At 42.4% G+C, this 143,069-nt stretch overlaps 6 protein-coding genes and 1 long non-coding RNA gene across 16 annotated transcripts; 5 read left to right on the top strand and 2 right to left on the bottom strand.

Annotated features, from left to right (window-relative positions):
- Positions 1–32,616: 32,616 nt before the first annotated feature.
- sult4a1 (sulfotransferase family 4A, member 1) lies at positions 32,617–47,323 on the bottom strand. Its single transcript, XM_003449756.4, has 7 exons — positions 46,969–47,323; positions 42,679–42,809; positions 41,985–42,065; positions 41,418–41,544; positions 41,209–41,303; positions 40,217–40,355; positions 32,617–35,572 (listed from the first exon to the last, which is right to left on the bottom strand). Exons 1-7 carry the CDS (start codon positions 47,135–47,137, stop codon positions 35,460–35,462), a joined length of 855 nt encoding a protein of 284 aa, XP_003449804.1. The 5' UTR covers positions 47,138–47,323; the 3' UTR covers positions 32,617–35,459.
- A 1,261-nt stretch (positions 47,324–48,584) lies between these two features.
- Positions 48,585–59,880, top strand: pnpla3 (patatin-like phospholipase domain containing 3). Of its 2 annotated transcripts, XM_005475579.4 has the most exons (10): positions 48,585–48,897; positions 49,842–50,074; positions 50,156–50,221; positions 52,932–53,141; positions 53,777–53,923; positions 56,795–56,855; positions 56,969–57,142; positions 57,235–57,367; positions 57,464–57,571; positions 57,776–59,880. In XM_005475579.4, exons 1-10 carry the CDS (start codon positions 48,711–48,713, stop codon positions 57,996–57,998), a joined length of 1,542 nt encoding a protein of 513 aa, XP_005475636.1. In that variant the 5' UTR covers positions 48,585–48,710; the 3' UTR covers positions 57,999–59,880. The 2 variants fall into 2 exon arrangements, with proteins under 2 accessions (XP_005475636.1, XP_003449836.1); XM_003449788.5 differs by lacking the exon at positions 53,777–53,923 and having other exon boundaries at positions 48,711–48,897.
- Positions 59,881–62,290: 2,410 nt separating this feature from the next.
- On the top strand, positions 62,291–72,359 carry LOC100711848 (sorting nexin-4). 3 transcript variants are annotated; one of them, XM_013274170.2, is made up of 14 exons: positions 62,291–62,450; positions 63,471–63,595; positions 63,771–63,909; positions 64,878–65,027; positions 65,138–65,185; positions 65,290–65,345; positions 65,972–66,044; positions 66,363–66,424; positions 68,102–68,167; positions 68,266–68,355; positions 69,233–69,332; positions 69,970–70,115; positions 70,219–70,333; positions 70,421–70,468. In XM_013274170.2, the coding sequence occupies exons 2-14, from the start codon at positions 63,471–63,473 to the stop codon at positions 70,466–70,468; spliced, it is 1,218 nt and encodes a 405-aa protein (XP_013129624.1). In that variant the 5' UTR covers positions 62,291–62,450. The 3 variants fall into 3 exon arrangements, with proteins under 3 accessions (XP_013129624.1, XP_013129623.1, XP_025755575.1); XM_013274169.3 differs by having other exon boundaries at positions 62,302–62,537; positions 70,421–72,359; XM_025899790.1 differs by lacking the exon at positions 62,291–62,450 and adding an exon at positions 62,544–63,364.
- Positions 72,360–77,328: 4,969 nt separating this feature from the next.
- Positions 77,329–92,442, top strand: ttll12 (tubulin tyrosine ligase-like family, member 12). Its single transcript, XM_003449758.5, has 14 exons — positions 77,329–77,537; positions 77,708–77,883; positions 79,285–79,483; positions 79,822–79,981; positions 80,144–80,277; positions 81,847–81,923; positions 83,830–83,946; positions 84,760–84,954; positions 86,443–86,554; positions 88,398–88,549; positions 89,039–89,120; positions 89,212–89,280; positions 89,551–89,689; positions 91,921–92,442. The coding sequence occupies exons 1-14, from the start codon at positions 77,397–77,399 to the stop codon at positions 92,070–92,072; spliced, it is 1,905 nt and encodes a 634-aa protein (XP_003449806.1). The 5' UTR covers positions 77,329–77,396; the 3' UTR covers positions 92,073–92,442.
- LOC112842665 (uncharacterized) lies at positions 91,953–101,162 on the bottom strand. Of its 2 annotated transcripts, none has more exons than XR_003214592.1 (2): positions 98,766–101,162; positions 91,953–97,292 (listed from the first exon to the last, which is right to left on the bottom strand). It is a non-coding gene; the product is annotated as an uncharacterized LOC112842665 (long non-coding RNA). The 2 variants fall into 2 exon arrangements; XR_003214593.1 differs by having other exon boundaries at positions 98,896–101,162.
- LOC100712386 (uncharacterized) lies at positions 98,308–112,338 on the top strand. Of its 5 annotated transcripts, none has more exons than XM_025899749.1 (5): positions 98,308–98,465; positions 105,982–107,066; positions 107,540–110,878; positions 111,000–111,060; positions 111,502–112,338. In XM_025899749.1, exons 2-5 carry the CDS (start codon positions 106,514–106,516, stop codon positions 111,707–111,709), a joined length of 4,161 nt encoding a protein of 1,386 aa, XP_025755534.1. In that variant the 5' UTR covers positions 98,308–98,465; positions 105,982–106,513; the 3' UTR covers positions 111,710–112,338. The 5 variants fall into 5 exon arrangements, with proteins under 5 accessions (XP_025755534.1, XP_025755535.1, XP_005475633.2 ...); XM_025899750.1 differs by having other exon boundaries at positions 98,308–98,576; XM_005475576.4 differs by having other exon boundaries at positions 98,310–98,465; positions 111,572–112,338.
- Positions 112,339–114,440: 2,102 nt separating this feature from the next.
- On the top strand, positions 114,441–138,150 carry LOC102081782 (uncharacterized). Of its 2 annotated transcripts, none has more exons than XM_005475575.3 (4): positions 114,441–114,755; positions 133,833–134,140; positions 134,499–137,678; positions 137,808–138,150. In XM_005475575.3, the coding sequence occupies exons 2-4, from the start codon at positions 133,927–133,929 to the stop codon at positions 137,870–137,872; spliced, it is 3,459 nt and encodes a 1,152-aa protein (XP_005475632.1). In that variant the 5' UTR covers positions 114,441–114,755; positions 133,833–133,926; the 3' UTR covers positions 137,873–138,150. The 2 variants fall into 2 exon arrangements, with proteins under 2 accessions (XP_005475632.1, XP_019202381.1); XM_019346836.2 differs by lacking the exon at positions 114,441–114,755 and adding an exon at positions 131,037–131,087.
- Positions 138,151–143,069: the final 4,919 nt, after the last annotated feature.

Below are 143,069 nucleotides of genomic sequence, written 5' to 3'. Positions count from 1 at the left end.
CTTCACACACATATTTCTACCAGAATAAAAAGAATGTAACATTTCTACCAAGATAGGCAGACCATATTCTGTCATCATTCACGCCTGCCTGCTGCCATTTTCTCGGTCTGTTTCTGTCTCCCTATGGTCTCTCTCTCTTTGGAGCAGGACAAAATTTGTATTATTCTTGCTGATGTGTGAAAGTTATTTAGTGCCTGAAAATATTGAAAAAAAAACAGAAAAAAAACAATAAAGCATCATGTCATGTACGCTGTATATTGTATGTCTTTTTTACATACGTTTGCTGCCATGATGCCAGGTTATTTACCTGGATAAATAAAGGACTAATAATAAATAAATAAATAAACACTCAGAATAAACTACAGTAACTCAGAAAACTGCAACTGCCGTTATGAGGAAAAAAGAAATGGAACAAGTAAAAATTGTGTCCTAACTTCTGCACGATTTGGTGTAAATGGAATTCAACTTCATCATCATTTGATGTTTTGAAAAGAAAAAATGTTTCAAGGCAACAGCGGCATTACTGAGATGCTGAAAAATTCCAGAATATTTCGCCTTCAGCCCTGATAGAGAAGCTTCTTACCGTCTGCTTCATACAAATTAATATCAACGAGCGCAGGCTTAGGCAGGATTTAGACTATGCTGAATTTATAAATAAAGAAATAACGTGAATGAAATGACATTGCTGGTTCTGCTTGGTTTAAATTACCTGACCTGCTTAAATACAGGAAAACATCTTCAGTGATTTCTTAAGCGTGAAAGGTTCTCAGCTGCTTAATTAGAGGGATGATTAATGACTAATATGATGTGCTTGTGCCTTCAGCCTCCCACCTCATCTGCTTGTTTGTATTACACAAATACTGTTTGGCTTGGCAGAGTGTGCGAAAGGTATGGAGGGCCATGTTTTTCATTTGGACAGTGCATTTCGACTTTTCGTTTATCTAATTAAACAGAAAGATGCAACCCAATTTCCCCCAAACGAGGGAAGCTGCATCATAGAACATGATAGGATGATATTTGTTATAATAAACAAAGTGCTAATCATCACATCACAGCTGTATATGACAACAGTGTCACACTAAATTTTCGTGTTTTAAATTAAACTGTGCTGACGTGTAAACAGTGTGTAACAGCAAAGCTTTGAAAGGCACTTGAGCTGCGTTGTGCTTGTGCTAACCTTTCCTGTCACGATAAATTATGGAAAGGAGATGAGCAGAGGGATAGGACAGCTCTCTGAAGAGGTGGGATGAAAGTGGGAGACAAGGAGAGAGATGGGAAGTTGGACGGGAATGAATGGAGACAAATCACAAATGGGAGCAGAGGTGGAGAAATCACAGCGTAACAAAGGTAGCTTGAAGAGAACAGAAAAAAGAGGATATCAGACGACGATCATCAGAGAGCAGAGGGATGAACTTTCTTTCTCCCATCAATTAGGAGGCTAATTTCTCTCTGGTTGGGCGCCAGAGTGCTAGAGACCGGCTGCATTAGAGTGGAGCTCAGAAAGGATAATAAGGGGCTGTGGGACGTGCTATTGCTGTCGCGTGCTATCCAAACATTAGCAGTACAAAGGCACTACATAACCTAAACAACATGGAGGGTCTACAAGGGGGCTTCCCAGAAATATTCAGCTGTGGCTCCTGATAGATGTAGATTAGACAACAGACCCCCATGTGATGAAGATTTACTCCAGGGAAAACCCAGATGGAGGATTCCTGCTGTTGGTCTATTCGGGAACTTCTCAGGAGAGAGTTTTTACATTCCAAGTTAAAACTAAGGATGAAAAATCACACGTACAATAACAAAAGAACACAGAATGAATATCTAAAGAACTTTAGTTGGCTCACTTGACTTAAATCCAACTGTGCTTGGATTTCAGAGCTTGGACAGGCCATTTGTGTTCAACAACCCTCCAGTGTGGTCAAATTAAAACTATTGTTATTACACAATGAGAATCACAGTTATTACAATAAGAAATCAGGAATGAGGTAAATACTTTATCATTGCACTGTATGTCACTCTTCCTGCAGTAAGTAGAACTCCCAGACGGACAGCAAAACTGGCAACATCAGTGTGCTTTAAATATCTATGCTTGAAGTACATTTATTGCTCCACAGTTAGATTTAAATATTTGGGAACACTTTGATGTAGTTTTTGGATGGTCAGTGGTAACACGGTTTTTTTACATTAAGTTGTTGCTTTTCTATCATCTCTTTTACTTTATGAATCCTTCAGAGTCAGTCCAGTTAAACCTGCTGCTGAGCATTTACTGAAAAATCTTTTGCTGCCACAGAATAAAATGAATTGAAAATGAGAAATGAAAATTCCATACCGTTCATAAAGCTTCCTGACATCCTACTGCGGAAGTGAAGCAGGGAACAAATCGGTCAAACAGTCATTAATTACAGCTGTCAGCGATGATGAACTTGGATAAATGCTGACTGTCAGAGAAAATGATTCTGAGCACTTCAAGAGCCTGTAAGAGCTGTCTCGTCATCATTCATCCTATACTTAGGCCAGTACAGAATGTGTCTGTCATTATTTTACAAAAATTGGACGCAAGAAGCAGACTCAGACAACTGACAAAAAGTTTGCATGATTTATTTACAACAGGATTTGGGTTAATAAAGTACAGGCTGTTACTCAGCTGATGGCTAACTGCAATGGCGGTGTTCAGGGACAATTCAAGGTAGGCATCTGGGAAGCAGACAAGACATAAGAGTTACTGTTCAGAAGTTACAAAGTAAAAGTCAAACAGCTACCCTGCTTGACTTTTACTTAGTAAAATCAATTTACCACCATAATCTGGAAACAAATCCCTGCCACAGCTGGTCCTTAAATATTCAGGACTGGTTAAGGCTGTGGCTTACAGGTATGTGAGAGCAAGCCCAGGAAAGGGCAGCTCTGTCCATGGAGGCACAGGTAATCTGCCCACCTCTTCACCTGAAAGAAGAGAAGAAAAAAAGCCAGAGAGAGAGTGAAAGAAACAAAAAGGAAGTATTATTATTTTAACAGTGGCTGGACATTGTTTGTTTGATTATGGAAAAACCTACTAGCTGATTGCTTTTGTAGTATTGATGCAGTCTCATGATCTTAAAATCCATTGAAAATACATTAAAGTGAGGGCTGTTTTGTGGAAGCTGCCATGTTGCCCTGCCATCTTGAATACAGTGGCAAAGATTAATATTTTCATTCTGCCTAATTCCAAGTTATGTATTAATGCTTCAATTTTAAATATGATCAACCTATCTCTAATAATCGGCTATGTACCACAGGCCTTCAAGCTGGCTGTAGTTAAACCTTTACTTAAAAAGCATCTCTAGACCCAGCAGTCTTAGCTAATTATAGGCCAATCTCCAACCTTCCTTTCATATCAAACATCCTTGAAAGAGTAGTTGTCAAACAGCTAACAGATCATCTGCAGAGGAATGGCTTATTTGAAGAGTTTCAGTCAGGTTTCAGAGCTCATCACAGCACAGAAACAGCTTTAGTGAAGGTTACAAATGATCTTCTTATGGCCTCTGACAGTGGACTCATCTCTGTGCTTGTCCTGCTAGACCTCAGTGCAGCGTTCGATACTGTTGACCATAATATCCTATTAGAGCGATTAGAGCACGCTTTAGGTATTAAAGGTACTGCGCTGCAGTGGTTTGTATCATATCTATCTAATAGACTCCAATTTGTGCATGTAAATGTCCTCTTCACACACTAAGGTCAATTATGGAGTTCCACAGGGTTCAGTGCTAGGACCAATTCTGTTTACATTATACATGCTTCCCTTAGGCAGTATCATTAGAAGACATAGCATAGCATAGCATAGACCTTGTAGTACCATATCACCCTATTAGAGCACTTCGCTCTCGCTCTGCAGGCCTACTTGTTGTTCCTAGAGTATTTAAAAGTAGAATGGGAGGCAGAGCCTTCAGTTTTCAGGCCCCTCTTCTGTGGAACCAGCTTCCAGTTTGGATTCAGGAGACAGACACTATCTCTACTTTCAAGATTAGGCTTCAAACTTTCCTTTTTGCTAAAGCATATAGTTCAGGGACCCTGAATCCTTCCTCATGCTGCAATAGGTCTAGGATGCATTGAGTTTTTCTTCTTCAGTCATCTTTTTCACTCACTATGGTTCACACTCAACATGGAGACTAGAGTCGGTAACTCTCTTAGTTGCCCACTCTAAATCCTGAGCCACAGCTACCACAAGAAATCAAAACAGCTTGAAATCTAGCTGCCATGTTTATATGGACTACTGGCCAAAGTAACAGAAAATGTAACATAGGACGAGATCATGACACAGATTCTGTTAGTAACATAATTCATTCAACCCTTGGAAGGCTTCTTCAGAATGTGTGTGTTGGGGTGATCTTAATTGAATATTGATAAGTGAGGCAAGCACACGGGGTAAACAGCTGTGACCAATATTTCATCATGTGTGCGCATCACTCATTATCAGGACCAGCTGCTCCTCCGAGAGGAGCCATCAGAGAATGGCCGTGCACAGACATTCACACAGCCACACACTCTTATTAAAGTACTTGACAAACAATTTTGACACAGATCAAAGTCACCAAAACTGTACGCTGCAGAGAGGGATTCCCTGGTGGCTTTGTTTGTTCATTAAACAGTCATCTCAATATCCAATTTTATTTATCGCAACTTTCTCGCAAACAGAGCCGCTTCCCATTCCTCCGAAGGGTCCTTACCTGCTTAGGTTGACGTCTTTGGCGTATTGCCATGACAACAAAACCCTCTTAGTAGAAGAAGTCAGATGCAGTGTTTTTTGTGGAGATGGATTTAGAAGCTATGAGCATTTGTTTGGATGGAAGGAGGACGTATGTGTAGAATCTGTGCAGCTGTGTCAAAATTATTCCAGGAACCAATGATGATGCCATATTTATGAACTGTGCGTAGCAGACTAGTGCAATAAATGGAAAAATATTAAGTAGCCATTGTTTTTCAAGCAACACAGTGACAAAACAGACAAATGAGCAACTAAAATAACTTCATCATGTCTTCATGACTTATGGTGTGTAACTGGCAGTATGTAATTTAAGTAGTGTGTATCCCAGGAAGACTGAGAGGGAGACTGCAACCTGGCAATAACTGACCTGTTACAGCGAAGACTGAGAAAACAAAAGATGTGAGGGACTGTGCTTTATCCTGACTGAACTTGGCTCAGTCACAAGTTTTACTGTTTTCAACTGGATGCTTTTTTTCCCAAGCTGAGTGTCAAAGCCCAGGGGGAGAAAAAGAGGGGGGGTATACTCTAGTTTTCTGACAGTTATGCTAACCAGGACATATTGTATTGCCTGATATTTGGCTATTTTAGCAAAGCTGCTGAACTCTTAGTCTTTTATCACCAAAGCCAGGTTAGCCTCTCTTGAGGTTTAGCTGCTACAGCTGAACATCTCAAAGGAATGAGATAGAACACTAACACTTGTTTCAACTACATATTGCAAACTGTGAGGTGGCTAGGTATCAGGATGACTGCTCTTTTCTTAAAAGTAGTCCGATTCTGGATAAGGAGCGATGGGCGATGCTAAAAATAGTAAATGGGACTTTGTTTAAATGAAATTCGTGTTGGGTTTATTAGCATTTGGGAAAATTCATTCATCCCACAAACTAAAGTGCAGTGACACATCCAACATAAGCAAGCAGGTCTGGCCCGGATCTGGTATCAAGCCAACACTGCTGGCTGACTTCTGGCATGATAAGATGTCTGTCTACCAGATATGGGCCAGGCCTGACGTAGATGGCGCTGTTTATGTGATGGCATGCCACATCTGGCCCGATTATGGTTTGGTTTATGTGGCCCAGGCTCATAGAAAACAGGTCTTCCCTGGATCCGGCATCAAGCTGGCACTTCTGACTGACTGGTGTCATGGCAGGGTGTATGTCAACCAGAGGTGGGCCAGGTCTGGCAATGATGGCACTATGTATGTTCCTATTTTCCTATTTTAGTTAGAAGACCCAAATGCCATGTTGCAATACTATACTGCTATGGTAGCCAACATTTCAAATGCAGGTTTGACAGGTTTGTGAGTGTACACTTTATCCAAAACTTAGTGAGGGTTTACTCAAGTTTGCCACTGGGTGACTGTAGCTCAGGAGGTAGAGCAGGTCACCAACTGGTCGGAAGGTTAGCAGTTCGATCCCTGGTTCCTCCAGTTTGCATGTCAAGAGTATGAATGTAGTTAGGAAGCGCTCGATTTAGCGAAAGTGTGTGAATGTGGTATATTGTATAGAACACTTTCAGTAATCCAGGAGAGTAGAAAAGTGTTATTATAAGAATCAGTCCATTCACTGACTGAGCAGATTTTCTTCATGTTACTTTTGCACTATTATGTTCCAGCACATGTTGTTATTACATGGCTTGATTAAGGTACACATTAGGCTGACATCTGGGGCCACAGCTGAAACTGTTCTGGGCCAGCAGTGTGTCTGCAACTGGCCTTGTGCTGGCCCATGTGTGGGCCACCTCTGGCAAACCAGGTCTGGGCCACCAAAGGGCCCCCATTCTTTGCGGTATGTGGGCCATGTGTAAGCACATTGTGTGGGCCAGATCCGGGCCATACCAGTTTTGCTATGTGGGATAATTACATAAAGCTGTTTGAAAGTTTGTGGACACAATTCTTAAAAGCAGATAAAGAGACCCAAAGTAAGCAAATTGGAAAAAGAAGGAAAACAATAAATATATCAGTGAATGGCAAAATTGTGTGGACCCTTTTTTTGATATTACGTGTGACTGGCGTACGCCAAAAAAGCTGTATAAGAAACTGTGACTACTGTACAAGAAGTCATTTCATTTCATTCATCGCTGTGAATCAAAAGTGCAACAAACTATACTACACAGTGCTTTTGCCCTTGAAGTAAACTATTGTATGATACAATGCAAAAATACCAATTTTCAGTCACTTTATATCATATCAACTGTCTGACATTTTCCCTGTCAAATTTGTAACCCGTCAGTTTGGTTACAAGCGTGCAGTCTCCTCCATGAGCAAATCTTTTCCTGCTGAAGTCCTTTTAACTGTTGCAGTTCTAGAGCTGATCTCTTGACCTTGTGACTGAAAAGGAGTAACATGACATAACAACGATTTTTACAATGTGAACAATCACCTTGAAAATTGAAAAAATGTCCAAAAATGCACAAATAATATTTAAATTATCTAAATCTGTGATTTAGCAATCAGGTTCGGCTGTCTCTGAAAAACATAGTTAAGAAAGATGACAATTCAGGTAACATATTGTAACAACCTGAGGACAGCAGTCTCTTGGGTAGTTCAAGTTAGCGGTGTTGTCATCATTATTACAGTCATGTTGTCTTACATTTAGCTGGCAGCAACCTTGACTACAGAAACTGTGGCAGCTAGAGACATGTTACCAGTCTACATGCTCTCTGTGTGCTAATATTCAATACGTTGTTCAATATGTTATATTTTGTAACTGTAGAATTAAGATGAACAATAGCATTTTTGAAGGAACCACATGGATAAAAGAAGTAATTATGTTTTTGTTTGCCTGTATTATTGTGTGTATTGTCTGAGTGGATGGGAATAGGTGTGTGTGTAAGATTTTTATAACTGTTTCCCCTTTGTTGGTGAAATAAACTGAAAAGTGTACTCTGATTGGGTTCTGTGTGTGTTACTGTGACATAGTTCAGCCTTGTTTTCAAAGTTCTGACAGGAGCTGACATTTTATTGTTGCTATATATCAAACTGTTTAGACACATCTGGTCACCTGGTAGCAGCAAAAAAAAAACAATATTATAAAACATTTTAAAATGGAATAATTTTCAAGAATGAAGAGACAACAACAACAACAAAAAACAAGTGTGAATTGGCTGCAGAGTGACGTAACAGTCGCTGTACACTGTGGGATTTCTGAATATACCATCTTTGTAAAATGTTAATTAAATATTATGTATCTATAAATTTTATCTGGATAGGTATTAATAATTTTGGAAATAATGTTTATAATACTAGAGGCTGGGTGTCATCAGGACGCTACAACACAGAGCGAACACCATCCCCACTGACACAGCGGTCAGGGAGGCAGAAGAACAGCACATCAAGAAGGCCCTGAGTAAATGTGGTTATTCCAGCTGGACATTTGTCAAAGCTGGGAAGGCGCCTAAAGAAAGCTCCAGCTTTCTTTAGGACAACCGCTGACTAAGCGAAAAACTGTAGTGATCCCGCATGTGTCAGGAGCAGCTGAGACACATTTTCTCTAAAATAGCGTCTCTGTGTCTTTGAACCCCAAAACACACTGTGCCAAAAGTTGATCCACCCCACAGATCAGAGTAATGTAGTGTACGCTGTTAAGTGCCAGGAGGATTGCCAGAATTTATACTTCAGGGAAACCAAACAACCTCTGGCTAAGCTGATGGCACAACACAGAAGAGCTTCCTCATCAGGCCAGGACTCTGCAGTGTGGGGAAACCTGCAGTCAGCTGAGGCTAAAGAAGTCACTTGGATGAGTGACGTAACGTTTCTCCCACTGAAAATGCCAGTTCCAATGAACAGACCAGCTTTCACACAGAGTCGATGACACAGAGCAAAGTGGGAATCCACCCCCAAAAGACTTCAATCGCCACAATTATTCTACTTTAAAAAGAAGACCAGGTAGAATCAGAGGCTTCAATGCTCACTGTTCAACAGTGTACCTGTTGAAGTTCAGGGCCTGACTGCTGGGCTGAGGTCAGTATTCATTTGGCTTTATAATCACTCTGGATTCTTGGCAGCTGTTGTAGTTGTGTTAGCAGTATATTGCAACTGTTTTTGTCCTGGATGCAGTTTACACTTTTGTCCTTTTCTGTAATAAAAATAAAGGTAATGTCCATATCTCCTCTTCTGAAAAGCTGTGTGGTTGTGCTGCTCCACTATTTTCCATCTCCTGCACACAAACTGCAATCAGCTGATTATAGCAGGAGTGCTGAGTGGAAAAACATTTGTTTTATTTTTTTTTTCTTTCAGCACACACAGGGACAACCTGTGAACTCCACACAGAAAGGCCCCTGCCGGGAAAGAGCAAGGTGGCAGACAGCGACGCACCCTGGCGCCAAAATGCTGATGGTAGAAGCAGAGGCTCTTCCCGCAGTGACGTCGCGTAACGTTCCCCGCCATCAGCGAAGGATCCGATGCACCGGGGGAGGCAGGTGGAGATGCCGCCGGCGGGTCCATAGCCAGGGCGTGCACGTCAAAAGCGCGGGTAGCGAGAGGAATCCGATCCGCTTCCTCTGCCAGGGAGCGGTAATCCCTCGCGGCCAGGAACGGAGAGTTGGCGAGGCCGGCTCTCACGGCAACCGGCAGCTGTCGAAGGAAGAGGTGGGCGAAGAGGAATCTTCCGTCATCCGGTCCGAGTAAGGACAACATGTTTTACATGAGCTCCAGAACCGTGCCACCACCCAGGCCTGAGAGGGAGAGAAGCTCTTCGGCTCGCTCCACGTCAGAGAGGGCATAGCGCCGAAGAAGCAGCCCCTTAAGGGCGGCGTATTTCCCTTGGGGGGGTGGGTCCCGGAGGAGGGTCATCGTGCGACGGGTGGCTAGCAGGTCAAGCGAGGCCACCATATGGTGATACTTCGTGTCGTCAGCAAAGATGCCGCGAAGGGCGAACTGAGCCTCCACGTGCATGAACCACGACGGGGGATTGTGGAGCCGCAGCTTCAGTGCCACAGCTGCAGCAGGAGGCGGAGGACCAACGGCCGCTGATGCATCCAGAGCGGAGCCGGCATCATCCTCGACCTGTAGCATGTTCAAGTCTGGGGTCACCAACGTGGAGGTAAACAGACGACACGGAGCTATTAGTTCTCACTCCTGCTTTACTCCTCTTCTCACATCAACTGAACACATCGCGCCACAAAACACAGCAACACACTTCCTCAACACTGGGTGTGAGTGGAGCCCTCTAGTAGTCCGCCACAATATCATATAATTACATTAAACTCAGTGAGTATTGTCTCTTCTGTTATTTAACATAACAGAAAATAGTGTTTATTGTTATTCTGTCTTCTTTTTGCTGTTGCAGTATTTGCATTTTGTTGTTTAATGGAGTTTAGAGGGTGAGCCTGAGCAGTACTGAAGAATAGTTACCAGAGCAGCTTTGAACCAGGATCCAGTCAGACGTTTAAGAGGGAGAGGATGCACACTTTCAGATACTTTTTTCATCTCAAGCATGGACACTAAAGTTGAAACAAAAACACAAGGAGCCAGAAACCAAAACACAGGGAACAAAGTCCAAAACAGAACAAAACAACAGCACTGAGGCCCAGGAACCGTCCAAAAGAAAACAAACAAAAAGGGCCCACGAAAGGCGCAGAGGCCCAGGCAACAGCCCCGACGGTATAACAGTCCAAATCCGGGCGGTTCAGGGGGCCGGCCCGGAGGACGACGGCCCAAGAGTCCAGAAAAAAGTTCAGGAGGGAGGGGAGGCACCAGCAGCGACGGAGCAGGTCAGGAGGCTGGCCACGACGGCAATGACGTCCAGTCATCAGCCTGGAAAGTGGCCAGAAAGGACATGCAGGACGAGCAGGCCGGACAGGACGAGCAGGCCGGACAGGACGAGGAATCAGAGGCCTGGAAGGAGGCCGGCGCTGTAGAGGCGCAGGATGTGGTCCGGACATCGGCGTGGCCGAGGCAGGACCAAGCGAAGCTGTAGCCGAGGCCAGACCGGGCGAAGGCGAAGACTCGGAGGCCGGACCGGGCGAAGGCGAAGACTCGGAGGCCGGACTGGGCGAAGGCGAAGCCGCAGGCAACGGCATGGGAGCCGGAGATGGTGGCGCTGCAGGCGATGGCGTGGATGCTGCTGCCGCTGCCGCAGGTGGCGTGGATGAAGCTGCCGCAGGCGGCGGGGATGCTGCAAGCGACGATGTGGGCGCTGCAGGCGGCGATGTAGGTGGTGGCTGAACGGTCTCCCCGGAACCGTCAGTAGAGATGAGGATGTGTTGGCTGGGTCCTCCAAGACCCCCAGCTGACGAGGCAGGAGGCTGGATGGGCTCCTTGGACCCTCCAGCAGCAACAGACGGCTGGACGGGCCCCTCGGACCCTCCAGCGGAGGCAGCTGGCTGTGGCTGGACGGGCCCCTCGGACCCTCCAGTGGAGGCAGCTGGCTGTGGCTGGACGGGCCCCTCGGACCCTCCAGCGGAGATGAACAAGGGCTGGCCCGGTTCTCCAGAACCCCCAGCGGGAACAGAAGGCTGGACGGGCCCCTCGGACCCTCCAGCGGAGACGAACAAAGGCTGGCGCGGTTCTCCAGAACCCCCAGCGGGAACAGAAGGCTGGACGGGCCCCTCGGACCCTCCAGCGGAGACGAACAAAGGCTGGTTCGGTTCTCCAGAACCCCCAGCGGGAACAGAAGGCTGGACGGGCCCCTCGGACCCTCCAGCGGAGGCAAACGAAGGCTGGACGGGCCCCTCGGACCCTCCAGCGGAGGCAGACGAAGGCTGGACGGGCCCCTCGGACCCTCCAGGCAAGGCAGGTGGTAACTGAGCAGGCGACTGAGCTGAGATGTGAGCTAATGTTCGAGCTATGGATAGAAGTTTAAGTTCTATTGACTGTTGTAACGATGGTAGTAATGGTGGGTTAGGTGGTGGATGAGCAGTAAGCTGAGCTAGTTCCCCTGAGCCTCCAGAACCTGAAGAAAACCACTGGACGGGCTCACCTGAGCCTCCAGCGAGGTCAGAAACAGGTGCAGGTACCTGCCGGATACCGGCCTCTCCCACCCGAGGAGAAGGTACGGGTGCCGCGACAGGCACCGGAGCAGGGACCAGCTGGACCTCAGCCTCCCTCACCTGAAGCACTGAAACAGGTGCAGGGGAATGCTGGGCCCGAGCCGCCCTGGGAGCAGGAACACAACTGGGTGAAGGAGCAGGGTCAGAAAACACAGAATCCTCCAAAATGTTTTTTAGCTTCCTACCACCACCATGTCTAATAGTCTTAACAGTCTCAGTTTTAGCAGTGTTCATATGATTGTCTTTTTCCAGCTCAGAGGAACGAAAGCAGTCTTTATAACTCACCACTGGGACTTGTTCCACAGAGAAAGAGTGGTGACGGTGTGAGCGCCGCCTCCTCCGGGAAGTGGGAGGTGGCAAACTGGGCTGCAAATCCTCCAACAGACCAGGCTGCAATGAGGAATCTGAGAGTTTATGAAGCTCAGAACGCTGCAGACCCAAAAACAGAGCGAAGGACTGCAGCGGAGTGAGTCTAGCGTCCGGCGTCACATAATCCTTCTTTCTTCGCTGCTTAACCCTCTTGTTGGACTGGAAATCCGGGGGTGGAGGCGGAGGTGTAGCGACGGGAGAGAATGAGCACGTGCTCAATCTGATCCTCCGAGGCATAGGTGCCGGCTCGGCCGTAGCCATGGCGGTTTGGAGGCTGCGGGGCCCTCCGAAAGCCAAACGAGACCCATAGAAGGGTGACTGGAGCTCCTGGGCATGCTTAGCCTCCTGCCTCACGCTCTCCTTGAGGAAGGTAGAAACTGCGGGTCGCCGATACCATACGGAGTCTGCTGGGTCCATGTTCTGGTCGCGATCTTCTGTTAGGTGTAGGCTGTGTGCAGGCAGGAATGGTGGACCCATAGTGCAGACGCTCGGAGGCAAAAAGGTGAACTCAAAACAGCTTTAATGCTGAACTCAAAAAAAGGTAACAAAACTAAGACTCCAAATAAACTCAGGCAAGCAGACAGAACACACAGCATAGTAAACGGTAGATCGCGACAATGACAAACTGAAACACAGGGCTTAAATACATAGAGGGAGCAATCAGGGAATGGGCAACAGGAGGGAAACACAGCTGGGGCAACTCAGGACTAACGAGACAAGGAAAGCAAAACCAGATACACTAACATGAAACACGGACTTTCAAAGTGAAACAGGAAACATAACACAGAGACGCGAACTTAACAAGGGAATACAGCCGACAGGGGAGACAGCAACTATAGAACACAGAGACATAAACCATAAGACGGAACTCTAAGAAAGAAACCAAAAACTAGAAATGATAAATAATATAATAAACTCAAAAGCCCTGGGTCAACCACCCAGGCATCCTAACAGAGAGTTGATCCAGAAGTGAAAGAACTTTTAGAGGTGTGTGCAGGAGGAGTCTGTGATGCTTTGAGGAGGGGATCGATGAAGGTCTGGACGGCGAGCTGAGTTTACCGATGAGGGCTGACCTGAGTTCCAAGGAATCCTGTGAGGAGCGGTGGCAAGAGGGCAGGCAGGCGTGATACTGAAACCCCTTACGACACAGCATGAAGCTGAGTGGCAAATCCTGAGAATATGATCCAGTGTCCGAGTGGTGAGCTTAGTTGAGGAATGGAGCAATGGCACGACCAGAGACCTGTAGCACAAAGAAAACAAGGTAAGTACGGAGACTTGATCCAAGAACAAGAAGAGTGAATGCCTGTTAGCAACATAGGTAAGTTGACAAACTGTGAAGAGATGGCAACACTGGTCTTAAATACCCTCAGTAGATTAGCCCCAGATTAGCTCCAGGTGAGCTGGACAGGTGAGGTGATGGCAGTCTCAGGTGCGGACACCAGAGAACATGGAACTCAGTGGAAATTTACCAGCAGCTCGCCCGCACCATTACAAAAGAGTTCTGTTGACTATGTCTGAATGAAACATACAAAGTTGAAGTGTATCCAGCAGCCACCTTACAGCACCTAAAAGCTCTAGCAGAGCACGACATTTCTTTGTTTAACAAGTGTGCTCTACAGACATGCTCTGCAAGACTCACTCTACTGCTGATGATGATACTGGACAGCAGGAGCGTGCCCGAAACACTTCAGAAACTGAATGCGTAGTTCATCCTCACACCATTCTTCACACACACCAACAAGATGCCACCAACAAGATTATCTCAAGATGGCGCGGCCACGTCCAGACGCCTTCCTGACCGCTCCGCTCCGACTATCCACTTTTCTTGTTTTTTACTTATTTTTTGCACTGGTTTACATTCCAAAATCCTCTAGTCTTATAGTATACGATGGCAGATCACTTGTAAACATCGGTGACAAGGTTGCACATCTAATCTTGGACACTTTTAAACCCGACCCATCCTGGCCACCAGAGATTCTACGTGGCGCGGAGAACAACAAAGGACGGGCCGCTCATCCGTGGCATAGAACAAAGAAGCGCCGGGGGAAACGCGCTGGCATTAGGAACAGACTGAGACAGCAGGCGCATCGCGCACCACTGCCCAGTATCCTACTGGCCAACGTACAATCCATGGAGAACAAGCTCGATGACCTAAGAGCAAGAGTCACCTTCCAACGTGACATGAGGGACTGCAACATTCTGTGCTTCACGGAGACATGGCTGACCCCCACCGTGATGGACCAGGCCGTAACTCCGTCGGATTCATTCTTTGTGCTCCGCGCGGACAGAACGGCAGAGTCGAACAAAACCAAAGGTGGAGGAGTGTGTTTCATGGTAAACAGAAAGTGGTGTGATGCCAGGAACATTTCTACTCTTTCCAGCAGCTGCTCGCCACATCTGGAATTCCTGAGCATTAAGTGCCGCCCTTTCTATCTGCCCCGTGAGTTCACCTCGGTCATCGCCACGGCGGTCTACATCCCACCCCAAGCGGACACAGGTATGGCTTTGTCCGAACTACATGATGTGCTGAGTTCGCTTCAAAACAAGGATCCGGGCGCAGCCCTCATTGTAACAGGAGACTTGTCATGATCCTGGGTCCGTTTGACCCAGCGTTTTGTGTTTTTCTATTTAGTGTGATTTTGGTTCTGTTCTTCCTCTGTTTAGTGTTTACACTGTTCGGCCCGTGTGTGTCCTTGTATGTGTAGTTCCTGTTTTATTGTGAAGGTCTGTGTCTTATGTCAGTGTGTTCTGTTTACGTTTTCCCCTGCCTCGTCAGTTGTGATGTCTTCCAGGTGTGTTCCCCTCCTGTTTCCCTTCCCCTGATTCCTGGCGTGTGTATTTATAGTGTGTGTTACCTCGTCCTCGTTGCTGGTTCGTCTATGTGCTTCCCCTCCATCGTTCTGTGTATTTCTCTCCGTGCTCCTGGTCTTTCTCCCTGCAAGGTACCCTCGTTCGTGTTCTGGTTTTGTGTTAGTTTTAGTTTTCCCAGTTTAGCGTATTATCTGTTATTTTCCTCGCCCCCCTTTCTGTTGTGTTGTATTCCACTATTGGTTAATAAAGCTCACCCTCCACTTAAGCAGTCTGCCTCTTGGGTCCATTACTAATCATCACACGGCCTGCCTCGGCACCCCGTGACAGTACGAACCAGCCACGACATGGATCCAGCAGACTTACCCGGGGAGAGCGATCTGATGCGAGTCCAACGCCTGGTCGAGTGGATAACCCACACCTCGAATATGAGAGCAAGGATCGTGGGGATAAATGCTATTGAGGTGATCCTCAAAGGAAATCCCTATCTCCGCCAGGTCAGAGGATGTTCGGACTTATTGGCCAACTTGTATGAAGCCCGGGAGGCGGCGCGAGCTCGGGAAATATTGGACTTTGTCCAGCAGCAACAGCCAACAGCCACCCCGGAGCAGCCGCGTCAGCCTCACCTGCCGGATGCGAGTTTACCCGGCCTGTCGGAGCCGGCTGCGGGGAAGAAACGTCGATCGCGCCGCCAGCGCGCCACCCCACAGTGAGGACTCTTTTTCCGTTGTGGATTGTGGAACTGTTTGTTCCAGGGCAGTGTTTTGTGCAGCAGATAACAATGTAAACAGCCACTCTCCACTCAGTCTCCAGTGTCAGTCGCTCACTCACCGTCAGCTCAGCCTCCAGCGCCCCTTTCAGCTCAGTCTCCGGTGCCACACTCTGCTCAGTCTCCGGTGCCACACTCTGCTCAGTCTCTGGTGCCACACTCTGCTCAGTCTCCGGTGCCTCCAGTGTCACCTGTAGTTCAGTCTCCAGTGCCTCCAGTGTCACCTGTAGTTCAGTCTCCAGTGCCTCCAGTGTCACCTGTAGTTCAGTCTCCAGTGCCCCCAGTGTCACCTGTAGTTCAGTCTCCAGTGCTCCCAGTGTCACCTGTAGTTCAGTCTCCAGTGCTCCCAGTGTCACCCTCAGTGCAGTCTCCAGTGCTCCCAGTGTCACCCTCAGTGCAGTCTCCAGTGCTCCCAGTGTCACCCTCAGTGCAGTCTCCAGTGCTCCCAGCTTCACCCTCAGTGCAGTCTCCAGTGCTCCCAGCTTCACCCTCAGTGCAGTCTCCAGTGCTCCCAGCTTCACCCTCAGTGCAGTCTCCAGTGCTCCCAGCTTCACCCTCAGTGCAGTCTCCAGTGCTCCCAGCTTCACCCTCAGTGCAGTCTCCAGTGCTGCCTGTTGTCCAGGCCCCAGTGCCTCCAGCGTCACTAGAAGGTCAGGCTCCAGTGTCACCAGTGTCTCCAGTGCCTCCAATGTCACCGTTACTTGCAGTTCAGGGTCCAGTATTACCAGATTCACCCGTTCACTCCATGCAGGGAGAAGGCTTTATGTCTACGCAGTGTACTTTTCAGGGTTTAACCGCCATTGGCACAGTTAGCCACTCCAGGGCTTCCCCAGAGGCTGGGTCTCGGTCCCCAGCCGATTCTGGACCCCTGCAGTTTAAGCAGCCCCCTGAGAACCACATCCTGTCAGCGTTGCCTGGGCAGAGCCAGTGCTCAGTGCAGTGCCAGTTGCTTTCGTGTTTGCTAGTGGCCTTCATGGCTACTGGCTTAGTGATGGCTTCTGCTGGAGGGTCCGTGGGACCGCTCTGGCCTTCATCTCGTGTCTCCGCTGGAGGGTTCGAGGGACCCCTCCGGCCTTCGTCTCGTGTCTCCGCTGGAGGGTCCGAGGAACCGCTCCGGCCTTCGTCACGTGTCTCCGCTGGAGGGTCCGAGGGACCCCTCCGGCCTTCGTCTCGTGTCTCCGCTGGAGGGTCCGAGGGACCGCTCCGGCCTTCGTCGTCAGTCTTCGCTGGAGGATCCAAGGGACCCGTCCAGCCTGCAGCGCCTCTGGCTCCCACGCCGCCGCCAGCTGCAGCGCCTCCGTCTCCGGCTTCCACGCCGCCGCCTGCAGCGCCTCCGTCTCCGGCTTCCATGCCGCCGCCTGCAGCGCCTCCGTCTCCGGCTTCCACGCCGCCGCCTGCAGCGCCTCCGTCTCTGGCTTCCACGCCAGCTGCAGCCTCTTCATTCACGCCAGCTGCAGCGCCTCCGTCTCCGGCTTCCACGCCGTCGCCTGCAGCCTCTTCGTCCACGCCAGCTGCAGCCTCTTCGTCCACGCCAGCTGCAGCCTCCGGGTCTTCACCCTCGCCTGCAGCAGCCTCCGAGTCTTCAGCGTCGTCTGGTCCAGCCTCCGAGTCTTCAGCGTCGTCTGGTCCAGCCTCCGAGTCTTCAGCCCCGTCTGGTCCAGCCTCCGAGTCTTCAGCCCCATCTGGTCCAGCCTCCGTGTCTTCGCCTTCAGCTAACCGGCCACTTTCCAGGCCACTGGCCAGGCGCCATCACCGTCGTGGGCGGCCCCCAGACTCCCTTCACCTGAGTTGCCACCGTTGCCTTCCGCACGGTCGGCCTCCGGACCAGCTCCATCACCTCGTTCGCCAACGACGACGCCATTGCCGTCCTCACGGTCGGCCCCCTGAACTGCTTCCACGTGGCCGCCGCTGCCTTCCGCACGGCCGGCCTCCTGAACTGTTTGGGCTCCGGTGCTGTCGGCCCCCTGGCCGACCCCCTGAACTGTTTCCACGTCGCCGCCGTTGCCTTCCGCACGGCCGGCCCCCTGAACTGTTTGGGCTCTGGTGCTGTCAGCCCCCTGGCCGGCCCCCTGAACTGTGTCCACGTTGCCGTCCTCACGGCCGGACCACTGAGGTGTTCTGTTTTGGACTTTGTTTTCTTGGGCTCTGGTGTGTTTCTTTTCTTTTGGTTTTGGGGCTCGTGTTTTGTTTGTTGCTTCCTTGTGCTCCTGTTTTGGGTTTGCCTCGAGCCCTCCGTCCTGGACCCCCGCCGCCCGCCCTGATCGGGTTGTTTGTTGTTTTTTCTGGCTGTTTTGTTTCCTTGTTGGGCTGTCTGGGGCCAGCCTTTGACGGGGGGGTACTGTCATGATCCTGGGTCCGTTTGACCCAGCGTTTTGTGTTTTTCTATTTAGTGTGATTTTGGTTCTGTTCTTCCTCTGTTTAGTGTTTACACTGTTCGGCCCGTGTGTGTCCTTGTATGTGTAGTTCCTGTTTTATTGTGAAGGTCTGTGTCTTATGTCAGTGTGTTCTGTTTACGTTTTCCCCTGCCTCGTCAGTTGTGATGTCTTCCAGGTGTGTTCCCCTCCTGTTTCCCTTCCCCTGATTCCTGGCGTGTGTATTTATAGTGTGTGTTACCTCGTCCTCGTTGCTGGTTCGTCTGTGTGCTTCCCCTCCATCGTTCTGTGTATTTCTCTCCGTGCTCCTGGTCTTTCTCCCTGCAAGGTACCCTCGTTCGTGTTCTGGTTTTGTGTTAGTTTTAGTTTTCCCAGTTTAGCGTATTATCTGTTATTTTCCTCGCCCCCCTTTCTGTTGTGTTGTATTCCACTATTGGTTAATAAAGCTCACCCTCCACTTAAGCAGTCTGCCTCTTGGGTCCATTACTAATCATCACACAGCCTGCCTCGGCACCCCGTGACAAGACTTTAATAAAGCAAACCTCAGACAAGTCATGCCAAACTTTTACCAGCATGTCTCGTGTCCAACGAGGGGGGATCGAATTTTGGATCACTGCTACACGCCATACAAGCAGGGCTACAAAGCTGTCTCACACCCGGCTTTTGGGAAGTCTGACCACAACGCCATCTTCCTCATTCCCCAGTATAAACAAAACATACGGAGGGAAGAAGTAACCACGAGGGAGGTGAAACGGTGGTCTGCCCAATCAGAAGCTACACTACAGGACGCACTCGACGACGTCGACTGGGACATGCTCAGAGCATGCGCAGTCGACATCAACGAGTTTACGGAAGTAGCAGTATGCTTCGTCAATATGCTAGCGGAGGAGATTATCCCCACTGTGAGAGTCACCACATTCCCAAACCAGAAACCGTGGGTGGACAGATCGATCCGCGCTGCAGTAAACGCCAGGACCGCCACCTACAACGCGGGTCTCGGCACTGGCGATATGAGCGCCTACAAAGCGGCCTCATACGGCGTGCGGCGCGCGGTGAGAGATGCCAAACGCCGGTACCGGGAGCGTGTGGAGTCCCGCTTCCACCAGGGCGACACACGGAGTATGTGGCACGGACTACGCACCATTACGGACTACAAACCCAGGGACACTGCGCCGATCAACACCGACTCTGCATTCGCCAATGAGCTGAACCAGTTCTATGCCCGTTTCGAGGTTAGCCAGGCGGCTAATACCATCTACCGCCTGACTGCCGAGGACAGTGACGTCATCAGCGAGAGACCGGTGACCAACTTCGCGGAGCATGACGTCCGAGCGGCATTGAGGAGAGTGAACACAAGGAAAGCGGCGGGGCCAGACGGCATCACCGGCCGTCTGCTGCGCTGCTGTGCTGACCAGCTAGCAGGTGTGTTCACTTACATCTTCAACGAGTCCCTGGCGAAGTCTGTGGTCCCCACCATCATCCCGGTGCCCAAGAACAGCAAACCCTAATCCCTGAACGATTACCGGCCAGTTGCGCTGACCTCGGTAGTAATGAAGGTGTTTGAGAGGCTGCTGAAGAACATCATCTCCTCCTCCATCCCAGACACCACAGATCCACTCCAGTTCACCTACCGACCCAACAGATCCACTGAGGATGCCATCGCCCACGTCCTGCACACCACCCTCAGCCACGTGGACAAGAAACAGGGTAACTATGTGAGAATGCTGTTTGTTGATTACAGTTCAGCGTTTAACACAATAGTGCCCAGCAGACTGTTCACAAAGCTGAGGGATCTGGGACTCAACAGCCGTCTGTGTGCGTGGGTGTTGGACTTCCTCACTGGCAGAACTCAGGTGGTGAGGGTGGGTAGGTGTGTCTCCGACAGCATCACCATCAACACAGGAGCACCACAGGGGTGTGTCCTCTCGCCACTGCTCTACTCCCTCTACACTTCAGACTGTGTGGCCACCCACGGCTCCAACACCACTGTGAAGTTTGCTGACGACACAGTGGTGTTGGGCGCCATCTCCAACAACGATGAGGCGGCCTACATGGACGAAGTGAAGAATCTGGCATCATGGTGCCAGGACAACCACCTCCAGCTGAACGTTGGCAAGACCAAGGAGCTGGTGGTGGACTTCAGAAGGAGTCAGCACAGAGACTACAAGCCCATTATCATCAATGGAGCTCCAGTGGAGAGGGTGCAGTCCTTTAAGTATCTTGGTGTCCACATCTCCTCAGACCTGACATGGGCTGCCCACATTCAGGTCCAGACCAAAAAGGCTAGGCAGCGCCTGTATCACCTACTACAACTGAGGAAGTTCAGGGTCTCTCCAAAGATCCTCAGGATCTTCTATACAGGCGCTGTGGAGAGCATCCTCACACAGAACATGACATCGTGGTTTGGGAACAGCTGTGTGAAGGACCAAAGGGCTCTCCAGAGAGTGATCCGTACAGCAGAACGCTGCTGCAGGATTGCTCTCCCCCCGCTTCAGGACACCTACACCAGGAGATGCCGGACTAGAGCAACGCAGATACTGAAGGACCTGTCCCATCCTGGCAACAAACTGTTCCAACTTCTACAATCTGGTAGAAGGTTCCACATCATCCGGGCAAGGACAGAGAGACTCAAGAGGAGCTTCTATCCTCAAGCCATCCGGGCCCTAAACCAACCAACCCCCCCCCCCCCACACACACACACACACACACACACCCGCCCTGTCACATCATCTATAATTGACTGAGATTCTCCTCCAGACACTCAATTCCTTTAACTTAAAATATGTTTATATTGTCCATTCTGTAAAATAGTCAGATGCCTATTCATATTAATGTACAGAATTCACCTGCTTGCTGCTACTACTGCACATTCACCCAATGTATATACTACATATATATATATTTATAATGTTATTCCTCTACCCACCCACCCCCTTTTTTTTGCACGTCGAGGAGCGTGTCAGGATACATTTCACTGTGTGTTATACTTGTATAACTATGCATGTGACAAATAAAGAACCTTGAACCTTGAACCTTGAACAACAACCACAAAGATGTGGAAACAATCCAAGCCATATACAGTCAACAACACAACTGAGTGACTGATGATGATTAAAAACCAAAAGAGGATAAAGGCAAAGCATCACTCCACATCCAAAATCATCCCACACTCAAACCCACTCCAAACTTTTCAAACATTCCAACAGTGGCATCTGTGATAATAGTGTAATGGCATCTCCCTGGAGACTGGAAGAGATGCATGATGATGTGGCGATGTGCATTAGACAGGGGCAGCAATACTTTTCAGGGCGAGCTGTTCTGGGATTTTACTGGGTGTTGTCCTCTCCAGCAGGACACACCTGAGGAATGCAGTACTGCTACTTCTGTTCTGACCTTGTGCTTTATTTTGCTCTCTCACACACACACTCACAGAGGTGTCACAGACAGACAAAAAAGAGAACAAGGAAAACACACATGCTCTACATTTAGTCGACCACACAAAAGCACACACACACATATATACCTATTTTGGTGGCTCATAATCAAAGTACAGTCCCTACTGCCCTGCCCTACATCCTTCCGTGGTGTAATCCAGTACAGCAGTCCCCAGAGGTGTTCCTGGCATTGAATCTTATTATAAGTACCACACTGTCCAATTATCACTGCTATCAGGAGCCATGTAACACACACACACACATACCATGTGTACTGGAGTTTGAAGAGACTGTCACGTGAAACCTACCACAGTTTTCATGTGATATCAGAGCCACAGGCATGTGGCAGGCCAAAACAGCACTGTTGTCCTTTGTCCTCCAGCCATCCCTTCAACATCTTCGTGTCTAACTCTGTGCTATAGGATGCACAAATCAACGTTTTTTTGACTGCGGTCAAGTGAGCCCTCACTTGCGAAGTCACAGTCAAGCTAGCCGCCCCGTCAGCCGCACCTAAAAGCAGCTGTCAGATGGGTGTAGAGCAGGGGTCGGCAACCTGCGGCTCCGGAGCCGCATGCGGCTCTTTAGTCCTTATAGTGCGGCTCCGCGTGGTTTGGGCAAATAAATTAGAAGAATTTAGCTGAAGTGTATTTTATTTGTGTTAGTTCTTTTTAACTCGTAGTTCTAAATTGGAAGATTATTATGATATTGAAATATAAAAATAAAATTATATTCTATTATTTTTTTCATCGCTCAAAATAAGAGTCACACTCGCGGAAGCCGGTGTACCCGCCGAAACGCCGTGCATTTATCGAGACTTTCAACCCCAGGTAGGCCAATTATGGATCTTCGGATCCACATTATGTCAGCAGCTGTTCTCCACCGTGAACTATGTTAAAGACAAACACCGTTCACGCCTGACAGATGACGGCTTACAGTCCTGCGTAAACTGACTTCTTATAGCCCCGATTTGCGGACTCTGTGCGCAGAGGTTCAGGAGCAGAAGTCCCATTGTAAACAAATCACGGCAGACCCGACGATGTTTCCATGAGCATGCTTTTCAGCATCTCTATATTGAGCCAAGGGCGTAGATTTGGCATGGACGGAAGGGACATGTCCCCACCAATATCCAGCGATTATTGAATTGTCCCCACCAATAATTTGATCTCTTTGAGTAAAGAAAAACAAACCCGATAGAAAGAAAAAAAACGATCTGTCAACGTCTCATTCGCCCAGCAGTGCAGAAAGAGTTAAATTACGTTCTCTACTGGAGTCCTACCTCATGTGACAAATATGGCCAATGTGATTGGCTGTGCCTTTCAGGGAGCTCTGTTTAGTTTTAGCAGCGGCAAGCCTGCGCTGTAAGGACCTGCAAGGAGGAGAGGAGGATGGCAGCAAAAAGGAAGAACCTGGATATAAGAAAGTATTTTTCAAAGAAACCTGTAAGTCATTTAAAGCCAAGTTAACTCATAAAATGTGTCCGTCATAATAACGTTACAGGCTATGCTAGGCTTTGGCCCACATCAGTCAAAAATTGTATGTAACCATGAATAACGTGTTTTGGAAACTAACTGCACAGCAGGCAGCACTATTAGTTACCTCAGTCTCCCAGAGTAGCATTTCTAATTTTGATTGAAACTGTTAGAGAAAACTGCAGCCTCGAGCAAGCCAGGATATTAGTTTACAGAGGCTGTTAAAATTATATGTCTAACGTTAAAATGTTGGTGACACAATAATTTCATCCTAATGGTACTGACATATTCACAGGGTTAATTTTTGAGACAAAATATCATGAGGTAGTCATGATTTTGCAAATATTCCACCTTGTAGTGCAGTTTGCACAAATTGTTTTAAAAATGCACTCACCCTACAAACATTACTGATGAGTCAAGATCTGCACAAATTGACAGAAACACTGAAGCAGCTCCACATTTTATTCTTATTGTCATGTATGTCCTATTTGTCAGGTGACAGAAGAACCAACACAAAGCTCAAAGGTGATACAAGATCACAGGTGAAATTGGATGATGACTTGTTGGTTCATTACTGTATTTGAAGCACATGTGTGACTGCATGTATTTGGAATGTCTCACTGTTATTTATCAGGTGACAGAGGCAGCTCTGCCATGTAGCTCGGACAGAGGTGAAGAGGCGAGGTCACAGGTGACTGACTGATATTTTGGTGCTATACATTAATGAGAGGAGAAGGCATGTGTTTCGCTCCTTCACATAGTGGACATTGAGTTGTTGTGTGGGGCACCAGTAGTCCATGTCTGTTGCTGTAACAGTAGTTCATGTTTAGAATAAAAAATCCCAGCTCACTGAGCTGATCGGGGCAATAGTGTGCCTAAAATGTTGCTAATTTTGCTGAGAGATCTTTTACTTTGTGGTAATCTTAGATGAGTAGTTTTATGGACAAAAACCAGCAGGTCATTCAGTGTTCCCTTAGTGCTGATGTATCAGAGATGTTGTTGTACTATAACTGAAGTAATGTTGTTAAGTCCTTAAAGTCATATTCTTTATTGTCATGACTGTATTTGAAGCTATTTTTATTTTTGTATGATACCTGATTTATATGGAATATGACTGAAGTAAACTAAAACCTAAAATACTTAGTCATTTGTTTAATAGTAATTTAACATTATATAATTCACATATAAAACTATGAATTGTAATTTTAAATGGTTTAAAAGCATGTAGAATAGCACATGTAGGCAAGTATTTCTCCTTTTTTATCAAGAAGCAAAGACAAAAAGGAAAAAAAAAAGAAACAGGGCAGGGTTCGGTGGTAGAATCATCCGTCCCCACCAATGCCAAAACCAAATCTACGCCCTTGTATTGACCACTTTTCACACACGGTTGCTGTACGCATACAGCCGGCTGTAGCTTTTCAGCTCACACCACCAACAACACAACAGCACAGATAGCGCAGACGTAAAGGCAGCGAGGCGTGATTGCGGGTGCCGCTCAGGTGCGTCCGCCTCCCTTGAAGCGGTGCTGCAAACCACGCCCCGCCGCACGCATTAACCAGGTAAAATACATATTTAGGCAGGATTTTGCAAATATCTATTTTTCATTTCATTTCATCTATTTTTATGCTTTCAAAAGCATAGTGCTTTTTTCCAATTATTTTTTAAGAGTCAGGTCAAGGCTCCAACAGCCCAAAGGCGATATAAGGGAGGCGGCTGACAACAGTTTTTGTTTGCTACATGGATCATTTTAGTTCAGGTTGGTGTCTTTCCTTTTGTTATATTTCTTTAAGAGTTCAAAATGTGTTGATTACATAAATATAATTTAATTTTCTCTGTAGCACTTCATGGATTTCATAAGCAGCACACCTTAATTGTTCACACAAAGCATAAAGATAAAAAACAATATATACAGTGTTATCTTCATTTTAGATGTCAAAAAGTATTTGCGGCTCCCAGTGTTTTCTTTTGCGTGGAAACCGGGTCCAAATGGCTCTTTGGGTGTTAAAGGTTGCAGACCCCTGGTGTAGAGTATGGCACCAACACGTGAACATACCTCTCCTATCGCTGCCTTGCAGGCTAAATTGCACCGATTGCTTCTCCACAGCAACCCCAGCTTTCGGGGGTGGCTCATTTAAATTGTAAATTGATTTACCTGACACTGGGAAGGTCAACTTTACTCTCATGACACAACATTATTCTGATAATTAACAGTACAGGAACTTTTCTGGCCGTACACCGCCCAAATAATAAAAAACATAGATAAGATAGCTATCTACTGTTTACCTTTGCTTTAACGATAAAAAACTTCTTGCTCTTCACCTCTCACACGGCAGCGTTATTTACCCATCCAGATCAAAAATACATGTAGCTGTCTGTACTTTGAAAGCTTTTATCCCAGCAGCAGTATAAGGTTAGTGATTCTCTACAAGATACACCTAGGAGTCACCAAAGTGGAGCTCTAGGAGAGACGTCGTCACTTTCAGGGATTTAAATGAAGCTGCTGGGGATGGATCACAAGTCCCCAAAATTCATATCTTCATTTTTCCTCTGAGAATAGATGATCCAAGTAGTGTCAGGCTCACGATAGATGAAAAAACAATTCTGTCATGTGACTGGTCATCTATCATCAGTCTGAAAATATTTCTTTCTACTCCTCCCTGAATCACCACCTTATCATTGTGGAGGGGTGGAGGCGTTAGTGTGTCTCAGAAATCCCAGGGGCCCTGTTGTTGGGTAGGATCTCCCAAGGCAAATTGTTCCTGGGTGAGGGACCAGAAGAAGAACAATTCAGGTGACCACAATTAAAAGCACAACAAAATTACTGGCACCTTGGAGCCAGGCCTAGGTAGATCTTGAGAGAGAGAACCAGTCTCCTGTAGAGGGGCTGGACTCTGTTCAAGTCTGGAGTTGCCCTCAACAAGAGCCAGTTAACAGGAGTAGGTAAAGTCTTGAAGCATGCTCTATCATCTAGGTAAGTAAATCCCAAAGAGTTGATTCTGTTCATCTGGACGTAGCACTTCAATGGGAGAAACATTTCGTCACTCCGCCAAGTGACTTCTTAAGTCTCAGACTGAAGAGTACCAGCCTTCTTGGAATATCTGGATGTGGTCCTAGAAGGTCCCACTCTGCTGTCCTACTGAGAAACTTCAGCACTCATAGAGGGGAGTGATTGAAAGAACACCCTACCCTAATCTGAACCTAAGTGGTGTTCTGTTTTACTTCAGTGCTACTTTATCTGTAACAAACAGAATGTTAGGTGGTTCATAAGTGCACATGGTACCAGGACCCTGTGGGACATAGTTGATCATCAGTTTTGTAATCAGATCTGCAGTCGTGCTAAACGCCCAAATAAAGAGTTGAGCTTTCAGCTGATTGCTTCTTGGTGATGAGTTGGATCAAGTAGTGAGGAAGGATACTGGACAGGCTTGGCAAATCCAGACATGTAGTAAGCGTGCAGACGGACCATCTGGTGGAAGCCCTGGCTGTGTGTGCAAGGTGGTTGGCACCTCTCATGGTGGCAATCTTGAACCAAATGGTGGAAACCGGAGGTGAGTCGAGGAATTAAGCTGAAGGGGGATTCTTATCAGGCTTGGTTTATCTTGGTGTGTCTGTGGCTCTGGCTGAAACCACAATGTGGGAGGAGTTAGGTGAGGCCATGGAATACGACTTTCAGTCAGCCTTGAATGGGTTTTAAGAAACTGTCACGTGACAGGAACATATATACAGTCTATAGTTCAGATGTGGTATTGCTGACTTCAAATGATGATACAGTCTGAAAACTTCCAGGATCCTCAATCCCTCTGATACAGTTAAACAGCTCCTTGATGGCATGGCCCCTGGGGTGGATGAGATTTGCCCAGAGTTCCTTAAACCACTGGATGTTGCAGGGTTGTGCTGGTGACACATATCTGCAAAATTACGTGGAGATGTCGGAAGCTGCTATTGTAGACTGGGGTGGTGGTTCCCATCGTTAAGAAGAGGGTTTGCTTCAAGTTTAGGGGAATCACACTACTTGCCACACTGGGAAAATCTAAGCCAAGGTGCTTGAGAGGAGAGTCCATCCGTTAGTCAAACCTCGGACTCAGGAGGAACAATATTTTTGGGGGGTCCTGGCTCTTTATCCTCTCGAGGTTATTTGAGGGTGCATGGGAGTTTGCCCACATATGTTTTGTAGATGTGAAGAAGCATTCAACCACATCCCTCAGGGGATCCTGTGAGAAATGCTTCAGCAGTATGAGGTGTCTGGCCCATTTGGTCCCTGTACAGTTCTCAGTTCTCAGTTCATACTGGAGGAGTTCACTGCCATCTGTGAAGTGGCAGGCAAGAGAACTGGAGGAGGTAGCTGGGGAGAGGAAGGTTTCTGCATCTCTGCTCAAACTGCTGCACACTCCTGGTCCTAGATAGGCAGGAGAAAATGGATGGATGGATTTTGTCATTCTCTATTGAAGGTCCATGTTGCCCTAGCTGTTTAAAAACAATCAGTCTTAAATAAAACCAGCGTGTTATTCTTGGTTTTGTGCATTGCTGATCATGCACATAAAATCCGGTCTTTAAGTGATGACATGATGAATCCTGCTTCCAGGCCCAAACTACTCTGTGTTAAATAAGGCTGTTGTGTTTTTAACATGTTCTAATGCTTTGTATCTTGTTTTATTTATTCTCAAAAAGCCCCTAAAAACAGTCAGTGATCACTGTCGGCCTCTCTCGGTTTTTATTACCACTATTTACCACTATAGCTCAGTTTTTAAACCCTTACGATGTAACTACAGCCCAGCCCATGCAGCAGTATATTAATGACTAACCTGGTATTGTGGATGGATTATCTCAGTTGTTCTCCTGACTGAAGTTTGGTCCGTTTACAGCATCCTGCCATGCGATTGCATTTGTCCCTAACCATCGGGAACCCTCACGTTAACTTTTATCGAGTGGAAAAAAGTTAGCGTTCATCCTCCAGCTTCACTGTTTATATTACGCTAACATAGCTGTGTCGCTAGCAATCGCGTAGCACATCATTATATACCAGCTAGCCCAACTTCAGTAACCCTACAAACGTCACTGCTGTTTAGTTTTCTGTCTTCATTTATGTTGGAAGTGATAGCAGAGCTGTACGTCTTAATTTGTTTCAGAAATCCCTCTGTCAGAACAGGCTATATTATATTTAGATAGCGATAGCGATAGCGACTAGCAAGCTAACTTCCTGCTAACTTCTAACTCCGTTAAGTTTAATAAATTCCGTTTTCATGGATGCCTGGATGTTAACCTAATTGTTACACCTGGTAAAGCAGCAACACTTCCAATGATCCTCTCTGCTGTCCTCACTATCCGCTGCAGAGACTTCTTTTCAGACCCTCGCTGAAAAGAAGTCTCTGCAGTGGATAGTGAGGACAGCAGAGAGGATCGTTGGAAGCCCTCTCACATTCATCTCCCAACTCTATGACAGACACATCATTCGACATGCGAACAGCATAGTGAAGGACACTTTCCACCCCTCACATGCACTGTTCTCCCTCCTTCCATCTGGCAGATGGTTTTGCAGCATTAAAACTGTAACGACCAGACACTGCAAGAGCTTCTTCCCCCAAGCAGTCAGAGCCCTCAACTCACTACCACAAAAGGACTGATATACACATGCACCTTTACAAACACCTTACAATAGTCATCAAAAGACTCAAAAACAACAAAAACTACCACCTAAATTATATTATATTTGCATATTTTGCAATAATATCCTGACAATAACTTGAAACTGGTATTCAATACCTACTGCACATTCCACTTTGTATTGTCTCTGTCCTGTCTTTGTTTATCTTTGTTTATCGTACAGGTAATATTGTATAGTTAACATTATAGTATTGTATAGAATTGTATAGTTAGTAATTAGTACCTTTTTATCCCGTAATTTTTTCCGAAACTTTGCATGTTATTTATTTGTAATTCCTAGTTTTATATCTCTTGGAGATATATCCTTTATATATTTATAAAGGCACCATGGGGGGCTTAGGGTGAAACAGCATTTCGGTACACTGTATACTGTGTATACTACTGTATTGACAATAAAGCTCTTGAATCTTGAACACTGATCATTTTATTACAGATGAAAGAATTTACACAGTCTTTAACTCTCAGTGATGTTGCAGTGATCGTTTGACTTATGGACCTGCAGCGGAGTTTGGGCCCAGACACGGCTAATGACGTCACACTTAAAGACCGGATATAGAATCCTTACTAATTAGCATGGAAAGAGATCTCAACCATTATTCATTTAAATAAAAGCAACAAAAAAACTCCTCACTAACACAAATAATCCTTCCAAATCAGGATTTACAGTATAATTCTGGAACTGATTCTGCAATGTCTTGAAAATCATGGCTGAAAATGTGGGATTACAATTGTTTTTAAACTGTAGCATCCTAACATCCTAGTCCTGTACAAAAGTCTTGAGCCACTCCTTATTTCTTTATATTATGACAAGAAAATAGGAAATAGGTGTAATAATTTCCTGACACATGTAAACATAGTTGCAGTGGATTCACCATGCAGTGCCATATGTTGATACTTCCATCCATTTTGGGAAAATCCCCAAGACCGCTGGCTGAAATGCAGCCTCAAACCATCCATCAGTCTCCACTATGGTTTACAGATGACTGTAGACACTCACTGTCGTACCCCTCCTCTCACCTCCTCCATAGGTATTGATGATGATTTGAACCAAAAGTGTAGAATTTGCATTCATCGCTCCATCAGACCCACTACTACGGATTTTCAGTGTTATTCGTGTGTATGTTGGCATCCCGCTGTCATTTGCCTTTTCTTCTTCCTCTCTTTTTTTGTTTCCCTTCCCTAAGAATTGCTTCTTGTCACTCACCCGTTGACACCATTTCTGAAGAGGCGACGGAAAACAGTAGATGCATCGTACTTTTGAACGGACGCATCTATTGGGTCCTGCTATTTATTTATTTATTGTAGACAGTTTTGGAAGAGAAAATAAATTGGTCAGATGCAAGGACTGGACTGAAAATGAATGAAAACGCAACCAATGTCCAAATAAAACCTTTAAATGGTCTAAGGAAGGCCTGTTGCCCAAGACCACTTTAATTTGAATGAAGTCTGTCTCCTTGGAAATAAAAAATAAAGAAATCAGAGCCATTGAGTCATAATTATAAAATATTTTATGGGGGGGGGTTTTTTCATTCTATTTTTTCTTCACTAACCCTTGCTCATTCTATGCGAGCTCTAATTATCCCAAAAGGATCTCTTCCACAGGCACAAATACCAGGACACATAAAAATTGATCAATATTTAACAGAAAAGCTCCCACCCTAGTTCTCAATGTTGATTTTTGAAGAAGCAGTCGTTCGGCTGGGTTGTGGAGCTGCTTGTGGTATGTCGCTCCCTCAAGCACAAAGCGACTTCCACATCAAAATGTCACCAGCAACAACAGCTGCTGCTCCGGTGATAGTCCTTTAAAGTAAACTTTCCCCAACTCTCCTGAAAGCACACACATGCATTCACCCACAAAGTGTTTTTAATGAATAAGACAGTGAGTTGGGAGATGGGTAGGAGATGGAGGAATGTGAGGTTGGGTTTGTGCTAGTGTGTGTGATTGTGTATGTGTTTGGGAGGTGGCGGGGGGGACACAAAGAGCTGATATTATAGGAAGAAATCTGTGTGGGAAAGACAGGCAGTCAAACTGTCAGGCGTGAGCGCTGAGACGGAACAAAGAAGAACAGTGGAGACGATTACAGTGGCGAAGCAGAGTGACAGAGGCATGGTGCACACTGATGAAGATGAAGGGAGAACGGGAATTACTCCAGCACGCACAGATGCCAAATACACCAACAGAGACGCACACGCTCGATTGATCAATGCCAGAGAGGAGAAACATCCTGATACAAGGCCTCGTATTCTCATTAGGATGTGGATGCAGAGTAATGACTTAAAACCGCATACACACCACCCAAAAATATTAGCAACCTCTTTTATTGTCCAAAGGATTTTTTTATACCCTTATTTTTCGTAAACATCTGCAGGCTGCTGAGGGAAACATGAAATAAAACATAACACAAGGTAAGCCAGTGGGCTGTAGCAGAGGAAGAACTAGTGCCAGCTAATGCAACAGAGGTGAAACAAATACCGGCTGTTAGACTCACTTGTTGTCTGACCGGGCCACACAGCCACTCAGCCTCATTTATCAATGTCAGCTCCCTTTCAGATGCTTTAAAAAGCTTCTACTGCCATCTTCTGGAGGATGTCACACAAGACATTCCAACTTTGAAGACCCATCTTTGTCAGCCGTATCTTGAGGTTATATTAATTATTTAATTTAACTAAATAATAATAAATGCACATAATTAATAATTATATTTCACATTTCGAGAAAATCAAATAATCCACAAAAAATCACAATTTGAAGACCCAGTTGATATTGTTTTAAAGAGGTTAAAATATTCTTGTAAGGCTGATTTTAACTTTCTGATTTGCAGTTTCAAATATTTTAAGGCTGGATTTTGGTTACCCTATGATTCTGGAGGCTTCCCACGATGCACTGTGTGTTTCTTCTTCACTGACCTTTGTTCACTAATAATCGTTGGTTATTATTAATGTCTGGCTCTCCTCCACAGCCAGTGTCTTTGTCCTGTCTTGCTTCCCACACACTCAGCTGGTTGCAGCAGATGTCTCCAAACCTGGTTCTGCAGGAGGTTTCTTCCTGTTAAAAGGGAGTTTTTCTTTCCCACTGTCACCAAGTGCTTCTCATCTGATTTGGTTTTCAGTAATATTGTAGTATCTTTAACTTACCATATAAAGTGCCATCAGGCGACTGTTGTTGTTATTTGGCGCTATATAAATAAAATTGAACTGTTTTGTCTTGTTTTATAATTTCATGTGTGTTTATTTTTTTGCTTGTAAATAAAAAATTGATTGTAAAAATAAATCACAGCACCGCGATACAGTCTATAGTAATGTGATATCTTGTTCGGGTGTGAGGCATGTGGCATCCAGCAGTGAGATCTGCAACATCAAAAATGGTGGTAGAAGCATAACTTTAATGGGGGCAGGAGGTTAAAATGATTTTGACAGTTTTTATGTCCTGTTTACCACAGAAATGAAAATTTCGATAATGTGTTGCTGAGTTATGGGACTTGCTTTTGGAAAGAGTCAGCTTAACCTGCTGATGGTCTTTAGTAATGCTTGACAAGTTCCACCTTTACACTAACTTTTCACTGGCTAAGACTTGAACAGCAGTCATGATGGCTGATGTAACATCTATATATGTAATATTTACTTGGCAGTGAACATCAGAGCAGCAGCACAGGTCCACTGACAGCTGACACATGTGTAAGTAACACTTTACCAGAATTTACCACTTTTACCTATTGCCAATTTCCAATCACCATTTAAACTAACAAGCATTTTTAAACATGAACTGACCTTAAAATATACAAAAATGTCTGTTTAGAACCTAAAAGGCTCCATGCAGTCATTAGGAATAATGTGTCTCACAGTGCTTTCCAGATGTCTGTTGTCAGCCTCTTTTTTCAGAGCAAGAATTTCTGAGCAAACAACTGAGTAACTGATTCTTAATCCCCATTTGTCCAGTAACAATATTTTAAAACTAAACTTTTTTTTAATAAATTGCATTAAAGTAATTAAAATAAAGAATCCCCATCCATCGGATATCACATGAAGACATTACTTTATTAATAAACCAGCAAGCAAAGCATGTCAAATACAATAAAAGGATGTCCTGAAACAGAGACGGGCATGTATAAAAACCCAAAATAAAAAGATAAGTGGAGTTGGGCTTGCTAAAGCCTTGCCAATGGTTGTAAACAGTGTTACAGTAGGAAACAAGAACAATGAAAAAAACAAATGTGCAGAGTTGTGCTGAGGTTGTAGTGTACATCCACACAATAAAGACATTCACATGTGTCAAGTAGAGCGCAGGGACTAGTCTGCATGAAGTACTGCAGCAACAGAGGATGAGTAGGAGTAGAAGGTGCTGTACTGTTTGTAGGTGGTGCTCAGGTTGATTCCAGTCTGACTCCAGTTAGACAGTGGTGCTGTTGTGGCCCTACACTGGGTAGCAGAACACAGTTAATGCTGGTTATGGGTTAATATTCTGCCCACCTCTCTTAAACCTGACATTTCTGAGAAAAAAAACATTTTTACTGTTCACTGTGGTACAGACTTGATTCCCTTTGTGTTCCCTTGTTTGTAGAGAAAAAACTGGTTATATTTTGTGCGTATGTCGCAACAACTGGCCCCACGCATAAGGTCAAATGCGTGGGATAAGCAGGGGCCAGTAGGAATTTACGATGAGTCCAACAGATCTGTATCCCCAACACAGATTTTTGTGAAAGCTTAAAAGTAATTTAAAAAGAAATAATGCACTCTAAATGATCCTTATGCTTCAGCTCAGCTCTGGTGTATCAGCTCTGTCATCAGGATTTACCCCCCAGGTGACCCAACATCAACTACGAATCCTTCAAAACACGACATATGTCGTATGTGACCACCAGAGGGCCACATTCCATTACTTTCAGCCAAATGCGTGTAAACTGCTGATAACATAACTTCTTCTTTAAATCCAGTATTGCAATTATTTTATGTGATAAAAGCTATTTTAGATGAATTTGATGGCATAAATATCTATTTATGTCAATGTTTCCAGTTCTGACCCAACCACCACTGTGTGGATCTAGACACTAGCGAGTCAGTGAATTTGACGGGGCCCTGATGTACTCAGGTGACATGTTTGAAGATTAATAAGGCAGGTGTCCCTCTCCACATCTCATACACACTCACATCAGACGTGTCCAAATATTTGTAGCTGATGCAGAGCAGAGCCCTCTACTCGCCAAGCAGTTTTAAACTTTTATTAATCTAAAAGTAATTGTTGAACCAAATGTATGCTGACATCAGGATGGTTAATAGTTACACTGTAGTGAGTTTTACTACTTTTACCAGGACACCTGCTGCAAACACCCAGATTTCTGCCTTAATGACAAGTTATGCTTTCAAATTATATTACTGGAATGAAACTGTCTTTCACAGAAAAGTTGACATTGTTCTATAAATTAAGGCTTGTATTCCCCAGTGATGCAGAAAACATATGGTTTATTTGTTTTGAATCATGTTGAAATCATTGATATGCTTCTCCTGACTCGGCCTCAGTCCACCCTCAGATTTAGAAACATTACAGTTCTTTATATAAGAAAGCAAGGTGGCAGCTGCTGGCAGTGAGACGAGAACAACACTGGACTTTATTTATTTACAGAGCTCTTACTGGCAAACTTCATGGGAATATTGGATGTGTCTTTTTCTTTATATTTCAACTTCACACTATACTTGGTACCAAGACTGTTTAGTGATAAATCGATTATGGACATTTCCATCATACTTGCTTCTTTCAGATGCATTTTGTTTTATTCAGTTTCTATCTGTTATCATTTTATAGATAATTCAAGAGGTTTCTTTATATTATTTTTATGTTATGAGTGAAAGTAAATGTTTTCATGTGTGTTATAATCAGGGGGTCCTTGTAAAAGAGAGCCTGCTCTCAAAGCCTTCCCTGTTTAAATAAAGGTATTTTATATAGACCACAAATAAAAGATCTGACAGACTGCGTGATAAATATGTTTGCAGTAAAAACTGGTCAAAACAGTTTGTGTAATCTCAAAGTCATCGCTCATAGTGACAAACCAATGAAGAAGTTTTTTAGTGTTTTAGCTCATTGTTTTGTTTTTTTCTAACCCATTTCCTTGAGCGCCTATCGACTGTCCTCACATAGTCTGCCCGGCTTACCTACAAGTTGACGGCGAGCACTATTCGTCTACCTGATATTTTTCATCGTTATTTTAGCGGAGACCAAAACAGAGCTTATGTTTGTCAAATGGCCACAGCGATAAATGACTGTGGCTCCTGAATATTCTGGACTTATAGTAAACATACAACTCTTTGCTCATGACATGAGAAAATATCTCAGGGTCGTGTCCATAATGCTGCCAAACAGTTGGTGGTTCAAAGTATCGTTTTTTTCCTTCAACTAGTGCTGACTCGACATTGTTAGTGTTGTCCTTATAACATGACCCCAGGTTGGTGCTTTCCCTGTTCATTTCCAATGTTTTTCATCACATATATCTGCACACAGGTTAAATTCCTGTTATGAATGCATTCACCAAGACTTCGGTTCAGTGGCTGACCCTAATCTAGTCGATATATACTATAAACATACACAGCAGTTGCAGCATGCTGTGGAGGTAGGGGCTGAGGGAGATTTGGTTTAACTATTGATTAAGAAAATTCGGTAATCTCCACGACAGTGTGACTTCTGATTTCTGCTGACATGGGATTGCATATGTGAAAAGTCTTTTAGTGTGAGCTCACTGTTAGGTTGAACTATTGAACTTCATATTGACTGAGGGGAGATGTAGGAGCTTGGGTTTTGACAGGAAATGAGCTAGCGTAGATAAGTGAGTCGGGGGGCGATACGGAGAGATGGTCAGGCGTTCCTCACAGGCAGAAGTCAAAGGTCAGGTCGGACTTCCCCATCTTCTGTCTGTATACCGCATCAAACTTTTCATTCATAGACACTGTGAAGATGTCTTTCCACAGACCAACGCGACCTACAGGGAAATGGAGCGTAGTTAGGATTTTAATAAGCACTGTCTTTATTTGTGCTCAAAACACCAAAACTTATTGAGCGTATTTCTGCTGCAGACTGAATGCAGCCCGGCACGGCAGTGACTCACCAGCTGCAGTGTGTATGTGACAGATCAGACTGACTGTCAGCTCTCTAACCTATAGCAGATCAAACACCAGACTTCCTTAGACTAAAAGGAAAAAAAACAGATGGAAAAACATAGAACAAAAACAGATGACAGAAACTGTAAGTGAACATAAAAAACTAAATATACACATAAACAAAAATGATAACAAATAAGGAAACAAATGTAAAACACATGTACACTCATGTGAAAAACCATGTGCAGGGTGCACATAGTTTTTCTGTTTCTGTAGGAATTAAGTAGCTTCAGAAAGCACAATTACAAAATGGCTTGTTTGAAAGAAGCCTATTCTCTCTAAAAAGAATCTGACCGCATTTGCAAAGCTCTCTCCAAACAAAGGACAAGAGATCTGGAACAACGTCCTTTGGACAGAAGAGACCAAGTGGAAATCCTCCAAGCATAGCAGTGGAGAGGTGATGATTGGGTTTGTTATGCAGCTACAGCACCTGGACTTGTTGCAGTCACCGTGTAGACTTATTGTAGAGTCAAATGTGAGGTTGACAGCTAGAGCGGGGCCAAAACTGGGTCATGCAACATGAAAATGACTGGAACAGAAAAGAGTCAAGGTCTTGCAATAGCCCAGTCAAAGTCCACATCTCAAATTGATTGTGGAAGTACCTTAAGATAGCTATGCATAAACACAGTTCCTCCAACCTCAATGAACTGAAACAATGACATGAGGGAGTAGGCCAAATTTCCTCAACTATTGAAGGGACTGGAGGTCACACAGAAAACAGGGGACACTTCAAGTTACTGCTGCTAAAAACAGTCATGATAGATATAAATCATTCTTTTCTTTTTCATATCACTGTACATGAAACTCATGAAAGGTTCAATCAAAACAAACACAGTCACATCCTACACAACACTCCAGTATTAAAATACAGTCTGCAGTGAAGGTTCAGACACACTGGTGCTATAATGTTTTCATCAAAATAATGCATTATATAATAATCCAAAAATGTTCAATCACATAGTCATCTGTTCTTCTGATCTTTTTTGCTAAAATGTTCAAAAAAGTCATCCAGGTAACTTTGGCACAACTCTCATTTTTAATTTAACCAAAACAAATGAACTTAAATTAACACCATAACTAATTTAACTATAACTTGGCTCTGTTTTCAAACCATCGTCATTCCTACAGTTGAATCACATCATCTTGTTTTCTTCTGTGATAATTTTGATAAAGTTAAGCTTTAAATTCTTGGGTCCCAGTCACACAGACCTGGAGATCATTTGGTGACCACATGGAACTGATTAAAAAATGAAATTCCCCTACCAGCTGCAATGTGTTGCTAGCAGTTGCTGTGATTGATTGTTGAGCTCCAGTCACAGAGCCTTGGTAGCTATCACCTATATCTGTCATAGAAGACACTGACTGACCCACAAGCACACACTAACTACCTGCTATGTGATTATGAAACTATGTAGTGTGTGAGGCAAACCGGAAACATCTATCGATGAGAGCTGTACTCATTTAAATGCCAGTATTAGCATTGTTAGCAGGCTCCTGTTCGTGTGTATCTCTCTTTGAAACCATATTTTTAATATTTGGTCATATTGAGAAAACACCAAACCTTTAAAATAACTATCTTAACATCAGCACTTGATGTGCATTAATAAACCAAGCTCCGCCCCTTTTATTTTCCATGAGAGGAATTAAGATTTTTCTCAAATGTATATGTTTTTCACAGAACTTGTCTTTTCATTAATCAAAGAATTTCCCATTCACTTGTTTAAAACCCAGTATATAAATAATTAAACATAGTATTTGCCTCTTAAATGCTAGCTTTCAATGTTAACATTTACTGATCAGAGCTGTAGACCTGATGGAGCGATCAGCCCATTTTAAATAATAAATTCACAGTTAGCTTAATCATTTACAGTTCAGTTGTCAGTTTAAGAGAATTTCATACAGTAAAGTTAATAAAGATGAAGCGAGTGATCAAAGCTCTCATTGTGATAACAAGGGTCACATTTAATAACACTCTTCTTATGGCATCAAAAACCTGCTTTCAGGGTTTGTGAACATCATGGGACATTTCCAAACCTGCACCCATAGAAGTGTAAAGTTCTTTGGGTGATTTACAAACATTGTGCTCATTTATGTAGACGCAGTCAGCTAATTTCACTAATTACCAAGAGCAGCACAGAATAGAGGCTCAAAGATGAACACAATGAATAAAGGGGTAATTAATGCCCTAACTTAAATCATACCATGTGCGATTTTTACACTGGTGTCTTTATGAAAACACATTTAAGATAAATGAGAATCATTATGGTTCTCTGTAAAGGTGAACTCCTCTGTTAGGGGGGCTGTGTGAGGTCCTGAGGACTGAGACTCAGGTGGAGTGCAGGGTTTATCCTAAACTCTGTGTAACACCTGCCCTTTGCTATGTGAAGACCTACTGTCAAGTCCCGAGTCGTATGTGTTATAAATCACTGACTACATGAGTTAAAGTAGTGTTGTGCACCAAGAGCTTTGACTGACTGAATTACTAAGAAACTAATGTTAAGTAGCCTTGTGCTAACCTGTAGTGTAAAGTATTGACTATGACACTGCGTGATGATCTAAACTCCTGAAACAGAAAGGTGTTTCTCTTCATAAAGTCCCAATCTCATTGTAATGTCATTATAGTTTACATAAGGAACAACTTAGGTGTGTATGTATTTAGCTTGTATCAGATTATTAGTCCAGCTGTAAGATATATTATTAGTATTAGGTAAATTTGCATGACCTACTTAAGCTTTTGCTCTGTTTACTACAGGTCAGTGACCTGAGACTGGACTGCATACACAAACTCTTGCAACATAACTATCATCTCTAGGGACATTAATAACTAACCAACACAAATCAATTTAGTTATCCCCCCTTAAAAAATGTTGTCTATAAGCTCAGTGTACATTAAATAATCTATGGTGTGTTTGACTTTAGGAAATGTGTAATTTGCAATGCTACACATTTCCTTTGCAGCGGTAGAGAGTTATAGTCAGAGATTTAAGTGTTGTCTCAGTTTGTCTGCACTAGTTTGTATTGAATTTGACCCCAAATATGATTAGCTTTGATTATTTGCATCTTGGCCTCTGTCAGCTACACATCTCTGAGTCGGAACAGAATGAAAAACAATGAAACTGCTACAAACAAAAAAGTTTGAACACACCTACATGGAGCATTCAGAAATCGAACTACACAATATTGTAGTATCACCACAAGATATTTGCTCAGTTAACAAGGAGGTAAGCACTGTAAGAAACTAACAACTCTCAGCAAACAGCTCAGAGCAAAGGGCCAAAAAGATCTGACCCGGCTGCTACTTTCTTTAGTAGCATTAAGTAGCATTAAAGGGCAGTGATTTTGAAAGAGAAGCTGCTATATAATTAACTTTTCACTGACGTGAGCAACACATAAAATTCCATTCTCCTCCACTGCTTTGGGCATTTGGCAATCCTACCACGATGAGCTTACCCAATCTTCTACCAGGAACTGCATTTGTTACACTTATTCATGGAAATGTAAAGTGGGCAATGTCCTGGAAGATTTGTGTTTTCCTGGGACTCTTTCTTGTTTGCAGCATTTGTTTGAATTTGTTCTTCTGTGTTCTTCACCGGTAGGAAGTCATTAAATTGTCTCTTATACTCTCCTTATGTTTTAGGCACTGAGACATATAATTATATCATGAACATTTCAGTAGGATATAATGTGATATTTCACACTTCTTACTACACACAAACATAATGTAAACAATGGGAGGGATTGCTTTAGGTTTAGTAACTGTCCCAAGTGTACTTCTCAGAGCAGCAGCGCCAATCTTCACAGTAGAGTCTGATTCTCCTGCACTCTGTTCCTCTGCATACTCACAGAGATATCAGTGGGGGTGGAATGGACCCTTTGGTGGGTCATTTCTGGCCTATAGTCTGTGAACCCCTGTTCTAAGATGTTACACAGCCACCATTAGCTGGGACATATTACAGTTTCTTCCTCTGTGCTTGGATTTTCTAAACCAGCAAGTATGTCCTGTTTTTATATTGGTATTTATGTGTTACCCTTAGCCCCACTTGAAAAACAGTTCATAATATTACAAATAATAGATACAAATATAACATCTATCAGACACATTTCATTTTCTCCTGATTAATCAACTAACTAATTGCATCAAATATGGTCCGTGGTATCCGTGGTACAGAGGACCCAAGAAGATTGTGTTGCAGTATTTGTGAGTGCATTGAATTGCTTTATTAGTCTGTAACTACTTGTGTTTGTTTGTTGCACCCATACAGTTTATGGAGACAACTTGTGAATATAGCTTCTCTAGTGTTAGCTCTTAAATTAGCACAGCTCCCTCTGCTCAGAGTGGAGAGTCCTAACCCTATGGGTGATGTCTCAGTCGGTATGTGCATGTTTTATGCTGTCTATGCCCAGAACAAAATAAGCCAACTTAGCAGATGAAAGGGACTGAGCTTTTCCTTTCCTCTCCCGCTCACCTCTGCACATGGACAGTGCCTCTGAGTTGCAGCACTGCTCAATGAGCTGGTTGCAGCTCTCCACCATGCCCTCCAGCTGAGCCTTGTCACAGGAAACACCCAGGAAACGTGCCAGTTGCTCCACTAATGTCCCCAGATCCTGAAGAGAAGAGGAAGAAAAAATCTATGAAAGCAAATGTAACAAACAAACACAGAGAAAATGTTTTGTTGTTAAAACAACGCTCATGTGTGATTCTGCTTTCTTAATCATGGCTAGAGAAAAAGTGTCCACACATTCATTCTGGAGATTCGTTGTTAAACTTTTGTTTTTTTGTTTTTGATTTTTTGTTTGGTTTTTTTTACATTTTGTTCTTAGTCAGTCTGTTGCATTGTGTTTGGTTAGGCTTAGCCTAAACAGGGCCATCTCAGAAACTCTCTGTTTCGATACAGGCTGAAAATTTTCACCCTATGTAAGAAAAAAAAAAAAGGCATAACAATAGAGCATAAAAAAGAGCATACATGTCAAATAGATAACAAAATAATGTGAAATATCAAAAAACTTATTATAGAAACACATTTCTATTAAAATGAGTGCTGTCAGCGTTAATCTCGTTAAAATGACGTTAACGCCATAACTACATTAACGCGGCGAATCTCCGTTAGCGTGGGGCTGCACAGCCTTAACGCATTAGCACGGTTAGCTCGTTAACGCGTTAGCGCCATCCATATTTTTGGTTTAGTTGGAAATATTCAGTGCTTCTTGATTTTTAATCGATTGAGTTCCTTAGTCAAACTACTAAGAGGGCAAAAACTATGTTCAAGGCCAGAATTCCTCCTCAGAAAATCCAGGCAGCATAGGAGCAATTTCCCCCTAATTTACTGCCAAAGATACACACAAAATTCAGTAAAGTCATCTGTCAGGGGCAGACAGCTGGGTGTAAGTTTCCATAATTTTAAAAACATGAACTAGCAAAAAGATGCTAAAAGTGCACAGGAAGCAGTTGTGATATTACCTTATACATGTCTTCATATTTCAAGAAAAGGACATTAGAATCCATACGGTGTTCCCAAAATTCCTGAACATGTTCAAACCAGGAACCATATCCCACTATAGAGGAAAAGTATCAATCAGCGAGATACAGGGACTCGACAAAACAGGACAGGGCTTCTATGGAGTGGATTACATGAAATGTCCAAATCTTCTATTAATCTATATACTCACGTTTATCATTCATGAAGCGCCGGCAGAATTCCTGGAAGGTTCCCCGGTAGCTCATAGTCCTGAGAGAGCGGTGAAACTGGTAGTAGGATACCACCAAATCCTTAGGGTTTCGAGCCATGTAGATCACCTGGAAGAGGCCAACAACAGTACTCGCTGTAAATGGGAAGTATCACGCCAAGGCATGTAACAGACACGCTGGTCCACCGTGTCCATCTCATGGACAGAAGCTGCATTACCAGCAGTGGGAGATAATATATTTAAAGTCTGTATTGAGCAAAAGACGTATGATGTACATTTCAGGGTCCTTAAACGTCAGAAACGATAAAGCTAGGCAGCTAAAACGTATCTACATGTAAAAGTGTTAATAATGTCTAAACACTTTCCTGTGATTATTTTCATGTTGGCTTGAAATGGAATTTCTCCATCTGATGTTTTACTGCAACTCCTGCATGTGTGCACATTTACTGGGTTGATATATTACCTCTGTGCTTTAGTGAAATAAAAACGACTGTTGAATCTCCCTGTTTACTTGTTGATTTGATGAACTCAGCCTCTTAGAGAACTAACCTTAGCCTCTCCATTGTGCATGGCTGTAGGGAGGAATCGATAGGGAAGATGGCTTTTGATCAAACGAGGTGACGTCAGCTCCTGTGGAAAGACAAACACCGTCAATCTGCGGTTAACTATTCCCATCATATCCTACAGAAAACTTGTGCAACTCTGTACATTTGTCCAAGAAATCTGTAGCTACGACACGACTAAGTGTTTGAGTTTTAGCCAGTAGAGTGTCTCATATAACATTTTTCTCCCTCGTAAATGACCCTGGAAGAGGTCCTACAGTAGTTCCTCCAATAAAAATCTTACTAACACCAGATGAGGTCATTGTTATTGGTGATGAAACAAAAACAAACCAAACAGCAGCCTAGTAGACAAGATTTTTAACTTTCAAGTGTCCATTTGGAGTCTCAGCTCAGTTAAAACAGTCTATCTGGGAGGTAAAAGTGGGGTTTCATTTGCAGTAATGCAATTTTCAAACTTTTGGTAGTTATTTGATGATTTTGCTTTGTATTATCTTTTCTAAATTATCTGCATTCATAAGCAGTGATGGGTGCACATAACAGTAAGTCCATTAACATGGCTACAGTGGAAGGCCAAGTTAGTAGACTAGATTTTGCATTGTTTTGCCAGATCAAATAACTCGTCTGCTGCCTTGGTTAAGGTGCTGAGTGTGTGCTACTGTGATGTCAGCGACTCACTCTACCTGTATGATGTCCAGCCCAGGTTGCGGGTATTCTAAAACAGGCAGCTGTTCATCAATGTTCATAAGGCCAATCTCATCAGGGTCCGCTCCCTGACTCACTAGATACACGACTTCCTGAAGTAGACTGGTGCCTGCAATGACAAAAAAGACAATTCGGGGAACAATGACAAAAGTCAAACTGCAGCATGAAACAGTGAAAGTTGCTGGATCCACAGTTGATGAGCTTGGATTAATTCAAACTAACTGTTGCCTAAAGACAGAGGTGGCAAATGTCTTCGTGCTGCAGCACAGAACACCCAAACACTGTCTGAGGTCTTAATTCAGCCATGGGAACTCAGTGAGTCAAATGTAAAAGTGTGTGCGTCGCTAAAAGACATCTTACTGTTTCCACTTTTTCAGTCACCCTAATCAATTACACTGTAACCATTTAATCACTAGTTACAAAACATGACCCTTCTCACATTATTAATGTCTTATTTGTTGCCAGTCCAAAGATTTATGGGCAGTCTGGCTCGTTTGGTTTGCAGATATGCTTTGATGTGTCAGTCCAATCTGACATCCTATGGTGCACTCTGATAGGCTGCTGCAGATCACACCATGTGAAACTTGAAGGACACCTCTCCATTAAACTATGGAAAAAGTCAGCATTTTAACACAGTGCGATCAATTTATCCCAGCTTGTTTCTTAATAACTTAAAGGCTTGCCAGTGTTCTACATTACAGGGTGATATGAATATATGAATATGACTCCTCACACTTAGAGAAAAATTAAGTGAATAACCTCAAGTTAGCCACATACTGGCTTTGAAACCTCATAAACTGCATAAGAAAGTTTTCCAGTAAAAGCTTTCTCGTTCTAAAAGAAAACTTTTATAACACATTAGTATCAGTTATGGAGTGTGTTTCACTCCTGAAAGGGTTCAGTTGTATTTGATAGATGAAAAAAATCATTTGCAGCTTACAACTAAAAGTTAAAAAAAAAAAAAAAAACTCTACCAGGGGCCTGGGATACAAAGATGAACAGAGAACACTGTTTATAATAACTCTGAGTCTCAAATGATGGATGATTTTTACTTGTATTCAATTGCACAACAGTTTGGGGTCATTTTGAAAATCTCTTTTTTCTTAAAGTACAAAAGAATCACTTTTTTCATCTAATTTAGCAACAAAGAATGAAAATAATTTGTCAGAAATTCTAGAGATTCTGCAAAAAAATCATAAAGAACTCATTTTTATGGAAAGCATTAATTTGCCTGCACAGAGTGGATAGATCAACCTCAGCTTGAATGCAGATCATGACACATTAAACAAGATAAACTAATATAAAATGATTTTGTTAACTGAAACAGTAAGTCTTGGTGAAAGATGAAAACTGGAGCCCATCATGTGACTGGATTGCACCAGCAGCAATGGCAATGAGTTCATTATCAAACTGGATCTCCATTCTATGATGTCATTCTATCATGCTGTGATAACTGGTAACCAGGACGGATTACCAGTTTTTAGTACAATGTGTTTAACGGTTGAGCATGTAAGCAGCATAAGTGCTTAATGTTTCAGTCACATATCTGCTGTGACTGAAACATTAGAAACTGCTTGGAGCAAATACTTCATGCACACAGGCGCCTATCAGGCACCTTATTGTCTGCACCTGGGGTACCAGAAGCTTAAAACAAGAGTCAAAAGCAGAATAAGCTGTTTGTCATTGCCAGAGAAGATCTGACAAGCTTTTCATAGGCACAACTCACGTACTCAACTTTGTATTTTTCTTGCAAATGTTGCACAATTTGGGGGGAAATAAACAGGCTCTCCAATGCCAAGAAGCATTGTGCTGAGTTTGTGTTATATTATGCTTGCATTTATATCTGTTTCTTTATTCTGGGTGTATTTTTGTTAAATTTTGATCCAGATCAGTAGCAGTTTTGAATTTAAATACATCACAATGCGTATTTCATACCTCCTTCCTAGTAAAAAAAAGTCCTTGTCTTTATTTCAAATTCTTCACTTGATTGTAAGTGAACATATGGAACGTATGGTTAGCATATGGATATTATGTTTGGAAGTTTCACTCATCATATGTTTAATATGAGACTTTGATACTGGATTCCCATAAAGCTGATGGAAATGCTAGAGACAGATTAAATAAAGAAAGACCAAATCAATGTAGCAGAAACTGAGATAGAGTTTCTAAATGGATGGAGCATACAGCTGCAGGATACTCGGGAGCACATTGCAGACTCTCCCAGCCCACTTCTTTCAAACTCTGTTGGTTTTCCAGTCTTTCTAACTCCTTTAACCATGTGTTAATTTTTACCTAAAGTTACCTAACGCATGTTTTAAGGAAAATGAACAGTTATGGCTGAAAGACAGTTGTGGTTTGAAAAGGGGAAACAAATCCCTGATAAAAGTTCAATATGTTTGTGGAGCCAGACCTCCTGGTTACACTAACTTCATGGATCTATAACAGTGCAAGGATACAGTATGACACATGAAACAGACCTAAGTAATATCATATCGCTCACCCCCTCCCTTTGGTTTATGGAATGCTGCTAATCCTATTGGCTAAAATGGTCACATGTAAGCCAATGGCATCATAGCTCTGCAGCACCCCAGCCATGTGGCCTGACATGTGCTTTCTTTCTCCTATGCACCAAAGGACTACAGATATATAAAGCTTGTTTAAGCTTAAAAAGATTGCTTGGATGCACAAAGTTGTAACTGGTTAAAATGAATATTTGCAGAATATTGCAGAGAACCTCGGGAGACCCTCTGCATGCCAAGGACACCAAGTTCAGCTCAAACATGCACTGTTTTGGTGTACAAATGTGAGGGGTCATTCCCGATCCTGCTGTGATAAACTTATGAAAGGGATCATTCTTGGCATCTGTGACTGCTGTTCCCAATAATTTTAGCTCTGGTGACCTTATCAAATGTCACTGGCTCTAATCCAGGGGGGAAAAAGCACTACTGTGAAATAACACCAGTGTTCTCCGGAGATTTCTGAGTCTGTGCTTTAATTCTTAACTAATATGTGAGTGTGTTGGGTTAACCAAAATAGAGCAGTAGCAAGATCTGAGAAGACATCTGTGTCAAGTGCCTCTGTGGCTTATAGCTATCTGTAACACTCTTCTATGCATGAATCTTTCCAGATGTACACTGTAGGTGTGTATAGGGTGGTTAAAGCAGCAAAACAAAATGAAAACCACCCCTTTTAACATGTCATTGGTCCAGAGTCCCGTTAATCGTACATTATTACATTTTATTATAATACATTATATTATTATAGCTGAAGCTAATTATCTTTATGTAAGTAAGTCTTATGTTGTTTATGATGTTTCACACACTTTAATGAAGGTGTAATAAAGCAACAGTTATGATCCCAAAGTATTATATATACAATTCTGCATAATAAGTACATTAATTTTAGGTAGTAAAACTATATTTTGCTTATAAAACCTTATATTAAATTAAACCAATACTAAGTAAAATTCGATTTTTACTTAAGTAAAGGTTCTGCTTCATTGGCAAATGCATTTATGATCAGATATTCTGATTCCTTTGGGCCCCATCAACCACCCTGTGCCAAAAACTTTCAAAATATCCCCAATGGTCACCACCCCGTCCATTGGGTTGCTTTCCTCTGCTGTGCTATATAGAAATGCAACTAAACTCTGAATATTCAAACTCCTTCTGGCCTTCTGCAAGCACTGCTCCAGCTGCCCACCACCTGTCACATGACCGGACCCACCCAGCGCACAGCAGGGCACGATGCATGCAGCAGCGCTGCGCAAAGACACTCTGAGGATAGATGTAAACACCAACTTCTAGAAGTGCTCATGCGAGTGAGGTGGATGATGAAGGCCACAGTAGTTGTGGAGGCTGCACTGATGTGCTTCAGCCAGCCATTAATCGATCTAATCAGTCTGACTCATTCATTTGCTGGTATTTGATTATGAAGTACGGGCTGCTGCTGCTACGTGTGCATGCTTGATAGAGGCCTATAAAAAGTAGTACTACTGCACAAGCATCATAAACAGATATCGTCATCCACCCACTGCTATTAAGTGAACGGATTTGCAATTCTCACGATATCGTGATACCTGCGTGCTACGCAAAATGAACCCTGTGACTGATATTAGATACGGGCTACCTGTGTATTCGTGTTTTATTCGTGTTGTTAAACTTTAATAATAACAAGAGAGGCCTGCAGAAACTGCTGCAGTAGCAAACAGCAAGAAATGCGAAGCCACGAAGACACTCGTGCACAGGGTGATGTGGTGGCTCGTTTACCTGACTTTGGGTACGTGACAATCCATATGTCGCTACTTCTAAGGGAGAAGTTGGCGATCTCCTCCATCTTTCCTCTGCAGAAGGGCGGCAGCCGCACTCCATCAAACTCGAAGTATTTGCTCTCAAACTCAATCGGCGTGCTCGGCGTATCTGCCTCGCTCTCGGCCATCGTCGAAACGAGCCGCCAGTGCAGGAAAAAGAAAACGCGCACACCCACGTGAACAGCTTTGTGTACGTGTGGTTTGATGAATTTAAAGGTAAGAAGATGATGACCGTGATGAGGTTGCTTGAAACAGCGCTGCTTTGCGTCGGGATGCTGTGGCTCGCGGCAGAGGGCGGAGGAGTTGACCCTCAGCCAATGGCGTAACAGAGAAGTGATGTAATACGCGTGCATGAGAACCAGCATCAGGACCACTCAGCAGGCACGAGGATGCGCGCGCCCTGCAGAAGCAGGAAGGATGTTTCCAAACTTGTTCACAGACAAAACAGAACTATTGGGCTATGAGGCCGGTGATAATGGCTGCATGTTGTGTTGAAACAGCGTGACTTCGGGTGCAGATTGCATGGAGCCAAACATAAAAAAGAAAACCTGCTCCAGACCGCAGTGACCTGAGACTGGTGCACTAACACCCCTCTCAGCAAGACAACGACCTAAAGCAAACAACCAGCACACCTTCTGGAGTTATTGCATGATAAAGTTATAAAATCTGCGTGGTTAAATAAGACCTGATGATAGCAGGTTATAGATAATTTCCATCTAATATGGCAGAGCTTGATTGGATTTATCAGGAAGAATAGGAAAGAATAGGATTAACTGCTTAGATGCAGGTGTGCAAAGCCCGTGGAGTCTTACATAAGAAGACTGAACGGTGTTACTGCTGTCAAAGTGATTTCTAGAAACTACTAAATTATATAAACGTGGCATTTCAGTTTGAAATGTTCTTAATACATTTCTAAAATAAATAAATAAATAACAAAATTAGAAAATAAAGTCAAAAAAGAAATGTCTAGTCCTTTGTGCAACATGCATTCACACTTCATCTGTCAGTCTTATTCCCGCAGAGAACAGATTAGACATTTCAATCTTTTAGAGTTCTATATATTTTCATGGTGCATTGTGGATTTATCTTCAAACAAAAACATTTTATCAATAAAGACGAAGCCTAAAACACAGTGAAATGATTTTAAAGACAGAACTTTCATATACTGTTAATGTTGGCCATTGTGTTTTTAACTAGTACTTTGTCACCTTTTTCAGGTGGTGTGACGTCGCGGAGTGCGAGTCAGAAACTTTTCTACTGATTGGATGGATTGGTTCATGTGACGATCCTATCCAAGCCTCAGTAACCTGTGCTGCCTTTTTCCAACTCGGTAATAGGAAGACTTTCAAATTACTTACGACATCATGTTTTATGTTGCTTTGACATGTCATTTAAGTGGAATAAGATGATCGAGTTGATGGCTCTTTGTTAAAATACGCCGTTTTAATAAACAGTGACAGTAGAAATGCACATGTGTATATATAATACAAATAAATCGATAAGTGGAACATAGTGGTGTTGATTCGGTGAATATTGCGTTTTCTGACAGTCATTGAACGCACCACAGTTTGTTTTTATAGCTGGTTGTTGTCTTGTTGCGTGCGTTCCTTCTGGCCGCGCGGCGGTGACAGGCTTGACAGCTTGGTGTCCTGCTCCGTCTTCGTTAGCTGTCAGAACACCCCAGCGAGGGAATGCCCCGCTATGTTCGACTTAAGCCGTGGCTGGAACCTGTCCTTCGCTGGTTGCGGCTTCCTGGGCATTTATCATATCGGAGTAGCCAGCTGTCTGCTGGAGAAAGCTCCGTACCTTATCAAAGAGGCCACTAAGCTGTATGGGGCTTCGGCCGGTGCGCTGACCGCCTCGATGCTCGCCAGCGAGGCACCCATAGGTAAGATACAATGCTGGGGCTCGGAAGCCTGAATAATAATAAACACGTAAAATGATATTCATTACCGAATATGATTTGATAGGCTGCTGGCGATATGTATAAATATGGGTTCAGCATGTCTGTACATAGCAGGCTTCTGTAGAGTTAGCAGGCGTAAAGAAAGTTGCACTTGACAAGAGTTTTGAGAGATTTAGGTCGATTTCATAAACAACAGGAACCTTAAAGTTAGTAGAAAGTTGTATACATTGTAAATATACTTTAAAATATTTGTATATATGAAACGTTGTTTAAAACATAGGCTACTTATAGTGAAAACCATTAACATGTTAGCATGCAAATATATAAAGTCGGTGTTTTTATTAATAAAGTAATAATAAACGTTTATATCTAAGGCACCTTTCAGATTTCTACAGCAGAAACCCCAAAAAAGGGAGAGAGAGAAGATCAAAACAATCACATGAAACCCCCATCATAAAAAAAAAAAATAACCTTATAGAGTATAAAGCTATTAGACTGGATCATTGGGGCAGTTCCACATGTTCCACATTAAGTGTACTGTAAATTCACTCTAAAGCACAATTAAAAGTGTAATAGTCTAGTAGCTAATTTCTGTTCAAGGTTAGATCTTACTTGTCAGTCACTTGAGACCAGTAGTACTGCAAACTTGACATATCAATTCATATATGTGCAATGCTTATACAGAGCAGGCAGAGAATGTCTTTCATTGATATACATGTATATATGTATAGGTTGTGTTCAAATAGGACTGTCTCATACCACAACATGACTGTGCTTGAGTTCGAGGCACCCTTTCACTTTCTTTCTCATGATGAAGCAATCATTACGGACTGATTTCATCTGTAAACCTAGACTGACGCCCAGGTTATCATCAATAGCGTCAGACAATACTGATACAGGCTTAATTGGCGTGTTTTCATTCCCAGCTAAATGCTGTGAAGATGTGATTGAGGTGGCTAAGGAGGCCAGAAAGAGAAACCTGGGCCCTCTTCATCCAACTTTCAACCTGATTAAGGTGTTAAGGTCTGGCCTGAATCGTAACCTGCCCTCTGACGCGCACACCCTGGCCTCAGAGCGACTGTGCGTCTCTCTGACCAGAGTGTCTGATGGGGAGAATGTGCTCGTGTCAGAGTTTGACTCCAAAGATGAGCTCATTCAGGTGAGGAGAAAGAGGTGGTGGATATATTCCACATAACAGGGGGTGGGTGTTCTCTACTTTAACCTCATGCTCTATCCACAGGCGCTCATCTGCAGCTGTTTTATCCCCATCTACTGTGGACTGATCCCTCCGTGCTTCAAAGGAGTGGTAGGTTTGCTTCTTTACATGTATGTATGCGTGTTTCTGCTTTGGGGAAGCAGAAGCACACATGTGACTAAAAAAACAGAAAAAGAAGAAGGAAGCTTGAGTGAAGAAAAAATGTAGCAATAAGCAAAGTTGAAAAGCATTGAGTGGATGCAAAAGAGTGAAATCCTCTGAGCATAAAAAACTGGGTCGTCTTGTATAATCACATTTGATTGTAGATTTTTTTAAGCATTAAAAATGAAGAAGGAAAATACGCATTTAATATACAGAGTACAGACTGTGGGATGGCTTTGTGTTCCTACACAAGTAGTCAATCTGAGCATTGATAAAGAAGCTGCAGGTCCCAGCATATAGCTGTTTGCTTTACTGTGACTTATCAGCAGCTCTTGGACTTTGGCAGCAATCTCATCCAATAATCAGATCAACTTTCTATCTGCTATTACCACAATTATAATTAAGACAATCAGAACTGGATTTAGATCCAGTTATATAATAATATAATAGCAAAATCATAAAAGTGGAGTTCATCATAGTCACAGCAGATAAAAATAATAAACCTGATAACATAAAGAATTGTAACATCTTCTAGAATTCAACCCAATTTCCTTGAAATTGCCTAACAAATACACAAACATTAAGTGTTGACTGGATTATCCTAAAAATAATGGAGATATCTGGCAAATTGCAACTATGGTAACACTAATTACATAATTAATATGACTATTTCCATATAGAGAAATGAATGTAGCAGCTGTTGGTTTGTTGACTTACATTCTGAAGCCTTGGGTTTAATAATTAGGTAATTAATATTTTCAAAAGAAAGAGTGATTTTCACTGACTTAGCCGAATGTGCTGACGTAACATGTATTGAGAACAGTCAGTGCTTTTTGAATGGCAGAGTTTAGAGTCAGACTCCTTTGGAGTCAGCATCTGAATGATATTACACTTTCAGCGACTTACTTTGACTTTTCCCTTTTGGCTCTTCACTTGTCTGAGGAAACACAGGCTTTGCTGGGACTTACAACATACAGTGTGTTAATTTAGAGTGAGATGACTGTAGGAGTTACGTTTACAGTAAAATGCCTGTTCTGAACTTTTTAAATTTGCACCTACACACGTCATCCAGAAGAGAAACTAAAACTACAAGTGAAACTAAAAAGAAACTTGACTGTTGTTAGTGCTGATGTCGCCTTTCAGAGTTATACTGAAGTTCAGTTGATATGGGTGTAGTAAAAATGACAGCGTGGCTACTGAAATGCCACTATCACTGAGCTCCACCACATTTTTATATTTTAGTGATAATCAGAACATTTCAGTTTCTGCTATCAGAGAATGTCAATTGTCAGTTACACTTACAGTTCATACAGGTTTCATTTATTAAAAATGAAAAGAGTCCAACAACAAACACTGTTTGATGTTATAGAAATGCCATTTTTAGCGGACAGGGTGGAGCTAATAATAAGAAGATGCTACTTTGAATTACAAAAGGGAATGAAAGACTCAAAGAAAACAGAAAAAAAACAGAAATAATATTGAAAAGCCCAAATAAATGAGTGCAATTTTGTGTCAGTTAAAGTTTATTTAAATTCTTATTGACAATTGAAGCAGCTGACATGTCAGTGTGATAACAAAATCTAAAAGCTTTGTAATCAAAGATAAACACAGTGACAAAAATCACCAAATACATAGAAAATGAATAGGGGCCCAACTTCAGTGGTGTAAATGAACACAGGATTTATAATGTATAAAATCAAATGCAGTTAATACCGTAAAAGATTTGTACTCCATCCAAACAACAAAACAGGACACCTGGTTTCTTTTCACCCTGAATAGACGTTGTTGTCTGAAACTTGGTGCTGAAGTTCAGTGTGAACACAGAGAAAGTACAGCTCAGTAAGCTAATGTGTGATTTCACTGAAATGTTTGTTGTGTGGCTGATTGCATATGCACATGCAGACAGAAGTCTAACATTAGGTGTAGGTTTCTAATAAAGTTCTTTTTTTCACTTTGCCTGATATGTTTGGCCATGAGGTTCTGCCACAGTCAGATGTCTCCAAATACTAAAGAAACAAATAAAGTGCTAAAACCTTTAAAACCTTTAGCTAGTACTATTAAGGAAATAAAATAGTAATTATACTATATTTAAGTTAATTAAATACACTCATGTAGCAAAGATTCATTTATATAGCTTTAAAAAGAACAACATGTTTTTACTCTGTGTGCACAGTCAACTGTTCCCTTACTGACCTACTTTCCATCACGCTTCACATTCCTAACACAGAGGCTGCATTCTCTGTTGCTAACGTCTAGCAGGCTGAATGACATTTTACTAATGGCACTTAAAAGGATTTTAATTCCTTTAAGTGCTTTAAATTAGAAAGCCCTGCTTTCGTATTCCATCGGTCGAGAGAATGAAATGGAATCAGAACATTTCATTACATAAAAACTGGGTAAAGCTAAAATTGTGTCAAATGTGAAGCCTGGGTTTTAAAATTGTAAGTGTCCTGTGTGATGGTAGGTGAGAGCAGTCACAGGAAAAATTAAACGGTGGATCAAAATGTGCATACCAAAAAAGTCTGTAATTTGGCCCAGTTATCAGGGTGTAGCAGAAAAGAATAGTTTCCTTGTGTTTCATCGTGGCCTGTTCTATAAATGACAACCAAGAGTGATGTGTTTAGTGCAGGTATATTGGTAACTGTCTATGTGTGTTCAGCGTTACGTAGACGGTGGGATCAGTGATAACCTGCCACAGTCAGAGCTGAAGAACACCATCACCATCTCTCCTTTCTCTGGCGAAAGTGACATCTGTCCACGGGATAAGTCCACCAGCTTTCATGAGCTGCGTTTCACCAACACCAGCATCCAGATGAACATGGGCAACATGTACCGCCTCAGCAGGGCTCTCTTTCCACCAGAACCCAAGGTAGGTACCTGTGCAGCACTAGTTACATCCACACTGGAGGCGATGTACTCGTTGTGCATTGCGTTGTAGCTGATGGCCAGTTTCTTGCAGACATTCCAGGCTTTGGTTGTGTAGGCCATGTAGTGTATTTACTACCAGGTCATATGTCAATCAGCAGTATCTTGCACTCTCACTGAGAGTCGCTTCAGTCACATGTTTTTAAGTAGAGAATAGTTTATCTCAGTTTCAGCCTGTTTTGTGTCTCTGCAAGTTATTTCTCCCATAGTCACTTGAAGACTTTCAATGGTCTCTGAATTCCACTGTGGTCACACTTCCTGTGCAGACACAGCTTTATAGTGACATTCTACTTTTGCTCATGGCGTGGATGTTCCTGGTGACCCATTTCTTAGTCAACTAAACGAGGAAAAAACATTAGACTGAGGCCAGTCGGCGACATGCATGTGCCAATCCCACCAGGAAAAGGAGGGAGACCCTATTTTAGATTTTCAACTTTTTAAAGTTGAAAATCTAAAATAACAAAGCAGTAAATCAACCAGCTGTTTGATGGAAAAGTTTATGTGGAATAGGCTAATGTGAATAGGTGAGTTTTGAGTCTGGACTTAAAAAGAGGGAGGAAGTGATGTTTCTTATCTCAGGAGGAAGGAGTTCCAAAGACGGGGGGCAGAGCAGCAGAAAGGCCTGCGCCCCACGGTGGCCAGCCGGGGGGAAGGGATGGAAAGAGAAAGAGAGGAGGAGGATCTGAGACACCGAGAAGGAATGGTGATCTGAACCAGGTCAGAGAGGTATGAAGGCGAGAGATGATGGATAGCCTTGAATGTGTACTAAAGTATCTTGAAATTGATGCGGTATTTAACCGGAAGCCAGTGCAGCTGCTGCAGAGCAGGGGTGATGTGGTGCATAGAAGGGGTCCTGGTGATAATACGAGCAGCAGAGTTCTGGACACGTTGAAGCTTATGGATAGATTTTTGAACAACACCAAATAGGAGAGAGTTGCAGTAATCGATCTGGGAAGTGACCAGGCTATGAACAAGAATGGCAGAGGCATGTGGGGAGAGAAAAGGACGGAGACGATTAATGTTACAGAGTTGGAAATATGCAGACCGAGTGATGTTATTGATGTGTGAGTTAAAAGATAGAGTACCATTAAGGATGACACCCAGACTTTTCACACATGGGGAAACGGAGACCAGCGAGTTATTGATTGTAATAGAAAAGCTATTAGTTCTGGATGGTGTTTGTTTAGTGCCGACCAGGAGCAGCTCAGATTTGTTACCACTGAGTTTGAGAAAATTAGAAGAGAACTATGAATTTAGTTCGGCTAAACAGAGGGTGAGGGAGGACGGGGGGGAGAGCAGTATCAGGTTTACTGGACAAATAAAGCTGGGTGTCATCAGCATAACAGTGAAACTGAATACTGTATTTACGAAAAATGTGTCCAAGCAGAAGAAGGTAGATAATGAAAAGAAGGGGCCCCAGGACAGATCCCTGGGGCACGCCTGCAACCAGAGGAAAGGACTGAGAAGTAAAGGATTTAAGTCGAATAAACTGAGTGCAATCAAACAAGTATGATTTAAACCAGGCTAGTGAGATATGGGAGAGACCGATGGAGGCTAGCCTACTGAGGAGAATTGAGTGAGAAATAGTATCAGAAGCAGCACTCAGATCGCAAAAATTACCCGATAGCAGAATCAGCTGTCTGTGAAGTTATGATTAAGGTAACAGCTAGCAGCTATGGTTGGTAATAAACTGACAAAATTACTGTGGGAGCTTGGCAGCTAATTAGCTCTGCTGACAGTTAATAGACAGCGTTAATATAACGGGATGACAAGTGTTAAGCTTCGGATAAACAATGAGAAAAATCGACAACAACTAGACAGAAATAATAAAAGTCCACCTTATAACTCTATATCTGCAAGAAAATGTGGTGCAAAGTCATTAGAAGCTCAGCGGTACCTCAGACAACCTATTGTCTGATTTTGTGCTTTTTTGCGTTACCTAAGAGAATCTCTAAAATGTAGTGACTCTCTGTGCTTGTATATTGTAACATTTACCTACTAACTGTTGTCACAGTGGCTGCTGTGCAGCAGAAGTCAAAGTGGTGTTGTACACTATCTTTCATTTTAATTACAGTAGTTCTAAGTGAATCAAGTGAACACTATCCAGACTCTATAGTTGATTTCCTGATGTTTGTGCCAGAGAGGTCCTATGGTGCTAAATGCAACATTAACCTGAATTTTAAAACATCTGTTAAATTAATATCCCCTGAACAGATTCCCCAAAATTAGCAGATTTGGTTTCTCGTGGATCACCAGGATGATTTAAAGTAATTCCATACATTGATGTTGCAGCAGATTACTGAATGGTTTAGCTTGCAGCCACTAAATGTAATTGTTATTATTCAAATCGAAGCCAAGTTTCCTCCTGTTATTTCCTGCCACTGTGATGACTGTCAGTTAACCTCTAAGATAAGGTGACCTTTGACCTTGTTGGAGTACATCTATTTGCTGTATCATTGCTATATAGCCTCACCCCCTTCTCGTGTGTGTATGCATACCTTATCTGGGTCCTATGATTTTGTCAATGAGCTCACTTATCTGTGTCTGGGGGATGTGTGTTTTTTCCTAGAATGATATCACTATATCACTTCACCTGAAAAACAAGTCCACACATTACATGCCTGAACACAGTGAGACCTTAATACAAACATGCGTGCTTGGCAAATATGTGTCTCCTGTGGCCTGACCATTCCAGCCAATGAAATGAGCATCTCCTAACAATGTCACAGTTTGCTTGTATTGAAGCTATTACGCAGTAAAACAAACTAACAGCAGACCTGATGACATGACTCTGTACCTTTCACTTGCCAAAACACTGTAAAGCTTAACAATAACAATTTTAACAGTGCTAAACTATATGTTAGGAAGTATTTGATTTTTTTAGGGAGATTGTTTCAATATTATAGTATTACGATTCCAACAATCTTAAAAGTTAATATCTTGGTGTGTCCACCTTCATGAGATTGTTCCATGGACCAGTTCTTTTTGCGTGTGCTCAGATTGGTATTGCCATAATTTGTAGAAACATTTTTTGCACATTAGTGAACCTCTGCCCATCTTTACTTTCTTAAACTCTGCCTCTCTAAGATCCTGTTTTTTATACTAATCACTTACAACCTGATTATTTCACTTTAGTACCACTTACTTTTCCACCCTTTGTTGTACCATCCTTGCTTTTTTATACCTTCAAATCCATCCATCCTCTTTTTCTTATCCTATTCATGGTCCCGGGGGGCTGGAGCATATCCTAAATGATATAAGAGAGAGGCAGACAACATTTCACACTCACATTCACACTTAGGGCCAATTTAGAACCACTGATTAACCTAACCCCACTAACCTCATGGAGATGGGGAAGCTAGAGAACTCGGAGAGAACCCATGCAGACATGGGGAGAACATGCAAATTGGTGAAGGGTGGATCTTGATATATCTGAGATGATATTTTTCATGAAGAAGTAAAATGTCTTATTGTAAATACTTAACTTTTTTCCATGAATGAATTGCGGCTTTATTAGGTCAGCAACATTTATATAGCTTTCCAATGTTTCTTGAATTGGGGCTGTAGAATATATATTTTCTGCCTCCCTGTCCACAGGTGCTGGCTGAGATGTGTCAGAGCGGTTATAAAGATGCTCTACGCTTTCTTGAAGAGAACAGTGAGTCCTCTATTGCTTGGTTGCTTTGGTGATTCTACAATTTACACACTTTCCTAACAGCCTCTAGTTTGACATTTGGACTGTGTTACCTATGTGGTGTTTTTTGGTACCAGACCTGCTTGCACTGGAGTGTCCCACTGCTGGCCCTTCCCTACCAGAGAGCTCGATCAGCTGCTGCAACAATACTGAAACAACCAAGGAGTGGGTGCTCCGAAGGCTCCGACTACTTCGTAAACAGCACTGTAGGCTGGATGAACACATTAGTCTGCCTACTTCAATCAAGAAAGGTATGGTATGATTCCAGAACAAGCACAGATTCAGAATTCTTCTTTAAAACGTTGTTTAAATAACTGCGTCCTATTCTGTATGTGGCTGTCAGTGTTCTGTGAGGCCTGCCAAGAGAGATCCGGACTGTATGGCAGGGTATCTGGGATGCTGCCAGTAAGGGTGGCCTCCTACATGCTCATGCCATACACACTTCCTGTACAGTCAGCATACTCAGTGGCCCAGAGGTAAGACAGAGGTCGCATCAATAACGGCATGTCACTTCTGACCAAATGAGTGTTGATCTTAAAATAAGCTGGTGTCAAATCTTTGCTTTGGACCAGGTTTGTAGAGTGGATCCCAGAGGTGCCCGCTGATGTCCGTTGGCTGTTTGAGGTGGCAGGTGATGTGTACCGACAGGCCTGGAAAGGGGAACAAGCCAGCGCTATGAGGTGACAGAAAATATGGCATACAGAGTCATTTTCAAACAAACAATAGAGGTTTAGCCTCAGACGCCTTCAGACATATCCTCTTTCCAATAATCCTGAAGCTGGAAAAATATCTTCATTTTTTTCGGTTTTCATTATTCTCATTGTGGAGTCCAGATCACGTCTTACTTCTATACATGAATCTTGTTTTTATTGCTTTTTGTACAGTGAGCCCTGCCTGAGGAAATGCCTGAGTGTTCCACCGCTATCTTCGGAGTGTGAGCCCAGTCAGAAAGATATCCCACCTGCTCTTTCCTCTGTCGAGCTCCACAGCAACTACTGGGAAATCCCCAAATCTACCTTCTCCTCGTCTCATCAGAGACATCCAGCCATCGATCCCTCCTCACCACAGGATGTCTGCTTCTTTGTTGGCATCCAAGATGAACCTTAGAGCGTTCACAACGGTCAGATGCTCCAGGACCTGAACTTTAACAGAAACACGGTCTAATGTCAGCTCTCTTGTTGAGACAAGGATGGATTGTTGGATGGTAGAAATTTTAGCCAATAATCACTGGTGTGTATCTGTTTTTTACACTGACTCTGAACACTCCATCCAGTGCAAAGAGTATTGTACTTCTGTGATGTGTTTTATGACCTAAATCAGTGCGCAGCACAGTATGATATCTATCTACTTCCCTAACTATTTTTAAGTTTAAAATATGCAAACATAGGAACCATCCTGGTGCATTTAATCACAGCTTCTTTCTTTCCCTTCAAATATTGACTCTTTGTCCATTTCACCACGCTGATGGACTTGTACCGTTGAGTGAGATCTCCAAGGTTTGTGGTCCCAATCACTAATTTAAAGGTTTTTTTCAGTATATAATGATTTTAATTTTCTAAATAATGCTCCACAGAGTAAAACGGGTACCAGAGAAGGCGGGGCTACCGTGTGAAGGTGTCCTTTGGTTGTCAGTGCGATTAAAATTCCAGAGTGACTGATTATATTCAATATAATGTGAAACTAGGGACTGAGACCGCAAAGTCATCAGGAGTCTTTTTTTAGGTCATAGCTGAAAGCTGTTTTACTAAAAAGAGACTTTTTGTAACAACAGGAGTCAGCCTGTGGTGGCCTTTAAGGAGAATGCAAGTTTAAGGCACTTCCTTATTGCCTTTAACACCTGAAATCTGTTTTATTTATCTGTAAGTCTATGGCTCTAATGTTACAAATCTTGGTACAACAGTCCTTAGCATTAATCCAGGTGATCTTTCCAGGATTTGTGAGTAAAACCAAGTTGTTCACTTAATTGGAACAATACCAAAATAGGTAACTCTTCATCAGTACTGCATAAGGAGAGGCTATTTCACATTAATGGGCAGAGTTATGTGTGATGATGGGTCTGGGGTAAAAAGCTGTTCCTGAGACTGGTTGTCTATTATTTGGTGGCCGCTTACCGTCAGGCGACTCTTCTAAGCTGATGATGACCTGGATGTGATGAGTGTCTGAGAATGTTAGTGGTTCTGTTTTGGCAGCGGTGTCTGTAGATATGTTCAAGGGAGGGAAGAAGGCAGCCGATGCCGTTTTGTGCAGTAGCAATGACCCATGCCCAAATTACTAGTCGGCCACTGAAAACTGATGAAAAATGTTTCTGCTAGAGAAAATGCACTGAAGCTGACATTTTCAGGTTAAAGGCTGGTTCTGGTCCTGGGCCAGCTAGGCAAAGGGGAATGCAATCAGTGGTACAAGTCACATCAGCCCATTACCTCTGGCCAATAATGCAGTGCATAGGCTGAATGCTGATTGGCTGAAAGGAAGGGGTCAACTGAAAAGGGAATGACCACAGCCCACTTAATCTGCAGTACAAAGAATTTCTTTGTGCACTATGAAGTCTGTAATTCCAGCAAAAGGACCAACACAACCACAAACAAGAGTGGCCTATGTTCCAGTTATTAAACAGTACGTGTATATTTTTAAACTATAACAGCAATGTCAAGTTGTTTGCATCTGCAAAGTCCTATGTAGCAGCACCAACCATGCTGGAGCCAATACGTGCCATTTTTATAGGACAAACCCACAGTTTCAGCATGGACGAAGACATGCTCCAGTATACCACAAAACTTTACAAACTTTTAAAACTACAAAATTAAGTCCAAAATTGAAAACAGGCTCGTTTTAATTCCCTTCTTTTAAGTTTAAAAAATCAACTCAATATGCCATTTCTCAGAGATTTGCTGGTAGTTACGTGGTCAGATCCTGAAATATTTTTTGTTTCCCGCAAATGTAAAGTTATGTTAAAGCACTGTGATATTTCAAGATTAAACAATTGATAATTGATTCCTGTGTTTTGTGTGTGTGTGTGTGTGTGTGTGTGTGTGTGTGTGTGAGACCACCAATCTTTACATTGAAAGAAAAAACAGCATCGAGTAGTTGCAAATGTAAACAGATGGTTCCTGGTGGCAGTGCACACGAGGTAATGAAACACCAGGCTTCATCATGGCACAAGAGAACTTCAGAAGTCATCCGCAACAAAGGGAGAAAGTCCCAGAAGGATTACAATCTCAGGAGCAGTCCATAATTCAAGTGTGTATGTAGAGCAGACAGCAGTGTGACTAAAATATGACCACAAAACAACAAAAATATGCAACTTCTATATATAAAGTCAAACACAGAGAGTTCCTGTAATGCTGTGATTTTGACTGGATGGCTGATATAGTTTTGAAACAAACCTCTTCATTCTTCATGCAGAACATGGAAAAACCTGCTCTCCTCTTTCTCCAGGTGAAGAACACCTTTCAGCTCCAGACCCCATTTGATTCAGAATATTTCTTGATGTTCCTGAGTTTGTTGACTATTTTTATTTTCTTCTCCTGTTTTCCACTATTATTAAGGCAAACTTTATCTTTGTAATTTTCACAGAAAAAACAACACTCACATAGTGACATGACACGCCCTAAAGCAAATCTGATTCATTTCTGACTCCAATGGAAACAATAAAAATAGTTCATGTTGTATTCACTATGACCTGAAACTATTAAGATTAAGATCCTATACTCATCAGGAAAGTGTTTGCTGAGGTCATAGATCATTTGAGGTGAAAGGTCATTTTTCTTATATACTTATATGTCCTATTTCACCAGTAGTTACTTCCTCTGAGGTCCAAATCTGGACGCAGACAGACGCTGCTTTTTACAGATCCAGACCTTTTCCGATTACTACTTTTATTTTGACAGACCGGTTTAACTTTACTCTGATTACCTTATTTTAATCCATGCAGCCTTTTCCTTTACCATAAATGTATGTACACAGGAAACACACAGACTTCTTGCCTTGCAACTCCTCCCACGTGGCCCTACTAAGCCAATCAAATCCTTTATTCAGAGCATGTGTGAAAATGGAAAACTCCTATTCAAATACTCTTGAACTGTAACTTGCTTTATTTGACAGCCAGTTGTTTACCATGTGCAGACACTGGTTCAATTCTTAGGCTACTGTAAAATATATTGCATTGAATTATAATGCATGTGCAACTTATTTTTTGGACCTCCATTGGAGGAAATTTGCTCTAACTTGACCTCCTTAAATCTGAGTTGAATACCCCTGTTCAAAAACAACCAGGCTTCTGTTTGCAGCCAGAGGACTTACCCTTTGGTGCCAATTAGACAGAATGCACGTTTAAGGTTTGCACACAGAGCAACATTCACGTTTCTGTCTTTATGTTGCTACAGAGTCACTATTGCTTAACGTGTTATAGTGCTTAATATTTAAAAATGATTTGGTTCTGTAACAGGTTTTATAGCATCACAGACTGCAAACTCTAACTGTGAATGATGTGGTTCCTCTCCATCAGCTTATCATTTATTCAGAGACACCCTCATAGCAAGATTTCCTGTCTGCATGTGAGTTAGTAGCCCCAATGCATTATTATAATTCAGTTTCATGCACTGCAGACAACCCCAGAGTGACGCATGAATTCATGCAAAATGACAGTATGTTCATTAACACGCAGACAACTAAAGATCTGACAGAAATGACACATCTCACATATCAGCTGTTACTCATACAGAAAGGAATAGTTTGTAATAAGGCAACTCCCTGGATATCTTGATGCATGCTCAATCATCCAGGTAAATCCCAAAAGGTTGATTCTGTTCATCTGGACGTTCTCAGCGGGAGAAACATTTGGTCAGTCATCCAAGTGTATACTTCAGTCAGTGTTTCTCCCACTGAAAATGTCCAGATGAACAGAATCAACCTTTTGGAACTCCCTGGATAAGTCCAGGAGTCCACCCAAGTCTCAGTTCTCAGGACCACGCAGTCTCCACTAATTCTTGTCAGAAGATTTCACCCTTATATTATTAAAATGGAACGTGGCATCAGAGAACTTCCACTATTCATTAAAATCAAACTTCAAACACCGAACCAGTTGATTCACTGAGTAATGATTCCACATTTTCCTCAACTTATATACCCCTTCCCATGTAAATTATTCATTTATTTCCAGATTCAGTATTGTAGTTTTGTTGATGTTACTAAACATCCAGAAGGTATCCAGGGCTGTTTACAGGACTTTTGAAATGAAGTGGCATATGGGGGCCAAGGGCAAAGTGTTTATTTAAGGTTTGGTGGTGATGGTGGGAGGGGTCAGTGGCACCCTAGTTCTCACTCCGGACACACCCCTGCTCCTCCCTGAGGACCACTCATTTTGATGAAAACTAGCTTGTAGCTTGGTGTTTCCCTGACTAAACACACAATTCTTATTTTCATCCGTGTGTGACTGTATAATCTCAGAAAATACCCGTTTTTGGTTGGCACGGCTCTAACGACCACGGGACGGGGGAGTTCGAGGATGAAGGGACGTGTTGCGCATGCGCCGTGATCAACATCAACATCACGGAGAGAAAGGTGATGGCGGATGATGGAAGGGAAGAGTCGCTGGGGACTGACGATGATTCAGACCAAACGGGAGCGGATGGCAGCTTGAACAACACTGTGAGGCCGTAGCTTGTCGTTATCCCGGTTAACCTGGTCATTTATTCGGGGTTTTATTTCTCATTGCGCGTTATTTAACGGTGCATGGCATTTAGCGTTGACCTAAAGCTCAGGGCTTTAGATTCCTTACATACAGTCTAGCACATGCAGGAAAATACACGTCAGCATATCACTGTGGTCAGTAATGTGTTCATTTTTGCGTTTAACTCAATTTGCGGATATTACCATGTTAATTTGGGTATAAAAGCGGGTCGCGTGCGTCATATAAACAGCTGTTAGCGTAAGGAGAAGCGTGGAGCTGATGGATGATCGAGCTGCGCATGTGTTAGAGACAGCTGAAGGATCATCTAAAGGAAAACCCAAGGCTGAAGTTCTGCATGTTCCTGGGATGTAGCGCAGTCAGAGTAGTTGTTCTCAGCTGCTCTCATGTAACATTTACACTACTGAGTCAACAAACACGAATTATTATGTGAGAGTCACTGAGTCTGTTTAAAACGTAAAGGCCGTTTTTGTCTTTCATTTAAGCAACTTAATGAAATTTGTCTGCTTGTGTCAGGGATACACTCCATCATCCATCCATTTTCTTCATTATTTTTTATTCAGGGCTGGAGCATAACCCAGCTGTCATAGGTGGCGTGCAGTCATGCATATTCAGACATGTGACAATATCTGTGTAAAAACTAACTCCGGCTCTCACTTCCTCTTTGTTTTTGCTTCCTGCTCCTACCAACTCTTTATAACTAAGATTACACCAAAAGATTTTAGTGTATCAACTCATTCATATTTGTCATTGTCATATCCACTGTTGAAGGAAAAACACCATACTGGTCTGAGGCTTTGTTGTTTCGCTGACTAATGTTACCTCAGCTTTTCTCACTGACTTCTGCCTTTCTTGGTTTAAGTGTCATGTGTTCTTTTGTTGTGTCGACTCAGATGGTGGAAGAGGGCTCGACCCTCATGCGCAGGATGGAGATCTGCGTAGCTGAGGCCGAGAAGAGGAGCGGCAAAAATGCAGTGAGCATGCAGGAGACGTACACCGTGTACCTGATTGAAACAAGGTGAGCACAGCATGCTGTTTGCCTGTTTGGTATAAAAGGAAGTTCTGTGGGTTAAGCTGTGAGGTTTTCACACTGTATATACTTTATCTGTATTTCCTCTTGTGATGTTGCATGAATTGCATCTGTTGGCTCAGCAAAAACAGAGCAAAATTCTCCTGTGGTTCGTTCTTTAAAGGCCAATGGATGCAGTCGCTGAAGGCCGTAACCCAGCCCCCGACTGTCTGTGGAGGCGATACAGTGAGTTTGAACTGCTGCGGAACTACCTGATAGTTACCTATCCGTACATTGTGGTGCCCCCTCTGCCTGAGAAGAGGGTGAGTTCAGTGTGACTTTGTTAAGTGTCTTTTAACAAATATACAATCTAATATGACAACACAGGTGTAAGCACTTCCAGCTTCCAGTGAACTCTGGCAGTTGAAGGCTTAGTCAGTATTGAGCTGAAAATCTTTGTCATTACTCATACAATGCATGACACATGATTAATACCATCATAACACTGACATATAATGATTTGTCATGTAATAATCTTTTTATTGGCAAATTTTAAAATGGGTCAAAATGCAACATTAAGTTGCCTGTAGAGTAATTTCTTTGTGAAGGATGTGATGTTTGCTCCAGACCGCCTTGCCCCTGCACATGAATCACTAACGTCACTAATGACTAGCAGCCAGTTAATAGCTCCCAGCACAACACACACCCCAATGCAGATTCCACAGTAGGACAGAAAAGCAAACACTGACGTGGCATCAAATAGGATTTTTAGCGATAATGTTAGCAGTCAAGCATGCTAAGAGTAGCTAGCTAACTGCTACTGAATTAGCAATGAAATTAGCACTAGCTGCATTAGTCAGATGTAGCTAGAGCTAATTTATGTAATGAAGCATGTCTCACCAAAATCTTTCATTCTTGCTTGTTAATGTTAACTAATGCTAACGTGCTTGCTTAGACTATAAATACTGTGGAGCTCTTAGTCATGCAAACTGGTGATGGAAAATGACGTAGCTGGCCATTTTCAGTAACTATTAGTAGATTCAAGCAGTGTAGTAAAGTACATCGAGTTTGCTAACATTAGAGCTAGCAAAATCATGTTATGTTATGTCTTGTTAAAATGTTAAAAAAAAGTTTGTTCTGTCATACCTAAAACAGAGAAGTAAGAGTTGAATTGAATGGAGTAATCTTTCAGATAAGGGGTTTCTTTATATATGTAAGCAGAAGCATAGTGTCAAAACCAAATGCGTATGTGAATAGGTCGAGTGAAAATGGTTTGTCTTCATGTACACAGGCAGAGTTTGTGTGGCACAAGCTGTCTGCAGACAACATGGACCCTGACTTTGTGGAGCGACGCAGAGTTGGGCTCGAGAACTTTCTTCTTCGTGTGGCTTCTCATCCAGTCCTCTCCAATGACAAGATCCTCTACTACTTCCTCACTGAGGTACATGGTGCTGCAGTCTGGGCAAATTCAGCTAATCTTTTATATATGAACTCCTGAAGTGTAACTAACCTGTTCTTCTGTGTGTGTGTGTGTGTGTGTGTGTGTGTCAGGAGCATGGCTGGAAAGAAGCGGTGTACGAGACAGGATTTCAGGCAAAGGTATTGGACATTTGGGAGCATCTGTTCCTGAACTCTTACCAACAGTTGTGCAGATATTCTCAGTGTTCAGTAAGTGTAAATATCTCCTGGAACTCCTTTTGCAGGCTGATTCCAGGCTCAGGGCTCTCAGTGCCACCTTCAGAGTGAGAAATCCAGATAAGTAAGTTACTGTTTTAATAGGAGACCCATTTTCTTTTTGTAAAAACATTTAATTTAAAGCATCAACACAGAAATAAGACAGACTCTACTGCCACTCAGCCAGAAGCCTGAACTACGCAAACTAGTGTCTGTGGATGTGCACAGACACACTAGTTTGGACCTTCCTGCATGTTCTTTGATGATTTCTGAAATATTTTTAAGTATCCAATAAGGGATTTTCACATACAACACAATAACATTCATTTGTATGAGTAATGCAACACAAAAATTGTTTCCCATTGCATTGAGCAAAGCGCAGTGTCCACTGGCCAGGGAGCATAAAGCAGGGTATGACATACTCTCGCATGATCAATAGAAATGCAGAATGACAGCAGTGTGCATGTGATACATGTCAAGATCTTCAAAACACGACGTAGTGCAGGTCGATCATCAGCTGCAAGATAAGTTTTAGGCTGTTTGTGCAACCTAGCAGCCCCCACAGTGCACGCCACTTTGTGTATGGAAGGAGCTTTAGGCACTTGGTGGTCATTTGCATCGATGTTGTAGCTCATTCTTCATAAGGAGCTAATCAAACAAAATGAAAGTATGAATCTTGTGTAAATGTGTCTCTCTTCTTCTATCACTCAGATGCTTCATGGAGATGAAACATTACAGCGATGAGCTGCAGTCTCACACATCTCAGCTGCTCCGAGCACGAGCAGTAAGTCTCACTTATGCCTGTTTCCCTCGCTCTCACACACACACACACACACACACACACACACACACAAACATGTGTTCCCAAATCTTTTGCCCCTTGGAAATATCAGAAGCCAGTTCTAAACACAACAGTGACATCATCATCATCCAGCCTTCAGACATGATGAGATGAACTTGTTTTCAAAGATTTACATTGTGATTACAGCTGCTTAAAAATCAATGAGTCACTTATACTGAGCTCCAAAAGTAACAGTGAAAGTTCATCCTTAAACTCAGAAACACTGAGGGTAACAAACATCCTTCTGTGTGTCTCTTGTAGAGGGTTGCTGACCGACTGTACGGTGTTTATAAAGTTCATGGAAACTACGGACGAGTCTTCAGGTTTGACAAGTTTATTATTCAATTCAATTCAATTCAATTTTATTTATATAGCGCCAAATCACAACAAAAGTCGCCTCAAGGTGCTTCATAGGTACAGAGAAAAACCCAACAATCATATGACCCCCTATGAGCAAGCACTTTGGTGACAGTGGGAAGGAAAAACTCCCTTTTAACAGGAAGAAACCTCCGGCAGAACCAGGCTCAGGGAGGGGCGGGGCCATCTGCTGTGACCGGTTGGGGTGAGAGAAGGAAAACAGGATAAAGACATGCTGTGGAAGAGAGACAGAGATTAATAACAGATATGATTCGATGCAGAGAGGTCTATTAGCACATAGTGAGTGAGAAAGGTGACTGGAAAGGAAAAACTCAATGCATCATGGGAATCCCCGGCAGCCTACGTCTATTGCAGCATAACTAAGGGAGGATTCAGGGTCACCTGGTCCAGCCCTAACTATATGCTTTAGCAAAAAGGAAAGTTTGAAGCCTAATCTTGAAAGTAGAGATAGTGTCTGTCTCCTGAATCCAAACTGGAAGCTGGTTCCACAGAAGAGGGGCCTGAAAACTGAAGGCTCTGCCTCCCATTCTACTTTTAAATACTCTAGCAACAACAAGTAGGCCTGCAGTGTGAGAGCGAAGTGTTCTAATAGGGTGATATGGTACTACAAGGTCATTAAGATAAGATGGGGCCTGATTATTTAAGACTTTGTATGTGAGGAGCAGGATTTTGAATTCAATTCTGGATTTGAAGGGAAGCCAAAACAGGAGAAATCTGCTCTCTCTTTCTAGTCCCTGTCAGGACTCTTGCTGCAGGATTTTGGATCAGCTGAAGGCTTTTCAGCGAGTTTTTAGGACATCCTGATAATAAAGAATTACAGTAGTCCAGCCTGGAAGTAATAAATGCATGAACTAGTTTTTCAGCGTCACTCTGAGACAGGATATTTCCTTTTTGACATGTCCTGGTCAAAAATGACTCCAAGGTTCCTCACAGTGTTACTGGAGGCCAAGGTAATGCCATCCAGAGTAAGAATCTGCTTAGATACCATATTTCTAAGATTTTCAGGGCCGAGTACAATAACCTCAGTTTGATCTGAATTAAGAAGCAGAAAGTTAGAAAGTTATTATGCGTCTGCAAGGCTAAGAAAAACGTACTGATCGATAATTTGTTTGAGTTTCATTGCCTAATTTCTCATTCTCAGTTGGTTTTAATACAAATCCTGAGTTTTAGCTTTACAAGCTGCACCATCTGTCCTCAAATCCTCAAACTGGAGCCAATTTGGGGATTTAGCTAAACAAGCTACTGGCGATGTTTACTTTAGTATATGTAAGAATGCATGTTTCATAGTAAGGTAGTGCATTATTTTTCTTAATAAATTATGAACCATGTATTTTTTTGTCTTCTTTGTTCCTGGTGGTCATTTCTGAGTGAAGCCAAGTGGCAGAGGCCTTTTTGGATGATAGTGTGGTTTTGTTGAGCTGTCACACATAGTGTGGGCTGGTTTGCAGTCTAGGAATGAATGGATCTAAAAATGTATCTATGAGTAACAGACTTTTCTAACGCTGCTGTTTTGTGTTAAGTAAAAGGAAAGAAAATGTCATTTTTAAGGTACTGTGTTGTCAGATGTTGCGCTGTGAGGCATACTGTTTATACTTATGTGCACATCCATGTATTCACTGCAGTGAGTGGAGTGCCATTGAAAAAGAGATGGGAGATGGACTGCAAAGCGCGGGTCATCATATGGATGCGTACGTTTCCCTGACATATGTTTACCACATAGTGCTACAGATGTTACCAGCTGTGTTTCTTCTGAAGTGAGATCTTGTGCTTTGTCACATGGTTGCAGATATGCTGCTTCAATAGATGATATCCTAGAGGAGGAGGAACACTATGCAGACCAGCTGAAAGAATATCTTTTCTATGCCGAAGCTCTGAGGTAAGACCAAACTGCGACACCGTCTTCAATATTTTAAAGCAAGAGCTCAAAGTTTGGAATTTAGGAACGGTTTTCCAGCAGCTCCTCGTTAGCCTGTTTTATCCATTCCAAAGCCAGTTTCAGTATTTGTTAGGATTCATTGTTGGAGTATCCAGTTGTGCACACGTTTCAATGATTTAGCTGTTGATCTGAAATAAAGTTGAAGAATTTAAGGTGTTCCTTCTTCATTATTCCATCTACTTTGTGCAGCGTACCAGTACCACAGTACGATGCTAACACCACTACTCTTTACAGCTGGAGGTGTTTTAGGTTTGAAAGCCTCACCAATGACCTCCTGTCGTTGTGGCCAAATAGCTCAGTCTTTGTCTTGTTTTACCAGAGAACGTTTCTCTAGGAGGCATCTGGCTTGTCCACGTGGGCAGCAGGAAATTTCAGTCAGGCCTGAAGATCTTTGAACTGATGATGTTGGAATAAGCAGTTGCTGAGGAACCTTCTTACTTTCTTAGATTTTTACTCAGACTTTCCTTTTGTTCTGAAGATGGGTCAATCCAGTCAGTGCTGCCAAAACAATGATACATTTATATATATGGTATTCTAACATGTTGAGGTGTAGATTTTTAAAATGTTTCAAATGTCAGAACAGGAAGAGTCAAAAAGGTAAAAAGGCTCTCCTGTGTGGGCCAATGAGCCTTCTACTGTGTATGCTGTGGTGGTGGATTCTCCATGATGCTGAAGAGCATCTGCATCTCAGAGTCAGATATAGTATCTGTCACATATGTATCTCTCCTCTTTTTCGTTCCTCTACAATGCCAAAGGCTCCTGTTTGAACATGCAGTATGTAGTTCGTGATGCGTTCTTGTGTGTTTTGCTCTGGCAGGGCAGTGTGCAGGAAACATGAGCTGACCCAGTTTGAGCTGGAGATGGCCTCGCAGGATCTCATCTCGAAGAAGCAGCAGCGTGAAGAGCTGGCTACAGGGGTACACTGTGCTCATGTTCTACATGTATTCCTTTTCCTTGCCTGTTAACACTTACACATGGCTACATAGGGAAACATGTATAGAATCCTTCACATTGCAGATCTGTGATTTACCAATCTGTGAATTAAAGGCAGAACAAGATGGTGAGCTTTACTTTGGGACTGTGTTATGTCTTTAACTTTGGACCAAGCACAGAGTTTGGAAACTTCAGGTTTTTCGTTGAGTTTGTATACCTGGGTAAATCCAGGTAGACCAGTCTGAAGCTGTGGACTCCCAGTAGGCTGCCAGCTTGCTACCACTGCTGAACCATATTATCTCCAGTAGAGGACAGAGCCAAAGCTTTGTCCCTGTGCTTTGAGCATCCACCTCTGCCTATTATACACTCATTCTGATAGAAACTTGTCATTCCAAGTAACTGAACACCCATCAGCTGAGAGATGAGACGTGCTTTTTAGGGCAGCAAATTCAGAACAGTTTGTCGTAAACTGCCAGAAACCTGATCCATGAAAATACTGACGCTCTTCAGTTGCACTTGAGCAAAGATTAAAATGTTAAAGATTCAGAGTTTGAGGAGGATCTAGTTTTGGGAGACACCTGCCATTTTCAGTGTTGTCCCTTCTCCCCTTCACCTCCTCAGATCGTGCGGACATTCTCCCTTAAAGGCATGACCAACAAGCTTTTTGGACAAGAAGCACCTGAGCAGAGGGAGGCCAGGCTGAAGCTGCTGGAGGATCTGATAGCAGAGGGTGAAGAGACTGTCAAGGAGAAAACGATTGAGCGCGCGTGAGTGTTGAAAGCTGCCTGGTGTGGGAAGGTTATGGATAAAAGCAGTTGGAAATGTTTCAAGATCCACACAGATTTAAAGATGACCTATCTTTGACTGCAGGGAACATGTGGAAAAGGCCTGGGTGGATATCCAGCGCTTTAAGGAGCAGAAAGACAAAGACCTACGGGAAGCTCTCATCAACTACGCTGTCATGCAGATCAGCATGTGCAAGAAGGTACGACGCTCATCAGCTAGCTAAGGTTCAAAGGAAAAGTGGCACTCGAGTTTACTGGATGTTTTTGTTTCTGCTCCCTAACTGCAGGGAATCCAGGTTTGGAGCAATGCCAAGGAATGTTTCCTCAAGATGTGAATATTCCGAAGATTTTCTCCCTCCAGGATGATTCTGGGAAGATGATGCCAGGAGGTGGTGGATCATTCAAAGACCTGGACACTGGAGTGAAATATTCCCAGACTTAACTGAGACATTTTTCTAACTTTAAACAGGTGCTTTGCTTCTTTCAGTTTTTAAAGCTGGATAACTGCTCGTGGGATGAGTGAATATACTTTGGGACAGATGAAGTCATGTTTGGCAAAGAAATATAAAAATGCACGATGTTTGGGTCCACACATAAACCTTGGTGTAATCTCAGGCACCTTTGTTTTATCCACTGAATCTCTCAGCTTTGTGCATTCATAATTCTTCACTATACCATCCCATAGGTTTGATTTATGTTGGAACCTGTCAACTGAACCAAAGTGCAGTTTGTTTCATTTTTGTGAAAGTAAAGTAGGCATAAATATAGTGAAACGATAAAGGAACTCCACCTCTGATAACTGATGATTCTGAATTGGACCTTTCCCTGGATTTTGTGCTGTTGGTGCCTTTTGAACCATTTTTAATGTTTGTGTGACACAGACTGAGGTTTGATGAGTGAAATCTGAGAATATTATTAATGTGCTTTGAATCACTAATGAGCAGCTGTGTCTGTATGTAGCACTTTGCAGTTCATGAATGCGGCCTGCTAACTAAGCTTGCTAGTCGTAGTTGCAGCATTCCTAGCATCCCAGTCTTTTTTTTCTCTGTTTTTCTACATGGGAGTAGAAAAACGTCAAAATCAGTTGATAACGTGACAGTAGTGTTAACCAGCTTATCCACAGTCTTTGGTTACAACATGAATAAATGTACATCTTAATAATAGTCAGTGTTTACAGGGATGTGCATATTGCCATGTGGAATAATAAAACTACTGCTCCAAAGCGTCCTACAGCTCACACTGCTAAAGTTGGAGCTCTGCCTTTCCATCGTGGTGTCAGACATTTCTGTCTTATATCTCTCATTATATCTCAGTGGGGACCAGTGCTACCAGGCAACAGTGTGTCATGTTTTTTCTTGGTCTGCACCAACTGAACTACACGTGTGAAGGAGCTGATTGGTCAGAATATTGAGGTTACATAAAGCACATGTATGGGACTAACGAAGCCAGAGTCCATGTTGCACTGAATAAATACAAAATGTTCATTTTAAAACAACCAAAGTAACATTACGTTTTCTCTTGCTCTGTCTATAAAAGGAAGAGGCTACAGGATGTTGAAGTAGCGACAACACATACGTGCTTAACAGTTTATTAGACCATCACCCAATGTGAGGTGTATGCCACAGCTAACGGGTAGATTAACGGCTAATGGCAATTACCAAAATCCTTTTTAGATTTCTGCTATGGTTAATGCACACGTATGCACAAGCTCTTTAACTGAAACAATCGTTTTTAATGTTGAAATTTATCATTTTTGTTTTTTCCATGAATTTTTAAACTAATAAACAAACAAAAAATGTTAAATACTAAAATTGTCAACTAAGTTTTTGACAATGCACAATTGCAGTTATTCGCTTCCGTTCCTTAACAGAAAAATTTGTTTTATTGTTTGAATTTGATGCTTAATACATTTCTGAGTGTGCTGGCTCAAATTTATGCCAGGAGGTCTAATGAATGTGTTGAGCTCTGTATGATAAGCTGCACGTAAGAGCTCAGTTTCCCTCTGGGATCAATAAACTCTCTCTGATTCTGATCTAACGATATCTTTGACTGAAACTCTCTGAAGGTTTTGTCTTCGATGTTCGCTGTGTTATTTAAACAACGTGATTTGTTCGAAATGCTTGCCAGCACTAAAAGCTTTGTGAGTGTGATGTTTCCTTTTGAAGCTGAGTGTAGGTGTAGCCCCTGTTTGGTCTGTGTTTGAATAAAAAGGGTTGACACTGCTAACTGTATCTGCTCATTTTGATGGTTTAAATCATTTTTGATGGTGGTGACTGTGAGCTGAACTGTTTTGTCATCGGCATCATATCAAAGCCAATTTACGAGCACAGTTCCACTTCCTGTGAATCCCACTGTACAAAATTCCCAGTTGTACAATTGGCTGCAATGCAAGCAGCTAAAACAATAATTTTCCCTTGTATATAGGCTAAGAGTTGACATTTTATATTAGTTTTTCACAAATACAGAATCAAAAATATATGAGGACTGAAAACAATACTTTTGTCCTACAATGCCTGTAATGTGTTTTTGTTTGTTTATGATTTTACAAATAATCATAAAACATTTGCCCATAAAACACTAACATTTTGCTAATGCATGCAGACTGCTCATGTTAAGATGCCTGTCATCGGGGCACAAGAACCACGTAGAATTGCAAAGGCACATTTACAGAAACCCACCTCAGAGGGCGGATTAGGCCTCACAGTTTTCAGGCATATTTTTGGGCTTGCAATGCCAGAACGTGGGTTTTCTGGAATAATGCTTCAGCTGTTCCTGCGGTTCAGAAGGGATGCGGTCCTTCCGGCCTTTTATGCAGGCACACATAGCTGAATCTATTTTTGGTACATTGCTTGATGCTATTCTGTTTTCTAAACCTAACATAACCTACCAAACTTCATAGCAAACATTTTGTCCTTGGTCACTCAGTTAGGATCTTAAAGCACGTTAGGGATGCTCTGTGCCTTCCAGACCTATCGTTTTTTGCCCCCATAACACAAAACCTTTCTCTTTCACCTGGCTTGATGGATCCCGCGTCTTCACACTATTTAGGACCTCTCCGTCGACAATTGTTTTGCTTCATTTGCTCAGCGGCAGGCTAAATTTATGCTTCCCTCTGCTCATTTATTTCAACACTTACAAATCAGGAATCTTGTTAAACACTTTCTCCCATCTGGATCAGCCCCTGCTCATTATTTGATTAAAAATCCCACTTCCAAAGGCCTGATCAGCCAGTTTACTACACTTTCTACACTTACAGCATCTACATACCACAGCAGAGATGCTTGGGTTAAGGACTTGGAAGTAGAGATATCAGAAGCCTGATGGGCCAATGGAATGCCAGATTACAACTTATATTATATGTTAAATATGTTTAACATATATAACCTGATTTATGACTTAAGAGTAAAGCCAGATGGTATAGTTGCAGTGTGCGGGTGCTCTTCATTGGCACTCCGATGCCTTCAGAAAGCCTTAATGTTTGGTATGATTGTAGCTAAAAACTTGTTCTTAGAGCCTGGAATCACATCTCCTCCCATGTTTGGCATGTTTGTATATTGAAGAGGTTCATTATGACCCTCACTTTAAATTTGCCGAGATCATATTAACATAATTTGACTGCACTTGGTGTTTATGTAAAACCACACCTCTGCTGGACCCTGACTTCTTCCTGGACTTGTTCCCCACATAGAATAGAATAGAATAGAATAGAATAGAATAGAATAGAATGCCTTTATTGTCACTATACAGTTGTACAATGAGATACAGAGCATCTCCTACTCAGTGCAAACATGCTGACACAGTTCTGCAGCGCTATATACATATGAACAGTATTAACACAAAAATACTGGTGTAAAGTCAAAGTCAAAGTCAAAGTCAACTTTATTTGTCAATTCTGCCACATGTGCAGGACATACAGAGAATAGAAATTTCGTTACTCTCAAACCCAAATGAACATTTAAATATAAGAGAGTGATTAAAAATGCAAGTAAAATAATTAAAAAGTAAAAATTTAAATAAATACAGTACAATTTTACATATAACAAAAAAAAAGCTATACAATATACAATATTCAGGTAAGGGTAAATGACATTGAGTGTAAACCAGGCAAGGTAGTGCAAATAGGCAAATAGTGCAAATGGAGATTTGGTAATGTACGGTAGGAGATAGTGTAACAACAAAGTCTTATGAGGTAATGGCAGTCCAATGCTCCACAAAGTGACTAATAACTAGTGCAGGCCAGTGAGTGAGTCAGAGAGTGTGTGTGTGTGTGTGTGTGTGTGACAGAGTTCAGTGAGACCGTGGAGGAGAGAGGGGAGAGGGGGCAGAATCGGGAGGGAGTTAAGCTTCCTGACAGCCTGATGGATGAAGCTGTCCTTCAGTCTGCTGGTCCTGGCCTGGAGACTCCGCAGTCTCCTCCCTGACGGCAGCAGCTTGAAGAAGCTTTGCATTGGGTGCGTGGGATCAGCCGCTATGCAAAGGGCTTTTTTAGTGAGACGGGTGCTGTAAATGTCCTGGAGGGAGGGGAGAGAGACACCAATGATCCTCTCTGCAGCTCTCACTATGCGTTGGAGGGTTCTGTGACAGGACGCATTGCAGGCTCCAAACCACACAGTGATGCAGCTCGACAGGATGCTCTCGATGGTGCCTCTGTAGAAAGTGTACATGATGGGGGCTGGTGCTCCTGCTCTTCTTAGTTTGCGGAGAAAGAAGAGACGCTGCTGTGATTTCTTGGCCAGTGCTGTGGTGTTGTACGTCCAGCAGAGATCCTCTGTGATGTGCACACCCAAGAACTTAGTGCTGCTCACTCTCTCCACAGACGCTCCGTCAATGGTCAGAGGAGCATGTTGGGTGTGCATTCTCCTGAAGTCCACAACAATCTCCTTCGTCTTCTCCACATTCAGAGAGAGATTGTTGTCAACACACCACGTGGCCAGGCGTCTCACCTCACTTCTGTAGTCGGTCTCATCCCTGTTGCTAATGAGACCCACCACCGTTGTGTCGTCCGCAAACTTGATGAAGAGGTTGGAGCTGTATGATGGAGTGCAGTCATGGGTCAGCAGAGTGAAGAGGTCAGCACACATCCCTGCGGGGCCCCCGTGTTTAAAATGATGGTGCTGGATGTATTACTGCCGACCCGTACTGCTTGAGGTCTTCCGGTGAGGAAATCCAACAGCCAGTTGCACAGAGAGGTGTTAAGCCCCAACTGGACCAGTTTTTGAGTGAGCTGTTGGGGGATTATAGTGTTGAATGCTGAACTGAAATCTATGAACAGCATTCGAACATATGAGTCTTTTTTGTCCAGGTGTGTGAGTGCTGAGTGGAGTGCAGTGGAGATAGCATCATCGGTTGAGCGGTTGGGCCGATACGCAAACTGGAAGGGATCCAGGGAGGGGGGCAGGACAGTCTTGATGTGTTGCATGGCTAGTCGTTCGAAGCACTTCATCAGGATGGGAGTAAGTGCAACAGGACGGTAGTCATTAAAGCAGGAGGGAGATGACATTTTTGGAACCGGAATGATTGTGGTGGCTTTAAAACATGTGGGGACGACAGCCTGGATAAGTGATATATTGAAGATGTCTGTGAAGACATCAGTGAGTTCCACTGCACAGTCTCTCAGTACACGACCAGGAATGTTGTCAGGACCCGGAGCTTTACGTGCATTGATCCTGCTGAGGGATCTCCTCACGCTGTCCGGGGACAGAGTCATCACCTGGTCACCAGGAGGGGGTGGGGTCTTCTGTGCAGTGGTGCTGTTTTGGACTTCAAAGCGAGCAAAGAAAGTGTTCAGCTCGTTCAGCAGGGGGATAGTGCTATCACAGGTCTGTGGTGGGGGCTTGTAATCTGTGATGGTCTGAATGCCCCGCCACAGGCTCCGTGAGTCTCTGCTGTCTTTGAAGTGATGAGATATTTTCCTGGAGTACTGTCTCTTAGCCTCTCTGATACCACGGGAAAGGTTGGCCCTAGCTGTCCTCAGGCTCGCCTCGTCTCCATCTCTGAAGGCAACATTCCGAGCTTTCAGCAGCCTGTAGACCTCTCCTGTCATCCATGGTTTTTGATTGGCCCGGACAGTTATGGTTTTCGTGACTGTTACATCCTCAATACACTTGTTGATGTAGGCAGTAACAGTCTCTGTAACAGTCTGTAAATATGTAAATATGTAATAAATAGTGTTGTGTATATACAGTTGGGTTATTGCACATAGAATATGGTATTGCACTGTGGTGGTTCATAGAGGGAAATGTGTTATCGGTGCATGTGTGAGTTCAGGCTGGTTATGGCCTTTGGGAAGAAACTGTTTTTGAGTCTGTGGGTCTTTGTGCTGATGCACCTGTAGCGCTGTAGAAACCAGGGTGGAAATGTCCGTGATGATGTTTGCTGCTCTGCTGAGGCAGCGGGAGGAATAAATGTCCATCGGGGAGGGGAGAGGGCAGCCGATGATCTTTTGTGCTGTCTTGGACTCTTCTGGACTCGGTGAACTCTCTGTTGCCCTGTCTAACTAACACAGAAGATCATCTTCTTCCGACTCTAACATTTCTCCTTTACTTTTGATTAGGATTGACTAAGCTGTGTGGGGTTTGTTTGTGCTTGGATGTTGTTGTTTTTTAATTTCTTTCCTTTGTCTTGTGGTATTTGATGTCATTTTGAACTTAAAGTCTTATAAATAAACATAAAAAAGGTCTGTTCAGTTAAGGGTTTTCAGTAGGACACAGCCTTGATGGCACCAATTTCCGAAAGAGAGTTTGATGTTAAAAGCAGAGTTAAACTACAACACAAACTCTCGTGTATGAGGAGCTGGAGGTGGTGGGTGAAGGTGACTGACATCAGGAAGCTGTTACTACAAAGTCTGTGTTCACTTCAAAATGGTAACTACCATATAAACCCATAAAAAGAAAACTTACGAAAACAAGTGTTTATTCCACGAAGCTGTTTGAATGCAGCTGGGAGTGGCTGTTGTGCGAGGTACAAACATCATTTAGTAAAGAAAGAGTATTTTATTTTCATATGTTTACAAAACACTTGTACCCATGCTTCGTTTTTATTATTTTGTTTATTTATTTATTACTTTTTAACAGAACATTCTAAACAAAGTCCCGCCGATATACAATAAAATAATAAATCAATGACGCCGGACTGATGAACTATGATAATGGTTCAGATTATCGAAAAACTCTCCCACAATGCATAGCTGTGTAGCTGTTAAACTCCTCCTTCTTCCGGGTTTACTAACGCCGTCTCCACGTGAGATACACTTTCAGTGCAGTAATGTCAACAAACCCCACGGTTCCGAACGGCGCGGAGGACGAGGAGTTCCGAGTGTTCGTGGCACTCCACAGCGCAGCGCTCCAGGCTTCAGCGATCCCTCCGGTCTACTGGAGGAGCCTGCATCACAAGATCACCAGCGAGGTGTGCTCTGAGTCACACATGAAGCACTGAAACACATGTTCAGTCCTCATGACTGTTTGTTTACTGTTGCAGAAAAAGCTGCTGCTGCTGTTTCATATACACTGAGATGCAGCACATTGCCGTGCACATTCTCCCAGCAGGCCCCTTCAGCTTATCTTTGTTTTCCGTAGATTTATGATGCCGGGGAAGTTTTCGGAATAATGCAGTTCCAACAAGAAGATGAAGATGAGGAGGAGGGAGATGAAGAAAACAGAGAGGAGAGGAAGAAAGACAATCCTGGAAATGAGATCAGATGTAAAGTGGTTGTAACCCGGGAGAGTGGTCTGCAAGCCTCGGAGCCGACCAGGTGAGGGCGCCCAGCGAAAGTCTTCTTCCACTGATAGCATGTTTGTCTTTGTGCTCCTTGGAGAGGAAAGCGAATGCTATGAGCTTAACATTTAAGTGTTGCTTATTTATATCACTATGAATGGTGGAGGCTGCACTTTAGTTGTATTTATGTAGTATGTTTAAATACAGGCCTTTTATATTATAAGTTAAAGACCCTCCAATAATACAGAGAAACCCTGAGAAACCCTTTGGGGATAGTGGGAAGGAAAAACTCCCTTTTAACCAGAAGAAACCTCCAGCAGGACCTGGCTCAAGGACGGGCAGCTATCTGCTGCGTCTGATGGGAGGAAGACGGGACAACTGAGCAAGAGAGCCAGACAATAATAACGAATGATTAACTAATGATGTGGTGTATAAACAAAAACAGTTTAAAAAAAAAATAAATTTGATTTCAAACCAAAACTTTTTTACGTTTTGTTTCACTTTTTAGCTCAGTTTTTGTTAACTATAATAGCTGTGTCCATGATAAGGACATAGCCAAGATGATCTCCAACCTCAAACTAACAAATCAACAAAGTGAAAGATTAAATTAATTAGCAAAACACTGCTTTTCCTTCACTTCTCCTCTTGGATGTTAGATCATACTTTTTCATATTTCATATTTTTAGATACTTTGATTCTTCTCCTCCAAGGCTGTGCCAAAGTCTCGGTATCTAGTATATTTATATGAGCTAAGTGAATACTGTTTTGCTTTAATTTCAACTGTTAATCCTTGAACAGGTAGTTAGAGGAAGCTCATGGATGGTGTGATGTTCAGAATAACTGAAATTATTCAGTTGTCTTACTTCATGGTGACAACATAAGAATAACTGAATAGTTGTTTTTTGTGTTATTGCAGTCATTATTGCTGTGAACATTGAAATCCTGACCCTGTCCCTTGCTATTTTGTATTTATAGGAACAAAATAACACAGAAAACCTTAAATTCATTAACGTAATAACAAAATAGTGAGAAGAGAACATCGTTAACAACTGCATTACTGGAATTCTTAAGGAAACCATGGGAATCCCTTTAACCCTTGGTTGTAACTACATTTCATTTTCTGAGGTAAAAGGAACTATTGCTTTAGTGACAATGTTAAAGGTTCATCCAGTAATATTTCATAGACTACAAATGGTTAATAAAAGTCACCTGCAGGTGAGGGTGTCAGCTTGAAGGAATCCAGGAGGAGAGCTGCTGCAGCATAGTCATATTACACCACCACAGAAGTATTTAACTGCAAATTTCCTGCTGCTACTTTCCATTAGCGCTCTCTTTATGTGAATAATGTGATTTTTAAGATTTTATTAATCGTCAGCATTTTAAAGCTCTTTAAATGTAATTTTCCATCTAACGTGAGATTGTCTCCATATTCCTGCAGCGTTTTCCTGGTGGATCACGCGTGGACGTACCGCGTGGAGCATGCCCGGCAGCAGCTGGAACAGATCCCAGGCTTGTTGCCCAGAATGGCGGCCCTTATGGGGCTGGACTTCCATGGTGAGGTCCCCGACCCTGACACGGTGGAGCTGGTGATGGAGTGCATGTGGAAATACAACCAGACTTATCAGCTCTCTCAGGGGGTGCGTTGGAAAACACTACTCTAATCACTTAGATATGTACTACACATGATTCTCCTAATATTGTATATAAGATGATTGTGGAGCTACTATAGGAACCATGATGTGAAACTTATTGACATTGACTTATGTCAGTGTAAAGCAGCTTGCCGTGAGCACGGAGCTAATGTGTAACACCAAACTGCTGAGTCGTCACAGAGCCTCCTGTGTGCACAGGAACTCTTGTCCTTACGTGGGCTGAGCACACTTTGAACAAAAAGGATTTTGTGATATAAATAATGATCTGAAAGTCAGACCTTGACCTTCCTCTGCTTCACTTCCTCCCGTGTTTTCCTGTGCAGTCCCCAGAGGACAAGGTTCCCGTGTGGTACATCATGGATGAGTTTGGCTCTCAGGTGCGGCACTCTGATCAACCGACCTGCAGCATGGCTCCTTTCTTCTACGTGCAGGGCCAGCTAGCCTACACTGTGCTCTGGCCTCTGCAGGACCTGCACGAAGGAGGTGAAAGCGGACACAGCATGCAGAGAGCGATCACCATGTCAGAATTTAGAAAACGGATACATGTGGCTGTTTTTGGATACAAGATACCTGAACTAGAGTTTCCCTGTTAAAACATGCAACATGATTGGATGGCATAATGTTTTAATACATTATTATCCACAGATGAAGTTACCCGTGACTATACGTATGGAGAGCCAGACCCTCTGGTGCGGCGATGCTGTCTGTTACCATGGATACCTAGTGATCTAGAAGAGGTCAGCAGCGTCACAGCTGAGCCTCCGGACTCATTCTTTGAGGTGAGGAGTACCACATAAAATTTATCAGCCACAAGAAATCTATTAAGCTTCTATTTACATCTCAAACTCAGATTCAGTCTTTTGGTCAAACAGTTTGCAAAGTAGTAAATAAAGTTAAATAAGTTTTACTGAATAGGAGATATAAATACGACAAAATATTTTCATTCGGTACCCAAGGCACAGTCCAGTGCTGTGAAAAAGTGTTCGCCCCCTTCCTGATTTCCTAAATTATGATCCAACTGTGATTAACCACATGTTTTTGAAAGGTGAGTTCAGTTTGACCAAATACACCGAGGCCTGACTACTGGCAGACCTGTTGAATTAAGAAGTCACTTAAATAGAACCAGAACATCATACCAACAGTAAAATATGGTGCTGGTGTGATGGTCTGTGTGGCTGAGGACCTGCAACACCAGCTGTGGTAAATGGAACCATGAATTCTGCCGTCTACCAAAACATCCTGAAGGAGAATATCCGGCCGTCTCTTTGTGACCTGAAGCTGATGCACACTTGTGTTCTGCAACAGGACAATGACCCAAAACACACCAGCAAGTCCACCTCTGAGCGGCTTAAGAAAAACAACATATAGACTTTAGAGGCCCGGTCAAAGTCCTGACCTGAATCCGACGTGCGAACAGCACAGTGAAGGACACTCTCCACCCCTCACACCGTTCTCCCTCCTTTCATCTGGCAGACGGTTACCATCAAAACTGTAACAGCAGACACTGCAAGAGCTTTTCCCCCAAGCAGTCAGAGCCCTCAACTCACAGCCACCAGAGGACTGATAACACAACACCTTACAGTACTCACCAAAAGACTCAAAAACAACACAAACTTCCACAAATCCACTACAAACTGGACCTGGGAACAATCTGCTTGTTTGCACACTCAGTCACATAGTTACTGAACACATCTAAATTATACTATATTTGCACATTTTGCATCTTGCACATGTCTTCGTCCGGTCTCGTCTACAATATCCTGACTCATAATATCCCACGTCGTATTGTCTCTGCCCTGTCTTTGTTTATTGTACATAGATATAGTTAGTACCTTTTCATCTCTTAATTTGACCCAAATTTAGCAAGTTATTATTTATTTGTAATTCCTAGTTTTATAGCTCTTGGAGATATATCTTTTATATTCTTATAAATGCACCACGGGGGGCTTGGGGTGAAACAGCATCTCTGTACGCTGTATACTGTGTATATTGTTGTACTGACAATAAAGTTCTTGAATGTTGAATCTTGAGATGCTGTGGCATGACCTGAAAAACCCTCCAGTGTGGCTGAATTACAACAATCCTGCAAAGATGAGAGGGCCCAGCTGGTTTTTTCCTCTTAATAATAAACACCTTCATTTAAAACTGCATTTTAAAGGAGGTGAAATCTTTGTCCAGGATTTAGATTTGTTTGATGATCTGAAACATTTAAGTTTGACAGACATATGAAATCAGGAGCACTTTTTCACACCACTGTATGTGACATATTACAGCCACAGTCAATATCTGAGCTGAACTGAAGCCTAATCGTCGGTGTTGTTGGGTCGTCTCTGTGTCTGTCACTGCAGAACATTGCTCGGGAAAACCAGGAGCAGCTTCCAGTGGAAATACAGCCTTACACTGTTCCGAAGGACAAAGTCCTCAAGTAAGTTTTTCACTCTTACAGATATCTTTTTTATTCTATTTACCTGTAGTGCCTTTCTGAGTTAGGCACTGACTTGCTGCAGACTTCTATATTTGGATGATATAATAATAATAATAATAATAATAATATGACACAGAGAAAGTGGATATCTGTATATCAAGGAGAAATACTGAGCTCGTCCAACAGCTTTAGACGTTGCTTGGAAAGTGCCTGTTCATGTGTATCAGGAAGGTCACTGCCTGCCTCCACTCTCTCCCTCGCTAGTCTTTAAAGATAACACATTTACTTTGTTGGGAATTTGCAGGTCGAGATGATTTCCATGTAGCGTTTGTCTGACTATAGATAATATTGTTCTTATCTTTACCAACAAGGAGGCCAGATTTCACAGTGTGTGGTGGAATGTATCTGAATACATAGTTAATGCTCAAGTAAAATCTAAGGTGGATGTACAGGATTCAGAACAACTTTTCTTAATTTAAAGAAACTCAAAATAACTTAATCCGTCTGCTCAGGGTTTTATACAACAAATCGCTTCATTCACTCAATGCTGTACTTCATTGTAGATGCTGTTGCTCTTCATCGTGCCTCGTTCAGTTTATATGCTGTTTTACTTCAACATGATTCTCATTGGCTCAGTCTCATATGAACTGTACATGTGAATATGACACCGTGTTTGTCAGTCACAGCATCACTTCTGCTATGAAAAATCACAGTCACATTGGAGTCTGGTGTCTTTTACACGCTTACACACACACACACACACACGCACACACACACACACACACGTGCACACACACACACACACACACGTGCACACAGTCTGCTGTGCTCTCAGTCACAGAGGGAGCCGAGGACGCACCATAGTCATAAGAATGCTTCGGGAATCTGGGTGAAAAAGTCAGACGTTCATTACTCAAACTTGATTTTCTTACTCCTCATAGTGATTAGATCTAGTCTTGATTATACTTTGAATTAGAATTAAATATGTTGAACTATTAGCAAAATGACGTCTAAGTAAACTCTGCTTTAGCGCTCTGTATCACCGTCCCCATAAAAAGGCTGGATGTTAAATCCTTTTACTCCACTTGTGGGTAAAGATAAGCTGGGAGATCTCAATCTCTCAGATGAAGGCGACTAACCACATACTTGACTGACTGGACGTTTATATTTTAAAGCAGTTAACCAAAAACAGTTTCTTGGTTTTTCTTCTCTCCGTTGCACACATCAGTCTATTTTTGCTGCGGACATAGTGACAGGATTCATGCTTCAGTAACAGTTTGTGTTGTGATGCGCATGTATTAACCTGTTACGTTGTAAACTGTTTGGATGAGAAAAGACATCCCTTTATTGTATAAAATACATATAATCACGTTAGCTGATTGTGCCACTCGGTACATACGAGGAAACATCCGTTTTTGACTCCAGCTTGTGAGTCTGGTGACCACCTGTCATCTGACTCAAACAGGGTCTCCTCCACACAGTCTTCCTTTATAAAGTGCTTTACAAATCCGAACATTACAGCTAGCAGGTGTATTTTCGCGTTTCAGTATAGCTAACCGAACAACGAAGAACCACCAGCGACTGATTTTTAGTTTACGTCCCCTCGCTTTCCCCTGAGTTATTGGTTTTGTTACCAATTACCTAACATAAACTAATGCAAGTCTACTGATCGCAACCAACCAAGGATGATCTGATAACGAACCCGATGATGTCACATTATGTACTGACACAAGATGGCGCTAAACGTGTTTTAAACCAGCTTCACAGACAGTGTTACATCTGTTTTTGAGAGCAGGGCTCAGTGCTGTAAGTTTATCGATAAAGAGGTTCATGTCCACTTTAAGTGCTAATTAAAAAGCTCAATAAAAAGAGTTTTTTTGTTGTTGTTTTGTTCATTTGTTTCCAGGGTTTACTCTGAAATGTCACAAGTAACAAACAACCTTAGCCACCCTCGGTTCCAGCTGATAGAGGATGAGGATGAGGCTGATATCATTTGGCGCTATAATCACATCAAAGACTACAGGTGAGCAAGCAAAGGGTTCATAACTCGGTGGCATTATGGAACTAGACAGACATGATTTCTTCATAAGTGAGTGTTTCATACATTTGTAAAAAATGTTTGGAATCATGTAGGATTTTCGTTCCACTTCTCACGTGTACACCACTTTGTGTTGGTCTTTCACCTGGAATTCCAATAACATTGATTCATGTTTGTGGCTGTAATGTGACAAAATGTGGGAAAGTTCAAGGGGGCCGAATACTTTTGCAAGCCACTGTATATAGCGCCCTGAGGTGCTTAATATTGTAATGTAAAGATCCAACGATAATAGAGATTAATTGTCCAGATAGGTACGATCCTAGCTGTGTTATAATATTATTATATGTTAACTCACAGTGTATTCTGTTGGTGTGTGTGTATTGAGTGACTAATAGAAAAAAATCAGCTGTACTTCCAAGCTAACACTGATCTTGAACAACTGTCAGGCAGAATTATGAAACCAGGATTTATCGTGTGTGAATGCCAAGAACATGTGTTTTTGTGTGTGACTTGAATACTTAATAATAAACTCTGTATGTTTGTTGCAAGGCTGCGCTACATTGTTACATAAACATCCTAATCTCAGGTTTAATTGATTCCAACTTCAATTTTCCAGTTCATAAATACCTAAATACCAGAAAGTTAAAAGAAGTCAAAGTTCATGAGTTAATCTCAAACTCAAACGTGTGATTTTTCTAAGTCTATCAGCAAAGTTATGTTGACGCATAATAAACCAGTGTTAGGTGAGGTTGTTGTTGGATTGTCTGAAAGGTTAAGTACCATGTTTTGATTTGGCAGCAAACTCAGTGTGGAGCGACCTCATGTGTTGCTGAACCAGTTTCCCTGTGAGAGCATCATCACTGTGAAGGACTGTCTGGCTGCTGTGGCTCGCAGGGTGAAAGGCAGCCCAGGACCCGACTGGTTACCGGAGACCTTCAACCTACAGACAGAGCTGCCACAATTCATCAAGCATTACCTGATGAGACAACAAAGGTTGGGATGCTGTTTTTCTTTGTTTCTAGTCATCACTAGTTTGTATGACAAATAATAAAAAGAAGGAAGAACTTAACCGCAGTGTTTTACACAGACACGCACACAGACGCCCTGAATAGTATACAGAAACATCTGTGCCGAATGCGGCCTGGAAGTCCCGAGGTCAAAATGGCACACGCCCCCCTAGGGTGCTTGAGAATGACCGAGCTAAGATCCTGTGGGACGTCCAGGTACAGACAGACAAACTGGTGATTGCTAACATAGTGGTGCTGGACAAGCAGAGGAAGATGTCCGTAGTTGTTATCAAATGGCAGCAATACCAGGAAAAAGGAGCACGAGAAGCTTGAGAAGTGCTGAAAAAAGGTCACTGGAACCTGAACATGTGGGTCACCGGCAACCAAGTATAATCCAGGCTACACTGTAACAGCTTCTGGTAGAGGCAGTGTGATGGTGAGATGTCGAGATATTGCCACAGTCTGGAACTGAACTTGAAGATGACAGCACAGCGTTTATCAGAGATTAGAGGATGGAATGGCCTCCCTGCAGCCCCGACCTCAGTCCCATTAAACACTGACAGGGTCAGCTTGGCCATGTTGGGACAAATGCAGATTGAAGGGTGGGATGCACCACAACACTGTGTGACCATCCTGGTGAACAGGGGAGATCCAGTCTGTGGATTTGTATGCTTCTTCCACATGTTCCTGTTTATTAATATTGTAAAGTCTTTACAATATAAAGCGCCTTGAGGCGACTGCTGTTGTGATTTGGTGCTATAAAAAAAAAAATGGAATTGAATAGTAAAATAATAAACTTTATATTTCTTGTTTCTTTGGACTTCAATCATCTAATTTAATAAACAGCAACAAGCAAGAGTCAATAGCAGCTTAAGCTGTTTGGCATTGGCAGAGAAGATCTGGCACGTTTTAATGGGAACAACCCATGAACCATAAACAGGTGGTGTTACAATACAGAAATAATTGAACACAAGTTTCCTTTTATGTATTTATTATTTGTTCATCTTCCTCATTTTGTGGGTCTTTCTTCTATAAATGATACTTCTTGTGCCATACTTTTCCAGTTACTTAACACGGGGGTTTTTGGTGTCTGCTTCTTGGTGTTATTCTTCAGATTTGGAACAAATTACTCTTGAGTTATCGAAGGCCGACAGGAGGTTTACCCAAAAAATGTTCTGCCTGTAAATATGTTTTGTTTGTTTTTTAAACATGCTTCACTTTAGGTATTGATCTAAAAATATACATAATTTGTACAAACAAAGATTGCACAAGTAGTTTGCATTGCTTTTGCCACAATTTCACAAGCACTGACAATTTGAACTTTTATTGTAATTAGACAGTTAAGTTTCATGACAGTCTTGTGAATCTGTGCAGCACAACCTGAAAATGGAATTTTCTTGTCGTTATACCTCACTGTTGGAAATCCCGTCTGACGTTAACTGGATAATTAAAAGTTGTCTTATATTTTTTTCAGGGGAGAAGATAACCACTGGATCTGTAAGCCTTGGAATTTAGCTCGTGGACTAGACACACACATAACCAACAACCTGGATTACATAATCAGGCAGCGAGAGAGTACACCAAAGGTGATGGCACACGTACACACAGATACCAAGAATGAAACTTAGCCTAAGACTATATATTCAAAAAGTGCATTCTGTCTCACTGTGTGAAGCGTTTCTGCTTGACCTCAATGGTGGACGTCATGATGTCAAAGAAAGATGTGTAGAAGACTTGATAATTAATTGGGAAAAGAGAAGAGCAGTGTGATGAGAATGACCATAAACTAGTCTTACACCCTGCACAGGTCGTCGGTCTGTCGCAGGGCTAACACAGAGTTACAGACAACCACTTACACTGACGTTCGCACATCAGAATTATGCATGATGTTAAGGATTCAAAAATTGGAGAAAAGGAGTACGGAGGGCTCACAAGCAAATGACAACTCTGGTCCAGAAGGTATGATCAAAGCGAAGATTTATTGATTACACGCGCGGAGTCCGACGCTGGGCAAAGTCAGTGATCGAACTGAACTTACAATAATTAGACAAAGGTTTTATAGGGGTAAGACAACAAAGCCCCCTCTTTTGCAAAGCAGACACAATACAGCTTACGTCAACCTAAACCACAAAATGTTCCGGTAACTTTTAACATAGTTTTAAGAACATTACGTCTCATCTCCATCCCGGTGTCACACCATGAACGCATTCTTATCTCCCAGAACATCTGATGCACGTCCTGTAACCATCTGACAATATGCCGGCACAATTTGCAATTGCAGCAAAAACACATCTTAACTTCTTACCTACTAAAATGAATCTACTATGGTGTGTACGTGTATGTGTGTGTGTGGGTGCCTGCTGTGTATGCTATGTATGTGTCATGACCTCTCCTGCATCCTGGCTCACCTCACATCTCTCGCCCTCGCCAGACATAAGGCCTGCGCTCGTACACAGCTGAACTATGTGTGACTTCTAGACTAAATGTCACACTCAACTGATGCTACTCAAACCATGAAGGAAACTTACTTACAATGAACATAAATGAAACTTAAAACTTACTCAAAAGGATATAAGTAATAAAAGATAAAAATAACTCTAGGCGTTTGTCATGTAAGCAGGTGTGTTGCGATTCCTTTCAGAGCTCCTGTCCTCCTCACCGTGTATTGGCTGATCATTAACGCCTGCCAAGAGTTTCTGACCCTCACTTGACCAGGAGCCACAGCTCTTTAATAAGCTCAAATGCAATCATGTATAAAAGATTAAAATCATTTTCATAACAAAGGGTTTTTCCTCTCAGACCTGCCACTATGTTTGCTCGTCTCTACTACAGTTTAATCATTGAAAATCACACTGATCAGCATACTATGTGGAAATTACAGATTACATAATGGCAAAAGCATTTTGTCAGACCCCTCAATGATTAGCTGTTATTAACTATTATTGTTAACTTCATTAACTAATAGATATTCTCATTTTATAAAACTGCATTACTTTACAAAAATAATACAGTAATTATAGTTCATCTGCTAATAGGGTTGGTGATTTGATCCCATCTGCTCCAGTGAGCATGCCAAATATCTTTGGGCAAGGCTAACCCCCAAGTTGCTCTCTGATGCACCCATCAGAGTAAGAGTGTGAATGTTCGATTAGCACAGAAAAACGTGATCAGGTAAAGTAGAAAAGCGCTGTATAGGAACCACTCCATTTGCTATTTAACCACATAAGACATATCTGACGCTATCCTTTCTATCTGTAACTAATATATTTATATATACTATTATCAGAACACATGATCGATACACTAAGGTAAAACAAATTTCCATCACAGAAAACTTCAAAGGGATACAGACTTGCAGACTCTGTGCTGCATGACTTTAAGATTCACTCTTTGTCAGGACTGTAAAGCTCACATTTGTTTATGTTCCAGGTGGTGTGTAAGTATCTGGAAGATCCAGTACTGTTCAACAGGGAGGAAGTGGGAATGGTGAAGTTTGACATTCGCTACATGTTGATGTTGCGTTCTGTGCAGCCTCTGCGTCTCTATGCCTATAATGTCTTCTGGCTGCGCTTCGCCAACAGGTAAGAAATGCATACAAAAAGAGTTCTTTCCTGTAGGGTACCTTTCTCTACACAAATGATGAAATTGTGATGTGATTGCTGGGTTTGAACGTTCCTGTGAAATGGAGGTTTTGTTTTAGTGTCTTTCTGTTTTCTCAGACTTTGTTTCATAGCTAGCTGGATTACATCCATAGTTAACAATCTGTGGACACTAAGCAAAGCAAAGCAGACAGTCAGATGGCACACACTGCTTTTGTGGCACTCATTAGTATTGTTTGTTTTGGTTTGTTTTTTTTATTACATTTGATGTAAAAAATTACAGCACAATTTAATTAAATGTATCAAAAGTCAACATAGAAGTTACAAACCAACCAAAACTAGCAAAATAAATCAACTACTGTTTCTGTCTCTTCTTTCATGTCCTAAGATTGTCTTGTTTCTTATCCATTGATTGGCTCTTCACTAAGTTACACCTGTTATGATGGCTGATCTTTTGTTTTTTCTGCCTAGACCGTTCTCCTTGGACCATTTTGATGATTACCAAAAGCACTTCACTGTCATGAACTATGCTGAGGGGGTGGAGCTTAAGCAGGTATCTTCCCTTTTTTAATTTGCATGTCTTGCCATAGCTGTTGTCGTCATCAAAGTCTAGTAATAACAGTTTGAATGGGTCCCTTTCGTAGGTGCATTATGATGAGTTCATCCCAATGTTTGAGAAGCAGTACCCACAGTATCCATGGAAAGTAGTGGAAGTAAGTGAAAATGTTAAGTGCTTTTCAGTTTAGGATGCCTTTCTGAGGGTTTAAGGAAATGGTTTGTTTATAAGAACTGATACCAAGCATGTTAGCACAAATTAAGATTCTTCCAGGTGTATATTAAACCCTCACACCACCTGCTAGAATCTGCAGATTAGGTATCAGCATCTGCACAGAATATGAAGCATGTGTGACAGTATCTCTAAGGCCTTATTTCTAGTATGGTTATCGTAATCAAATCTTGGTTTTGTCCATTATTCTTTACAGGGAGAGTTATTTAAAGCTTTCAAGGAGCTCTTTGAGGCAGCCACTTCTAGACCGGCACCATATGGTATTTGTCCCTATCCTTCATCCCGGGCCATCTATGCTGTAGACCTCATGCTAAAGTGGAGTAGAGGACAAAATGGTGAGCATTTATCCTACTGATCATCAAAGGTAAAGCCAGTTGTCTTTGAGCCTCAGAGGAATGGCACCTTAACCAGATTTGTTTCAAAGCCATTTGACCTGGCTCGTGTTTTTTCTTCTGTGACCTCTAGGAGCATCTCTCTACATTTATTTTGTCTCCCCAAATTCATTAACACAAGATTCTGTAACTTTGAGATTCTGCTGCAATCAAAGTTGAGACGGAGAATGACAGGTTGCAGATTTGTCCTGTTATGCATTCCCAGGCAGAAAAGAATCACACAGACTCACTTAAAAGCTGTGCAAAGCATGTTTTACCATCATTCAAGCTTTCTGGAAAGCTCAGAGAAAATCCACAATGTACAAGTAAAGATTGCAAGATAAAAGGATCATCGAGTACATCGAGTAAAGGGCTTAAAGTGGGGTTATGAGTTTAAATACTTAACAAGCAAGTTGCATTTTAGCATTTTACCGTCACAAGTTTAGATCAAGTGTGATGGTGTCAGGCTGCATGAGAGGCATTTCCATCCTTTGCTCCACGGGTCGAGGGTGAAGAAATCAGGATGTCAGTGACACCGGATGTTAGCTGTCCAATTTTGATGCAAGGTTTTTTCTCTCTTAAATGATTGGTAGAACCTTCCATGTGATTAACACTCAACGTGATGCACAGCTAGAATTGAGTGAATGTGTTGGGTTTGTCTAGGCACAAACCCCGCTGGAACGCGAGACACTCAATAACTGCACGACAAAACAAGACAAGACAGAGCTCTTTGTCTTTGTGGCTCATGAGGGAAGTCAGCCCAGGCCTTCACCTGTCCTTAGCCAACTTCGACTGATTCCTACGCTACAGCCCCTTTTATTGTCAGCAAGCAATCATTCATGAATATGCAATTACAAATACATGTGACATTCTTAAGCAGGCATATCTGAACAACATCAGTGTCTGTATACTGTGTGTGTGTGTGTGTGTGTGTGTGTGCGTGTGCGTGCGTGCGTGCGTGTGTGTGTGTGTGTGTTTCCAGCTATACCATACATAGACATACGACCTTTCAATGAACTTAAACTGTGTGTATGAGGTATGCAGGAAAGTAAGCGTCTTGCTAAATGATAAGAACAGGAACTTGCAATAGATCATATCTCAGATGAACATTTAAAGGTGTGAAGTCTTGCACTTTAAGAAACAGAACAGGACAGACTGGTTTCTAAAGCTATAGTGGAAATTATAACGTTGAGGCTGCTTCCTCTCATCTCATGGTGCACAAGTGCACACAGAATCTTATCAGATCTAATAAGGATATGATTTTATCAGCATACAGATGATTATATATTTCTAAGCATGAATGACAATATAAAAAATATCAATTCCAACAGAATGTCTATATTTGTGTAGTAAATATGTAAAAGAGATCACTTTCATGACTAAATCAAAATGAGCCCTTGTAGTATCTATCAACATTTCAGAGGCCTTAAAGAGCCGAGATACTGGCTACAGATAAAAGAGGTTTTTTGAAAGTGACAGGAGAAGGATACAGATTAAAGAAAAGCAACTCAAAACAGATTTTTTTCAAAAACTAAACATGCAGTCCCCACCCCAGAGTCTGAATCCTTGTAATCGTGACCTGGTTAGAACCAGGTGCATCTGAACCAGAATAAAGGAATAAAGTGTCCGTCTCTAGACTTCAATTCAATTCAGTTTTCTTTACACGGCGCCAAATCACAACAACAGTCGCCTCAAGGTGCTTTATATTGTATGATAGACCCTACAATAATACATACAGAGGAAAACCCAACAATCACATGACCCCAAAAGCAAGCACTTTGGTGACAGTGGGAAGGAAAAACTCCCTTTTAACAGGAAGAAACCTCCAGCAGAACCAGGCTCAGGGAGGGGCGGGGCCATCTGCTGTGATTGGTTGGGATGAGAGAAGGAAGACAGAATAAAGACATGCTATATTTTGCAGTTATTGTCTGCTTATCCAGTCTTCCCTGGAATATGGCAACAAGAAATGTGTTTACTGTGAGCTTCGGAGAGCTTAATGAGACAGTATCTTTGGAAAGTGTTTGGCTGTTTTGGCCCATTTACAGTCTTTTAACAAAACTACACCTGTTGGCGCCACAACAGGTGTAGTTTTGTAAAAAGACATTGCACATATCAGTTTATCACACTAAAACTTTATTCACTACGTGATCAGCCTGTGAATCATTTATTTATCTGTATGTGTTCTCATCCTTCAGGTGAACGTATAATACAACCTCAGATCCTAGAGTTGAACTTCAGCCCAGACTGTGCCCGGGCCTGCCTCTACCACCCTGACTTCTACAACCACATGTTTCAGACGCTGTTCCTGGATCAGCCTGAGGAGTGCCCCATCACACAAATCATGTGATTAACCGAACATGATGGAGGAGTGTCTTTAGTTTATGTTTTCATGCTTCAAGTTGCTGAAATCTTCCCTTTATCCATGCGCTGCATAGGTTTTGTGGAATTCCCTGTATGTGAGATAACAACTGTGCATACTCTCCTGGTTGTGTGCTCTTAGAGTCATATATAGGAACACCTTGTCAGTTCTGTTTTGCACAGTGAACTTAAAAATGGATAAAATTTAGTTTCTGTTAATCATTTCTCTTGATGTTCTCTCTCAGGCTCCTCTGAGACTATAAATGTAATCTCTTTAGTTTCACTGTTCATTTGCCTGGTTTGTAAAGACACATTGTACTCTTTCATCTTCCTCTGACATTATAATTACTTTTTCTTTCTTTTGATTTATGTTTTCCTCACACACATGTCTGACATTGTTCTGCAGTTCCTGCAGACAGTTGCTCAGAAGACGTCACACATATACTGCATTCAAAAAAATTAAAGATATAGTTTGAAACTGCATGAAGGAAAAAATCATACTGGACATGTGATATGTGTTGATGCAGGCTCCATTAGGATCCCAGAAAGTTGATTCTGTTTATCTGGATGCAGCGTATTCAGTGGGAGAAATGTTTCGTCCCAAGTGACTTCTTTAGTCTCAGGCTGAGACTGAAATTGCCATCAGTAATGGGAGCACCAAATGGGTGAAATCAGGTCATAAAACCTGTTTTCATTCTATGCTGTTCTGTTGTAAATAGACAAATTAGAAAAATGTAACATTTGAAGATAATTCTAGAAAATAACCAAAAATATGCTGTTATTACAACTATGGTTATTTTAGGGGTGCTCTGATGATACTCAAGCACCCCCAAAATGGGTCTAAATTGGCTATGCATCAGTATAATACAACACAGACTGAACACCATCCCCAAGGATACAGCGGCCAGTGGATTGCTGTGTTTTATTCATCGGGGAAACCAAACAGCCTCTGGCTAAGTGGATGTCACACCACAGAAGAGCTAACTCATCAGGCCAGGTCTCTGCAGTGTGTTTACACCTACACTCAGTGGCCAGCCTTTCAATGATGAGGATGTACACATTCTGAACAGGCCTGGTTTGAGTCCAGGCTATCCTGATATGTAGGGGGTGGGGTTGGTTGTAGCTCAGGAGGTAGAGCAGCATCTACTAATGCATCCATCAGAATGTGAATGTTAGCTAAAAAGTAGTTCAGCCTAGAAAAAAAGTGCTTGTATGAAAGGGTGAGTGAGTCGATTGCATAATGCCTTGAGTGCTCAGGTAGAGTAAAAAGGGCCAGTGAGTTTAATGTGTTTAGGAATGATGGAAACAAAGTGAAAACATGATGCAGCAGGCTGGTCCACTTTGTAGAAAAATGATGGTAAGTACTTTGCATGACCCCCCCACACACACACACACACACACACACAGTCTTGATGCTTGCTCAATCATTCAGGTAAGGAAATCCAAAAAAGCTGATTCTGTCATTGTCAGTGGGAGGAAACGCTACGTCCAAACGCTTGGATGACTGACTTCTTTTCTCCTACTGAAACGTCTGATATTCAATGTCCCAGAAGTTTTCTATTGAATATAAACGAGGTGAGTGTGAGGGGCAGTAACTGGTATCAGTTCCTTCATCGTCCATTACGGTTCACAACATATTACCACACACACATGTAACACGGGCGGACTTTTTACGCTAAAAAGAAAGATTCTTTAAAATACAAGGGGGAGCAGGCGAGTCAGATACCACGGGCACAGAGATGCAGCAGGTCTCATCAGAAACAGTTTATTTCTAGGCCAGGGAGCACAAATAAAAACACCCTTAAAATGTATGAAATAAAATGTTATCTACTAAAACTAAATAAAACAATTCTAAAACTCGTAAAACTACTACATTCATTAAAAGCCCCCTGCTATAATTATGCCACATGTTCATTATGGGTCCATCAGCAGGCCGGGAATTCTTCTTTAAAGCAGAGTCTACGCCAGCCTCATCTTCGGCAGACAAGAAAGAGCCTCCCATCTTCTTGTCCTTCCGCTGGCCCATCACTTCCCAGCCCGGCTTGCGTTCTGCACCCGAATCCATTATGCGACCACCGCCACAGCTCCCCTTGCGTCGGTATCAAATGCAGGCAGAGGTAAACCTCTGCCCTGCTGCCAGTCACCCGCGTTGTCTCCTACCGTTGCCGTTCCATGAGGTCAGGACTGGGTCGCCGGGTCGCCGGGTCGCTGTGTCACACTGGCCATCTAGCACTAACCTTCCAGTCTGAGGCCTCTCTCTCTTCAGCGCTCAGCTAGCCTGCTTTTAAAAGGTCTTTACACAGCTGATAGGCCACCTCTGGACACACCCATGCCTCAGCAGGTGGTCCCTATCAGCTAATTTGTCCCATGTGCAGCCAGTCCACAGTGGATAAAAACCATGTCACATAAAACACTAAAAACCATGCAATAGAAATAGAATAAAACCATGCAAATAAAACGACACTCATAAATAAACACTAAAAATCAAAATAAAACAATATACAAGATAAATACACATTTCCACTGTGTGACACACACACAGAGGCTTGTGGGTGGGACTGCTGCAGTGGCCCCATTCACCCCTTAACTGTTATCTGCCCCTCATTTTTATCTGCATCTTAGACATTGACAGTTAGGGGGGTGGATGAGCACTACTGTTCAACAGTTAGGTTAAACAGTCTGCTTGCTGGCATCTGAGGGGCGAGTGGTCAGTGTGTCTGCATGTGTGGCTTCGTGCGTCTGTGTGTCATTGGTGGGTATGTATGGGTGAGCGAATGGTGTGTGTGTGTAGCTGGGCCTGGGTCCCTGTGGGACATGGTCACAGAGGGAGGGGTTCACCCCATGATGAAATAAACAGATCAACCCTGAACAAGAGGATCCTGTAGAGAATTTACAGAACGGTTCTTGGAAAAGCAAAACGTGTTTGGCACAACAGTGCTTTCAGATCATAATCGCAAAAGCTTCCAGACAGGACAGGGTTCATTAAATCCTGTGTTATGATTCAAAAGAAGTTTTTGGTTTCTTTGTTTTTTCCCTTCCCTCTCTTTTTCTCAAATATTCACAGGTGGAATTGCCGGGCTGTCTCCACCTAAAGGCAGACCTTCTCAGTGTTGGTCACCTGTTGCAAACTGAACCATTAGGCTACAAGTACAAGAAGCACAGGTTCTGCTGATATGGTGAATGTTAAGCTGCCTCAGTTAGCAACCTGTCTGAAGTACTTTGTTTTCTTTATTCTGCAGTTTGGCTATGAAACTGGAAGAAGAAATAAAATAACCTCATCAACTACAAGAAAAGCACAAAGCCTTTGCTATGATACTCAAAACTGAGCTCAGGTGCATCCTGTTTCCGCCGATCATCTGACATAAACTACACAAACAAGTTGTTTTTGTAAAGTTTTAATTTGCCCTTGCAAGGGGATCAATTCTGTTCTTAGCTATAAGAATAGAATAACAGTGAAGAGCTGCCTCGATGGGACAAGACTCGGCTGTCCATCTGCATCTAAAGGACAAAGGTCAATGTTCACATTCACATTCTGGACCCAATTTAGACACATTTTTGGTTTGCAGGGGCCCTCTATTAAAGCACCATTAATAGGGAACCATCTGCTTCCCAAATCTCTACAAGATAGTGTATTCACTGCATGGGCCAGGTTGGGCATTAGGACTTTTGCAGATCTAGATTCATCTTTTGCATCTTTTGAACAATTGATGGCAAACTTTTCATTACTTAGGAACCATTTTTTTTTTCAGATACTTCCAGGTTCAAAACTTTGTTCGCTGTTCATATAAAGATTTTCCTGTTCTCCCTAGTCATCTATTTGTGCTAAACACTGTTTTGCTCAGTGTAAGATCCTACACCCTACTCATTATACTAAGGCCTGACTCACTAAAATATATAACCCAATGTCTCCGTTGTGTGATAGGCGCTGTCATTCTTCTGCAAATTATGCTCATATATTCTGGCACTCTCCATCTTTGAGGGTTTCCTGATCTGGAGTCTTTGATGCCCTGTCCAAGGTAACTGGAAGAAATATTGTTCCAGATGCTGTGACTGTATAATTTGTGTATCATCAGCTTCACTCAATCTACATAAAGACTCGATAGCATTCTTAACTTTATTGGCCAGGAGGCTGATCTTTTTGAGGTGATACTCTTCAGTTCCACCTTCTCATATGGACTGGGTTAAGGAAGCGTTCTATCATCTGAAGCTGGAGAAGATCAGACTGACCCTATCTGGTGCTGGGCACAAATTTATAAAGACTGGGAAACATTTTTTTTTCTTATGTTAACAGCACATCTTGTCCTGTTACCCGAGCTTGTCTTGTGGGTGTATAACAAACCTTAATAATAATACTTGCTTATTATTATTGCTATTTTTTACTTCTTTATATTATTACTTTATATTAAAAACAGATTCCAGATCACCTTTTGTCTCCTTTCTGAGAGTGTTCACATGTTCCCTTAGTGCAAATGAATTCCCAAATCATTAACAAATCATTCTTTTAAAATGAATCAAAGTTTGGAAATGGGCCTGCACTTGTCTTAAAAAAAGATCTGGAGACTTTTTGATAAATGCATTAGTTTTAATTTGTTTCAAGTTTGCTGTTTCATGCATTTTTTGTAACTTATTCCTTAAAATGCATTGCACAATTTATTTTGGTTTAGTTAGAAAAAAAAGACATTTCAAAACCTCTCAAAAACTCATGTATCAAATATGATAAAGTTGGTTTGAACAGGTTAAACTCAGAAAACTAGGAGTAAATGGTAAATTGTGTAAGTGGGTATTGGACTTCCTATTTGGTTGGACAGTACACATATAGCTGACAATGCCATTACACAAGGGAGTGTGTGCAGCTCTATATGGCTTAACAAAATGACCATGATATATTTTAAAAGGTACTTATAAAGTACTTTCTATATATTGAGAACACACAGCACTCTTCCAAGAATCATAGTGTCTAACTTAAGTGTTTCTGTCAAATTTAGACCAATAAATTTATTACAGTGATCTCCCTCTACGACATAACAACGTTTCACAATTTTTTCAAAGCTTTAGTTATTGTGTTTACAAACAGAAAGACATACATGCATGCACACACACGCTACCAAAAACATAATGACCTTGGCAAAGGTGGTTAAGTCTGATTGTGTCATTGTCACCCATTCCTCCCTGAAGATTTGTTAAACCCTTAAGCCACTTTCTTTTCTTCCTGAAAAAAAAAATCAAAAATATCAGAAGGGGCAATAATACAAGACTATAAAGATCAACAGCAATTCAAAGAAAATATATATTTACAGATGAGTACTGCAAGTACTGCTTTTTATATCCCTCAATATGTAGCAGTGAAGAATAGAACAGATCTTTTTTCAGGATGCAGCATTAAACTAATGGGAATAATGTTTGCACTGCAGTAGGTCAAAGAAAATAACCAAAATCAAAGTTTCATCATACTTATAGCTTTTCAGCATATTTCAATCAGTCTGGAAAATTATCATGTAGACTGGATATTATTTACCACATCTTTCACATGCTTTTGGAATTCCACATCAGGGTTTCAGAAGTGTAATTTATCTGGATTATTGCACATGTAGGGTTAAAGGGAACGAAAAGGTGGAGTTGCAAACGCACATTTCATTAAAATGATAGGAAGTTAACAAGCAGAGCTGAGGTTAAAATATCATTTAGAATCATATATGGAAGTTAGTTATATACACCAGGATTACTGGTGTATATAACTAACAATATTCAAAACGAGGTGAATATAATAAGGCAGGAACCCAAAGAACACGATGCTTATTACTCCCTTGAAAAGAGAACATACAGGATTAAACCATGTACTCCATAAAATAGCAAAATACCCAACAGGTCTGTGTCTAATGTAATACACCAGAAAGTACGGAAGCGTAGAGCTGCCACCCAGGCAAAAGAAAAATAGAAGTATATCACGTTATAACGTGAAAACTTTATTGTTCTAACAAGATACTTTTCATGTTTGTACAATATACTATCATGTTTGTACAATATACTTTTCACGTTCGTACAATATAAATATCACGTTCGTACAATATAAATATATTGTACGAACGTGATAATTATGCATATTGTAATAACGTGATATTATATTGTTCAAACGTGAAAAGTATAGCTCTACGCTTCCGTAAGAAAGCGTTAAACATGTATGGACCAATTGCACAAAGTATGTGGAAGAGAGACGAGAAGCACGCTGTGCTTCATCCACATGCCCTTCCCGTAGGTGGCGCTAATGCGCATGTCAGTCGGTTTTCCAGTCGCCATTAACGTCCGAAGAAAACGTAAAGAAACGGAAGAAGAAGGTTTAGAGGGAAAACAATTCTGACCAAGATGTAAGAACTTATTTGCCGTGGTACGTAAGTTTGCTGGTAGCAAGCATTATCATTGAATTTGATCTTTCATCCGTTGCACTGTTTTGTGTGCACGCTTCAAAGACGATGAGAATTGCATTGTGAAAAATGTGGTAAGGAGGAGCAACATGAGAACCTCGACGTTTTGGTTTTTTGACCTTTTAATTACTGTTCAAAAGATATAACACGCCTCTATTCGTATGTAACCCTGCGTGGCTAACGCGTGTTCTTAAAAAAAAAAGGAAAAAAGAAGAAGCTAGTGTCAATTAAAAAGTATAACGGGGTGTTAACGAATCACACACCCCCGTTAGCGTAGGTAGGTTGAGCCACAGTCTTTGTTGTTGAACATGTGACATATTCTTAATCTGAAATGCGTAAGTCAAAAGTTGGGTTCCTCGTAACCACTTTAATTCAAATGGTTCCTGAACGTACTCACGGTTCCCCTTCAGTCGACCCACTCTATATGGGATATGACGCTTCGGGGAGCCCTGGCTGAAGGCGCCTCTAGTCACAGCTACGATGACGTATGTCCCGATCGTCGCATCATCGCCCAGTGCTGTTAGATGGAGGCAGTGTAGGAAGTCTGTGTTACAGCTGGTCAGTGGACAGCTCTTGCTCGTTTTGTTGTTGTTGGTCCGTGAGCCAGCTGCGGAGGAGAGGGTAGTTATAACCTATAAAAAGCTTAAGTGAAACAGTGTTAAACAATGAAAATTGTAACTACGCCCACTGGCTGTGCTACTTTTTTAAAATCTTTGAGGCTGTAATCAAATCTACTGTCTTTGCTTTGCATCTACTTGCAAAAGTAAAGCCATTCCTCTGTTTTGGAGACTTAGAGAGCGATCCATGCTTTCATTTCATCTTGCCTTGACTTTTGTAATACGTAGTCTTTATTCAGGTGTCAGTCTGAGGTCTGTTAGCTGACTGCAGCTACATTGGTTAGCACCCTCATACCTTTCTGATCTTTTGAACTGGTAGACTGTTTCAAGATCATCTGCGGACTGCTAAAGCACAGAGGAGGTCGGCCTTTGCTGTGACTGCTCCTAAAATGTGAAACAAACTGCCTCTTCACATCAGGACCTCCCCAACATTAGACACTTTCAAAACATGTTTGAAAACCCACATTTATTCCTTGGCTTTTAAAGCAGAATGAGTTCTGACTACTTGTTCTTGTACTGCTTTACTGCTTGTTCTGACTGCTTGCTGTACTAAATGTACAGCACTTCAGTCAACAGCAATGTGCTCTATAAATAAATGTGACTTTGACTTTTGTTGTGGTTCACTCGTTGCCGGTGAACTCAAAATGCAGTCAGGATCTTGGAGGACTGCACAGAAGGGCATCTTGCCATGGGTAAAGACCCCTCTCCCCCCTCTGTCTGACACAAAAGTGTACATCCCTCAGTCTCTACCACTCAAAGGAGCGGTTGACACCTGCAGAGTGCTAATTTAGAATCATCTTGTGCATTTTTACTTCGATCCTTTTGGTATTCATTCCACATCTCTACCAACTGCCTTTGTGTTGTATGTCTGTCTCTAAGTCCAAAGAGCTCTAGTGTCATCTCATGTGAGAAAGGAAGTGCTACCAGTGTGTAGAATCTTTTTCCCAAGTTATCCTTAGCATACTTTAGTCTGGCTTCAAGGTGTTTCTTCTGCAGAAGTGTAGTTTTTCTTGCTCTGCATTCTCACAGTCTCTTCCTGTACAGTGTCCTGGTAATTGCCTTCGATCCATCTTAGTTTAACAAATGTCACACATTATCTGAAATTAATTTTAAACTTTTCCATAACTTTATTGTTCTACAGTAGTTAAATTACTTAGATGGGTTAGTTGTTGTTTGTTGTACCCTTTGCAGATTCATGAATTTGAATATATATTCAATGTTAGTCTGTAATGAAATAATCAAAATTTTTAAGCTAACAAAACCCTTAAAACTGAACCTTAAATACTTTTTTGTGAAATTTTGCTTATCTTTTGTTTATAAAATTGAAATTACATCAGAATTAACAACTTCGTCCAAAATGAGTTTTTCTTGCCATTACTGCTGTTGTTGCAGGAAAGTCGTCAGTATGACCACCACAGATGGTTCCAGAGAGTTTCTGGGAGGTTTAGCGTTAGTAAAGTATCTCAGTGTCTTTATAATATTTGTTAATAAAGTTTTAGTTTCTGTCCTTAGGCAGGGAGGAATTATAGCATCGTCTGAGAATTCTAAAAGGCCTTTCACATAAGAAACGGCATGCTCTGCGCTGGCTGCTGCGCTCTGCTTGTACGTCATTTTTTGCGCCCGCTCTATAGCTGCTTTTTTCATTAGTACCTACTAAGATCAGCTCAGCACGACTAAACTCAGATCGACTGGTTTTCCATTACAATCACCTAACATGCATGTTTGTTGTTATAGCAATGCAGCCAAGTGTCCCATGACGTAATTAATATGTGACATGAACCCTACAAAAAAGGCGGGCGTCGAGGCAACAATATACCTGCTGCTCGATCTATGGCTTTTTGTCAGACTCGGGGGGACCACGTCGTTGTGTTTGTTTTGGGGTGTTTTTGCTTTTTTTGTAGCCATTTTCTCTCGTTGCCAGGTTTCAAAAATGGCAAATGAGACGCTCTCATGACTCATCGAATGACGCCACTGATCAGCCAATCGGGGGCATGCAGTCTGACTAGGGCTGCTCAATTAATCGAATTTTAATCTCGATTACGATCTGGGTTTTCAACGATCATTAAAAATGACTGAGCCGATTATTAGCACCTCCCTCGTGCTTTACTCTCGCGCTGCTCCGTGTGGCAAATCGAGCGCACCTCTCTGCGTTTCGAACACGCGTCACAACAATTAAGAGGACCCGAGGGAAGCTCGGAAAGCTAAGCAGAAGTTATTTGGAGAGGAGAGGATAATGGCTGCTGAAGAAAGAATGCCGTTGGTTGAAAAGAGGTAAAACGACTTCAGTGGTGTGGAAACCAATGTTCCCTCTAAGCTGCGCACGTGCGCAATTGCGCACTGCTGGCACGGTCTCTGCGCACAGAAAATCTGCGTTGCGCACAAAAAAAATCTAACCTGAATTGAAATTAAAATAAAAACTTTAACAATTCTGTTTTGCAGTGTTAGTCAGTGAGTGACTGGCTGCTCCTGTATGGGATTAGAACGATGCCACCTTATCCCATAGTCCAGCCAATGATGCGATTTACATTCGTATATACGCAGCCAATCAACGTCGTTGACAGGCTATGACAGCGTCCTTATGTCCCGACACCGGTGTTTTAGCTAGCAAAGCGGCGTGGCTGATGTGCAGTGAAGCCACATTAATGACAACGTGTCCAACCATTGGAGATGTGAGCAGGACAGACGGAACAACTGACGGGAAAAGTGTGGACTTTATACCAGTTTTTAAATTGTGTTGATCGGCCACGTAAAACCAGAGTTATGATAAAAAAATCTGCAATGTTTGGTTTTCTTCCTGAATACTGTCGTTGTTTATATTTACTGCGGGAAGAAACGGTAAAAACGAAAACGCTCGAAAGCGCTCTCCGCCTGTGAGCAAAAACAAAACCAAAAAACCCCCCACCCTTTCCTATTGGTCGAAAAAAGTACCGTGTCGACCAATCAAAAAATGATATGGCAACGTGGCATCTAGTTGTTAAGAAACGGGGGGAAGTTTTAGGAGTGACGGTTGAGACGTTTAGCGCAAATCTTGTGTAGTTAGTGTGTAGTGTAGTCAATAGTTTTGTTGTGTGTGTCAGAACAATGAGGCGGCTGCTGAATGTTACAGGTGTTACAGCAGTGATACAGCTCCTGCTGTCAGGCCTGCAGGTATCAGGCTGTTGTTCTCCTTTATCTCATAGTGGACAAATGATTTTTTGGAGTGGCACAAATAATTTGTGTGGCATCAGATTTGATGCAGAACAGCTGATTGTTCTGTAAATAGTTTGAAATGTTTATTTAAAAAACCACCTTGGCTGCATTAAAAAAAAAATAGCTGCAAAAAACTTTGTTGTTTGCCAAACTGAGTTACTTTTTTGAAGAAGTAACCATATAATTAATTGCCCAACATTGGTCATTATATGCTGTATTTGGCAGACAGAGTTACAGACTCTCTCCCAGACCACAGACTCATAATACAAGTCAGAGCTTTCTTTTTTTTTTTTTTTAAAGAAAGTTGTGTTTTCAAAATTGGAGTTCAAGTTATTTTTACTTCCAATAGTGTTAACATACTACACAGGTCAATGACTAGATTTTTTTTACATTTTCATTGTAAGTGGGCTAAAGCAGTTAATTAAAAGTAGTCTAACATAAATGTAAATGCTGTAATTTGATTATTTTAATAAACCATGTAACTTGGATGGATTAGATGCTGGCGTGACCACAGTGCACACGTCTGATGTCGCTCACAGTGGTCCAAGGGACGCTCAGGGAGTTTGTGTGTTCGCTCAGACACATGAAAAATTAGAGGGAACATTGGAGGAAACATTATGGGTTCACGGAGTCAGACGTGGATCAAATATTGTGCAGTATTTTGAAGTTCACTAAACATTGATGTTTACATTTTTCATTTATTTTTTATATTGCAAACATTTGCACTGTAATCAGTATTTGCACACTATTTTAGATTATTTTTTGACAATCTTTAAAGCCATTATTCAATACATTGTTATTGTTAAATAAATATCGTCAAATAATCGAGATCTCAATTTCAGTGAAAATAATCGTGATTATCATTTTTACCATAATCGAGCAGCCCTAAGTCTGACGATGTCACATTTTGGTACCTGCTCGGATCAATTTGGAACCCTGGCCAAGCAGATACTGTTTTAGTACCTGGTACCAGGTATTTTGACCTAACGGAAAACTCTAAAAATTGTGGCTGTGACAGAGTTACACCGTCCCGGGCCGCAGACAGCTGATCTGAGCGCATACACGCACCACCACCATTAGTTTCTACAATTGTCGCGCTGGGTTACCGTGGCTGCGCGTCTTTTAGTCAACCGGGCAGATAAACAAAAAAGGGGTGAGAGGTATATTTTGAGCGGCACAGAGGGTGGCCAACATATTTTTTTTGCTTACCTTTAATAAGGCCGGTCGCGTAGACTCTCCGTGATCGCCGATTATGCGAGTGGTTATGCAAGCCGATGGTATGGTGTTCCGGGGTTCAAATAGTGGGTTCGCGCGCGCTTGGAAAGGTCACATGAACTGCATTATTTTTGTTTGTGTTTTTTTTTTCTTATTGTGAAACACTGTAGGCTGTCTGGAAGTGGCCATAAATGTGTGTGTGTGTGTGTGTACATATATATATATATATATATATATATATATATCTCCATAGGCCCTCATCCTATTCATATAGGATGAGGGGCCACTGACATAAAGACAAGAAAGCTCCTGACCATGCATGGAGGGTTTCACCCCAAGTCCAGCACCCTGAGGCTGTACGCTAAGCGGAAGGAAGGGGGCCGGGGACTGGTGAGTGTCAGCACCACAGTCCAGGATGAGACAAGAAACATCCACAAATACATCACGAAGATGGCCCCAACTGACAGCGTGCTCAGTGAATACCTCAGGCAGCAGAAACCCAAGAAAGAGGAGGGAGACGAGGAACCATCATGGAAGGACAGGCCCCTGCACGGTATGTACCACCGGCAGATAGAGGAGGTGGCTGATATCCAGAAATCCTACCAGTGGCTGGACAAAGCTGGACTGAAAGACAGCACAGAGGCACTAATCATGGCAGCACAAGAACAAGCTCTGAGCACAAGATCCATAGAGGCTGGGGTCTATCACACCAGGCAAGACCCCAGGTGCAGGCTGTGTAAAGATGCCCCAGAGACAATCCAGCACATAACAGCAGGGTGCAAGATGCTAGCAGGCAAGGCATACATGGAGCGCCATAACCAAGTGGCCGGCATAGTGTACAGGAACATCTGTGCCGAGTATAACCTGGAAGTCCCGAGGTCAAAATGGGAGATGCCCCCAAGGGTGGTGGAGAATGACCGAGCTAAGATCCTGTGGGACTTCCAGATGCAGACGGACAAAATGGTGGTGGCTAACCAACCGGACATAGTGGTGGTAGACAAACAGAAGAAGACGGCTGTAGTGATCGATGTAGCGGTTCCGAATGACAGCAATATCAGGAAGAAGGAACACGAGAAGCTGGAGAAATACCAAGGGCTCAGAGAAGAGCTCGAGAGGATGTGGAGGGTGAAGGTGACGGTGGTCCCCGTGGTAATCGGAGCACTAGGTGCGGTGACTCCCAAGCTAGGCGAGTGGCTCCAGCAGATCCCGGGAACAACATCGGAGATCTCTGTCCAGAAGAGCGCAGTCCTGGGAACAGCTAAGATACTGCGCAGGACCCTCAAGCTCCCAGGCCTCTGGTAGAGGACCCGAGCTTGAAGGATAAACCGCCCGCAGGGGCGTGCTGGGTGTTTTTTTTATATATATATATATATATGTATTGTAGTAATACAGCTGGAAAGAAACGGAGGAAAAATGAGTGTTTTGGGGAAATAAATGATAAAGGGATGACTATTATGCCTAGTGGGAGGGGCAATGGGGTATAAAGGGAGGCCGTCAGGGCCTACCTGGGCATTCTGTGAGATTTTACAGTGAGGGTAACATGCAGACTGGCTCAGCCGCTTGTTTTGTATATAGATGTTTGTTTTGAATTAAGTTAGTTGTTTATTTTCTTTGTAAATAATCTTTTGTGCACCTGGGAGGCCGGCAGAATAAATATCCACACTGAATGCTTCCTGACTACCCCTGTATTTGTTCGGGAGAAGTTTAGGAGAGGACCCCGCGACAGTGGCAGATCGTGGCGAGTTGATCCAAGTAGGCACTAATGAAAAAGAGGCTATGTACTAGATTGTTTGGGTTCCACAACACTGCTTTCCTTCCAAGGTCCCCAGAGCTGTTGAATGGAATGACTTACTCAAGGGCTTGGAGGGAAACTTGTGTCATAAAGTTCATTGAACTGCACAGAATCTTTTTGTTGCGTGCTTGAACTTAGTGTGACTGTAGTTTTCGTTACAATTGGTTGTGCGAAGGTACATCACAGTGCACAGCAGCATGCACGAAGACTTCTCGCTGGCACGCTTGTGTTGTGCTTTGCTCGGTGCTGCTGGAAAACTTCCCAGGATTCCAAGTTTATCCACTCTGCACAAAGTGCTCTGCCTCCTGTATTGTAGGTGTACACACAGAACACGATGAATGAAGGGTTAAAGGGTTTGTCTGTGCTACATACAGCTGGATCATGTTTGTTCCTTCTCAGAACATTGTGGACCTTCTGCTTGGTCATTTCTGATTTAATTTTATGGTCTAAAGTTTGGACATGTATCATGATTGCTGTAAAATTTCAGTTTCATAGATCAAAAATGTTTTTAAAAAATGGTCTATTGTTAAATATATGCAGATTTTTCATTTTGAGCTCTCCTGCCCCGGGGGAGTCTAATAATTCAGGTGAAGTATATATTAAAAGAATGTGCATCTAGTCGCCTAATTTATTTATTTACTCTCATTTATTTGTCTTGTTTCCTAGACAAGAGGAGTGCTTAACTGAAGTCATCGTTTGAAAGACTGCTCTTCAGGCAATACTTTCTGAATGTCCCAACAGCCAAGGAAGTCTCAGTGCTCCAGGACCTCAGGACAGCCTGGTTCACCTGACAATTGGAACTCAAATCAGGGTAGCCTTTGTGCATCTTGAAAAATCTGAAGTGACTTGTTGTCAAGAAAGCAGTGCACAATCCCCCCAAAATTCCATGGAATCCACTGTCTACAAAAATCACAATTGTGCACTGAATTACAGCACCCCAAACCCAAGGATTTTGCATTTAGTTTGTATAGCAGTGACGATCAAACAAAAAGAAATACTGGCTTGAGTTCATCAGCACATGTCCTTGTTTAACACAAATGAATATCCTCTCTTGAGAACTTCATAAGACATCCTTCTGGCAAAAGTGGACAGCTTGTGGAATTTTCCACTGAGACTTTAACTTCACATTTCCTAAAAGTTTCTAATATACAATGCTGGGCTGAAGCAAGGGCCGCTCCACTTCATAGAGAGATCCCAAATGTTTTCTTTACAAGATCAATCTTCTTCTGTACATGAGAACAAGGCCTCCACATCATCCCCAGTAATTTGCATCTCGCCCAAAGAGAAATCTGCTCATTTCAAATCTTCCAAGACTGAACCTAATGTCGATGATTTTTCAGAGGAAAAATGTTCTGAGAATCAGGAAGTGGGAAGTTCCCTCCCCCAAGTTTGTGGACAGAAGAAACAAATCGTAGATCATTCAGAAGGAAATGTTTCCACCCCTTCTCAGCAGCTCTCCCCTTCTTCTCTCAGGAATCAGCCAGCCGAAGGTGAAGTCTTGGAAGCTAAAAAAACCAAAGGGATGACAAATGATGAACTTAATGACTATATCGAGGAGGAGGTTGCGTTAGTATGGTTGAATATAAGAATGGAGGATTATACCGAGCGGCAAAGATTCAGCCCTGTTCTTACTGAGCAGTGCACTACTTCAACCGGACAAGAAGATGAAGTGAAGGAAAGCAAAGGAACTGAGTTATCTCCCACGCCTAAAGAGAAATGTGATACATTTGCATCAGAGAAACATGTAGCAGGTACACTAAACTCTGCTGTTGACAGCTCAAGACATTTTCTTAAAAATTTGAGAAGTGTTTCAGTGTAAATTTTACCAGTATGAAAACATGACCTTGTTTCATGGGAAACCCCCAAAAGTTGATTTTGTCCATCTGGACGTGGCGTTTTCAGTGGGAGAAACGTTTCATCCAAGTGACTTCTTCAGTCTCAGCTGACTGCAGGTTTCCCCAACCTTAATGATCTAATGAACTGACCCCCAGCCCATTGTTCCTTCAGTGCTGCTAGTTTCAGTCATTATGCAAATGTACTGTTTATAAGATTGGGGAAACCTGCAGTCAGCTGAGACTGAAGAAGTCACCTGGATGAAACGTTTCTCCCACTGAAAACGCCACGTCCAGATGGACAAAATCAACTTTTAGGGATTTACTTACCTGGGTGATTGTGCATGGATCAAGACGTTTCATGGGTAACTTTCATCTCTTTACATCCACAGATTATCAACATGTCATCTCGGAGGTTGCTCCCACTTACATAAATAATGAAGCAGAGCATCCAGTGATTGTGTCAGCAGTTTCTGGAGTCACCGTGCCAGAAGAGACTGAGAAGTACCCAGGATTAATGGTCAGCTGCAGTTCCTCACAAGGAGAGCGGGAAAGACTCAAAGAAACCGAAGGCACTGGAGATCAAGATGAAAATGTAAACAAACAAAAGAAGACTGAAGACCAAGAGTATTACCATGTTGAATATAAGGACGCAGCTGCACTTTCCAGCCTAGATTCAATAACTGTTAAAACTGACTATACACAATTAGTCTCTGTGGGGGAGCAATCGGTGTGCAGCCAAACAAGTTATTATAATGTGGAGAAGGATGCAACTGGTGTGTGTCTACAAGCAGGTTTAAGCATATCTATTCCTTTGAATAAAGTCAACAAAAGCACCCCTCCATCTAGACCTGAAGGTGTGGATACATTCTTTGCTGCAGGTAGAAATGATCCAGAATATCAACAGAGTTCAGTCACTGAAGAATTATCAAAGCCGGGCATGCATCTTTTAAACACAAACCAAGAGGAAGTAAGGTTTGAGGAACCTTTATATGAAGATATAAGTGAAGATGAGAATCCAGAAGTTGATAAAAATGATGAGGAGCTGCCTTCACCTTCATGTGAAGTGTCTGAAGCCAGCATTACGCAGTCTGGAGGTGTGCAGAGTCAGGCCAAGATTCCAAAGAACCAAACACTTGGCATAGCACAACATTGCTCTTGTCCATGTTTTGTTGAAACGGAGGATGGGTTTGAACGTTTATTATGTCCTAAATGTGACAGTGAGAAACATTTAAATTGGCAAGCAAGCTGCTCTTTGAGCCCCCTTTCTGATGCACAAGACCAAGAGGAGACTGATGAGGACGATGATTGGCTAGTTATGCCTATTAGCGTGTTAGATGTTAAATGGGAACCAGCAGATGAAGGCCAGGCTGACCCAGAAACTGTTTCACAGCATGATGGTGAGCATGAAGACCAGGTGAAACAAAGTGACCCAAATCCAGCTGTCTGTGAGGTACCCAGATCTGTTCCAAACCATGTACCAGCTTCTGCTTTTTCTATGATGGAGGTTTTTGACACACCTTCTCATCTAGCAAAAGTCATACAATCTAGAGAGACAATGCAACAATCCTTCATGGTGCCTTCTTCCTGGGGCACAACTGAGACAAAAGCTCATAGACCGCAAAATAGGGAATCACATAGTGATCCTGATGACAGTTGTGAAACTGAAGATAGTTCTGATTACTCTTCTGATTCAGGACGTAACTATCTGACAGTGTCCAAACAGTTGTTAAATAACCTGTCAGTGCCTGCATCAGCAGAGAAAAATGACTCTGATTCTGAAAAAGAAAATGAAGACCATGAGATGACAAATTTACAACAAAGTCAAACGGGGGACAGAAGCAAGCCTTCAGAAAAGGATGACATCATCAACCTTGATTCTGACACAGAGGATGAAGGTGTCCAAAGCTGTCCAGAGACAAAAACAAAGAGATTGTTCTCTGTGTGCATAGAGAACAGTGGAGCTGCCAGCCTTAATCAACTGAAGAAACCTTCTCCTGAAACTGTTGATGGTCAGTGCAGAACTGTGAAAGGAAACTGTCAAACCAATGGACTTAAATCTACATTATCCAGATGTTGTAACAAAGTGATCCAGAGTGGGAACTCTGACCTTTCACAAAGGACAGAAAAGTGTAATAATGCTGGATCTCACCATGGTATAAAAGTGCAAAACATTTCAGATGACCCAAGTGTTATAGTAATATTTGACAGTGATGATGAAGAAAAACAAAGCAACAGACAGGTAAAGAGGAAAGGTGTATTCTCTGAGCCAGCGAGTGGAGGCAGTACTTCATGTGGAGAACAAGTGAGGGATATTGAAAAGAATAGAAGTCCTAAAGCAAACAACAGAGAGCCGAGTATGCCTTGTGCAGATTCACCAAAGTCACAGCATCAGCCCAAACCTCAGCAAACACAGATAAAAGAAAAGAAACAGGATGTAACCTTTAGCCAATCAAATAGTATAAAGAAGAGAAAACTGATTAAAGTTAAAATGACTCCTGAGCGTGTTCAACAAAACAACAACAAACAGACTACTTCAAAAATCGTGGAACAACATCGTGATGATGCACAAAATAGTCTTTGTGCCAGCCAAAACACCCAAATGAATTTATCATCAAAGAAGCGCTCTGAGAGGCAGTCTGTGGACACGGAGGTAGACATCACTAAAGCTCACCATCACCACGTTCAACAAAAGGCGCAAAGGCAAACCTCAGAAACGGTGCAAAGAGAAGTAGAAAAACACCTTAACAAAGAGGAAAGAGAGACTAGAGTTCTCTCGTCAGAAACGGAGGACAGCGACGATACCTTGATTTATATACAAACCAGTCCACCGTTCATGGACTGCCCACGCAAGAACCCCCAATCTGCAGACAGGGGCATGGGCTCCATCTGCCATCAGCATGTTGAACAAAAGGCCAGTGGACATATGACATCAAACACAATGGACAGGAAGGTTGAACGAGACCTGAAGAAGCAGAGGAGAAAGACTGGAGTTATCTCGTCTCAAACTGAGGACAGCGATGATACCTTAATTTATGCACAAGCTAGTCCATCCTGTTCTGATAGCGAGGATGACTCCACTATGACTCCTGTGATTCCTCGCTTTGTTGTTCAGAAGTCTTCTCCGCCTAGTGAGTCCTTTAAACTTCTAAAACAGTCTACAGTCCAAAGGCGAGGCAAAAATGAATCCCAGGCGACTCCAGAGACCCATACAGAAACCAGCAAGACTGACTCTAAAAAGAAGAAACAACAAGGGGCTGAAGGAAAGCTTGTATCCAAACCAAAGCCTATAAGTGACGCACACCATACAGAACCATTCTCTAGGTCTGCCCATAGCTCATCTAGTTCCAGGCAATGCTCGTCCTCATCCAAACTACAGCGAACTCACTCTGACAGAAACGCTTCAACATTAAATCGGTCTCGCACTCCTACAAAGGGCCCGCCATCTTCCACATCCATGCAGTCATCAGCAAAGGAACAAGTGTTCAGTGACTGGCGAAAAAGCTTTGTGCCAACCAGGAGAGACCGAAAGAGTAGTCTGGAGAGTAACCTGAGAGCAAGGAACAATTACGAGTCGCTAAGGGAAGCCAGAGCTGGACCAAGTCAACGTGACAAGCCACACAAACGGAGACACAGCTCCTCTGAGTCTGTACCTCCTCTGATGAAGAGGCCCAAGGATGAAGCCATACAGATAACGAGGGCCAGACATCAGGACGCTCCATTAGAGCAAAGTGTGTACTTTTGAAGTCTCTAAAATGTTTTTAATTGATTTGATTCATATATTAATAATAGTAAAGTTCAAAATTATTATTTTAAATATGTTTAATCTTGACTGCATGTTTCTAAATGTAGGATATCCTGTGAGCAAAGGCTACAAGTGGAAGAATGAAACAAGCTTCATGGCCAACAAAAGGTGATGCTCAACATTTAATATTGACTGCATATAAAAGATGAGACAAGCTTCCAGGTATGAACAGTGAAACCAGTACCGAAATCCCTCTAACTTTCCATTGGCCAGCAGAGAGGAGTAACCTTTGTTTCGACATATGGGAAAACTGCCTTGGCTCCGGTCTCTGAGTATTTAATCTGCTGCTGAATTTGACACCGCTTTGTTAACTCGTGCTCAAGTCCAAAAGGTTTATTTAACAAATTTAATGTCCATGTAAAATCACTAGTATTAGTTTACAGGTTGAATGAGGCCATGTCAAATATAATGTGAAAATTGTGGTCTGGGCTTAATATGTCTGGTTTTAAACAGCTAAGATAACATGAATATGCTTAGCTTGAGGCTTCACAACAGAGCTTGACTAAAGAGTCATTGATAACTTGCTGTTTTTTTGTTTGTTTTTTTAAGTCAAAGCAATGCAGTGTGTACACGTATGACCAGGTTTTCTGAGGTGTGTCCTGTGTTTCACTGTGTGCAGACCAGGGGAAAGGTACAGCTCCTCTCCGAGACCTCACCACTGAAGGGGAAAAACGCTCTGCCAAAGAGGCTTTCTGTTGTTTTTGTTATGACTTGTTCTGTGTTTGATTTAATAAAGCACTTGTGTAAAACAAAGTGACATTACATACAAAACTATAAAATGTTCAGCATTTTATGTGTTGTACTTGCTATATTATATACACTCAAAAAATACAGGAACACTGAAGTCACACACCAGACAATCTTGAAAATTAAAGTTGGAAATGGGATGGAAACTAAAGTCATCAACGTTTTGATGGGTCCATTCTCATTCTAAGCAAAAACTGACTTGTTCACTTATTTTCTGAGCAGTATACAAACATTATTCTTTGTTTTCTTTGGAAACAGAAGTGCCTGTATGAAAACCCAACATGCAGCTGTTTACTGGTTTTGCTCTGAATACTGTTCATACTTGAATCTTTGTAAATAGTTTGTTGTATTTTTGACCTATTCATTTATAAGTTTTTTTTCTTACTCGGAAAATTCTATGCACCACTTAAAATAGCTGTGTATTTAAAAAAAAAAGCAACCTTATTACAAGACGTATTAATAGATTCTCAATTGTTTGCCTTCTGAATGTGTTTCACTGGATTTTAAATGCAGTATTATGCTCCCTCTGTTTAAGTGATGTTCCCCAGTGCCTATCTGAGTCCTAAACCCATCAGAAGGTTTCAAACCGCTGACAGGTGAAATGAATAAAAGTTGTTACAATGTTCTACTAGAAAAACATGGGCCCTGTTATTTGTGTGGTTATTTCATCATGTATTGCTCACCTACGGTTGGGGAAATAAGTATTTGATCTGTTGCTGAATTTGTTAGTTTGCTCACAAAGAACTGAAAAGGCTCTTATTTTTATTGTAGTTTTATTTTAATAGTGAGAGAGGGAATGTCTGTAAAAATATAGGAGATTCTTTGCATAATCACAGAGAATAGGGATGTAAAATCCATAGACATGGACATAGCGATAGACAGGAAAACCGCCCCAAAGCATATTTCCATGTCTGTGCTTTGCTGTAATGTAATTTGGGGTCATACTCTGCAGGCCGGTTGTCAAGTCCAGAAAGAGCAAAAAAATGAATAAAAACAACTGGTGCAAAGGAAGCCGTTCAAGTCCATTTTAAACCAAAACTTGCACCATAACCTGCACCCGACCAGGTTATGTGGTAAATATAATGCTTTATTTGTCTACACCCTGTGGGCACTTTTTCATAGAACTGCAATAAACCGTTGCGAAATCGATCAATGTAGAGCAGTGAAACAAACCACGGAGGCCCCAGAAAAGTGCAATCAAACGGTGAGTTTATTAGCACAGGAGAAGAAATATCAGCATGAGTCTCCTCACAAAAATACACTGGATGCTGGTTTTATAGCGCTGAGGATCGTGCCACCACGTACGTCAATTACAGATTAAAAATACATTGTGTACAGTCATTGTTTACAGACAATGGTACATCTTGTACATCTTTAATGGCTATAAACAGACATATAACTTCTCTTTTCTATAACACCTTCCAAATAAGGCAATAAACTTCAAACCCCCAGGGTCTCTGAGGCTGGTCACTGACTGGTCATCAGTCACCAACTAGACTTAAGTGCAGTAGGTCACAAAAAGAAGCAGAAGACATTTGGGCCTTCGCTCAGGCCTGTTACTAGATTTATGTGTATTGTAAGCATGCATGGAGTCGACCTTCTATGTTCTCATCTTCCCTCAGCATGTATCACCTGGACCATCGCACCAGTGAAGCTTAAGACCCTTTTGGATGGAACATCAACTTCAAATAAGCACAAATATGCAATGTGTATGGAATGATCATAACTAAGCCTGTAAATAGAAAAAGGTCAATGTGATGACAAACATCTTCAATGCAATATGAACCCTGTAAGAAATATTACTAATAAAATAATGCTGTAAAACATGTTATTAATGCAATTATAATAATGCAGGTTATATGGCAGCAATAAAAGAATTTCTGAACCTCCACAAAACTTAATAAACTTTGCTTTTGTCCAGAGGTTCTACTGCGGGGTCAAAAACTGAAGCTGTAGACTAAACTATTGCTACTTTAATCAAAACCAGACTAAATGAACATTGGACATGCAACTTCAAATTTGCCCACAGTTGCCCAAATGGTGACTTTCTTGCCCTGCCGGATTCAGAAAATCTGGTACTTTCCAGTTGTATTTCTCATGATCTCTGACAAGTGTCTGAAGGTGTGCATCCCAGGATGCCACACCTTGAGAAGACTTTGAGGTGTGCAAAAAATTAAGTTAAATACTGCAAGTGTATAACTAAGATTATATTATATTATCAATTAAATTATTGAATGACTGCTCCAGTCTGCATGCCAAATATCCTTGGCTAAGTCCTGACATATAAATATATAAATTCACCACCACAGGGAGAATTTGTGTTACATTTTGCATTGATAGTATATGGGTTTTTACAGTTTCAGTCTGTGTTAATTTAATAGTAATATATTTTTAAATGTTGTGTACTTAGATTAGGAACAGCAGTGCTGGTACTTTTACAGTTGTTACATGTTCAGTTAGCAGCTGCCAGATTGTGATGTCATGCATTAAGATGTCAGCTGTCATAAATGTGAATCCACCCGAAACAAACAGAACCAAGCTTGCACACTTGGATACAGGATTTCTGGATTAACGTCTTAAGCACTTCGATCCTGAGGAAACCCCCGCTTACATATAATTATATATATATTTTATGCTCCACCTCGTGCGAGTTTATCCACGCCTACCAAAAACACACCAATCAGAATTGACTCACATGACACATAAAGGCTCCGTTTCGCCCGTTTATTCCTTCAGGGAGCGGGACAGTTAAGAGGAAACAGGAGCTGAGTCGGTCCTGTTGTGTTTGTTTGAAGTGTGTGGCCTAGGCAGCATGCGTGTTTGGTACACCGCCGTTCGCAGGAACACTGACTTTGTCGACAAAATTCCCTTTGAACAGAAGCGGATGTGAGGAAAATATAATCAAGTCCTAATTATTATTTTATAAGGAAGCATGGACTCTTGCAGATGACTACCAACATTCTCGTGGATTTTACTAGTCTGGAGTGGAAATATACTACTGCGTTTATGTGGAAGCCTCGAAGTAGACGAAAATTGTGTTAAATAAGGCGAATGTGGTAAGTAAACTGACAGAGAAGATTTTTGTGTGCCCGCATTTTGTGTGAACTTTATATGTAAAAAATATCTTTTTGTGCGTCATCTCTTCCAAAAAAGTGAAACTCAGTGTTTGTATGTGTGTGTCATTTTACATGACGACGTGACTGTAGTTCAGCAGGTATAGCAACTCATTTACTAATCAGCAGGTTTGTTCCTGCTCCAGTCTGCGTGCAAAATATCCTTGGTCAAGCTGCTCCCGATACATTAGTTGGAATGCGTGAGGGAAAAACGCAATTAACTTCCTCGCGCGTAAATTCAACAACCCGCGAGTTGAACTTAGCAGTCACGTGCACAAAGAAGTCATCGCGCACGCCTTGAAAATTTCCATGAAATTTTATTCCAAAACAAAACCCCATAAACTATGGTACAATGGCACCCAGTCATATGCAAAGTGTATGTACCTGCCACTGGGGCACAAACGTCATCACAAGCAAGTTTAAGTCAGAGTAATAAGCAATGTCACACCACCTCTTGTCACTAGTTTTATGCACTTTTTATATAAATAAATGAATTTATATAAGTATGTAATGCTACATGCTTGTAATTTCAAACTTAATTTCTATTATTACTCTGGCCCACTTCCATACTTAGGGAATCACTGCTAATGAATAACAGCATCTACCACTCAGTGTTAATATTTTTGTGACATCTTACAATATAAAGTGAACTCGGGTGACTGCTGTTGTGATTTGCTCCTTTAAAAACCAAACTTCAGTTGAACTGAATTGAATTCAGTGTTTAGTTCGAGCTGAACTGTGTTATTAAAGAAGTTATGTAGTGTCAGAGATTCCCTGGCTCATGTTATCCAAAAGTGGAATAAAATGACTTAACATCCAGGCTTTTATGGGTGTAGTAATATAAAATACCAGTAATACCAGACCTCTCACTGAAACTCTTTATTGGGTGGCATGTATGTTTGTGCTAACGTTGACCTTGGGCATAGTGTGTGTGTGTGTGTGTGTGTGTGTGTGTGTGTGTGTGTCTGTAAGGACAGAAAAGGATGGGAAGGGAGAGTTGGTGAGACCCTAAGGAGGCTAAACAACCTCAGTCTCTGACTTTGCCATGTATGATAAACAAATAAGTTGCATTGAGTATATTGTGATGGATAGAGTCATGAAGAGAAAACAGCCACAAAATTTTAACCCATGTTGTTACCAAGTGAATGGATTATAGAGGACAGCTGCTGATAACGCATGTCACTGGAGGAATGTTCTTGACCTGCAAAGGCACCCAAGCACGCCTTCAGGGGGAGTAGGACTGACATTTGGAGAGCTAAAAGGCAGTTGACACTGGGTCAGTCTCCTCCCCGCCTTCATTCAAGGTTTGCATTGCCTACTGGGTGATACTCACAGGATCAGACCTTTTTGTAGAGAGAGCCGGGTCCACACCTGTATTGGGGGTATCTGGTGAAATCCACAGTAGGCTTAATCTTAAAGTGTGCGAGCCATGAGTCAAGAACTGGACTACAATAATTAACTAATCTGTAATTCCAATTAACCAGTATTTTCTACAGTTACCTGACAACAACTGAGCTATGCCATTATGGCCATGTCACATGAATAGTGAGGTAACAGCTATTTTACTGCCATAAACTAAGTACATATTGAATAAAAAAAATAAAAAAATAAAAAAAAATAAATAAAAATCTTACTCTTGAGTCAAAATTCGCAGTAGCTCTCAAATGTTCTTGTAGACTGCTTAAAAGGACCCCCAAAGTCTAAAGAGTCTTTCGTCAAATGTTAGTTTATTGAGCATGACAAGCCAAAGGTAACAACTGACTTTATATACCAATGGCCTAGTATTAACTTGTTCCTTGTTCTGCAATTACAAGCTCTGTATAAACAATCTTGGTATCAAAATAAAGCTAACACTTGTGAGATTTCATCAGAGGTCTAAAACGTGCAGCAGATGTTACTGAGGCTGGAACACAGAAAAAGTCAGTAGGCGGAAGTGGCTCTGATGTGGACAGTTAGCTGCAGTAGCTCCTGATAATCATTGGTCTATTGGCTGGCGTCTAAATAACTGAGGAAACCGATACAGTAAGCCTATTTCTGTCATTTTTTTTTTCCTGGTGTTTGGTGGTTGTAGGAAAGTTTTATGAGCATTCAGCTGAGATTCTAAGGTTTTAGCATGGTTCTAAACTAGTTGCATAGCTGCATTTCATTTTCAAAACCTACATGCTAAGACACATCCAAAAAATATAACGTGAACATGGTTAGATCCCTTCTTTATGAGAAAACAAAAATGCTCATTAACATCAGAAGTGCTAAAGGGTAGGGTTTTCGGGTTATGTGCCGAACGGAGGTTCAGAGTACCTGGCCTTCTTGGAGTCACTGGGTGTTTGAGGTTGTTCCACCTGGGGACTCTGTCGTCCTACTGGGAGACTTCAACACTCATGTGGGCAACGCTGGTGAGACCTGGCGCGGCATGATTGGGACCAACCTGCCAGATCTGAAACAGAGTGGTGTCCTGTTTTTCCATAATGAATACCATGTTCGAACAAAAGGGCGGCCATAAGTGCACATGCCACCAGGACAGTCCAGGCAACAGGTTGATGATTGATTTTTGCAATCGAATCATCAGATCTGCGGCCATATGTTCTGGACACTCAGGTGAAGAGGGGTTCTGAGCTGTGGCTGCAAGGTGGTTGGTGCCTGTCATGGTGGTAACCCCCAAACCAGATAGTGGACACCAGAGGTGAAGCAAACCATCAGGCTGAAGGAGTCCTATCAGGCTTGGTTTGTCTGTGGGGCTCCTAACACAGCTGATATGTACTGACTGGCCAAGTGGAACGGGGCTCTGGCAGAGGCTTATGGAAAAAGAAGTGGTTTCGGTGAGGCCGCAGAAAAAGACCTTTGGACTGCCTCAAAGACATTCTAGCAAACCTCCAGGCGATTCAGTAGGGGAAAGTGGTGCTCTACCTGCAGTGTGTATAGTGCAGGCGGAGTGCTGCTGACCTTGCCTGAGGACATTGTTGAGCTGTGGAAGGAGTACTTCGAGGAACTCCTTAATCCCACTGGCATGTCTTCATTAGAGGAAGCAGAGTTTGGGGACGAGGGGAATAACCTTTCCCTCTCCAGGGGTGAAGTCACTGAGGCAGTTAGACAACTCCTTAGTTGCAGGGCCCCTGGGGTGGATGAGGTTCACCCTGAGTTCCTGAAGGCTTTGGATGTTGTAGGGCTATCTTGGTTAACAAGCCTCTACAATGTTGCTTGGATCTTCAAGGGTGTGCTATAGGGGGTCAACACTCCTCAGCCTCCCTGGGAAAGTCTGTGCCAGGGTGCTGGAAAATTGAGTCCGTCCGTTAGACTTTACTTTCCTGGATGATTGAGAATGCATCAAGTAGTTTTTAATTCATTTTAACCTAAAACAACATTATTACAGCCATATGTACAAATGCTGCGTCAACTAGCGGACAGTGAGGTAGACTGTTCAGATCAAGGTAGTTAGTTACTGGGCAAATCCCCCACCACTGGCTTTGACAGGGGATTTCTTTTAAATTACCCTGCCGTTCTTTTCTTTAGCCAAGACTCCTGAGTTTAGAAAACACAAAAACACTGCAGAATTTCTTTTACTCGCGAGGGCTATGGGCTCAAAATGTGGTCATAAATATTTTGTACTTGTAAATCAGTTTTGTACTTGTAAATCAGGATTTGTATGTGTAAAAAGAATTTGTGCGTGCGTAAAAAAGATTTGTATGTGTTTTTAAAAAAAAAAAAAAAAAAAAAAAAAAAGATTTGTGTGTGGACTTAGCCAAACCCCTCCTGCAAGTTACAAGTACGAATTTTGACCCCATTTTTCTTCCTGTCATCTGATTGGTCAATGTCATGTCAATCACAAATGTAACAATCCAATCAGAGAACAGATGGGTTTGGCTGTCGGAGGGGCACTTTTTTGAACTGCAGGTCCTTGAAGGGTAATACAGTTTGAAGCTGGAGGCTCTCTATATAAATATCTGATAGCAGCTAGGTCCCCTAACTTTCAGCAGCTGTTGAAAGGATAAAGTTGTGGTATGTCAGTGGTTAGAAATACCATTATTACTTAAGGATTAGTTTAACACAAAGTCAGGGCTGACCCGGGACCATTGCTGTGAGTCACAGTGCGCAGCATAAAGGTCCTTTCGCATCGGACGCAGCATGTGCTGCTAATGCTAACTGCTAACTAAAAGCAAAGGATCCAGAATTTGTTGCGCTGGCTGCTGAGCTCTGTGGGTTTTTGCAGCAGCTCTGCCTGTACTAGATGCACCTGCTCCTTGTCATTTCTATCTCTGACTTTGTCCTCTACAACAGTTTCTGGTTTTTTTGCTAGTTCTTCAAATGTTCAATAAAAACATGTATGCTAATTCATAACGAAGAAAGCTTTGTAATGAAGACTGTCATTTCCAAAACACAAGTACAAAATATTTATGACCACATTTTGAGCCCATAGAGGGCAGCCATTAACGCAGGATCTGCGGCTATTGACTGTCTGCGTCCTTTATTTATACAAAATATTTCTCTGTGTGTGCGTACAAAGGTAACAACGTCATTCAGAGCAGCGGGTTTTTCCCCTTCTCTACATTTGCATGTTCTCTGAAGACAGGAAGCGGTTAGTAGCTGCATAGGTTCATCACACAAGTTACTAGGTGAAAAGTCACATAGACATGTGCTTAATGATAAAATAAAAGATACATTTCATATAGCTGATCACATTGTACAATATCCTCTCCTGACAGGCTTAAATTTAGTTTTTGTTAACTTGTTAAGATAATACCCCTAGGATCAGACACTCTGACCCTTTGAACAAAGAGCCATTCCAGTACAGACAGACAGCGTGTGTGTGTGTGTGTGTGTGTGTGTGTGTGTGTGTGTGTGTGTGTGTGTGTGTGTGTGTGTGTGTGTGTGTGTGTGTGTGTGTGTGTGTGTGTGTGTGTGTGTGTGTGTGTGTGTGTGTGTGTGTGTGTGTGTGTGTGTGTGTGTAACAGTTGCACTAGAGGGGCTATGATGACACAACTCCCAAACAGGATATCACAGGTCATGAAGGTGCAGGAGAGACTGGTTCCTGCCCAGCTTAGCTTGTAGGTTGATGTTATCAACCTTTTTCAGTTTGATTACCAGCCTCTTGTGGGGGCGGATGATGCTGTCATTTACCTGTTACGACATGCTCACTCTCACCTGGACAGTAGAAGTGGCATTATGATTATTATTATTGTGCCTTTAATGGCATCCAGCCATTTCTGGTCAGTGAAAAGTTGCTCAGTGTGTCACCACTTCTGTCTCCTGGATTGCTGAGCAAATGATGGTAAGAGGCCACAGATTGTACAGCTCGGGGGGGGGGACTCTCTCCCCCCAGGGTACAGTCCTATCACCATCCCCATTTACTTTGCACTAGTGATGGGTCCAGCAACACTGACGCACCGACGCATGTATCAAGCTCACCTAGCGAAGCCTGTATCGGTGCGTGCGTCGCTTTAAGAAAAAGTCACGTGATCGATACAGCTGCTGTATCGCTCATTGCCAACGCGCCAAACTGTGTTTAAAAGGTACCGCATCAACGGAATGAGTCGCCACAAAAAAAAAAAAAAAAAAAAACACGAAATTACTCTCGCAAAGATTAAAAAAACAAAAAACACATCTCTCCATAACAAAATGGAGCCCGAGAGAAAAAGAAATGTTTCTGTTGTGTGGGATCATTTTGATCTTTTAACTGCAAATAAGGTAATAGTTTGTCTGTCTTTGTTTCAGTGTAATCTATCAGAATAGGAAAAACAGCAATGTGACCTGCAGTGTAAATTATTTATTTCATTTTATGCAGGTTAAATGTCGCATCTGTTCTGCATTTCTTACACAAACAAAAGCACGTCCTCAGTGTTTAGGCATTACAGAGCCAAACATGAAAATGGGGAGACAAACACACCGAGAATGAACACAGGTCGGCCTATATTGACACTGAACAGCTTTATCATCATTTTTTTTTTTTAATTAATGTGTTTTATTATTTTGAAATCAAGCATCTAGGAAGACTGTTCTGGACCAGGCAGTCCTGAATTCTATTATAAGGGACTGCCAACCCCTTAGTATTGTGGAGAGTGTCGGAGAGAAACATTCCAAGATCAGAGGATCCTTTAACGTACTGGGGGATGAGGAAGACATCTTATCAGAACCTTTTCCACCTGGCTTTACAGTTTGTGTACCCCAGCTTCATCTGTGCCTGTGAGTTTTCCAAAGCTGGGGAAATGGTGTCAAAAAAACGCAATAGACTAAATGCAAAAACACTGGATAAACTTATTTTTCTGAATAGAATTTTATAATAAACTCTGAGTCAAATGGGTAATATTATATTCACAATACTTTCATTTTAATTTTCACTTAGTGTCATTCACAATATATTTTATAGATGTCTACAATATTTGAAATGTAAAAGATACAAAATGATTCCATAGAAAGTACAATACCTTACAGTGTACAAGTATGACTAGGTCATTGAATCAGTGTCTGTTGTGAGTCTCAAGTAAGTTGCCTGCAATGATATTTAAGGTCCAGCAGGTGTCAGTATGGAGCAAAACAGCAACACTGTGTCGACACAGTATCGATACAGTTTGGGGAATGTGCTGAAACGCTTCACGAGGTCTCATCTACCCATCACTACTTTGCACTCCACAGATTTCTAGCAGAACAGTGAGACTGCAGAAGTTCTTTGACACTGTAGTGATTGGGTGTATTGAAGGTGGGCAGGAGTGGTTCATCAGAAATCACCTCCTGAATGTGAGCAAAACGAAAGAGATGGCTTTTGACTTCCAGAGAAAACGTGCAACTAGCCATGGGTAAGGAGAAAACAGTTGACAGCTACAGATACTTTGGTATTCATCTGACTGACAGACTGCACTGGAAGACCAGCAGTGGTGCTGTGTATAAGAAGGGGATGGGCAGACTCTACTCTCTGTGGAAGCTTAGATGTTTTAATGTGTGCAGCAAAATGGTGGCAGTTTTCTACCTGTGTGTGGTGCTTGTGAGAATTTCAGTGAGATTGACAGGGGGCAGATTGTGCTTGCTAGATGACTGTGTCAAAGCATCTCTGACATTGCAGCTCTTTTGGATTGTTCCTGGTCTACACTGGTCTGTATCTGTTAAAATTGGTCCGAGGGAACAGTGGCTCACCATCATAAAGGAATCTAATGTATATGAAAAGAGTACCATCAAGCCAAATGTAACAGTGTTAACACAGAAGTCTTGTAATAAGAATTTTGACTCAATTTATAATTGAGTCTGCTAATATTTAAGCATGCATAATTATAACTAAATATGATCAACTATTAATCTAATCAATATGACGAAAGAGACTATAACCTGAATAATGAAGTGTTGTAATGATTTGACTCGGCACACACAGAAATTATGGCAAAGACAAGGGGGGAAGATGGAGCATTGCCCAGGCATGATTGTGGTGCGAAAGTGGAGTGCATGAATAGGAGAGCACGCGTGTGTACATGAGTCAACAGGATGTGACTCATGGAGCAAGCCTTTTTTGGTGAAAGGAAGGTGGAGAGGGAGAAACATGCCTAGGATATATAAACAGAGTGAACTGTTATTCCCTGTAGTTTAAAATGACAAACTAAACTCACAGGGAGCCACAGGGAGATCCACACAGCATGAGGGCGATCGCGACATTGACACAGGGAGACACAGGGCTTAAATACACTGGGAAATAACGAGGGGAATGAGACACAGAAGGGGACCACAGCTGGGAGAAATCAGAACTGACGAGACGAGGGAGTAAAGTAGGATACACTCACATGAGACATGGACCTTCAAAGTAAAACAGGAAGTAGCGCAGACGCAAACTAGACTAGGGGAGACTGCAACTATGAAACACAGAACAACAAAAAAGAGACACAGGGCCGCTACTAAATACTCAGAGCTAAAGAGAATACAAGAAAGCCAAACTAAGACACTAGACTAAAGAATAAGCTGGGGGAACAAAGGGAACTAAGATCGGAACAAAACCAAAATGTCCATCATAGGAACTCAGAAAAGAGTCCAACACAAAATGTCCATGAAAAGCACAGGGGCCCTGGAAACCATTCAAAACAAAACAGGCGGGCCAAAAACAACCATGGTTTGCAGGGAATGGAGTCCAGAAACATAGTTCAGGGGGCTGACCCTGGTCCCGACAGTACAGGAGCCAAGGGGAAAGCAGTTCAGGTGGCCGACCTTGCGGACGTCAACGGCGGCGACGCGGAAACAGTTCAGGGGGCCGACCGTGCGGGCGGCAACGACGGCGGTGACACAGTTCAGGGGGCCGACCGTGCGGGCGGCAGCGGCAGAGACGCAGAAACAGTTCTGGGGGCCGACCTCGACGGCGATGCCGTCCAGCTGGTGGCCCGGAAAGTGGCCGGCGATTCCGAGGCGCAGAACGTGGCTTGGGTGTGGGCGTGGCAGCGACAGGACCAGGCGATGCTGACGCAGAAGCAGAGGCCGGACCAGGCGAGGATGATGAGGCTGCAGCTGGCGAGGGCTGAAGCGGTCCCTCGGACCCTCCAGCGGAGACAGGAGGCTGGCAGGGCTCTCCAGAACCCCCAGCGGAGACAGATGGCAACGTGGGAGCCGCAGAGTGCTGGATGTGCTCACCTGAGCATCCAGCAGGAGCTGATGTAGGGCCAGAGGTAATTGGGACCCGTGGTTGAGTGTGTAACTGAACCGGAAGCTGACCTGCTACGGGAGACTGAACTGAAGTCTGAACTGGCACAGGGGACTGAACTAGTGGCTGTAATGATGGCTGTGGTGAGAGTGGAGTAGGTGGTTGGGTAGATGACTGAGCTAGCGGGGACACAGGCGACTGAGCTAGCGGGAGCTGCGCTGGGGTATGAACTGGGGGGAAAGCCGATGCCTGAGCTAAGAACTGGGCTAATGACTGAGCAAGGGACTGTAATACATGTTGTAGTGGCTGTTGTACTGATGACAATTGTGACAGAGGCTGAGCTAACCCTTCTGAGCTTTCTGAACACGGAGAAGATGGCTGGACAGACTTGCTTACGCTTACAGTGGATACAGAAACGGGTGCAGGCATCTGCGAGACACGAGCCACTCCCACCCGAGGAGTAGGTACGGGTGCAGAAGGAAGCTCAGTCACGGCTGCCCTCACCCTCGGGGCCGGAACAGGCACCGGCAATGGCTGAGCAGCTGCTGCCCCCACCCGAGGAGCTGGTACGGGTGCAGGGACCGACAGAGCTTCAGCCGGCCGGGGAGCCGGAGTAGGGACCAGCTGGACCTCAGCTTTCTCCACCTGAGGAACTGAAACGGGTGCAGAGAAAAGCCGGGCCCGAGCTGCCCTGGGAGCAGAAACACAGGTAGACGAAGAATTATGCTCAGAAAAAAATAGTCTTTGCTTGGGCAGGTTCAAAAGGAATCTCTACCGGGTCCACAAAAACCGATCTATCAAAAATAAATTCTGCCTCTTTCCCACAATGTTTCACAGTTTTTGTAGGTTTTGTACTGATAGGGTACACAGTTCAAAAAACTGTCATTTTCCAGCTCAGAGAGAGCAGGGCAGAAAAAGTTCTCCCAGTCCACATCATCGTCCAGCAGGGACACATCAAAAGGATCAGGAGTGAGTCCATTGTGTTTAATGTCCATAGAAGCAGGAGAAAAATAATCATTGTCACTCACCAACGGGAGTCTCTTAACATTGTCCAGTTTATGGCGGCGTGTGCGCCGCTTCCTTCGGGAAGTGGGCGGAGAAAACTGCTGAGCCTCTGGCATGCAGAACAGCGACACCGAGGCTGGAGCGTGGGCATCTGAAGAGACGCAGAGAATTCCCACCTGAAGCGACCACGACTTGGGTGCAGGTGAAGCCGCAGGTGGGGGGCTTTCGGCAGCTCCAGGGACCGCTGAGAGCCAGCCGAGTTCCTCGGAAAATCCGCCCATAGTCAGGAGTGTGCCACGGCCTCAAGCGGAGCTCCTCCTCCAGCTCGGCAAAGGCAGCATCGTGACGCTCACGCAGCTGAGAGCGGTTTGCTGGGTCCATGTAATGGTCGTGATCTACTGTCATGTTTCGGCTGTGTGCAGGCAGGAGAGGACCCAAACGCAAACTCGTAGACACAAGGGATGAACTCAAAACCACAGCTTTATTTGCTGGCTGGGAAAAGCATACATAAGTAAACTAAACTGGAAAATGACAAACTAAACTCACAGGGAGATCCACACAGCATGAGGGAGATCGCGACATTGACACAGGGCTTAAATACACTGGGAAATAACGAGGGGAATGAGACACAGAAGGGGACCACAGCTGGGAGAAATCAGAACTGACGAGACGAGGGAGCAAAGTAGGATACACTCACATGAGACATGGACCTTCAAAGTAAAACAGGAAGTAGCACAGACACAAACTAGACTAGGGGAGACAGAGCAACTATGAAACACAGAACAACAACAAAGAGACAGAGGGCCGCTACTAAATACTCAGAGAACTAAGAGAATACAAGAAAGCCAAACTAAGACATTAGACTAAAGAATAAGCTGGGGGAACAAAGGGAACTAAGATCATAATACAAAAACTCAGAGACAAGACACTCAAAACAAAGACCGTGACACATTACTGTTCCACAGAGTAAAAGGTAAATCTTGTGTATGAGCCTTACATCTCCCCATAGTGTTCCTGTTTGTTGTTCTAGCCCTTCAAATGAACAAATCCACGGGACCTATTCTCCCAGCTGTAAAGTAAATGCCTAGCCCTTTGACAAGTGCAAGGATAAATGAGGAGAGCAGCCATTAATCGGTGTGGCTGTTGGCTGTACCTAACTTCAGGGTTGCTAGTAGGGTAGGTACCCGAACGTAGACAAATGAGCTACGTCAGTTTCCTCGACACTGGCTTGAATCAGTTTCTGCTAACTGAATTGGGTAATACCCATAGGATCGGAGATTCTGACCTTTTGAATGGAGAGCCGGTTCAGATCTCCTTTATTGGATTAACTGGCCAATTCACAATGGTGGACCAATGACATGGTCCTAGACAGCCAAGGTTCACTGTTGAACATGGGAAACAAAGGCTGAGTCCAGCAGACAAGCTACTGCAGCTCAAAGACTGTTGTTGATTTGTGAAGTGAATCTATATAAAGTCTATAGCGAAGCCTACACAAGTGGCCTACACTGCTGTTATAATTTGTACCTGTGTTTGGTGTGCCTCTTTTGCTGTGCAACTTTTTGTTAAAATACTAGTGGAGCTTTTCTGAGTTGATCCATTCTCTTCCCGTTGATTTGAAAAATGGTGGTCTTTGCGACACATGGCACTTCCTTCACCCCAGCCATAAGGGATATATGTCTTGATGCGTTCTCAATCATCCAGGAAAGTAAATCTCCAAAAGTTGAATCTGTTCATCTGGACGTAGCATTTTGTGGGAGAAACGTTTCGTCACTCATCCAAGTGACTTCTTCAGTCTCAGCTGACTGCAGGTTTCCCCAAACCTTATAAACAGTACATTTGCATAATGACTGAAACCAGCCCACTGAAGGAACAATGGGCTGTGAGGTCAGTTCCTTAATCATAATTATGCAAATTCCCATGACCATTGATCAGCAATCACTGACCAAAACCCACTGATCAAAGAACACTGATCAATGGCCATGAGTACCATTCACAGAGAGTTGGGGGATGGCTGCAATCACAGCATTGTAAGATGGCGAAAGATGTACCCTTAGGCCCCCTCCTCGATTCAGAGATGGTCTTTCCCTTTTCACGTAAATGGCCTCCTTGACTCCACGCTCAAACCAGCATTCTTCCCTGTCCAGGATGTGTACATCCTCATCGTTGAAAGAGTGTCCACTGGCCTGTAGGTGTAAATAAACTGCAGAGTCCTGGCCTGACGAGGTAGCTCTTCTGTGTTGTGCCATCCGCTTCGCTAGAGGTTGTTTGGTTTCCCCGATGTATAAATCCTGGCAATCCTCCTGGCACTTAACAGCGTACACTATGTTACTCTGTTTGTGTCGGGGGACCCGATCCTTGGGGTGGACCAGTTTTTGGCGCAGCGTGTTTTGGGGTTTAAAAGCCACAGAGACCCGGTGTTTAGAAAAAATGCGTCTCAACTGTTCCGATACTCCTGACACATATGGGATCACTACAGGTTTTCGCCTGGGCAGCGGTTGTCCTTCTCTCCTGGATCGGCTGGAGCTTTCTTTAGGTGCCTTCCCAGCTTTGACAAAAGTCCAGCTGGGATAACCACATTTACTCAGGGCCTTCTTGATGTGCTGTTCTTCTGCCTCCCTGGCCGCTGTGTCAGTGGGGATGGTGTTCGCTCTGTGTTGTAGCGTCCTGATGACACCCAGTTTGTGCTCCAGTGGATGATGAGAGTCAAACCTTAGATACTGATCTGTATGCGTAGGTTTACGGTATTTGCATAATTATGATTAAGGAACTGACCTCACAGCTCATTGTTCCTTCAGTGGGCTGGTTTCAGTCATTATGCAAATGTAGTGTTTATAAGGTTTGGGGAAACCTGCAGTCAGCTGAGACTGAAGAAATCACTTGGATGAGTGACGAAACGTTTCTCCCACAAAACGCTACGTCCAGATGAACATTCAACTTTTGGAGACGTAAGGGATATACTTTCTTCTCACATGTCCATCACTCCTACTGGATTCTTTCCTAGTCAGCAGCTCACTGTTAAGTGACATTTCAGACACTGAGATACACCCTATAGCTGTCAGCGATCTTGCTGAAGGCTTTTCAGCGCGTTTTTAGGACATCCTGATAATAATGAATTACAGTAGTCCAGCCTGGAAGTAATAAATGCATGAACTAGTTTTTCAGCATCACTCAGAGACAGGATATTTCTAATTTTAGAGATGTTGCGCAAATGGAAGAAAGCAGTCTTACATATTTGTTTAATATGTGCATTGAAGGACATGTCCTGGTCAAAAATGACTCCAAGGTTCCTCACAGTGTTACTGGAGGCCAAGGTAATGCCATCCAGAGTAAGAATCTGCTTAGATACCATATTTCTAAGATTTTCAGGGCCGAGTACAATAACCTCAGTTTGATCTGAATTAAGAAGCAGAAAGTTAGCGGCCATCCAGGTCTTTATGTCTTTAAGACATTCCTGCAGTTTAACTAATTGGTGTGTGTTATCTGGCTTCATGGACAGATAGAGCTGCGTGTCATCTGCATAACAGTGAAAATTTATGCTATGTTTTCTAATGATGCTGCCTAAGGGAAGCATGTATAATGTAAATAGAATTGGTCCTAGCACTGAACCCTGTGGAACACCATAATTGACATTAGTGTGTGAAGAGGACTCTCCATTTATATGTAGAAATTGGAGTCTATTAGATAGATATGATACAAACCACTGCAGCGCAGTACCTGTAATACCTACAGCATGTTCTAATCGCTCTAATAGGATATTATGGTCGACAGTATCAAACGCAGCACTGAGGTCTAGCAGGACAAGCACAGAGATGAGTCCACTGTCAGAGGCCATAAGAAGATCATTTGTAACCTTCACTAAAGCTGTTTCTGTGCTGTGATGAGCTCTGAAACCTGACTGAAACTCTTCAAATAAGCCATTCCTCTGCAGATGATCTGTTAGCTGTTTGACAACTACTTTTTCAAGGATGTTTGATATGAAAGGAAGGTTGGAGATTGGCCTATAATTAGCTAAGACTGCTGGGTCTAGAGATGCTTTTTAAGTAAAGGTTTAACTACAGCCAGCTTGAAGGCCTGTGGTACATAGCCGATTATTAGAGATAGGTTGATCATATTTAAGATCGAAGAATTAATTAATGGCAGGACTTCTTTGAGCAGTTTTGTAGGAATGGGGTCTAAAAGACACGTTGATGGTTTGGAGGAAGTAATTATTGAAGTTAACTCAGAAAGATCAATTGGAGAAAAAGAGACCAACTTAACATCGATGGTACTAAAAGTAGCTGTAGATAATATTACATCTGTGGGATGATTATTGGTAATTTTTTCTCTAATGATAAGAATTTTATTTGTGAAGAAGTTCATGAAGTCATTACTAGTTAACGTTAAAGGGATTGTTGGCTCAGTAGAGCTCTGACTTTTTGTCAGCCTGGCTACAGTGCTGAAGAGAAACCTGGGGTTGTTCTTATTTTCTTCAATCAGTGACGAATAGTAAGATGTTCTGGCTTTGCGGAGGGCTTTCTTATAAAGCAGCAAACTATTTCTCCAGGCTAAATGATGATCCTCTAAATTTGTGACACGCCATTTCCTCTCCAGCTTACGAGTTATCTGCTTTAGGCTACGTGTTTGAGAATTATACCACGGAGTCAGGTACTTCTGATTTGAGGCCTTAGTTTTCACAGGAGCTACAGTATCCAGAGTCGTACATAGTGAGGAGGTCAAATTATTAACAAGATAATCGACCTCTGTTGGAGTAGCGTTCAGATAGCTGCTCTGCTCTATGTTGGTACAGGGCATTGAAGATGATAACAGTGGGTGGATTATATTCTTAAACTTAGTTACAGCACTTTCAGAAAGACATCTACTTTGATAAAGTCTACTCTCCACTGCTGTGTAATCAATTACTGTAAATGTAAATGTTATCAGGAAATGATCAGACAGCAGAGGGTTTTCAGGAAACACTGTTAAATGTTCAGTTTCTATGCCATATGTTAAAACAAGATCTAGAGTGTGATTAAAGTGGTGGGTGGGTTCTTTAATCCATGATTAGGTATATATATGATTAGGTCCCACACCCGCTTTCACACCTTGGCGCATGTGATTAGAGGATCACCAGGGGGTCCTTTGTCCCTCCTTGGGGGGACACTCCCACTGGGTTTAAATCTGGGACTCTCGGCCATTTGACCTTAGAACTGAAGAAGCTTCTCGGATGAGAGGTGAAACGTCTTCAAGCAACTTAAAGAAGTCCAGACGCTTTTCTTTGCAAACTCCTTTGACTACGATGACCTGGATGACTGAGAACCTTCACAGACGTAAGGCAGAGTAAATCGATTTGTTGATCAATTATTAAGTCATGTACTAACAGAGACTTGGAGGAGAGAGACCTAATATTTAATAATCCACATTTCACTGTTTTACTCTTTGGTTCAGATGTGGATACTGTATTGTTCTTTCTTTGTGATTTTTTTTTTTTGATTTTTTTTTTTTTATGTTTAAGTTGTTTGTTGCTGGTTTTTGGTTTGTTTTTTGTCTGTTTGGGAGCTGACACAGTCTCAATGGAGATGGGTTTTTGGGGGGGGTAGCAGGAGGAGAGAAGCTGCAGAGAGGCGTGTAAGACTGCAACTCTGCTTCCTGGTTCTAACTCTGGATAGTCATATTTTGGGGGGTTTAATAAATTGGTCCATATTTCTAGAAATGAGAGCTGCTCCATCCAAAGTGGGATGGATGCCGTCTCTCCTAACAAGACCAGGTTTCCTCCAGAAGGTTTGCCAATTATCTATGAAGCCCACATCGTTTCTGGGACACCACTCAGACAGCCAGCAATTTAAGGAGAACATGCGGCTAAACATGTCACTCCTGGTCTGATTGGGGAGGGGACCAGAGAAAACTACAGAGTCCCACATTGTTTTGGCAAAGTTACACACCGATTCAATATTGATTTTAGTGACCTCCGATTGGCGTAACCGGGTGTCATTACTGCCGACGTGAATTATGATCTTACTGTATTTACGTTTACCCTTAGCCAGCAGTTTTAAATTTCCTTCAATGTCGCCTGCTCTGGCCCCTGGAAGACAATTGACTATGGTTGCCGGTAGGGATGGGTACCGGTGTCCGGTGCCATGATGGCACCGGTTCTGACATAAACGGTAGTAACCAGACCGAAAAGCAGCGCACATTTCGGTGCTTTATTTCGGTGCTTTTTTCCTGAGCCAATTCTAGCCAATCATTTTACGTTTCCAAGAATAGTAGGCGGGGCCAGGTACGTACGTTCTTTTAGAGCAGAGCTACAGATTAAAAATGCCCAAGGCGAAGCGATCAAAAGTCTGGCTGTACTTCACAGCAAAAGATGCAAACTCAGCAGCCTGCAACAAGTGCTTTAAGCTGATACTGTGATACTGTCAAAGGAGGTAACACTTCAAATCTGATGAAACTCCTGGCGACGCATAGCGTTTTTTTTTTTCTTTTGTTTTTTTTTTAAAGCCGAGAAATGCACCGTGTTTGATAGCTTGCTGCGAGACCTCACACCGTGCACATCTACTGCGGGTGTGGTGCCTGTTATCGGACCGGAGTTAGCAACATCCCCCAAAAACCCGAAGAGGAGAGTCCTGGCCCCTAGCCCTGTCAGCGTAGCAGAAATGATGAGGATGATGATGGCAGCAGCAGCCGTTCTTCTCTGCGTGAGTAGCTTCATGTTGTTTGTGTGTAATTAACGTTGAGTACGCTAACCAAATTATTACATTAATGCATGTAAGGTGAACTTGCAAACACCGTCGTAGTTACATGCGGCTGTCTTCTTGTTTGATGGCAGATACTCCCTTCACCCTGGCCAAAAAGGCTAAAATGACCAAAGAAAAAGTGGAAAACAGTTAAACATGAGAGGTTTTTGGACAAAGTTTGTGTTTTTTCCATTGTTTAAGCACTGCTTCCAGCCAAGAGTGATACCATATATGCCCTATAGCTGCAGAAAAGGCTAACATTGTTATCTTTTTACAAAAAAACAGCTGAACATGAGAGGTTTTTGGACCAATTTTGTGTTCTCCATTCTTTAAGCACCGGTTTGAGCACCGTTTAAGCACCGGCACCGTTTCAAAAGTACCGGTTTGGCACCAGTATCGGATAAAACCTAAACGATACCCATCTCTAGTTGCCAGTGTCTCTAGCTTCACATGTCTGAAGAACAACAAGATAAACTTGGCTACATTCTTGCCTGGAAATATGTTGTGTAAACTTCAAATCTGCTCTGTTTATCAAGACATCACATATTTGTAAAACTGCTCCGATGTTTTCGTCGACGTCTGTTACCCACCAGCTCGATAGCTGACTGGGGGTTCAAGGCTCACTAGAGCCGGCAAGAACAGCGAACCTCCGGCACATCATTTTCAGACCCCCCCGCGGTCTTTCACTACTCAGGTTAAACATGATATATAAGTAACCTAGATAACTTACAAATTTTATTGTTTGGCTTTTTTCAGGGTTTTATTTGTTCCTGAGTAAATCGGTTTGGCTGAGTTTAAAGTTATAATTTTCACACAGCTGAATTAAACATCAGAAAACTGATTAAACAAAACTGTGAGACGGTCGAGCGTTTACTCCAGTGTCCTGTTATATTCTCCACCCAGACAATCTGCAAATTTCATTAAAGGTTTAAAAAAACTATCATCTTGTCTTTATTTTAGTTAGCACATACCTTAAACACTTCAAGCTGTAAGCTAACGATAGTTATATAAGAGCAGATGCATGCTGGTGCACATGTTTTACGTCCAATGGATGCATGATCTGATTAGTTGACTAATCGCAACAATAAACGGTGACTAGTCGACTATCAAAGTAATTGTTTGTGGCAGCCCTATTTGTAATAATTTGAAAGTTTAAAAAGAAAATAAGTGGAACAGTATGGCAAAGCAATAATGATGCTGTCCTCCAGCTACAGTACTGTTTTGATCTGACAGACTGGTCCCTTTTCAAACAGCAGGACCTGGAGACCTTCTTTCAGTCTGTCCTTTTCTACGTTAACTATTGTGTAGAGAATGTGGCAGTGACTAAAACCTTCTGGGTTTTTCCTAACTGAAAACCTTGGATGACAAGTGAAGTACAGGCTCTGATAAGAACTTGTAACTCAGCCTTCAGGCTGAGGGACAGTTCCCTGTAAAGCACTGAGAGAGCCAACCTGAGGAGAGCCATCAAGTAGGCCAAGGCAGCCTACAGAAGGAGGATAGAGGGCTTCCTCATCAACTAACTACAAATGACGGAGCCCTCCCAACACCCGATAGCACCCGCATGAAGTCAAGAGGAGACTGAGAGCAGTGAACCCCAGGAGAGCTGACTCATGGCACTGTTCCCTGTCTACCTGTCTGAAGGCCTCCACTATCATTCACATCCCCAAAAAGGCTGGTATAGACAGCCTAAATGACTACAGACCTATTGCCCTTGTGTCTATAGTCATTAAGTGTTTTGATTGGATACTATCTCAGCACATCAGAGACTACACCCAAAACTTTGCTTACAGAGCAAATCAATCCACGGAGGATGCAATCACCATCAATTCAGAGCACTGAACCTTCTGGAGAACAGGAAGAGCTACATAAAGATGCTCTGCATGGACAGCTCAGCATTCAACAACATAATATCCAACATCCTCACCCCCAAACTGGACCAGATCCTCCCCCCCTGCTGCTTATTCCTGCATCAAAGACTTCACCACTGGCCTCAATCAGTTCAACACCCCCACCACCACCACTGTCACTCAGCACCGTATCCCCACAGAGCTGCCTTCTCAGCCCCCTACTTTACCCCCGTACACATGACTGCACACGATCCCACCCAACCAACACCATTGTCAAATACACTGATGACACCACCGTGGTTGGGCTCAACTTGTCTGCTGGTGCTCAGAAAATAACCTGAAGCTGAACATTTTTAAAACAAAATAACTCATACAAGCTTCAGGAGGCACAGACAGGTTCACTCTCCTCATTTTAAATGGAGAATGGTGGAATTTGTCTCCACCCGGGCCATTCGAACTGTTAATAAATTATAGCCCCCCATATCCCACCACTACCCACTCATCTCACCAATCTGAGCCATGGACTGAGTAACCCTCTTCACTCAGGCTACTCATCTACGGACTCTATACTCAAACAAAGTCAGTTTTTACTGCTTCCAAGCACTTTGCTCTCCAATGTGTGCCTTTCTATTGTTTTGTATACATTCCTCTTGATTGTATAAATTTCTTCAGTTTCTTCTATTTATTCCTGATGTCTTTATGATTTATATTTTTATATATATAAAAAATAAAGGGCTATTCAATTCAATTTTATTTATATACATCGGCAAATCACAACAACAGTAGCCTCAAGGGAACTATTCTGTTCTAACCCAATTATTTAACTATAACCCAAATCTTGTTTTATATTGTTTTACAGGATGTATGCTGTCCAGGGCTTTGGAGCAAGGTTTCCACATCATGCCCATTGTTGTAGATCCTTAATTACCACCTCATCATCTTCATGAGACAAAATGGGTTCCAATGTTGAACTTGATATTGGAGCTGATATTTCAGATGAACGACATTGTAAGAATCAAGAAGTGAGAAATTCAACAAACTGTGGACTGAAGAAGACACGACAGCGGAAGAAGATCTCTCCTTATTCTTCCAAAGTTTCTGGGATTCAACACTGCACTAATGCAACTGGAGAACCTCTTGACCAAGACAGGTTGAAAAGCAGCAAAGGTACAGAATTATTTTCCAGCTCTAACAAGAATTATGATACATCTGCATCAGAGAAACGTTTAAAAGGTACACTAATCTCTGCTGTATAAAGTTTAAAACATGCCCCCAAAATGCATCTGCTTGGATCTAATTTTGTCTGTAAAGGGTTGTCAGTCATGTTTGTTCTGATGACTGAAGATAAAAGAAATGCCAGGGTTGATGAAATAATGTATAACCACTCCTAATTATTCAGTACCTGCACCAAAGAATCCAAATGCTAGACTGAAGAATGTAAAAAGAATTGCAGACAACTTTTCTGAATCATAGTGCAACAAACCTGGAATGGAGATATAAGTAACTTTCATCTCTTTGTCCCCAGATTATCAACATGTCTTGTTGGATGTTGCTGCCACTTGCACAAAGAATGAACCAGAGAGTGCAGTGACTGTGACAGCAGTGTCTGGGGTTACCTTGTCAGAAGAGACTGAGAAGTCCCCAAGATTAATGGTCAGCTGCACTTCCTCACAAGGAGAGCGCGAGAGAGTCAAAGAAACACCAGGCACTCTACCTTTGTTATCCATGCATGTGAGATGGGAGAGGGAGGATGTTAGCCTTAAACCAGTTGAAGGAGTAGGTTTAGGCAGTGTGGATTGTGTGGTTGGTGGAAATCAAGATGATGCAGCTGCACCTTCCAGCCTAGATTCATTAACTGATAAAACTGAGCTTGGCAAAACACAAGTCTCTATGAACCAAAGTGAACAATCAGTGTGCAGCCAAACAAGCTATAAAAATGCTGAAGAGGATACAACTGGTGTGTGTTTACAGGCTTACTTAAGTGCATCTCTTCCTTTGTTCTATGTAACCGTTGTAAAAGATCCACAATATGAAGATATTTCAGACACAGAAGATTTATCAAATATGGATATGAATCTCCTAAACACAAAGCAAAGGGACCCTTCAAGTGAAGACGTAAGTGAAGAAAATCCAGAAGTTGATAATAATGATGAGGAGCTGCCTTCACCTTCATGTGAAGTGTCTGAAGCCAGCATTACGCAGTCTGGAGGTGTGCAGAGTCAGGCCAAGATTCCAAAGAACCAAACACTTGGCATAGCACAACATTGCTCTTGTCCATGTTTTGTTGAAACGGAGGATGGGTTTGAACGTTTATTATGTCCTAAATGTGACAGTGAGAAACATTTAAATTGGCAAGCAAGCTGCTCTTTGAGCCCCCTTTCTGATGCACAAGACCAAGAGGAGACTGATGAGGACGATGATTGGCTAGTTATGCCTATTAGCGTGTTAGATGTTAAATGGGAACCAGCAGATGAAGGCCAGGCTGACCCAGAAACAGTTTCACAGCATGATGGTGAGCATGAAGACCAGGTGAAACAAAGTGACCCAAATCCAGCTGTCTGTGAGGTACCCAGATCTGTTCCAAACCATGTACCAGCTTCTGCTTTTTCTATGATGGAGGTTTTTGACACACCTTCTCATCTAGCAAAAGTCATACAATCTAGAGAGACAATGCAACAATCCTTCATGGTGCCTTCTTCCTGGGGCACAACTGAGACAAAAGCTCATAGACCGCAAAATAGGGAATCACATAGTGATCCTGATGACAGTTGTGAAACTGAAGATAGTTCTGATTACTCTTCTGATTCAGGACGTAACTATCTGACAGTGTCCAAACAGTTGTTAAATAACCTGTCAATGCCTGCATCAGCAGAGAAAAATGACTCTGATTCTGAAAAAGAAAATGAAGACCATGAGATGACAAATTTACAACAAAGTCAAACGGGGGACAGAAGCAAGCCTTCAGAAAAGGATGACATCATCAACCTTGATTCTGACACAGAGGATGAAGGTGTCCAAAGCTGTCCAGAGACAAAAACAAAGAGATTGTTCTCTGTGTGCATAGAGAACAGTGGAGCTGCCAGCCTTAATCAACTGAAGAAACCTTCTCCTGAAACTGTTGATGGTCAGTGCAGAACTGTGAAAGGAAACTGTCAAACCAATGGACTTAAATCTACATTATCCAGATGTTGTAACAAAGTGATCCAGAGTGGGAACTCTGACCTTTCACAAAGGACAGAAAAGTGTAATAATACTGGATCTCACCATGGTATAAAAGTGCAAAACATTTCAGATGATCCTGCTGTTATAGTAATATCTGACACAGAGGATGATGGAAACCAAATTAACAGACATTTCAAGAGGAAAAGTGGACTCCTCTCTGAGTCGATGGGGAGGGATGGTACTTCACATGATGAAAAAAGGAAAAACAATAAAACGCAGGACGGCAAGCATGAAAGTGCTAGAAGAAAGACCACAGAGCCTGGTATGTTTCCTGCAGACACAAAGTCTCAGCATCAATCCAAACTTCAACATCCACAGTTGAAAGAAAAGAAACAGGACGTAAATTTTAGACCATCGCACAGTATAAAGAAGAGAAAACTGATTAAAGTTATAAGGGATCCTAAGCACTTTCATCAAAAAGCCAACAGACCAGCTACCTCAAAAACAGTGGAAACAGACATGGAAAAAGTCCTTACCAAAAGTAAGACATTTTCTTTAGAAATGGAGGATATCAACGGTACCTTCATTGAAGCCCAAACCAAGATTTTTGCCAATGAAAACTCTCAAATCAATCTGTCATCCAAAGACTCATCTGAGAAGTTTCTGAAGTCTGTGGCGAGGGAGGCATACTCCACTAAAGCTTGCCACGAGCATGTTCAACAAAAGGCAAAAAGGCAGTTGACCTCAAAAACAATGGAAAATGTGGTAGAAAAATGCGTTAACAAACAGAAGAAAAGAACCATAGTACTCTCATCACTAACTGAGGGCAGCAATGATGCCTTACTTCATGGACAAACTAGTCCATCATCCAAGTACATGCCTAAAAGGTATCCCCAGACTGTGGATTTGAGTCCTAATCCCGTGAGTCCTCACTTTTTTGTTCAAAAATCTTCTCAGCCTTGTGAGCGCTTGAAGCACATGGAGCACTCTACAGTCCAAAAAAATGAAACTCTGGTGGCACCAGAAACCAGCAAAAACACTCGCTCCTCTAAAAAGGAGACGCAACATTTTTACAAAGAGATAAATGACAAGACTGGATACAGAGGAAAGCACCACACTGATGCACACCATACATTACTTTCTAAAACTAATAACAGCTCAGCTAGTCCCAGACAACATTTTTCTTTATACAGTTTACAGCAATCTCATTCCAACAGCAGCACCTCAACATTAAGTCAGTCTTACACTCATACAAAGGACCCATCATCCTCTACATCCATGCAGCAATCAGCCAAGAAGCAAGTGTTTAATGACTGTCAAAAGCGCTTTGTCCCAACCAGGAGAGCTCAAAAAAGTAGTCTGGAGAGTAACCTACGAACCCACAACAGCTTCAAGTCACTGAAGAAAGGTAGATCTGGTGATGATGTGGCACCCAAACAGAGACACAGCTCCTGTCAGTCTGTACCTCCTCTGATGAAGAGGACCAAGTGTGAGGCCATTCAGCTGACAAAGGCCAGAAATCGGGACACGGCACGGAAACAAAGTGTGTACTTTTGAAGTCTTTAAAATGTTTTGGATTATTACTCATTAATCATTCATTTATGTCAAGTAAAACATTATTTTAAATGTGTTTAATCTCTCTGCATGTTCATAAACTTCATTCTAAATGTAGGATTCCCTGTGAGTGAAGGCTGTAAGTGGAAGAATGAAACAAGCTTCATGGCTAACAGAAGATGATCCTCAACAATATATACATGGACTGCATATAAAACATGAATCAGGCTTCTGGCCCAAATGTAAAACTATACATTCTTACGTTTCTTTTTTTCCTAACAGCCCTGAGGGAACTATTTTGAGTTGTTTCAGATGTTTGTAGAGGTGCCACCATTTCTGTCTGGTTTATCAAAAGCTCTTCGGTACAGTACAGTGACATTTCATATAAAACTGTAAAATATTCAATATTTTACTTGTTGTCAGTGTTAAATATGTACATTTAATTAATGTTATATTGTTAACATGTGTCACCATTGTCATTGTTTAAACAGGAATCGGTTTGCAAAGGCTACTTCATACTTCACATTTTTACTTTGAAAGCTTATCTAGTACACATCAACTATAACTGTATTCTCAATTATACTGCTAAACAAATATGAGAAATGATAATATATATGTTGCAAATTCATACCATGCGCTTTATTAAGAACATAGCACTTGTCAATGAAAACCAGAACCATCGTTCGTGTGTGTGTGTGTGTGTGTGTGTGTGTGTGTGTGTGTGTGTGTGTGTGTGTGTGTGTGTGTGTGTGTGTGTGTGTTAGTTATACGCACGCCTTTGGAGCAGAAGATCGCAAGTTCGATTCCTGCCTGGGGCGTCTGTATCCAGTAATGGTCCTAAGGCTAGACCCCCTATGCTAAGTGAGCCTACCGCAGACATGAGCGAGACAGACAAATATGAAGGCATGCCGGTTCGGACGTCGCCCGGATCAACAAGGTCCGCGTCAGGTGTTGAGGAACCAGGGCACCCTGACGAGAAGTGGGCTACTGGAACAAGAAGGCATCGGTGGGCAAGAGACGAAAACAGGGCGTTGTTGGAATTCGGAGCACTAGGTGCGGTGACTCCCAAGCTAGGCGAGTGGCTCCAGCAGATCCCGGGAACAACATCGGAGATCTCTGTCCAGAAGAGCGCAGTCCTGGGAACAGCTAAGATACTGCGCAGGACCCTCAAGCCGGTTGTCAGCCACCTCCTGTACATGGATGACATCAAGCTGTATGCCAAGAGTGAACGAGACATCGATTCACTGATACACACTACCAGGATATACAGCAATGACATTGGAATGTCATTCGGACTGGAGAAGTGTAGTCGGATGGTAACAAAGAGAGGGAAGGTAGTCAGAACTGAGGGGATTGAACTACCAGAAGGTAACATTGCAGACATAGAGGACAGTTACAAGTACCTGGGGATCCCGCAGGCGAATGGGAACCATGAAGAGGCCGCTAGGAAAGCTGCAACCACCAAGTACCTGCAGAGGGTCAGGCAAGTCCTGAGGAGTCAGCTGAACGGTAAGAACAAGATCCGGGCCATCAACACCTACGCCCTGCCCGTGATCAGGTACCCTGCTGGGGTAATAGGCTGGCCAAAGGAGGAGATAGAAGCCACTGACATAAAGACAAGAAAGCTCCTGACCATGCATGGAGGGTTTCACCCCAAGTCCAGCACCCTGAGGCTGTACGCTAAGCGGAAGGAAGGGGGCCGGGGATTGGTTAGTGTGTGTATGTGTGTATATATACACACATATACGTGTGTGTGTGTGTGTGTGTGTGTATATATGTGTGTGTGTGTGTGTGTGTGTGTGTGTATATATGTAGATATGTGTTTGTGTGTGTATATATTTATTATTTAGCGTACATTAAAAATCACACCAAAATTTATAATTTTCCTTGAGGTCCTTTCAAAGCACTTTATACAACATGCCGCATTCTCACATCTCAAAGGCTGACGGGGTATTGTCACCCTGCCAGGCAGTCCATGTGGATATTCAAGTCAATGCGAGAACGAGGCAACGTAGGATTTTTAAATGGATACCATAAGACATATCTACTAATGGATTAGTTTGAATCCTAGAGGTAAAGTTTTCTGAAAATCTTATGAATATGTTAACTCAAGAAGGAAGTGACCTAGGATTTTCAAATTCATCCCATAGGGGCAGCTACTAAAATTATTTGAAAAGGTCAAATATCTGTCAACTTTCCTGAAAAACACCTAGGACTTTTAAAATTAAAACATGGGTTCATCTACTAGCAGGCTGAGGGATAGAACTGGCAAGCACCAGTATTTTCTTTTCAACCTTCCTCTTACCAGATATGGTGACAACCGCCCCCCCTCCCAATACCAAATATGGGGGGTCATTGCACCGAGTGCTCTGATTGCCACTGGGACCACTGGTACCTTCACCCTCCTCATCTTCTCAAGCACTTCTCTAGTCTTCTCCATGGAGGGTGACTACCTCATCGAAAGAATGCCAAGAGTGTGCAAAGCAGTAATCAAAGGCTGGATATTTTGAATAATTTAAAACATAAAAGATGTTTTGAGTTATTTCACACTTTTTATTTACTACATAACTCCATATGTGTTCATACACAGTTTTGATGCCTTCAGTGAGAATCTACAATGTAAATAGTCATGAAAAATAAAGAAAAACCATTAAAGGAGAACGTGTGTCTAAAGGAGGAGGCAGAAATGGAGAACATCTGGGATGTGTTAGAATAGTCTGAAAGAGTCATCCCTCTCCTTTTCTTGGAAAATGTCCTGAGGTGGAAAAAAAAAGTGGACAGGTCAGGAAAAGAGAAGAGCAGTGTGTTGAGAATCCAAATGATCTAGTCTACTTAATAATTTGACACCAGATGTCTGCCATGTTTAAACTACAGTGGATTACAAAATGTGCACCCTACTTCAGCACAACATGTTTCTAACCTGATGTTAAATGCAGGTAAGCTATTCATTACAAAGGTTGGACTTCAAGGAATTTTCCTTTAGTCAGGGAGATAATCAAGAACCCAATGTTCTGACAAATCTCCAGTATTGAAGAACCTCCCAGAGGGACAACAGTTTCTGCAGCACTCCACCAATGTGGCTTGTATGGCAGAGTGGTCAGTTGAAAGCCACTCTTCAGTAAAAGACACCTAAAGGACTGCCAGACCATGAATTGCAGTCTTTCCCCAAACTCTCTGTGAATGGTACTCTTGGCCATTGATAGCAACAAATACTTCTGGCACAACTTCACCTACTTCCAAGGTGCATGAAGAAGATAAAGATAAATAAAATAAAATATCCTCACATGGGAGCTATCTTTTATGTAAGAATTTAGAAACCTCCAAAACTTAAATCTCGTCTTTAGCACAACCTTCACACCAAAAACCGGGAACATTAAAGAAATAATTTTAAAACACTGGCATATCCTTGAAAATGGTCCTAACTTATTAGGGCCATTAAAGAACCACCAATGATAACTTATAAGAGAGGTAAAAATATTAGAGATAGGGTTCCCAGAGCTCTCCAGGTCTGTAATACTCCAGATATCCTGATAAGTCATAACCTACAAGGTAATTTCAAATGTGGGTCTTGCATAGACTGTCAATACACAAAAAATGTAAAATCATTTAAAGACCCTATTAGTGGCAAGATCATTGACATAAAGGGCTTTATTACTTGTAGAACTAAAAATGTAATCGACATGATACAGTGCCCATGCAATATAGAAGAAACATGCCGCCCTATAAACTGAATTAATGAACACAAAAGTTCAATTAAGAGACTTGATAGGCATTGAAGCCATTAAACCCAGTCAAAGAGGTGGTAATATTAATTTTATCAGAAACAAAGAGAAGTAGTACGGATATTTCGTTTAAAGAGTTTACACCCTAGAGGCATGAATGAGGAGTTTCTGTGAGCTGTACCTTTGGTGTTTTTGTTTTTTAACTAGATTTTTGCATTGTCTCCCTCTTTTAAAGTTCCTGTACTTAGATTAACTTTTAATTTTTATCTTATTTTTTATATTAACTTATTAGCATTTTTCTGTGTAACTTTGAGTATTTTTACATTAAGATGTGAGGATATTTTATTCCATCCATCCATTCGCTTCCGCTTGTCCTTTTCAGGGTCGGGGGGGGCGCTGGAGCCTATCTCAGCTGTCATAGGGCGAGAGGCGGGGTACACCCTGGACAGGTCGCCAGTCTGTCACAGGGCCAACACACAGGGACAGACAACCATGCGCACTCACATTCACACCTAGTGGCAATTTGAATTATCCAATTAACCTATCCCCACAAGTTGCATGTCTTTGGACGGTGGGAGGAAGCCGGAGTACCCGGAGGGAACCCACGCAAACACGGGAAGAACATGCAAACTCCACACAGAAAGACCCCGGCCTGATGGTGGAATTGAACTCAGGACCTTCTTGCTGTGCGGCAACAGTGCTAACCACCGTGCCACCGTGCTGCCATTATTTTATATATTTAGATATTTTATTTTATTTTAATTTAATTTAATTTAATTTAATTTAATTTAATTTAATTTAATTTAAATAATTAAATTAAATTAAATTAAATTAAATTAAATTAAATTAAATTAAATTATTTATTTATTTATTTATTTATTTATTTATTTATTTATTCATTCATTCATTCATTCACTCATTCCCCTCCCCCTTTTAATCTTTAATGGTTTAGTCTAGAATCTGTTTGGGCTCTGACTTAACCAATTAGCCAATACCACCTCATTAAATGTCAATTGGTCAGCTGGTTTATTTTTGAAGGTGTGATTGGTCCATTTTAAGTTTTTTTTCCTGTTTCCTGTCTTTTATTTAAACACAAACTGTTTCAGATTTGACAATGACCCTGATGAAGGACACAAGCTGAAACACGTTGGTCACTTAATAAAGTTGTTTCTCATTACTTTTAAGTCTTGTTGGAGTCTCCGCGTCGTTAAACTCTTGGATATGGATCAATGATCTTTAATCAGTGGTTGATGATCAATGGTCATGACAAATGCATAGAGATCAAGAAACTGACCTCACAGCCCATTGTTCGCCAGTGGTACTAGTTTCAGTCATTGTGCAAACATCCTCATTGTGAGGTTGGGGAAACCTGAAGTCAGCTGAGACTGAAGAAGTCACTTGGTTGAGTGACAAAAAGTTTCTCCTACTGAAAATGCAATGTCCAGATGAAGAAAAGCAACTTTTTGAGATGGATGAATGAATCACCTGGAGGATTGGGCATGCATCAAGACAAGTGATCGTTAAGTGATGTAGCTTGCCATCACCAGTGTGTGAATGGGTGGATGACTGGGTGTGTAAAGCGCTTTGAGGTCCTTAGGGACTAGTAAAGCGCTATACAAATACAGGCCATTTACCATTTAAGAAACTGCTACATTATT

The sequence above is a fragment of the Oreochromis niloticus genome, linkage group LG17, assembly GCF_001858045.2.
Source record: "Oreochromis niloticus isolate F11D_XX linkage group LG17, O_niloticus_UMD_NMBU, whole genome shotgun sequence".
NCBI classification, from domain to species: domain Eukaryota; kingdom Metazoa; phylum Chordata; class Actinopteri; order Cichliformes; family Cichlidae; genus Oreochromis; species Oreochromis niloticus.
This window is presented reverse-complemented; position numbering and strand designations above follow the sequence as displayed.

Bases quoted from the DNA above. Each gene is read 5' to 3' on its own strand.
- LOC100711848 (XM_013274169.3), top strand. From the start codon at position 62,454: ATGGCGGATGATGGAAGGGAAGAGTCGCTGGGGACTGACGATGATTCA. The intron at 65,028-65,137 runs GTACATGGTGCT...TGTGTGTGTCAG, and splicing joins TCTACTACTTCCTCACTGAG to GAGCATGGCTGGAAAGAAGC. The intron at 69,333-69,969 runs GTACACTGTGCT...TCACCTCCTCAG, and splicing joins GTGAAGAGCTGGCTACAGGG to ATCGTGCGGACATTCTCCCT.
- sult4a1 (XM_003449756.4), bottom strand. From the start codon at position 47,137: ATGGCCGAGAGCGAGGCAGATACGCCGAGCACGCCGATTGAGTTTGAG. The intron at 40,356-41,208 runs GTAATATCACAA...TCTTCTCTTCAG, and splicing joins AATATGAAGACATGTATAAG to GATCTGGGGACATTAGTGGA. The intron at 35,573-40,216 runs GTGAGCGGGAGA...ATTTCCCTGTAG, and splicing joins GGCACTGTCCATGTGCAGAG to GTCGCGTTGGTCTGTGGAAA.
- LOC102081782 (XM_005475575.3), top strand. From the start codon at position 133,927: ATGGGTTCCAATGTTGAACTTGATATTGGAGCTGATATTTCAGATGAA. The intron at 134,141-134,498 runs GTACAGAATTAT...CTTTGTCCCCAG, and splicing joins CAGGTTGAAAAGCAGCAAAG to ATTATCAACATGTCTTGTTG. The intron at 137,679-137,807 runs GTGTGTACTTTT...TTCTAAATGTAG, and splicing joins GGACACGGCACGGAAACAAA to GATTCCCTGTGAGTGAAGGC.
- pnpla3 (XM_005475579.4), top strand. From the start codon at position 48,711: ATGTTCGACTTAAGCCGTGGCTGGAACCTGTCCTTCGCTGGTTGCGGC. The intron at 53,924-56,794 runs GTATGAAGGCGA...CCCTGTCCACAG, and splicing joins ATCTGAACCAGGTCAGAGAG to GTGCTGGCTGAGATGTGTCA. The intron at 56,856-56,968 runs GTGAGTCCTCTA...TTTTGGTACCAG, and splicing joins ACGCTTTCTTGAAGAGAACA to ACCTGCTTGCACTGGAGTGT.
- ttll12 (XM_003449758.5), top strand. From the start codon at position 77,397: ATGTCAACAAACCCCACGGTTCCGAACGGCGCGGAGGACGAGGAGTTC. The intron at 79,982-80,143 runs GTGAAAGCGGAC...TATTATCCACAG, and splicing joins GCAGGACCTGCACGAAGGAG to ATGAAGTTACCCGTGACTAT. The intron at 83,947-84,759 runs GTGAGCAAGCAA...TTGATTTGGCAG, and splicing joins AATCACATCAAAGACTACAG to CAAACTCAGTGTGGAGCGAC.
- LOC100712386 (XM_025899749.1), top strand. From the start codon at position 106,514: ATGTTTTCTTTACAAGATCAATCTTCTTCTGTACATGAGAACAAGGCC. The intron at 110,879-110,999 runs GTGTGTACTTTT...TTCTAAATGTAG, and splicing joins GGACGCTCCATTAGAGCAAA to GATATCCTGTGAGCAAAGGC. The intron at 111,061-111,501 runs GTGATGCTCAAC...TGTTTTTTTAAG, and splicing joins AGCTTCATGGCCAACAAAAG to TCAAAGCAATGCAGTGTGTA.